At 36.6% G+C, this 124,911-nt stretch overlaps 7 protein-coding genes and 1 long non-coding RNA gene across 9 annotated transcripts in view; 3 read left to right on the top strand and 5 right to left on the bottom strand.

Moving 5' to 3' along the window:
• Positions 1 to 3,547: 3,547 nt before the first annotated feature.
• LOC141436157 (PRADC1-like protein) lies at positions 3,548 to 10,603 on the bottom strand. Its single transcript, XM_074099039.1, has 5 exons — positions 10,242 to 10,603; positions 9,951 to 10,087; positions 9,419 to 9,534; positions 8,196 to 8,321; positions 3,548 to 5,554 (listed from the first exon to the last, which is right to left on the bottom strand). Exons 1-5 carry the CDS (start codon positions 10,318 to 10,320, stop codon positions 5,383 to 5,385), a joined length of 630 nt encoding a protein of 209 aa, XP_073955140.1. The 5' UTR covers positions 10,321 to 10,603; the 3' UTR covers positions 3,548 to 5,382.
• Positions 10,604 to 14,443: 3,840 nt separating this feature from the next.
• Positions 14,444 to 69,704, top strand: Dcr-2 (Endoribonuclease Dcr-2). The gene is made up of 33 exons (XM_074099409.1): positions 14,444 to 14,671; positions 15,528 to 15,655; positions 18,098 to 18,211; positions 20,914 to 21,091; positions 22,003 to 22,126; positions 22,531 to 22,723; positions 24,265 to 24,443; positions 24,758 to 24,894; positions 26,005 to 26,245; positions 27,103 to 27,221; positions 27,988 to 28,100; positions 29,091 to 29,196; positions 29,920 to 30,104; positions 31,906 to 32,021; positions 32,598 to 32,730; positions 33,677 to 33,951; positions 34,904 to 35,081; positions 35,992 to 36,077; positions 36,982 to 37,120; positions 37,859 to 38,073; positions 39,674 to 39,756; positions 40,810 to 40,906; positions 43,072 to 43,183; positions 45,475 to 45,665; positions 45,809 to 46,045; positions 46,816 to 46,951; positions 60,568 to 60,756; positions 61,274 to 61,378; positions 63,238 to 63,393; positions 63,869 to 64,080; positions 65,645 to 65,798; positions 66,524 to 66,708; positions 67,533 to 69,704. The coding sequence occupies exons 1-33, from the start codon at positions 14,581 to 14,583 to the stop codon at positions 67,687 to 67,689; spliced, it is 5,064 nt and encodes a 1,687-aa protein (XP_073955510.1). The 5' UTR covers positions 14,444 to 14,580; the 3' UTR covers positions 67,690 to 69,704.
• Positions 48,210 to 56,329, bottom strand: LOC141436425 (juvenile hormone epoxide hydrolase-like). Its single transcript, XM_074099410.1, has 7 exons — positions 56,157 to 56,329; positions 55,367 to 55,552; positions 53,184 to 53,573; positions 51,299 to 51,456; positions 50,641 to 50,828; positions 49,795 to 50,029; positions 48,210 to 49,405 (listed from the first exon to the last, which is right to left on the bottom strand). Exons 2-7 carry the CDS (start codon positions 55,550 to 55,552, stop codon positions 49,186 to 49,188), a joined length of 1,377 nt encoding a protein of 458 aa, XP_073955511.1. The 5' UTR covers positions 56,157 to 56,329; the 3' UTR covers positions 48,210 to 49,185.
• A 1,643-nt stretch (positions 69,705 to 71,347) lies between the features above and the next one.
• Positions 71,348 to 76,382, bottom strand: RpL18A (ribosomal protein L18A). Its single transcript, XM_074099243.1, has 4 exons — positions 76,272 to 76,382; positions 75,601 to 75,777; positions 72,485 to 72,664; positions 71,348 to 71,543 (listed from the first exon to the last, which is right to left on the bottom strand). The coding sequence occupies exons 1-4, from the start codon at positions 76,287 to 76,289 to the stop codon at positions 71,385 to 71,387; spliced, it is 534 nt and encodes a 177-aa protein (XP_073955344.1). The 5' UTR covers positions 76,290 to 76,382; the 3' UTR covers positions 71,348 to 71,384.
• Positions 76,383 to 78,968: 2,586 nt separating this feature from the next.
• On the top strand, positions 78,969 to 88,303 carry LOC141436085 (beta-secretase 1-like). Of its 2 annotated transcripts, XM_074098933.1 has the most exons (9): positions 78,970 to 79,339; positions 80,237 to 80,356; positions 81,126 to 81,278; positions 81,772 to 81,946; positions 82,482 to 82,741; positions 83,164 to 83,238; positions 83,433 to 83,540; positions 85,299 to 85,421; positions 85,781 to 88,303. In XM_074098933.1, exons 1-9 carry the CDS (start codon positions 79,208 to 79,210, stop codon positions 86,084 to 86,086), a joined length of 1,452 nt encoding a protein of 483 aa, XP_073955034.1. In that variant the 5' UTR covers positions 78,970 to 79,207; the 3' UTR covers positions 86,087 to 88,303. The 2 variants fall into 2 exon arrangements, with proteins under 2 accessions (XP_073955035.1, XP_073955034.1); XM_074098934.1 differs by lacking the exon at positions 83,433 to 83,540 and having other exon boundaries at positions 78,969 to 79,339.
• A 6,037-nt stretch (positions 88,304 to 94,340) lies between these two features.
• On the bottom strand, positions 94,341 to 106,737 carry LOC141435975 (circadian clock-controlled protein daywake-like). The gene is made up of 5 exons (XM_074098790.1): positions 106,621 to 106,737; positions 104,029 to 104,263; positions 101,785 to 101,915; positions 97,379 to 97,528; positions 94,341 to 94,842 (listed from the first exon to the last, which is right to left on the bottom strand). The coding sequence occupies exons 1-5, from the start codon at positions 106,682 to 106,684 to the stop codon at positions 94,691 to 94,693; spliced, it is 732 nt and encodes a 243-aa protein (XP_073954891.1). The 5' UTR covers positions 106,685 to 106,737; the 3' UTR covers positions 94,341 to 94,690.
• Positions 106,738 to 109,044: 2,307 nt separating this feature from the next.
• Positions 109,045 to 112,840, bottom strand: LOC141435973 (uncharacterized). The gene is made up of 2 exons (XR_012452243.1): positions 112,643 to 112,840; positions 109,045 to 109,657 (listed from the first exon to the last, which is right to left on the bottom strand). It is a non-coding gene; the product is annotated as an uncharacterized lncRNA (long non-coding RNA).
• Positions 112,841 to 122,755: 9,915 nt separating this feature from the next.
• LOC141436443 (circadian clock-controlled protein daywake-like) overlaps positions 122,756 to 124,911 on the top strand; it is an 8,732-nt gene continuing 6,576 nt past the window's right edge. Inside the window, exon 1 of the mRNA XM_074099430.1 lies at positions 122,756 to 122,874. Coding sequence (XP_073955531.1) covers positions 122,814 to 122,874 — 61 coding nt within the window. The 5' untranslated portion in view covers positions 122,756 to 122,813. The remainder of the gene's footprint in view (positions 122,875 to 124,911) is intronic.

The following is a 124,911-nucleotide window of genomic DNA, read 5'->3' as shown; positions in this document are numbered from 1 at the left end:
TCGGGCCCATAAACTATCTCTATGCCAAAAATCACGTCGATTTGTCGCTCCGTCACGCACTTCGCATTTATAATATTAAGTATGGAAGTATGGATTTGACTAGCCTCGGTTTAGGTACCTACCTGAAGTCGAGGCTGCTTGGTCTGAGGCTGCTTAAGTCAAGATCCGCGGCTACATTTTGACACCACCAACCTGGGTTAACACTGAACTCTGACCCGCGCAGGCCTGGCTAAGGCAACTAACCTGAACTATATCAAATCATGTTGCAGCTAATTTTGAAATTTCAATAATTGATAAGCAAACATTAGTACTGTAATTGTAACCTGTACAATGCAATTCATCGAACAATATCGTAATAACACTAGGACCTACGTTTGCCTTCCATTAATTTTGAACTTAGGTACTTAACAACAAGCAATGCAATAACTGAATCGCATGTGGTACCTAGGTATTAGGTAGATCCAGTGCCAAAGGCACGCGATTTTGCTATTTCGGTGCACCTAAATCATTTCGCCACATGATGTAATGATGGCTATTATATTATTTTAGCTTCCATCAACATCGTCTTGATGGGTGGCGGTCATCCACCGTGCGTTACTTTTTACCTCGCACATGCAATTTATGGAAAAGTTTGGCATCCGAGGTTTTTCCACCTCACTACGATATGGCTACCTTCAAAAAGCGAGAGTACCATTTCTTGTAAGGCCGGCAACGCATCTGCCTGCGGGTAATCACTTAACATCAGGCCAACCTTCTGCTCGTTTGTCTGCTATTACTTTAAATAACCCTCCTTCTTCGCAGTCGGGTAAAAACACAGCCTTTACTTGCGGCTGCGCACGCACGTGCACCTAATAGTTGGGTAGCCCAAGAGGGGATTTTGCGTTTTACTCAAGCGCCTCAGAAAACCATATAGGGAGAATCCTTGCACCCTGTAATGTACTTCTGACCATCTGATCTGATTTGAACTGTGGTACATTTGACAGTCGAATTGAAATACCGGGATCTTACACCGAGATTGTCATTTAAAGTGTGCGACGTTCATCTGTTTCACATTTCATCACATTCGCATTACTTCAGATTCGTCATACTTATACAGTGTGTGGCCCAGAACCGGGGATACTATTAAACTCGCCAAGAGCGTGTCCGACACGCCCGAAATAGGGTTCCGTAGCGAAAAAATTAAGTAATATTTTTCTAAGCATTTCGTATTTTGTACGGAATATTCCAAGTTTAGGTATATTTTATACCTTAGGCTGCTATTAACTCTTATAGTGGCCCTTGTAAGTTTGATATACTTACTACTATCCTGTTTTTTTTTTCAAATTTTTCCGCCCATCGGTTTAGATTTAGGGGGGGGGCGCTCGATTTTAGTGAAAATTTGCACTTTAACGTTGAATATTTTTCAAACAAATCACTGAATCAAAAAATCGTTTCAGCAACCCCTAATGGTTTTGAAAGACCTATCCAACGATACCCCACACAACGAGGTTGGATGAGAAAAAAAATAACCCCCACTTTACGTCTATGGGAGGTACTCTAAAATACATTTATATTGGCTACGAGCATTATAGTCCCTGACCAAAGCCGCGGATGGACAGACAGACAGACAGACAGACATGGCGAAACTATAAGGGTTCCGTTTTTTCCATTTTGGCTACGGAACCCTAAAAACATCGGCTCTATAGGTCATCGGTAATTCGATCATCATAGCCCCACTTAATTAAAAATAAAAACTAAACTTTTGTTTGTTTTTTCTACCAAACTTAATCGTAAATTCAATGTACGCCATCCTAGAACCCAACTCGCACCTTTAAAATTGAGAAATTTTCTCATTTTAAAATTTAACCAGATTGTGTTTTATATAAAGTTTATTTTTGAAATGTGAATATTTCGAATTGTTTCAGTTTAATTTTAAAGGTGCGAACGACGTCGCCTGTCACGCTACAAATATCAAACATTTTGCTTTACATTGCTTCTTCGAATAAACTTTAAAGTGTAATAAATTAAAAACTAATCATTTTTCAAAGTCGCTGAACTAAGGTTTTTCAGTTTGACGAGTACGATCTATGTTTTAATTATTTGTCCATGTTACAGGCCACACCCGGTAAGTATAGGTACGTACGAAATTTCATCCAAATCCATCCCGCTGTTTTGATAATTAAGCCTAAGTTCCCATTAAACGGCGGTCCGTCTGGCAACTCGCTCGCTTTCTATCCGATAAACTGCAAAAGTCATAAGCGATTAATTTTAAGTCTGCTCGAAAAAAGATGTGTTCCCAGAGGATAAAGAAAGACAAAGTTGGCAGCAGCACAGAGTACATATATAAGTGCAACATTACTCAGAGAAGCACTTGCTGCGACAATGAGTAAAGGCAACTCGCGATTTCATCACTTAATAAAGGTGGTTTTACAGTGACGCTTACGCCAGCGCGGTTGGTAAGCGCGGCCCGTAAAACTATGTAAACAATCAAGCTGACCGAACGCTAAACTATGTGACGATCCAAGAGACGCAAAGCTCGTGGCCCGCGACGCTTAGGTACCAACCGCGCTGGCGTAAACATTACTGTAAAACCACCCGAAATCACTTTGTACGTCAACAGTTTATCTCCAATGAGCGAATGTTTATTTATCTGTGAAATGTGTTGACATTTCCATTTTTTTTTTAATTTTGCCATTTTACGCTGCCACGATTCACTGGTCCTACTAAATATCACAATCTCGGATTCTAACACTGGAGTTGTGACAAAACTCAAATAACCTCTCTATACAAAATAACGTAATTTTTACGTCAACCTACCAAAAGTTCGCTTCCTGTTTATCTCAGTATCACTCGCAACGAGATAAAGTCATCATCAAAACCTGATGACAATCTTAATCTACATTAATAACATCACAAAATATGGACTTAAAATGACATTGCCTATGTAGACATCAGAAATTCAGCAATTCTATAGGTAGATCCACAAAGCTGGCACGAATGAATTTAACGAAAGTAACGTTACTTTTCACTGGATGACTCTCATTCTTAAATAGTGTCTACTAACATTTTGTAAACAAGGACATAATATTTCTTACAGCACGATTAATCTATTTGAATCAACCTGTATTTTATTAATTTGTGATGCACACATAGACATTATCATTCACTCTTTCAATTCATTCGTGCCAGCTCTTGTAAATCGACCAGAGGCCGTATTGTCTAACGCGCCGGCGCTCGTAATCGAATAATCCATCTCTTTCTACCTTCGTCTCATACCGTGAAACCGAAAGCAGTGGTGAAAACGATTGTGATTCCGAGTACGTTAGACAATAAAACCTCTATACACCCACCTTTTGAACGCCACGGTCGGCCACAGACGACAAAAAAAAACTGAAAATCATTCCATAGCCGCCACGAAATGCCGACATGGCGTCTATGGCACGATTTTCAGTTGTCTTGTTTTACCGACTGTGGCGTTAAAAAGGTTAAAATAATGCTATTTGTTTTTATTGCCCCCTTCTTCAAAAAAAGTTACCAATCTCTAATGATTAGGTAAAATAAAATCACATTTAGTAGACAATAAACGTTTAATTCTTTGAGCTTATGAAGGGGTCTGTTAAGTATTTATTCATAATGAGTTATTTTTCCCCTATAAAATGGACAGGTGGTGTATCAAACATAATTAAAAACCACACAGCCACCACCTTCACACTTTTAGGCCAGCATACGTGAAAATACCATAAAACGAACATGTGACAATTTAATGCATTTGTACGACAGTTGTTTACATGCATAAACAACGGAAATCAGGAAACAATTAGAAAAACAAATATCTAGCTAGTTTTTTTCGTTGCAAACAATATAAATTATTGACTAGCAGTCTCATAAAAATATAACATATTAATGTCTTTTACAGGAAACAATAACATTTGTATACCACAAGAGCATATACAACCCTGATATCATTGGTGTCTAAAATAAGAGTCTTTGTCAGATTAAATACGAGTCAAACATAACTGAATTAAAAACACTTAAACTAGTTTGCTAATGTCGTTCGGCGCACGAAACAAACGATCGGTTTTCTTTTTCTTTCTCGTTTGGATTTTCAGGAAAACGAAGAAAACCGACGAGACGCGAGCAACATTGACACTCTGGTTGTACTACGAGTATAGTACTAGATTCACTTATGGGATAGGTATCTTTTAAAAATGTACTTGCTATTGTATTTTGCACCTATGATGAGTTCTGTGACACTTGAAAATTTTCCGAATTACGCATACTATGTTCGCAAAATATTTTTTTAAAATAATTTCTGTTTGAAGCAAAATAATCATAAAAATTTAAAACTGTACATTTTAAAAATATATAGCAATATCAGTGTCCATTAAATAGTCTCCATCGAATACGATAGAAAAATATTTATTTTCTAAATGACGCAATGTGTGAAACAGAACAGAGTAGTGACGTGACACAACATTATCGGTAATTGCCGCGGCCGCGGTGCATTATTCAATAACAATGAACACTAAGATATTTCAAATTTTTAAACAAAACTTGCAAGATTTTGTAAACGCGGCTATTTGGAACACGGTCGCAGCCATCTTGTGCCTCTTTTGGCCAGTGCTTGTCAGTATCACTGTCAGTACGAGTGCGTCTGCCTTGTATACGAGTTGAGTTTCCATTGCATTTTCTTTGCATTGTATTTTGTTATTGTTTGTTGTTGACTTTTGTTACTGTTTCTCGTTAAGTTTGTTGTTATTTTTGGCAAAATGCCGAAACGGTCTAAAAAGACAATTTTGAACTCCTAGAGTCGGGAGTTTGTAATTCGTTCGAGGGGTTATTTTGAGCGAGAACGAGAAAACGGTGGCCCGGTGGGAAGAGAACAGGAAAAATATTATTTTTTAAAAAAAGATGCAACTTCTCTAAAAATAGGCACTAATAACTCGTAGAAAAATCGACAGTTCACTCGATAAATGGTACATCTCTAAAACTTTCAAACTCGAAACGTCACAGAACTCATCATAGGTGAAAAATATTAATTATAATAAGCAGCCGATAAAAGAAAAACCACGATTTCAGTTCGGGAATAATAATATATAAAGTGACAACCAACAAAAATGGTTTTGAGACTCTTTGTCACTTAATAATTAATGAACAACAAAAAACAAAACACGCACCAAAAAAAAGTCTGTCATTATAATGTTACCAATTATTTCAGTCATGTCTTCCATAATGTCAAATAATATACATATTTACAGACTTTTCTTTCCTGCGGCATTTATAAATTCGACTGTACTGTCACACTCGTATATCACTAAAATCTCATTGAAATCTTTCTAGGTTAATTTAATAAATACACATAAATAAACTGGCAACATATCACTGGGTTAAATTTTATCCTTTTTACCACGCGATCCAAGGAGGTTGATTCATTTTGCTAATAGGTACATGAGTCATGTTGACTGGCAGATTGACTAATGCATATTTCTTTTGCATCTTCCGAAGAGTTCGGATGATGGTGGCGCCGCTACGGCCGAGTAGGAAAGCTGCCGGTATGTTAACTTCCGTTTCCATTCTGGAATCAATAACAAATGCTTCATATTACTGAAGAGCAAATCATCATCAGCCGGAAGTCCACTGCTGAAAGGCCTCCCCCTTAGAAGGCCACAATGACCGACAGCTCGCCATTTGCATCCACTGGTTGCCCGCAATGGGGGCTACCGTTTTCGCGCTCACCAGTTGGCGCCACTGTAGACAAAGGTCCTGCCTGATGTGTAGTAGTTAGTTTGTTATTATGGGCGTGAAAACCAAATTTACATTTTTTAATACCATAACTCGAGGAATTTACTAGGTAACTTTCAGACAAATAAGAACAGTAAAGTGAAGAGTAAATAAGCACTCTCTATTGCCAACTATGAACTCGGGACTCCAGCACTGCGGTGTGAAATGCAATGGGAAACATCCACACAATTTCCCATGAAAGTTGTCATGAAGGTTCACTACTAATCCTGAACCGACAACCACGACTACTCTATCAAGATTGTAGATAGTAGCTAATTAGAAGAGAAATATAAATTACTAGCTTTTGCCCGCGGCTTCGCCCGTGTGGAATTCGGTTATCGCGCGCTGTTCCCTCGGGAACTGTGCATTTTTCCGGTAAAAAGTAGCCTATGTCACTGTCTGGCCCATAATCTCTATGCCAAAAATCACGCCATCCGTCGCTCCGTTTCGACGTGAAAGACCGACAAACACACACACACTTTCGCATTTATAATATTAATATGGATTAATTAACTGCTGCAGCCAAGACTTCTGCAGGAATTAAATCATATATTATTTATTATTAGAGATGATCTTTATCACGATTCTTATAGCATTAGTTAGATTTATGTTGTTTTTTATCTATATACATCTATCGAGGGTTCCCTGGTCAAACCCAATAACTCGATCTAATAATTCATAAAAAAACGAATTTAAACTTCTACATTGATGTTCTTTTTTCAACAGTCAATTATTTCGATATGTTGTAACATTGATACAATAAAAAATATTGTATGCAATCTACCATCCTACCCTGCGAATCCTATCCTAAATGGGACAAATGAAGGTAGGGACAGAAGATGTAGGTTTAGTAACACTAGAGGCTTTAGGGGAGGGCGAAGCGCGGGCCAGCTCAACTTTAACTACTTAATTCGAATATCTATTTTTATCCATCAAAAGGAAAACGACTCAATATTTAAGTTTTACAGACTCTCGTAGGAGCGAGTAGGAGTATTCAAATACAACCTGACATTTTGGCGCTTTTCGTATATAAAAGCGCCGAAGGCATGACTCGCTTGGGGCTAAGGCCAGCCTTGTTTAGTTAGTAATAAGGCCCGTACGAGGGCTGCCTTTTAAGTTGTGTCGTTTGGAAAAACTAAAGAAAATTTAAGAGTTTAAATGGTATTTATTGTTTTTCAAAGTAATCACCGTGATATGTAATACACTTTTTCATTCGATCGAACCAGTTTTCGAAACATTTATTCCAGTTCGAAGTCGGGGTCTTCAAAATGGCCGTTTTGTATGCCTCAACCACTTCTTCAGGCGTCCGCTACCGTTGACCACGAAGTCGTTGCTTGTGAAGAAATCATTAGGGCTTAAGTCTGGGCTGTGCGGCGGGTGTTCCAGATTTTCGACGTTTTGCTCTTTTTAAAACGCAATTGTCAGCCGGGCAGTGTGCGAGCTCGCATTATCGTGGTGCAGTACTAGGTATACGACGTCTTGGGTTATTTTTCCGGAACTCGCCGATAACTTCAGGTAAACAAACAGTAGTATACCAGTCAGCATTCTGTTTTACGGTCTTCGAGCACGATGGTGGCAATGTGGCCATTTTTCGCTACAAACGTGGCGACCATTTTTTTCGAAGTGCTCTGTGAGCGTATTATTATGGTCGGTTTTGGCTCATCTTGGAACGCCCAAACAGTGGACTGCTGTTTAGAATCCGGATCGTAGGCATATAAGTATACAAGATTCGTCACCACTGATAATGTCATAACATAAACGTGTTTAGAGTCTCCTCGATTGAATTGCCGCAGACTTTTGCGACAGAGTTTTGCCGCAGAGAACGCGAGCCATTTTTTGGTCTTCACAAAGTAAATATGGTATCCAGCGTGAGATCAATTTTTTACGCCTAAGTGATCATGCAAAATATTTTGAACACTGGTCCCTGAAATGCTTAATGAAGCTTCTATCTCACGGTATGTCGCATGGCGATCTTCGACGATCAGTTGCCGTACAGCATCAATATTATCCTGGATTACGGCTGTTTTTGGTCGGCCTTCACGTTGCCTATCACTAAGACTAGAGCAACCACGTAGAAATTCTAAATACCAGCCGGATGTCCAGTCCGGATGCATGGTGCTTTATTATTAAAAACCGTAGTCAGCTCTTCAAAGCACTGAAGACGCGTTAAACCTTTTTTGAAGTTTTAAAAAATTATCACACTATTTTCCTTCAAAATTTCCATTTTCACAACTGACTTGTCAACTTTGAACCAACACTGTACTAAAACGGTTCAGCCAATCTCGAGTCATTCTTTTGTTTTCGAATTCTAAATTCAAATATTTTAAGAAGATACTAGTTTTTTTTTTTAATAATCATGGGAGGTTAGCAAACAACAGAACTTAAAAGGCAGCCCTCGTAGACCATAAAAGGATAAATTAAGCTGATAAATATACCTGTCATCCACCATTTCAATGAGATGATCCAATGATTCATCCCACTTGTCTATGGATTCAGTAATGATCATGGCCCTGGCACCAGCTTGTTGAGCTTTCATTGTCTTGAACACAAATGAACATTCCCTGTAATCAATAATAATAGCCACTTAATAAAATATAATCACATAATTCAAACATAAAGTAAATAAATAACTAAGAAACGGACTGGCTGCAGTCTAGATTTTGACTTTGTGATTGATTATCACATTTTAGTTACTAGTCTGAATGAAGCACCATTGGTAGTTGTTAAGAAATATACCTGTAGCCTCCCGGAACAAAATAAGTTTTTTCAAACAATAACTGGATCTTTAATCATAATAGAGATTATGCAAGCATTTTTATTATTTGCTCAAATTTATCTTTAATTAACCTAATTGTAGAAGAATTTTTATATTTTTTTTATAAAATTTCAAATTCTAAGTGTGGTAGGAACAATGACAACATACTAAGCTTAATTATTTTAGAAAGAGATGGAATAAGAATATCATTCCCTTATACCCTTCTCATTTTTAAAAAGTTAGAACTAAGTTTTATTTGTTTTATTTTCTGGTTTTGTAGGAGTATCATGTTATTTTTTTTTCTAGTATAATCTACAATCAGTCGATAGACTTTAATTAGATGTTTTGTAAACAATGGATCATTACGAGAGTGACTGGGCCACTGCCCTGTCTTCTTTCATGACAGTTAAATTTTTTAAGAGAAAAATTGTATTTCTTGTACATTCCCTACTATTAACTTGTTAAAGACAGGTCAAGGATCAATGATCCTATATGTATTACTCACAATGCAATAAAGTACCAAATTATTCAGTTATTTATGCCAAAAATGTAGTCATGCAACATTCATTCTTCTAGCACAGTGTTTTTCAATCAGTAGGTCGCGACCCCCGGGGGTCAGGGATGCAACTTAAGGAGGTCAGAGATGCAAATTAAGGGGGTTGCAGTAACTTTAAAATACTCTCACCATTATTCTGTATGATTATTTAATGTTTGTATTACCAATGTAAGATAATACAAATACCTATCTGTAAGTGAAGGTAAGCATGGGGTCGCCAAATATTTTTCAAACAAAGGGGGCCATGACATGAAAAAGTTTGAAAACACTGCTATAGCAGATCCCTTAATAAACTCACATAAAAGATGGACTATCTGATTAAAAAAAAAAAACATATTTTCACATACCCTCTCTCTGACAAAGCAATGTGACCAACAATGTCATCTACATTTAAAATATCTGAGCAGCTGTGTATCGGTACAGTTGGTACCAAGCGAGCTTTTTCAAAATGAAGACTTTGGTTCTGAAAATATCAAAAACTGTAATTAGCCATAGCATTGACAGCTATCATTAACAAACAACTGAAGAAACTGGAGGTTTATGTCCAAGCATGGACGTCCTACGGCTGATATGGTGATGATGATGATGATTAGTGAATGTGAATACTATATATTCTGTTCAGGTAGCAACTTAATTAGGAGTTTATTTTTAATTGCAAGTTAATTGGACCATTGTAAGAGCAGAAAATTGAGTTGCAAGATTTACATGGTTATTTTTAATATCAACGCTTGAAACGCCCAAGCCCACTCATTCCGAGAGGAGGCCTGTGCCCAGCATGCGCATATATCTCTTAGGCTTAAAAATAATTCATTAAATTCACTTTTACCTAATTCTTTTATGATATTACTTGTTTAGTTTGGGTAAAGCTATGAAACTTACAAATGGAGCACCAAAATCCTTGGCAGGTCTGATGCGATAGGAATAACTAAGCTCTGGAGGGTCCAGGATTTCGAAGAAAACATCTCCAGCAATCACATCGGCGGTCGAAGCACCATCATAGAAGTGTAAATCATTTGCTGCAAGTAATAAAAAATATGTGGCAAAAATTCCCTTCTGCACCTATGTATACAGACAGATAAGAAAAGTTATATGGTCACGGCTACATTAGTCACACCATTTTAAAAGCCTGTAAACAAATGAAGCAATATTTTCACAATAGTTCACACTTACCGCCTGGAGAAACAATTGATGTACATAGAATCATCAATAATCCAATATGTATCACAAAAAAAGGTTTTCCCCCAGTCATAATGATTAACAAGCAGCTTCGTAACTCATAAATTTGAGCTCATTACAAACAAATTTCCAGAAGTAATTCAAAGATTAAAATTTACTAAAATAACCCTTTCAGTTCGGCATCCACTGCTATCATCATGCACACAGCGGTCCAAACGATGAGTCAATGAAATTAATTTAATGTTATCAATAACTGAACTTTTACTTTTTTCTTTAAACTACACTACGTAATAAGTAAATTATAAATAAATTTAATATATTGTGACACATTGAAATTATACTCAAAAAAATAAGTTATATTTACACCATGCTGTGGTTCGCTAAGTAATCGTGCTCAAGTTGGACTACCGACCGACTTCCATCAATTTTGACAGTTTGCGAAGTTGGGTGGCTGACAATTCAAACGTGTATTTTTCCTATGAAAACACCAAAAACTTCTCGAGTCCAAATTTAACCTATGGAATAAAAACTTTAGTCTGCTGCTTAGCTTAGTTAGTGCCTGTCAAGGAGTATAAGTACCTATGTAGAAAGTGCCTGTTAATGCTATATAGAAAGCTGTAATTTTGCATTTGCATTTTTATTTGCCTTATGGACAAAATCATCATAATCTCGACCATGTGAGAATCTCGAAAATGAGGAGGCTCGAGTCCAGTCCTGGATTTCTAAATAGGCCGTATAGGCCGCGGCCTAGGGGCGGCAGCAGCATAGGGGCGGCAGATTTCAAAAAAAAAATATTTTAGAAAGTTACATAATCTGTGGTTACATAGGGCGGCGGATATAAAGTGGCCTACACTCATAAAAAACATAAATCCGCCACTGCTCGGGTCGTAGTTCTTTCCGTGCGGAATGGAACTTCACACGCCATTGAATATCACCGCTGTGCATGTGCATGTTTTTGTCCATTTGAAAACCAAATAAGGTGAAAAAAAATGTTTGTTGGGTAGTTTCGGTAGGGCTAGGGAACATAAAACATAACCCTCCTTCGGGCAGTCGGTTAAAAACTCCTTATCTGTTTTGTGGGTACCTCCCCTACACGTTAAGTTGGAATGGGTTTTTTGCTCTTTTAAATACATAATAATATTGTCTGTCCCTGACTGAATGCTCCTCATCCACTCAAAGGTTGACTGGTAGAGATCCCTTAAAGGGATAAGTTCGCCTTTGTACCTGTATTTCAATGTTTGTCATCTGTGTTTGTTTACTTATTTTGTACAATAAAGAGTTTACATACATACATACATATTGGTTGCTAACATAAAGCGACCGGTTGGCAAAAACATAAAAAGTTGAAGTTGAATACATTACATTGACTTTATAATGTATTTACTTTATGTATTAATTCAATCAAACAGTCCTTAGAGTTTCATCATATTATCATTGTGTCCGTCTCTCCGTCAGTCTGTTCGTGGCCTAGCTTAGAAAGATTGGAAAACTAAAACAAGAGCGTGTCCGACACGCCCAAGATAGGGTTCCGTAGCCATTACGAAAAAAATAAGTAACATTTTTCTACAGATTTCGTATTTTATACGGAATCTTCCAAGTTTAGGTGTATTTTATACCTTAGGCTGCCATTTACTCATAAACTACTAATAATTCTCAAGCAAACTTAGCCGTTATAGTTTTCCTTGAAAGTTTGATATAAGCTTACTACCATCCTGAATTTTTTAAAATTTTTCCACCCACCGGTTTAGCTTTTAGAGGGGGGGAGGGGAACGCTCGATTTTAATGAAAATTTGCACTTTAAAGTTGTATATTTCGCAAACACATCACTGAATCGAAAAATCGTCGTAGCAAACCCCTAATGGTTTTAAAAGACCTATCCAACGATACCCCACACTATAGGGTTGGATGAGGAAAAAAAAAACACCTCTACTTTACGTCTATGGGACGTACCCTAAAAAAATTGATTATGAATTTTTAATTGTACCGTTTTGTCGGCATAGTTTACCTATATATCCGTGCAAAATTACAGCTTTCTAGCATTGATAGTCCCTAAGCAAAGCCGCGGACGGACAGACAAACAGACAGACAGACATGGCGAAACTATAAGGGTTCCGTTTTTGCCATTTTGGCTCCGGAACCCTAAAAAGAGGTCGTATGACAGCTGCCAGCAGGGCTACTACGAAACTCAAAACTCGAAATTCGTGACGTGTGGTCCCTCTGACACTTATACTATTTAATACGAGAGCGAGAGGGACCGCACGACACGAACTTCGAGTTTCGAGTTTCGTAGTAGCCCTGCTGTTGTCAAATGTCGCCGTACAAGTACGTACGTAGGGCGACATTTGTCAACTGACAGCTATCAATCAAACAGTGCTTAACACGGTCAATCAAAATTTATGCGCGTGGCCCGCCCGACACGCACTTGGCTGGTTTTTTTTTTATGAAACGTGCTTAGGTGCCTTTTCCTACCCACCATCTTCTTTCTTCTCATAATGAATTGTTGAGTCTAACATCTGGTTGCATGGCGAATGTTATTTTTTGCTCTGAAGATAGACTGGTTGAGTTCGAAACGCGTCAGTATAGTGTGTTTGTGGTGGTAAATGGGTTTGTGTGTGTATATAGGTATGGAGGTGGAGGAAGAGGAACTGCATGAACATAAACACATGTCTTGCATAAACGTAGTAGCTATCAATGGTTGCGGGTGAGCAAAGTTCAGCAAAGTAATTGTTTCAGTTCATTAGTACTATGAAAGTTGAGCTAATGTATTAGGTAGTTACTTTTATACTTTTATTGTACTGTTTATATTTTTTGATTACGGTAAGTAAATGTAAAAGTTGCTAGTCATGTAAGAGTATTAGACCTAGTACCTAGTTTAAACACTGTATTCAAAGTATTAAAGTAGCTGTTGACATTTAGTTCGTATTCGTAAGTAGACACGACAAACTAAATAAATACGACAAAAAATAATTGCAAGCTATTACATCACTCTACTTCTACGTTCGTGCTCTAGTCCTCTCCTGTCCGTTCCGGTATCTAATCCCTAATGTTGTGAAATCGATTGCATTGTTTGAGTGCAGCTTGTTTCATTTGTACACGTAGCACTTATGCATTGGATACACGTGTTCTTGTCTTTGGTCTGGGAATAACCATCATTATCAAGTAAAAACCTTTTCATTTGGTGCACTTTACAATCCATTTTACGTTTTTTTTTAGTTATAGCACTGTTGGTTTTTATAATATTAATAAGTATTTTACTTTCTAATTTGCTACTTTTATATACTATTTAAGTTTATATTAAATAATTTCAGCTTCAATATCTTTTAACTTGTTGTTACAAATTTCAAATTATAATTTTATCTTATGTGAGTTGAGATTACTTTGCGTAAAATGGAACCACAATTTACCAAAAATGAAGAATATTACCAACAGATGAAATTTACCCGCAATATGGGGGAATTATAAGTAGGGCAAGGTAAGTAGGGTCATTATATATATTTTTTTTGTTTGTTTTACCTATCTATTATTAATGTGTCTCGAATAAACTTTTACATAATCTTTTTTTTTTCATTTTTATCATTTGATGACTTTGAAGAAAGAATGCTACCTAGCAAGTTGAAAAAAAAAACAGCAAGAAGTAAAAAACCAGCCCCTACATACCCCCATAAACGAAATTACATTTATAATTCACCACGAGTTTTCGGTCGATAAAAATCGGGACTAAACCTGCAGGACCCTACGCAGATATTGAATGATGTGTGTGAAGTTTCTAATTCGCACTGGGTTCTCTTGTGACCTATAGCCAGATCTTCTCAGTCCGAGGAGGGAGTAGGGGAAGGCTTATACTAGGCAGTCAGTAGAACGTATATTGGCCGAAAATGATGAAAATTAAAAATGTACTGTTGTTTTTAAGACCAAGCCTGCTTTCCAAAGAATACTTACGTTAGTTTTCATACATGTGTAAGTTAAATTAATACTGATTTTGTTGTGTTAATGGTAACTCTTGACTGCTTTGTTTGTTGAATTTACTTTAGATTAGAGTAACACGGGCTTTCGTAGCGAAAAGTAGGAGTAGGTACGCTTACGTTTCGGTACAGAAACCCGTGTTGCTTTAAGGATTTCACGGTTCTTAGGGAACTTTCTTGTTTAGGCTGGTAGCCCGACCTGATGCAGCTGTCAAATCTTACTGTCAAAGTGCCCTTGCCGGCCAACAAATGCGAATTGCGACGGCGAAACGGTCATTCACGTCTATTCTTTTACCGAATTTAAACGTTCTTTAGGTTTATGCAACCTATTATACATAGTTAATGATCGCGTGAAATAAATTTCATTCAATATGGAGGAGGAGCAGTTAATTTCGCGGCCGTATCAGGTCCAACTCGAAGAAATTGCGATTAAGAAGAATACCATCATTCATTTGCCAACAGGTTTGTACTGGTTGTTTCTTTATTTTCTGGGTGAACGTACGTAAATCTAATTCACTACGGTTCTTATACTACCCTTTCTGTATAAAATTACAGCCTTTGTGCTGTTTAGACTCTAGACGCTTAAATTATAAATAAACAAAAACACTTCCGCATAGTTTTTTTTTTGTTATTATTTACCCACAACATCGTGCAATAATCTAAAAATTATTCTGTCACTGATTTTGTCAAATATGTGTTATTTCTATTTAATCTATCATTTTATCATGTTATTTTCATGGAAATATCCCTTTGTTTTCGCCATCTTTCTGCCTTCTTGATTACATGAACAAGAATTGTTTCCTTTTACAGTTAATTCAAACTTGATTCTTACCCCCATTTAATGCTCAATTAGGTACTTATTTAATGTTAACTATTGCATCATCATTATTTGCTTAAATTAATTTCCCATCAAATTTGGGTTAAAAGCTTTCTGGTGCCAAATCAGAAATATATTGTTTTTTTATCTAATTGTTTTTTTTTCACAATCTTTAAATTATTATATTATAAGGTACCTTTCTATTGTATTCTGAAATATAAATTAACTGCGAAATAGGCACCTTATAAGAACATTGATTTCTAAATTACACTATTCAAAAATATATAAAAACAACCAACATGTTAGCAGTATATGATAGGTGGAAGTAAGCTGCCTCCTTTTCTAACCAACTTCAAAAAAGGAGAGATTATTAATTTACTTATATAAGTTTATTGAAGACCTGTTCTCATTGACATGTCTGGAGTGCTAACCAAAATGCTATGAGACAGTGATGTAATTCTTTTGTAGGCTCTTTATTGAACCAGGATTTGATTGTTTTAGGATCAGGCAAAACTTTCATTGCCATCAGACTGATCACTCGGTTCCGAGAAGCTCTGAAGAAGCCATGGGGCTCTGGAGGCAAGCGCACCTTCTTTCTGGTGAACACCGTCCCATTAGTGAACCAACAGGTACTGTATTTTACAAATGAATATGATTTTTATGAACAATTTGTTCATTGGCGTATCAAGGGTTATTTTCCAGGGGGGTGTGGCCTGGATTTTTGTGTGAAGATATCAGTATTATAGAATATCAAATCAGTAGTCCAACATCCTCGGGTGGGCACTAGACTATACTGGCATGGGCATGGCCCCCTCTATATACGCCTATGAGTTTGTTGCTTATCATTGTCAACATTTTCCGACTACCTATGAAACTGTTCTAGTGATGAAGTTATTTTTTAATAGTTCTATTACGGATGACACATGAAAAGGTTTTATGTATTACAGTTGTCTTTATAAGCCATGTACTTGTATATTTAACTGGGTGGGTAGTTAATAATATTTTATAAGATTTGGTACAACTATGTTCATAAACTGCCATACAGCTATTTGATTTGTTTCTACCTAATCTACACAGCACAAGTAATAAGAAATTGAATATGTAATTGTTTAGTTTTTATTTAATTGAAATTTAATTTTGGAGGTAGTTGCAACTTTGTGGCTAACTGCCACTTTTTAAAATTTAAAGTACCCATTCAAAGTGTTATTTTTACATTTTCTAGTAATAGTTCTAGTTTTAGAATTTACTTTTCTCCACCACAAAGTAAACACATGTAATCATTTAGACAAATTAAATTAAATCATCAGAGGTGGATAGCTACTACCATGGTGGGCTAGTGGTTTGATTGACCTATTGCCTTTCAAGCAGAGGATCGCGGGTTCAAGCTCAGGCTCACAACAAGTTTTTTTAAATTTGTGCGAAATTACGTTTGTAATTTACATGAGTGTTATGGTTACTGGCACTTGAAGGCAACGCATCGATGGTGATCTCTTACCATCAGGAGCCCCACTTGCTCGTTTGCCATCCAATCGAATAAAAAAATCGTGAGGAAACCTACATGCACCAGAAAAGAAATTTAATGGTCTGTGTAAAGGTCTCACTCAGCACTGGGCCCACAACGGAATTACAGCCCAAGCTCTTTCATGCTAAGGGGTGGCCCAGCCCTGCAGTGGGACATATATAGTCAGACATGATGATGATGATGATGATGATGATGATGATGATGATGATGATGAAGATGATTAGATAGGTACAGGAACTGTGTGGTAGAGATTTGTGCCCCAACTAGGGGAATCTATATGTCAGGTCATCTGGTCTCAGTCAGACTGTCAGACAACTGTAACTACAGTAACTGCCTAACATTACCTTCTAAAATAGGTAACTTACTTCTACTCCCAATATAAAAGGTTAATCATTCATATTCATATTCTCTATTTAATTTTTATCAGCCAGTAAATAATTACTATTTTGGCAATCTTTGGGTTAAAGGTTAAACTACCTGGGCGACCGAGCTTTGCTCGGGCTAAATCTCGATAATAAGTGTTTTCCCAGAGATAATACCAAGCTAGATCGATTTGTCATCCCCTTTTCCTCTTTTCCGATATCCCCGAAAAAAATATATATACAAGAATTGCTCCTTTAAAGGTATTAGATTTTAACCAGTTGCAATGTTCGTAAAACAAAGGAATGTTCTGTAGATAATATAACAACTTGAGAGACTCATACATAAACAACTGCTCCATCCTCCTACCGCCCGGAGTCCTTTCATCATCCCAGCCTACATACGTTCCACTGCTGGGCACAGGCCTCCTCTCAGATCAAGAGGGCTTGGGCCGTAGTTCCCACGCGGGCCCAGTGCGGATTGGGAACTTCACACGCACCATTAAATTGCTTCGCAGGTTTGTGCAGGTTTCCTCACGATGTTTTCCTTCACCGCAAAGCTCGTGGTAAATTTCAAATGTAATTCCGCACATGAATTTCGAAAAACTCAGAGGTGCGAGCCGGGATTTGAACCCACGACCCTCTGCTTGAGAGGCGGAGTCCTTTATAAACGACTTATTGTAATTTGAACATCAAACTCTATCATAAATGACAAAGTTTGATGTTCATAAATCAGAAATTTGACTTAGGCCGCAAGAGGATAAATAAAAAATAGGTGCATTATGTAAATATTCCTTCAGTTGACAAAACTGCATGTAAACTGCAGCTATACAGCTGTCGGCAGTTGCGGTTATGTGGGAATACAGTCAGTCTGAAACCTTAGATTTTGAAAAAAAAAAAAAACTGTTGTCTGAGATGATGATGGTGATGATGACTTTACAGGGTGTAACATTTAGAATGGTCAGTATGGGAAAGTTTTAAAATACAACAAGACTTACGAAGATCTGTTCTTAGGAACCATGGCATTAATTTTAGTACTTAACAAGAAAAATGAATGCATTCATACATAAAAAAAAAAACTTGTACTCAGTTTGAGAATCGAACCAGTTGTTTTGAAAAATAAAACTTTATTTGTACAATGGCTCGGAAGTCAGATAGCTAGATGGTTGACCAATAAATTGTCTTTTCAGAAAAAAGTTATAGAGAAACTCTGCCCTGTTGATGGTGTGGCGGGATACAGCAGTGAGGATAAAGTGGATTACTGGAATAAGAACAAGTGGGATGAGGAACTGTCCGCGAACCAGGTTTGGATTGGATGTTTTTTTTTATGCTTTTTTAATTTTATTTTTTACCCGACTGCCCAAAGGAGGGTTATGTTTTTCGAGTGTATGTATGTATTTACACATGTCCATGTCTTTGGTCCTCGCTGCGGCCTAAACGGCTCGACGGATTTTAACATATAAGGTATCATTAGATTCTTCGTAACTGTCGGAGTGGCATAGGGTATATATTTTCAATATGGCGTCTGCGAAAAAAAACATGGCGGAGGAATGAAAAAAATATTTTGTATTGTAACAATATGGGTATCAAATGAACGCTAATAATTGTCCCATTCTAAATATATAGGTAATAATCTAACATTTTCAACACACACAAATCACACAAACCCATCTATCACCATCACCACAGTAAACTGACACCACCGTACACCATGCTACCAGATGTTAGCCGTCTATGTCGGGTGTCTAACATCTGGTAGCATGGTGTACCGTTGTTGCTCTGAAGATGAACTCTGGTTGAGTTCGAAACGCGTCAGTGTAGTGTGGTGATGGTGATAGATGGGTTTGTGTGATTTGTGTGTGTTCTTACAGTGTGGAGGTGGAGGAACTGCTTGAACACGCATATTTTGCATAAACTTAGCTATAGCTATTGATTCAATAAATAATTTACAATAAAGTATTTACATGTATGCACACATACAAAGAGGGGAGGGGGCTAAAAATGGTCAAATAATGGTGTGACGCTATGGGATGGCCCCAAACGCTCATGTCCCACTATCTCCTCCTAGTATGCTTCAGCTCTGGTGCACGTCACATTGAACCCATTTTTTTGCCACCAATAATAAATTCTTTGAGAATAGAGATATATTGGGTGTAAAGTGCTCTGTAGCTCAGGCAGGCAGGAACAGGAACCCGCACACACTTGTCACCGGCAACGCGGTAGGCAACTTGGGGTGTACAGTGAGAGTAGGCAGCGCTAGTATTGCAGACGTCCAGCTATCTATATACCAAATGTCATTCAAATCCCTTTAGCCGTTTGTGTGAAGGAGTAACAAACAAAAAATCCCGTGGGAATCCCTAAAAAACCATCATGGTCTTCATTGACAACCATGCCGAATTTCATGACCCTAACTAAAACCAGCGTTTGAGGCTTCAAGATTGTATTCCGGTCTTGTGGGAAAATCGAGATAAAAAGTAGCCCTTTTTTATTCTGATGTACATAACATATCATGTAGCTATATTATTGTAAAGTTTCATTGAAATCCATTTAGTACTTTTTGCGTGAAAGAGTAACAAACATCCATACATACTCCGCGTTTATAATATTAGTGGGATGTGTTATACTATTCTAACTATTTGCTTGTCCGATTACATTAGTAGATTATTGTCGTGGCCTGGAAGTAGGCAATTGCTGGCTGAGTATGAGTATTGCTATTCCAGCCGAGACTAATATAAAGCTTTTCTCAAAAATGGTGAATAATTTTGAAATAGAATAAACTTTTTCTCAAAATATATTGTAAAATTTAATTTTATTCCAATATTTTTATTATGCTTTCCCGCCTTTTTTCATTAAAAAATAATCTGCAGGTGTATTTTTCCACCGAAAACACCACAAGCTATTTCAGACCCAATAGAAAAAGTCCGGAGTTCCAACAAAATATCTGATACCGGCCATTAGACTTGGCTGTATGTATACGACTTGTGCCAATATTGCCATGGCCTTTTTAACTTTAAAAAAATGTGACTGATTGCAGGCGCGCTAATTCATTATTGTCGAGCTAGCCGCCTGCAATCGTTTTAACTTTTTAATTTTTCGCTGACCATAAACTATGCACTTCACCTTCTGATATGTAAACAATAATGTCAACTTTTACGGTCATTTTTGAGAAAAATATTTAACTTGTCTAACTAAACATGAAGTATCAACGGAAGTGGTTAAGGACCTACTTTGTAAACTGCCGTTGTTTCGTCTGCTATAATGTTGTTATTGTAAAGCACGTACAAATCTAAATTAATTGGGTCTTGACTGTGTTAAACAAAGTCGCTCACAAATAAGCCCCAGCTACAACAACAATGTACAATGCCAGTTACAGTACTGTATAAATGTGTGTATACGTGTTTTGAGATATTTCTATTTATACCTATTTTAGTGAGTTGTTTATCAAACTATTAAAAGCTGTATCTTAGTACAGTCAGCAGTAGAACTAGATGAGCAGTTGTGGTGCTCAAAATAGTCTACACACTTTCTTATTACCTTGGCAATAGAGTCGTGTGTCAATCAGTTTTGAGAGCACCGTACTAACTGCTCATCTTCTTCTGCTGCTGATTGTACTTGTTTACTCGTGAACTGCCGATCACACCGTTCCGGCTGTAATGTACAGTCGAACAAACTGGATCATGTACCAGGGTGGAACCTCTGTGCTACTGATGTCATGTTCACATCCCATACTTTAGTCAAAGAAGTCATAGTGAATTATTAAAAGGTTCCACCCTGGTACATGACTCAGTTGGTTCGACTGTACCTACCTGCGCATTTGCGTAAAATTTTAGTAGCATTTTCCTCACTAAATTAGGGTCTCATGATAACTAGTTAAGTAGTTACTTAAGAATATTATTTATGTCTCAGTCAATACTATTATTTATGTGTACTTAAATTAATTATAACAACATCGAATTTACGTCATTAATCTCATTAGCGCTATCAAACCTTTTGAATTTTCCCTCAGGTCATCGTAATGACATGCCAGATTCTAAGTGACATGCTCACTCACCAATACATAGCCATAGAAGACATTAATCTGATTATATTTGACGAGTGCCACCATGCGGTGGACGATCACCCGATGAGACTAGTGATGAAGCACTTCGAACATTGCCCGACGAGCAAGCATCCTAGAGTACTTGGTAATTATTAGTACATTGTGTCTTAAGGGCGGTAAATGAGAAATTACCAACGAGAGTCTATTAGAAGCCCGAAGTCGAAGACTGAGGGCTTTAATGAGTCGATGTTCGTAATTCTAGTACCGCCCGTGCGACATACAATGTTTTTCATCACATTTGCGAGTAAATTTGTATATTTGTAAAAGAAAAATTAATATTTTTTCAAAAATTGCCGATACCGCTGACTGCGCTCTTGGCAGAGCCAGCTCCCCCCCACCCTCTGCAGCATGTGCATGGCGTGCGTGTGCAGCGCGCGCACGGAGCAACAGCACGCCATGCAGTAACAAACTCAGTTACCGACCTTGGGCTTCATGACAAGAAAAAGTACGGGCAATGACTCATTTACCGACCACGGGTTTCATGACAAGCACATTAAGGTCGAGGGTTTTATTTGGGGGGTTGCAACCAAGGTAGCCTGCATGTTACGACACTGTTTACGAGCAAGTGTGATGAAAAATTATCGTTAAAATTAAAGCCGTGTTTATTATTTCGCGCGGCAAAATATCAATACTGCCGCTTAGGCCGTAAACTGGCCTTATACTACGAAGTGCAAAATTCGAACTTCGTATCTTGCCGTCCCGCTGACGCTTAATTTAATACGAGTGAGGGGACGGTACGATACGAACTTCGATTTTTAAATTTCGTATTAGCCCCCCTGGGCGCCAGCACGCGTTGGCACTAGCGGTCGGATTTACTACCCTTCTACCCTTCTACTCTTTCTACCCTTCTACTCTTTCTACCCTTATCCTATACCGTTTGACAGACAGAAGTGGTGAAAACGATTGCGTCTTCAAGTGCTTTAGGAAATAGGGCGGATAGTTCGCGGCCTACAATTTTATTTCACTTATTCAATATGCATTCTCGTTCCATTCAAGGTTTGACAGCAACGCTGCTCAATTCAAATGTGGCGGTAACAAAAATCAAAGATTCTCTAAGAGAACTGGAGACCACATTCCATGCCACGATAGCAACAGTAAATGAACTAGGAGAAGTGTTAAAGTAAGTACTAGTATCTATGTACTTAGTTTTTTTATTAAGTACAAAAAACAAAGCCGTTTTAGAGACCCCCACACTAGCGTCTTTCGAGCGTCGTCTTCGTGCCAGCGTCCGCGCAGTGTTGACGCGACATCAACGCCGCGGCGACGCGACGCCAGCGGTGGCCGGCTGCCCCCCGTCACTAGCGCAACGTTTTTTTGCGAACAAGTACATTGATTCGCGCGACGCGACGCCAGCGCTGGGTAAGCCCGGCGTTCGGCAGCCGGCCAGCGTGGGCGTCGCGTCGCCGCGGCGTTGATGTCGCGTCGACACTGCGCGGACGCTGGCACGAAGACGATGCTCGAAAGACGCTTGTGTGGGGGTCTCTACACATGCTCACCTACTAATAATGTTCTTGTCTATTCTAGTTACTCTACCAATCCGAGAGAGTTAGTTGAGACTTATCATTTGCCGCGAGTTACGCCTGCGGCGGCCGAAGCCATAAAACATCTGCTAGCTTTGTGCAATTATGTTGTATCAGTGCAATTGCCTCAACTAAACTTGACTCAAGAAATCAAACTGAAACATTACCAGCAGGACATCACATCGGATCCTAAAAAGGTAGATATAGGAAATAAGTTTTTTTATTTACTCCTAAATATAGTAGGGAGAGTAGTTAGCGTGGCTTATATTGTTTTTTTCTTAATTTTTAGGGTTCCGTAGCCAAAATGGCAAAAACGGAACCCTTATAGTTTCGCCATGTCTGGGACTATCAATGCTAGAAAGCTGTCATTTTGCACGAATATATATGTAACCTATGCCGACAAAATGGTACAATAAAAAAATTAAAAACATTTTTTTAGAGTTCCTTCCATAGGCGTAAAGCGGGTGTTTTTTTTTTCTCATCCAATCTTGTAGTGTGGGGTATTGTTGGATAGGTCTTTTAAAACCATTAGGGGGTTGCTTGATTTGTTTGCAAAATATTCTACGAATACGAATACTAATACGAATACGAAATCCTTAGAAAAATATTACTTAACTTTTTCGTAATGGCTACGGAACCCTATTTCGGGCGTATCCGACACGCTCTTGGCCGTTTTATTGTTCTTATGGCCCAAAAGGTTAAAGGAGACTGGCCTATGCTTATTTGGGTAATCATTGTATGTATAAACATTACATGTTATAGTGCATGTTTTTTTATGGAGTCTAAAAACTGTACCAGTTTCACTTTCTTTTAATGTATTTTCAATTTATGATGAGATGATGACCTGATGGTCCCAAAAAAAGATCAGCGCCGTTCGCAAGACCGGCAGTTTACTGATTTGGGACTATTTCGTGACATGAGCGTTTATTTTTTATTTTTTTCAATAGACAGATAGATAGATAAATGTTTTCTTTCTTTGTAATATTTGGATGCATTTCGAATACTGAAAGCAGCTCTTACTGTTCTCGCTCATTTATTTTTCCTAGGAATCTATGTATTAACTAGCTTACCCCCGAGGCTTTGTCTGTCTTTGTACGAATTTAGGAAAATCCTTCCTTTGTGCACCTCTATGATCTTAAGAATAATCTGTAAAATTTCAAATCTTTAGCTACAGAGGTTTACGCTGTGCAGTGCATTATCTGTCAATCAGTCAGTCAGTCTCAGTATAGGTGAAAGATGGTTAACAGTAACAGTAAGTCTATTAAGTTTGTAAACACTGCAGTTATATAGAAAACAACAATACACAATTGTTTAAATTTCGATTAACCATATCAACAGTCGAGCATTGTTATCGCAGTACAGTAAAAACATTCAAATAGTTTTTAGGTCATTTCTTAAAATTTGTAACAACGCCAAATCATCATCATCATCATCCTAGCCTATATACGTCCCACTGCTGGGCACAGGCCTCCTCTCAGAACAAGAGGCCAAATCATACAAAATATAAAACAATTAGTGAGCTATTTGAACAAAAACGATTGCCAAGCAATAGGTTGAAAATTAATGGAATTAAAAATAAACAATGTATAACTTCACTTCTTAAATGTTTGTTTATTTTTAGGTGAAGCTTAAGTGATCGCATTGTCTTAAGAGAACGTGTCGGTAGTTCCGTTAACAGTGTAATAATAAATATTAGCAACGATCTTACACGTGTTACTTTTTATATTTTTTTTTTCAGGTGACTAAAGCAGTGAAAAACATGATTACGGCAACAATTCAGTACATTCAAGAGCTAGGAGTGTACGGAGGCGCCCTAAGTATAACTGCGTACGTCATCCTCTTGGAGCGACTCAAGAGAAAGGCACTGAGTAAAGAGCAAGAACTTCTTTACGAATTTGTGATTACTCATATAACGAAGTAAGTTATCTTATCATACCACTTGGATATTATTAAAAGTCGTAGTTTAATTAATATCCGGTAATTTTATTAATCTTCATGGGAATTCCCAAAAAGTACGTCGTGGTATCACGTACCCATCTACAACATATACACGTACATTCTTATACGTTACAAAGAATATTTTAGCGTGAAATAGTAACAATCATACATAGATACACAACTTTCGCATTAACAAAATTAGTAGAACTACATAAAAAGAATATAATATTATACGTTGTGCGTGTTTGAATGAAGAGGTACTATCGAGAATTACTAAATATGTTATTTAACAGGGCAAGGATGATCTTACTGCTTTCAATGAAAAATGAAACAGGATATGAAAAAATATTGAAACATTCCTCCGATCAGATTATAAAACTCCTAAATATACTCAAGGAATTCAATCCTGAGTTGAGTAATAAACCCGGAGGTAAGCTTCTTTCGTATTATATTTTTGAATAATGGCTTTTTTCAGTCAAACGTTATGTACAGTCGCCATCAGATATTTCCGAGCGGCCAAGGTGATCAAAAATATCGAAACATGAACTTTAATACCTTAGTAATAGAGTACTGCTTGCTATGTGTTGGTGTGCAATAAAGAGTTATTGTTTTGTATTGTATTGTTCATGCTCCGATATTTTTGACTACCTTGGCGCTCCGAAATATCTGATTGCGACTGTACATTGGGGAATTAGTTAGTCGGTACAAACGATTTTAGTTAGTTATTGACGTACCTATAGTCTTTTCGCTGACAGTTTATGAAATACATCTTAACTCGTCATTCAAATGTCACAAATAAAAACAACACACGAACACCCATTCGACATACTAGAAGCTGATTTCAGAATGAAATGGCAGAATGGCGGTCGCGTCTGTTGGCTCGACGGGCCACGATTTTGGCAAGAACTAATCCTTGTACACCGGAACTCAGTCCGCGCGCTGACAAGCGACGGCCGTCATAAAGTTTGCGATATAGTTAAGCCATGCTATGCCGAGACGATGTCATAATACTTGTCAGCTCTCGGCGAACAGACTACGCTTACGTTTTAAGTTGTTCGAAATTATGTTTCCTTTAATAATAAACTGCCAATTCTATAAACCCTGGTACAGTCACCAGCATTAATATCTGCCACAACTGAGCGTGCAAAAATATCTGACACGTCCTTCCGGCCCTAGAAATAGAGTCGTATCAGATATTTATGCACGCTTGTTGTGTCAGATATTGGTGTTGGTGACTGCACATGTATAAAACTACATAGGTATTATTGTTAGTGCAAGAACGCACTATGCGGTTTTAGCGTACCGTCCCTCTTCATAGTATAGCTTGAGAAAGAGACGGTGCGCTAAAACCGCGCGGCGAACCGCTTATTACATGCGTAGGCATCCTCCCGCGGCCCAAGTTATTTTTTTATTATGAACATGAAACTTTGTAGTTTATGAGAGAGTTCGATGTCAAATTACAATAAGTCCTAAACATAAAGAACACTGGGCCGTGGTTAATTAAAATAACTGTTGGATTAACCTATGTGTTTATTTCCAGTATTAAGAAGAATAAACCAATCCAATGAACCTCTGTCTGCAATTATCTTCACACAGCAAAGGTTCACGGCGAAGATCCTTTACAACATTTTGAAGGATGTAAAAGAAGCAAACCCGGAAGAGTTTAATTTTCTCAAACACGATTTTATTGTTGGCTTCAACATAGACCCGTTCAAATGTACCAGAGAACAATCTTATCTTAAGAAGGCTAGTCAAAAAGCTCTGCTCAAGTTCAGGAACAAGTAAGTTTCACTTACATTGACTGAATTACCTTATCTTATTTCTATACTTAATTTTATTTAGCATTAGAAAAAGGGCAAACAATCTTGAAGAGTCTTTTTATTGAAAAACGTTTTAAAAAAAATCAGTAAATGATCTGATGTAGATGATCATATGTCCTTAACTAATTGTTACATATTTGCTGTGACATATTTTGCAAAAGTGCCCAGTCGCTGCGCTAAGCATTGACATCCGATATAACTTCCGTTCCAAAAGTAACGGAACTGGAACCGAAACGGATGTTTAATATCAAACGGAAGTTCTGACTTAACGGAATCGTAGCTCCGTAACATCCCTGCGGTTCTACCTAACACTCCTCGCTTCGCTCGTCATCGTACCTAACGGAATCCTTCCTTAAATACATCATTTCACACTATCGAAAATTTTCTAATCACCTTTGTCAATGATGCCGATAAATGACACTTCTTGTTAAGAAGTTATATGAAAACAAAAAATATAAGTAAACAAATTTATGAATAATGACGTTATGAATTAGAATGATTAGGAGTTTCGATCGTTAGTATTAAAAAAAATATGAAGAGTGATCATTATGATGTAAAATGATATGAGAAAAAATTTCGGACTTCAAATAGTAGTATTTTAAAAGTTATGTGAAAAAATGCGCACCCATTCTTAGGAACTTAAAATTTGGTATTAAAATGGGTAGAAAAATAGCTCTTATAAGTAGCAACAACAAAAAAGTAGGGGGGGGTCTCTAAGCTCTAAATATGTAAGCAACCCTCGGTGTGCGAGTCCGATTAGCATTTGACCGGTTTTTATTATTCACACCATCATTTGTATTGCACCTACTTTATTTCAGAGAACTGAATTGTTTGATAGCAACGAGCGTCATTGAAGAAGGTGTTGATATTCCGCAGTGCTTGTTAGTGTTGCGATTTGATCCGCCGTTGGAATATCGCTCTTATATCCAGAGCAAAGGTAGATTTTACTTTTTCTTATCAATGTGTAAATATCACTCTTCACTCACTTAGCACACTCATTAACTCACTCTTTGTCGGTCCCCAACTGATTGCTCCTGTCATCCCCTCAAAGGTTGACAGTTTAAAGAAAGAAAGAAAGAAAGAAAGAAAATACATTTATTCACAACACAAGACACAACAATAGTATTAAGTACAAATAGACAACACGTAGGAAAGTATGTGTCATTGCGGTTGTGAATCGGACACTGGCTCAGCATAATGCTGAAGCGTTAATAATAAACACCCCAGCGCTGATTTTCAGCCAGCACCGTTGGTGACCCTCGGACCGCTACAAAGATATACTACACAGTTTTATTACTATACATAAGACTACATAAATAGATAATTTGTAAACAATGAAACATATTATTTATTTTATGGCTTTGAAAGACATTAACATTAGTACATAAACATAACATACATACATATCAGTAAAGTATACATTACCCGTGGTAAAATATCTTGATATAAGTAAACCGGTGGAAGCTCGATGTGGAGTAGAACCTTTTCACAATAAACTTCATAGTGGCTTCCTTGATGAAAACAATGATGGGTCAGTGAGACAAGGTTGTACTGCAGCATGTGCTTACAGCTTGTACAAATATGATATAATCATTAACTTTATAATACGCCTTAGATATTAATGTCTTCTTGACAATAGATCTGAATTTTGTATCCTTACATCCTTCCTTCCTGGATTATAATTTTTATATTGTTTGGTTTAGGACGGGCAAGAAACGCCGAATCCAGTTACGTTCTATTAGTTGATGCGGCTGAGCGTAACAAGTTTATGGGAAAATATCTTAGTTTCCAGAAAACTGAAAGCTATATACAAGAGGTAAATACACGTATTTCTCAAGTTCTACATCCTTCAGCTGGTCCTTTTTATTACTCATTTAACAAGAATATACCTACCTAATAAGATTTTGTTAAAAATTAAACTTTTTAATTGTAACTGCTTTGTCATTTAAATTACGTATACATGCCAAATATCAAATATCACTGAACGTAGAAATAGTTTATCTTGCTTTTGACCCGAACATACAAACATTGCTTCCATATATTTTATAACTAGGGCCCGAAATTTTGCGTGCGGCTATTGACAGATTGTAGGGAGAGAACACCGCTTTTTATCGATATTATCGATATTGAAATTTACAATGAAATAGACTTTGGAATACGAAATCGACAACTGTTAATTAAGTTGTACCTTTAATACATACTTGTAAATATATTTTTGCTTGGAATATGGTAAGGACTGAAGGAATACAAAATAATATTTTCTCTTTTATTTTACCAAAGGGTAGGCAAACAAGCTACCTAACGTTAAGTGGTATCAGAGGGATCTTTTCTCAAGTTATAAAATATAAAAGTATTCGTAATTATAGTGATTTCAATAAAGCAATTTAAACGGATTAAACTTTCTTTTCTAGCTGAAAATACGTATCAACGGAAAGTTAGAAATCTTATACAATGAAAACATCGATAAAAAACGGTGCTCTCTCCCTACTAATCTAATCTGTCAATAGCCGCACGCAAAATTCCGGGCCCTATTTATAACGCACAAAAAAAAACAATTTATACATCGTGATCAATCCAAATGGGTCAGTCAGTAGGTAGGGAGAAGTCAGAAATTATGAGAGAGCTAAATCTGTGTGTTGTCGATTTTAGATTTACTCATAATAAAAATGGCATAATTTTTTTTCTAAACTGCTAAAGTACACTAGTAAAAAAATGTTAGGTGCTTAATAAATATTTTGGCATACAAGTTTTTAAGTAGGTAGGTTACGCATTTTTGGTATTATATTATGTGCTATTTTTGTTACAGTTACTGGTAGGATCAACTGATTCTCGATTAGCACCATCGGAAACTACCATCCAAGCGAACCTATACGACGAAGACGAAATACCGCCCTACAACAATCCCTATGGGGGTAAGTTAATTTGTTTTAAGATGTTATTTTCTTGTCCTGTAAGTGTCTCTCAGCAAAAAACGATTGTTGCCATTTTACATTGAAAATGTGTCAGGTATGTGTAGTGTATAGTAGCGCTTTAATTTAATTTCTTATCTTTATTTTAGTCTAATTGTATTTAGATAAAACCAAGAGTTCACTATCGTTAGCCCGAATTTTATATGCCATAACTCTGCACACGCGCACACGACTCTGCCTACCCTATTTGGGAATACAGGCGTGATGTTTGTGTGTGTGATCTAATATAAATGAACTGATACATATACTTTTCTCAACCGCGACCTTATGATAGCTACGTTTATGCAAGAAATGTGTGTTCATGCAGTTCCTCCACCAACATACTATGCGAACACACACAAATCACACGAACCCATCGATTACCACCACCGCACTACACTGACGCGTTTCGAACTCAACCAGAGCTCATCTTCAAAGTAATACAACCGTTCACCATGCTAGTCCCAAGTTGTCAGTGTAGTGTGGTAGTGGTGATAGATGGCTTTGTGTGATTTGTTAGTGGAGGTGAAGTAATTGCGTAAACACACATTTCTTGCATAAACGTAGCTATCATAAGGTCGCGGGTGAGCAAAGTAATTGCTCATAATTCTTTCAGTTCATTGATATGGACCTCCGCAAAGTAACGTCTGATTCAATAAACTATCTAATATAAAGTTCTTCTCCTAGGTACTTTATCGGCAGTGTCAGCCATAAGCTTACTAAACCGCTACTGCTCATGCTTACCCGCCGATCAGTTCACGACTATAACACCGATGTGGATCAAGGAATCATTACCCGCGACAAATGAAAGCGCTAAAATAATCGTGACGATCATAATGCCTATCGCTTGCCCCGTCAAAGATCCTATAAAGGTAACATTTTTCTTTGAGACAGTTTTGTATCGAATAAAGTACAGTGTACGGATGTAGTGAATGTTTTGCCATTGTATTTTGTCGGAAAAGGTCGGATTTATCATGCTTTCTCATCTAGCTTACTGAAGTTTACTGAAGCTAAGTGAGACAGCATAAATAAGAACCAAGGAGCGGAATTTTCATAGCAAAAATTACATGTCAAGAGGGATTGACCATTGTGTTTTATCGACTGTCGATGTTTAATTGACAGTTAGCACGATATGTTTTAGGTAATGAAATTAGCCTTAGAATATTAGCCTTTGACCTGCAGTGGGATACTATAGGCTACCAAAAAAAATATAGACCTGTGTGTTTGTTACAATTTAAACATAAAAACCGAAACGGAAATGTTAAACATTGTAACTGACGATAGACTAACCTTCATTCAAAATAACAGAATCGAAATCTATATCTGTACTAATTTATTATATTTTCTTCATCTTGTCTGTAGTAACAAAGAATAGTCATTACTTTCTCTACATTGTCACCATTTAAACTAAGAGAAGTAAGAGAATAATTTTAAATTAAGAGAAGGATATTACTTTATCCATTTGTTAATCGTTTTTCTTTTAAGATTAACCATTTTGGTTAACACGGGAACCTAATAAAATAATACTTATGAAAACTCAAGCGACATCAAATGTCAAAAGTGGCTTATCAAGGAGGTCAAATGTTACAGAATAATGTTAAAAGTCGGTAACATGCCAAAAATCGATAACTGGAATAGTCGATAAAATTAACACAATGGTCAATCCCTCTTGACATTTGATTTTTGCTATGAGAATTCCGCTCCTTGATAAGAACTTATCCGACAAAATACTATGGAAAAACATTATTAATTAGATCTGTATAACATACTATGGACTATGGAATGGATAGTTCTGCTAGCGTTTCTACCGCTATCAGTTTCCTGACGCATACTAAATTGAAGAAATGAGAGACCGTAAGCAAGAAATTTTAATGAGTTGTAATGGTACCGCATGCGCACCATATCGTTTTATAAGATCCTTCTATTCTACGTGAGTCATTTCTACAGTATAAGTGTCAGGAAAATGATAGCGGTTGAAACGCTCGTAGAACTACCCGAATAAGAAATTGTTGTTCCTACGTGATGCGTGTCAATTGTTTAATTAAAGGTTAACTGTTTACCTATACCTTGTATAATGGAATGGGAAGTTCTTTTTCCCTATGTTGTGTCTACTTTGGAATTTGGGTTGTATCACTTCGTCAAAAAAGCAGCTGGTCTTAGTAGCAAGTGGTCTAAGAAGCAACTGGTCTAAGAAGCAGCTGGTCTAAGTACCAAGCGGTCTAAGAAGCAACTGGTCTAAAAAGTTACCCGAATGTCTAAAGGGTCTCAGTTCGTCCATTTCCTGGTTGGGCAACGTTAATTCTATTTCTACGTATGATCCATAGTTAACGGAGCGGAGCTCCTATTCCGCGTGGCTGAGGCGCTTCTTGACTCAACCCTAACCTAACTTATGTTTTTTGCTGTTTCCGACACGAAAAGCCTAGATCAGTTGCTTAGACCACTTGCTACTTAAACCAGCTGCTTTTTAGAATTTGATCATCTGTCAAAGAACTGGAATGTTTAAAGGGATAAGTTCGACTTTTTAACCTGTTTTGGGTACCTCATATTCTCTAGAATCACTAAATTCTACATAGATTACTTTTACGGTTGCGGTAAGTTGACGCTCACGTGTCATTTAATGTGACTTTCATTCAGTTTCACTTGGAACCTATTATTTCTAACTTTTTTTTTCAGAGCGAACCGTACGGCAACCTTAAAACAGCGAAGCGATCAGCCGCACTCAATGCTTGCATAGAGCTACACAAAAGCGGAGAGTTGGACCAGATAACACTACTACCGCGGCAATATGGGTATGTTGCGTACAATTAAACTAGTTTGCTAATGTCGTTCAGAGCTTGAAACAGAAGATCGGTTTTCTTTTCCTTTCTTATATGAATCTTCAGAAAAACGAATAAACCGCCCAAGAGCGTGTCGGACACGCCCTAGATAGGGTTCCGTAGCCATCATGAAAAAGTCAAGTAATATTTTCCGAAGGATTTCGTATTGTGTACGGAATCTTCCAAGTTTAGGTATATTTTATACCTTGGGCTGCTAAGACTACTAATAATTCTCAAGCAATCTTAGCCGTTATAATTTTCCTTGTAAATTTGATATATTTACTACCATTCTGAATTTTTCCACCCAACATTTTAGATTTTAGAGGGGGGTGGGGGGGACGCTCGATATTAATGAAAATTTGCACTTTAAAGTAGAATATTTCGCGAACAAGTCACTGAATCGAAATATCATCCTGGCAACCCCCCAATGGTTTCAAACTATACCCCACACTATAGGGTCAGTCGTGAAATATATATGCTGATAAAAAAAAAACATTTTATCTGTAAATCCACTTACATAAAACTATCTTTATTCTCTGTTTTGCACAGCAAAGTTGACTTTGAAATGCCAGACATTAAAGAATGTTTCCTAAACTGGCCTTGGGAGAATGAGAACGAAGACGAGGAAAACAACTTGCCAAAAGCAGGCACCAAGAAAAGGACGCGGAAACATCAAAAAGTAGTAAGTTACTACATAATATACACATACTCGGCCAAATAGAGGCCAGAGGTCGTATTGCCTAAGGGTCTCCCCACATCTATCGACGCGAATTGCCGATAGAAACAACTTTTATGTACACGCAATAGTAGCTAAAATAAAAAGGCATGGTTCGGCTCGGATCGGCTCGGCCGACGCCTGCCGTCGCGTCGACGTCTTTTTCGCTCTTATTGCGTAGACATAAAGCTTTTTTCTATCTATTGCCGATTCCGTGTCGATAGATGTGGGGAGACCCTAACGCGCTGACTTTCGCGATCGCATTCACCATCTCTTTCTACCCTCGTTCTGTGTAACAGAAATATGAGGTGAAAACAATCGTGATTCCAAGTATGTTAGACAACAAGGCCTCTGCTCACACTGGATGATGTCTGCGGTCCGATCCACAAATATAAAGGGTAAAGATAGTGAGCTGGTTGAACCTCTGAACATAGAACGCACACGCAAGAAATGGCTATTTTTGCACTGTATTTTGATATATTACGTTTTATGACTGTTTCTTTTAGTTGGTAAGTAAAGCACGACGATAAAAAGTAGCAAACTTTTTTAAAAGCACTAAAATATTTTGTATTTAATTATTTTAAAATACTAGAGCCTTCATTTAGTTTCTAGTCTTATCGTCGTACTCCGGTCTAATATCTTTTATGATTTATGAAGATTAATAAGTTGTAGGAAGTATTAGATATGACGAAAGGCGTAATTTCTTGAAACTACTGGTGCAGATTCTGTATCTTTAAAAACTCGTTAATTCACTCTGCAATGTATAAAGCGGATATTTATTCTTGAAGGTAAAGTTCAATGTATATTAGATCGTTCTATCAAAAACTAATATCCAGATAAAAACGATGCTTAGTGCAAGGAATTCGGCCAATAGGATATTCGAACAAAGTTTCATAAACTAAATCTTTTTCAGTTCCCGAAATACCTTATTGGAGGAAACGGCAATGGTATTCACTACCTGCATATAATCCATCTGACTATTAAGTTCGATAAGCCAGCGGAGTCTCGTGAGAAGGCTCTATACGACCTACTCCAAAGACCCGAGGGCTTCGGCTTTCTGACATCGGACGCGGTTCCTAAAATATGCGCCTTCCCGATGTACTTAACAGTGGGCGAAGTACAGATTAACGTGGAAATGAACTACGCGTGTATTCAACTGGATAATGCAATGTTGGAACTCATAAAACGGTAAGTGAGCGGGCTGTTTTTTAGAATTCTCAAGGGACACTTGTGGTTTCGCTATGTCCGTCCGTCTGTAGTTTTCCATGAGTATATTAATAGAAATAGAAATCATTTATTCGTGACAAAGTAACGTAGCATAACAAAAAGATATTAAAAATTAAGAAAGTTTTATGTCACAAAATGGTCCCGAATCAGCAAAAATTGCCGGTCTTGCGAACTGTTTTTCCTTTGGGACCATCTGTTTATCATACATTAAAATAAGAAACCAATTTCACTAAAGTGAAGACCGACACAGTATTCCGTTTAAAGAAAGAAGAAAACACTAAGCATTTATACTTAACAAATGAAGTTACCATGCAGGCATAGGCTATACTCCTTTACCTTTTTGTCTATAACCAGAAAAAAAAACGAAACAAGGAATAAACAACAAACGAACGCGGCTACGGCGTGCGTGGTTGCCAAGCCAATTTAACCTATCATACAATCACATACAATGTTTACAAGTCATGTTCTGATCTGATTACCTCGATTCATCACAATTCATAGATCAATCTGCCTAATAACCGTAAGTTATAGCTAACTATAGGTACAAATAAGTGATTAACCACACCTACGAAGTGGTAAATATTTCAGGTACATTCTCAAGGGACACTTGTGGTTTCGCTATGTCCGTCCGTCTGTAGTTTTCCATGAGTATATTAACCACACCTACGAAGTGGTAAATATTTCAGGTACAGTCGCGATCTTTAATTTGGATCTCACACGTCTCGGTTTGTGAAATAGTAAAGATAAGTTGGAACAAACAAAAACAACCTGCATACTCCCTATCGACAACTATTTATTTACTTCAAAGTTACTAATATCGTAAAATTAGTCTGGTTTTCCGGGTTCAAATGAAATATATTATATTGATAATGGCTGTAAATAATTATGATGATGCTTTTGATTTGTTTCCTAGATTCCACTTCTTCCTGTTCGACCAAGTGTTAGAAGTCGCGAAGAAGTTCCTCGCCTTCGATGGCACTCAGAACCGCATGTTTGTGGTCCCGGTGAAGGAAACAAGTGGCTACGATATTGACTGGGCAACGATGCAGCGATATCAGGAGGTCCCGCCTCTTGCCCCTCCTTCTTTTGAAGTAAGTTAACCTTGGAAGTTGCCTTGGAGTGATCTCTAAAGCCTTTTGCATGCCATGAACATAACTACTAAAGTACCCGGGACCACACGCGAGTAATAATCACTTCGACGTTTCAGTCACATTGCAGTGGCCGTGGTCTACTCATGACCATGACCACTGGTCTACTCGTGGCCACAGCCACTGCAGTGTGGTCTACTCGTGGCCACAGCCACTGCAGTGTGGTCTACTCTTGCCCACAGCCACTGCAGTGTGGCTGAAACGTCGGGGTAGTTATGACTCATCAAGGCGTGATAAGTCCCGGGTGTTGTAGTAACTAGTTATGAGTGAAAATCACGAGTTTAAAAATTTGCTTTACAGTCAGCAGCAAAGATATGAATACAGTCAAAGTGCCAAAAATTTGTATACAGGACTTTATTGCCTGAACATTAAGGTCGTGTATACGTATTTTTGGCACTTTAGCTATATTCATATCTTTGTTGCTGACTGTACTCGCACACCGTGATTGTTGAGCTACTCGCCACTATTCATAATTTACCCAAGTTATACATAGTCATCCCACTAATATTATAAAAGCGAAATTTTGTAAGTCTGTTTGTTTGTTTGTTACTTCATCACGTCTAAACGACTGAACCGATTTAGATGAAATACGGTGTACAGATAGTTTAAATCCCGGAGAAGGACATAGGATAGTTTTTATCTCTGAAAATTGCATAGTTCCCGCGGGATAGCGATAAACGAACATTGCGCGGACGGAGTCGCGGTTACCCGCCTTGCTTGTAATAAATAAAGAGTGGATGCTTGCTTATAATTTATATCCGCAGCGGCACAAAAAAATTTGCCGGCAGGGCCAGATTACATTATAATAATAATATAATATATAATACGCATGTCATATTTACCTTGCTTTCAGGAAAGAAAATCGCTGAATGTCACAAAAGAAGATTACCAATATGCCGTGGTGACTCCATGGTACAGAGGAAACATTTTGCCAAGTCGGTGAGTAAACAATTGTTTATTTTTATTTTTAAATTTTATGTAGGTTATATGGTGAATAATCTTTTGCCATCGTATTTTCTCGGAAAAGTTCGTATTTTTCAAGCTACTTCAATCAGCCTCAGTGCCCATCAAGACAGCGTAGAGAAATCGCATCGAGGGATTAATAATCGACATAAAGTAGTTAGGATTTTTATTCTAATTTTGTTTACACTACATTATATGTATATCATGAATCGTTACGGCGAAGAACACACGGAGCGGCGCGGTGCGCGGTCGAGCGGTTTGAAAAATTGTATCACGACGTAGGTAGGTGGCATCCCAGCCTATATACGTCCCACTGCTGGGCACAGGGCTCCTCTCTGAACAAGAGGGCTTGGGCCATAGTTCCCACGCGGGCCCAGTGCGGATTGGGAACTTCACACGCACCATTGAATTGCATCGCAGGTATTGTGCAGGTTTCCTCACGATGTTTTCCTTCACACCGCAAAGCTCGTGGTAAATTTCAAATGTAATTCCGCACATGAATTTCGAAAAACACAGAGGTGCGAACCGGGGTTTGAACCCACGACCCTCTGCTTGAGAGGCGATAGGTCAAACCACTAGGCCACCACGGCTTTTTCAAGAAATGGATGAGCCAAATATTTTCGTCGTTTTGATCGTTTCGTGGCTGGTATAACAACGGTTTTAGCCGGTGTATTAACCAAATTGGCGCTATCGCCGTGGAGTTCATTTTGGAAAAAAACTCTTTTCAACTTACCGCTTTGTATCTGACTCCGCACCGCGCGGTTTCGCGGTGCAACCACCTCTCCGAGCGGTCTGTCTGAGCTTCGCTCCGTGTGTTCCTCGCCTAAATGTCCGTATCAGTATATAAGTTTTATTTATTTATCCGTTTGATTGTTTCTAGGTACATAGTATCGAATGTGCTGGAATACATGACGCCCCAGTCTAATTTCGACAGCGATTCCTACGAAACCTACGAGCAATACTACGCATCTAAATACCACTTGGATATAGTTGGCATGAAGGATCAGCCGCTGCTAGAGGTTTGTATACTGTTTCATGATTAATTTAGTAAAAAAACTGGCCAAGTGCGAGTTGGACTTGCGCTCCGAGGGTTCCGTACAAACTTTTAGGTATGTCAAAATAAATAAATACTAAGAGTGAACGACAATGGCTATTAAAGTCCAGTGTTAGCAAAGCTCTGCTGACTAAAAAATAGTTAATTTCAAAGAAATAATCTTAATTCATATATTAGTGTTAGTAAAATTCACGTGATATTAAACATTATCACCAAATTTCAAGCTCGTAGTTCAACGGGAAGTTAAAATATTATTTGAAACGAAATGTTGTAAAAAAACAGTTGTTGTTTCTTTTCCAAATTGGTGTGATATGTGGGATACATCTTGCCTCATCTACAATTTTTAACAGGTGAGATAAGGGTCAATCACAAGTCATCTTATGTAAAAAAAACGCGGCGAATACAAATTATGCCTGTATAGCGTCGTGCAGTCGTGCGTCGTCGTGTCAGCGGTAGCACGACAAATATGACACTGACAATAAATACTTTGATACGGAACCCTTTCCTATCCGAGGTCATATAATTTTGCGTATCGACTGCGCGCGGCAAACCATCGAAAATTGGCTCGCGCGGTAGCCGTTAACTATGGATACCGTACTGTCTCACGAGGCAACTCAAACAAAACAAGTTTGCCGGGTCGAACAATGCCCGCGCGGCGCCGCGCGAAGTCGAATCGCAGCTTAACAGTCTTTTTTTTTTCTAGGTCCGAAACATCAGCTCGCGAATGAACTGCCTTTTGCCCAGAGCTGCTACTATAAAAGCTTTGACAGACAAACAGAGAAAGCTTATATCTGCGTCTCAGGGGGATGATAGACCCAAGAATTTCGCTGAGATCTTCATACCGGAGTTTTGTATCAAATACGATTTCCCGGGCTGCCTTTGGTACAAAGCTACTATGCTCCCTAGTCTCATACACAGGTAATTTAGAATATTATTTCACATTTTTGTAGATATCGAGTTTGGGTTTGAGTTTAAAAGTTGGAACACCGTAACTAACAACATTACAACAACGGTGCCGTCAGCTGCATTAATATCTGCCACAGCGGAGCGTGCAAAAATATCTGACACGTCCTACCGGCACTAGAAATAGAGTCGTATCAGATATTCAAAGTCAAAGTATTTATTGTGTGTTACAGGTATTATGACTTATATATACGTTTCACTGTTTTTTATATCTCTGATATTTCTGCACGCTTTGTCGTGTCAAATATCGGTGCTGGTAACTGTACAAGTAAATGGAGTGGAAAACATTTAAAAAAATACCGACGTTCATTCGCCGAGAGTTAATAGATATATTCTGATAAAGTATTAGAATAGCGACTGTCGCTTAATTATAACAAAATGTTTGATGAGCGTCGTTTGTCACTGCGCGTACTGAGTTTCGTCGTTTTTGTCAACTGCGTGGCCAGACGGGCGAGCGGACGCGGCGACCATAACCTCCTGCGGCCCAAGTTAAATTTTTGTTTTATGACCATGATACTTTGTGTGGTGTCAGTACTTAATCACGAAAAACTTTTTCACGAACGACTTTATCACAAAAAAAATTTATCACGAATAGACTTTATCACGAAACGGGATAAATGTAACTTATTCCAGATGTCCAGCTACCTACATACTAAATTTCATGGCTCTACGTCTACGCCCAGCGGTTGTTATTTTAGGATTTATCCCTGGGTATCCCGTAGGAAAATCGGGTCAAAAAGTTATCTACGTATTATTCCAGACGTCCAACTATCTACATACCAAATTTCATGTATCTAAGCCTAGCGGTTGTTATTTCGAAATTTTATCCCTATCCCGTGGGAATATCGGGATAAAAAGTATCCTATGTTGTAATCCAGATTATAAACTAACTTTTTGCTTAATTTCATCCAAATCCGTCTAGCCGTTTCAGCGTGAAGAAGTAACAAACATTTTTCGTGATAAAGTCTATTCGCGATAAAGTCTATTCGTGGTATAGTTTTCGTGATAAAGTTTTTTCGTGATAAAGTTTTTCGTGATAAAGTCTATTCGTGATTAAGTTTTCGTGATAAAGTCATTTCGTGGTTAAGTCTTTTCGTGATATAGTCTGTTCGTGATTAAGTTTTCGTGATAAAGTCTTTAGTGGTAAAGTTTTCGTGAAAAAGTCTTTAGTGGTAAAGTCTATTCGTGATAAAGTTTTTCGTGATAAAGTTTTCGTAATAAAGTCGTTCGTGAAAAAGTTTTTCGTGAAATAATACTAGCGACCTTGTGAGAGAGTTCAATGTCAAATTACAATAAGTCCTATATACCTTTATATAGTTTTATATAAAAATATTATTGTTTTTTAGTTTTATATAAATTAAAAATTATTTAAAAAATATATAGAAAGTTTTTGTTTGTGGCTGTTGACACTTGATTACCTTGGTCTTGAGTTGGTATTAGACGAAGATTTTATTTTATGCACTAGAGCATAAAAAGTCATTTTATGTCGCCTAGATACAGCATAAACACGAACTTTACGACGAGGAGAAGTGAATAGTTTATTTTTTAATTTCAGAGTTCAGATGCTTTTGACTGCGTACGATCTCCGCGCTGAAATCGTGAAGTCGACGGGATATGGCCGGACGCATTTGTCTACAGGTATTTATTTTTATTTTTAGTAACCTCTAGGCTAAGCCACCTGTAGCCATCTTTTGTCACTACATTGACGAGTCCTTACGTGCTGCCACTTTGCGCATGCGCTCGAATAAAATTGACTTTTGCAGTTCATATGAACGGGCAAACAACTGTACCCCCAATCCAATAGTTTTAGAAAGAAAGAATAAATTTATTTACCGGAATTCGGCACAACAAAAAAAATAACAACTCAAAACAAAAATCGTGAGAGAGAAAAGAAACATTGTGCCGAAAGATTCTTGATGTCTAATTTGACAAAATCACGCGTCTTCGTGGATAGCACTAGGTATACTTGAAAGATCATAATTTACAAAATATTTTTCTCAAACATCCAAGAAAATGTCCTTATCTGTGATGATAGAAAGCGAAGTACGTCGTTGTGCACTTATTGGAAGATCCGTTCTAATTTCAAATCAGAGGAAAGTAATGGAATTTTATACAACATTTCTGGCCATGGCCACCAAAGAGATTGTCTTTTGTTTCAGTGGGTTTTTTTATTGACATACTGCCAATTAAGGAAGACATAGTTTGTAAATGTGTATTTACTTTTTAATTTCTTATTTGACTAAATTATTTAATAATTAGATTAATTTCAATATAATAAACAAAGATTAACATTTATTGTTAATAATTTATTAAAATAACCAATTACTAAGGTATCGTCAGTTTTAATAAATAAAATCATCTCAAGATTTGGTGGCAAAATCATTAGCCCGAACAGCTTACAAAAATATTGTTGAAAAAGAGTATTTCGGCGGAGATAGAAAAAAAAAAACCAAATACTTATATGGTTTATACTTAAAACGAGTGTTTTTTAATTAAAATTAGTGTTATTGTTTCCGATATGAGTTCATCATCATATGACATGGAATTATTTCCTTGGATTTATTTATGAAAAGTACTATACAAGCCTCGTTCGCGAACAGGAATTGATGGCCTCGTTAACACTCGGCCATCTATAACTAGCCGGCAATCCCCTATTTCGCGGTCTCTGCAGTAATGTACTATTTGGTCCAGGTGAAGAGTGGTTGCCGATTGAAGCTGACCCTCAGGTCGTCATGAAGTCGCTACTAACCCAGGTAGAAGAACCCTTGGCAGTCAACAGTATTGACAGGTAACAATTTTTATATTTCACCACTTTTATTGAGCTAGGATTAGCCTAAGCTAAGGACAGAAGGCAGATGATTTGAAAATTTCTGTTTCACAAATGTCGCATAAAGCTTGAAACGCACTGACAGCGGTGGCGTACCGCATAGAATACTGCGCCTCGCTTATTTCCGGATCGGTATTCTATGCGGACTCCTGTCAGTGCGTTTCAAGCTAGACAATATATGTAGCTGTAAGTGGTTGAATTGAACATTATCGTTAGAGCTGGTTCCCATTAGTAGGATGTCGGGCCCGGATTTTAATCGGATGTTTCAGTGGCAGAACAATTTTAAATGAAGCTGATTGCCCGACACCGATTTTCTATACAAATGAAACGACCAACATCCGACACGAAACGGATCCGACACCCGACAAGTGGGAACGGGCTCTTAGGCAACCCGGAGAATAAGAGGGCGGTGAGTTACGTATATCTTCAGTTGTAACGCCTCGGAGTTTTTGGGATTGAGTCGCTGGAAGGGCCAAGGTTGCTAGGCTAGTAAGGTGGGTTCTTGCTTTTTGAAAAGTTTTTTTACAGGTTCTTTGATAGCGTGCAGTCGGGAAATATCTGTTATAGACGTCTGGGAAAGGAGAACCCAGAATATGCTGGACTCACCGGCTAAAAAACTCCCCTTTATGTCCAACCTGCCTGGAGCTTACACCTTGCAATTAGGGTACACAAGCTTTGTCATACTTGTCATCGCTGACTTAAAAAAAAATGTTTCCTGGGATCATCATCCCTGCCTATATACGTCTCACTGCTGGGCACAGGCCTCCTCTCAGAATGAGAGATATTGGGCCGTAGTTCCCATGCGGCGGAGGGTTTCCTGGGTAAAACAAATATTATTCTATTTAGTCTGTAAGTTCGACTATCGGAAAATATTGTACACGTATTTTTTCTGCCAATTAAACAAAAAATGACGGAGTTATTATAGCCAGTTAAAGTTCTACACTTTTTTGCACGGTGTGACGTCACTCCCGAACTTTGACGCGCTTCATCTTTGTCGTATTTTATTTGATTGACAAAAGTAAAAATACATGTCTAATATTTTCTGATATCCTAACTAGCTAACGGACTAAACAGAATATATTTTTCACGACACTGCTCGAAAATATGGCCTAGAGAACCTAAATCCAGTACAAATAACTGCCTATATATGTATATTTAACAGCTGACTCATTTATAGCTCGTGAAACACGGCAACAATGTAATACATTACGGTAACAGGTCGTATCTATATATGTATTTCATAGTACGATACGACTTTTTAGAATATATTTCATAATTTTATTCCCGGCGTGCTGAAACGACAAATCAAAAGTAATCATCATCTGCTACATGTGAAATTAAATTGACCAATGAGAATGCGTCATTTATGACTTTTATGTGGTTTTTTTTCTTGAACGCATAATATGCACAAAGTGCTTTAATTTTTTTAAATATGAAAAAACGCCACAGCATTAACTTTATAAGCCTGCTGCACACTGCACTACACTGGCTGAACAGCCAAGCTGCTTAGTGCGCGAGTATTCATCCTCGTCATGCTCGTCGTGCTGCCAGAGGTTTGGACATGACGAGGGTGACGTTTTTATTTTTTAAATATGTGGTTTTGGGTGCTGGCCACTAAGAACGGACTCGTTAAAAAAAATAGGTATGTCATAAAAAAAACAGTGGGGAGGGGTGAACCTCTTTACCGGCCTGGATAATACCGACCCGATTATTCGTGTACACGCCCATACAAACTCGTATCAAACTGACATACTCGTACATGAGTTTCTATGGGCGTGTAAAAGAAAAAGCGGGTCGGTATTTCCATGTCGGTATTATCCTTTCCGGTAAAGAATGTCACAATGCGGGAGCTACGCAGTCTTTGGATTGTTATTGTTTGTTTTGTGATAAATGTTTTTTATTTCCTCGTAGTGGTCGTGAAAATCACAATGTTTAGTCTCGGTCAAAAGTGCAATAGATGAACTCGTATTATCGAAGGCCTCCCCTTCGAGTTGGCCTTCAAACTAATTCGTTCATCTGTTGCTTACTTTCCAGCCTCTACAACAATGGTTTTTTTTAACCACAAAACTACTACCCAATTATATTACATATTTTATTTTTTATAATAAAGTTTCCTTTGTGCACAGAATTAACAACCCGATAGACCGAGAAAACGCGCCCCGCCGGCCAATCGTGTCAATGAAAGATAGCCTTTATCAACTCCAACAAAAGAAAATAAACAAGGAATACCCCTGGGATGTAAGTATTCGCGACATGTGATTGTGCCTATTTCAAAGATTTAAATTATGCGTGCGTGTGTGTGTATCTTTGTGACTGTTTTGATGCTAAAATTAGTCATTTATTTTTGATATGTGCCGACTATCCGGCTTCTTAATGTGTATGTATTTTTCAATTAAATATTCATTTTCATGTATACGCAACGCAGCGGGGGAATAACATTACATAAAAACCTTAAGCTGTTCATTCTTGTAACATTTACTTACTGTTTTTCCTTGCCCATCACGAGAAATGATCATTTGGTTTGGCATTAGTTACACTTGACTTTACTGGAATCATTGTCTAATTGTTTAAAAAATCTATACACAAGACTTTCTTTACACAAAAAGCCCGCTTTTATAGGAACAAATCTAGAAATAATACGAAGTATGTAAATAAAACCAATAAACAAACGTCGGTTGCGACTTGCGCGCGAATCAGCTGGTTAACGAAGCGTCACGGAAATCCCCGAAACCGTGATCGGTTTGGCCGACTAGTCGGCCAATTAGTCGGCTTCTTTACAAGCGACTAATCGGCTAGTTGGATAGTCGGCCAGTCATAATCGGAACACATCTCTAATTTATTTAGTCATTTATTTTTATTTAGTAGTAGTTTAGTGGTAGTTGCTTTGTGTGAAATTTAGTATGCAGATGGCTGGAACTGTTATTATACAAAGACTAGTTTTTATTCCTGTATTCCCACAGTATTGGAATGTACGCATGTAAAATCCTGCAATCTCAGCCGATAATAGATAAATGCAATTTTGTATTGGTGTGATTCATGCAATTGTTGGAAATTGTCGTGGGGGTATAGTAAAATCCTGGTTTTTTATTTATTTAACTGTTAGACATGATGATTCCCGCGGTTTCGCTTACGGGAACCTACACGAACGCTAGTGCTGTCGTATATAATAGTCACCAAAGTCAATTAATTAATTTTTCATCACACTTGCTCGTCAACGATGTTATTTCATGCCTGTATACTAAAGGACGATGACCTCAATTGTTCCCGCGGGTATTATGGATTTACGTTTACGTATAGTTTTTCTTCTGAAGGGAGTTATGACTTTAGTTTTAATAACCTAACCATAAAAACTTCATTTTTAATACAAGCTTTTTTTGCTGACTGTACTTGCATTGTCACCCAAACTACATTTGCATACCCCGTTGAAGAGACGAACCTGGCTGGACTACCAGGATGTCACTACTAGATTATTGTATTGTCACGCGGTTTACATAAGTATTCCAAATTTCAAGTCAATCTGACTACTGGGAGTTCGTCAAATTTAACTTGCAAGATTTGATTACATACAGACAGACAGACAACGGGACAGGTGAAACTAAATAAAAGCTTGTAAAAAGTGAGTAGGTACGTAATTTCAGAATAAAGAGGTTTCAAGTCAGCCAACATTTTATTTACATCTTAAAAACTTAGCTATAACCCAATTTTACACCATAAAAATTTTCCACGCATCATGAAACTTCGTATTTTTTTTGTATCAAATTGTTTTGCAATAATTTTAGTAAATATTTTTTTAGCATGTTGGAATAATTAGCTTAGCATTATCTATGGTAGACGACTCGAAAAAAGCGACAATCAGGGGGGCTACTACGTAATTCGAAAATAGATGTTTTGCTGACGCAAATATTTACGACTGAGAGGGACGGTACGATACGAACTGCGATTTTTTTTTTTTTGTAGACCCCTGTATTGGCGGGTACCCATTATTTTATACAGGTGTTTTCTTAGCGCCTCTCTTTTGTGTTTAGACACAAAATATTTTCAATTTTTTGCATTTTTTTCCTCTCAATGTGATGATGAAGATCATTGTGTTTCACGGGCCGCTTCTTACGCCCCTTAATGCACAATGTACTATTGTTTATTATTATTATTTTATTTTATTTATTTAAATATTGAGAAAATTCTTACTGTAGACAGGAAGACAAATTTGTCGACAGGAGACTATCAATATAACTACTTACATATTTATCAAAAACGAGTCACCACATAATTTGTAACGACTCAAAGAATGTTAACTAATTTTTGTGTTAGCTAAATATCTGGTTCAATATCGGGAGCACATTGAATTAAATATACAACCGTCGATAATCTAAAACTGTTTTTAATATTTGATTTTACTTACGGATAGAGAAAGGCTTAATTTTGCCGACGCGCGTTTCCAAAGCGCGCTTTATTGAAACGTCCAATGTGTCCATGTGACGTACTCATGCAAGTTAATAAAATTATGTAACAATTCTTGTTCATATTCTTAGGATAAAATGGAGCCGATAGACATTGAGCGAAACATCTCTACGGCAACCCTGATGGATATAGAGTGTTACGATGAGTTTGTGTCGACGCCGATAGATGGCAGAAAAGATTTGAGCGTACTGCGGTCCCCTCCGCGCTCTTACACGGCTCCTCCTACGCAGACACTAACGGCCATCTTAGCTCCACCACTCAAGTAAGTATTAATAAATGGAGCCAATAGCGACTCATCTAGACGGCAACACTTATGGACATAGTTTATGTACTCGTATGATGTATACATATATGATGTAGAGATGGGCATGAGGGTACGTATACATCTCATTTTATTCTTCACAGATACAACGACAAAATAACTATGCTCTCCCTCAAACCCACTGGCCGCGGTCCGGAGCTACGCGACATTCTCGCCGCCATCACAACGATAAACTCGCACGACATATTCAACCTAGAACGGCCGGAGACGCTGGGGGATTCCTTCCTGAAGTTCGCTGCAAGTCTGTACTTGTACCACAAGTTCCCGCAACTGAATGAAGGACAGCTAACCAATATAAAAGGACGATTGATTGGTAACAAGTAAGTGCCTTTTTTTAATCTTTGTGTACTGAACTTGCCTCCATTTATTAAGTGCCTGCGTCCAAGTGGACGCAATTTGGCGATTTTTCAGCCCCTCCCTCTCCTCTTGGTGAGATGTCGTAAGATTTTGCTCGACCCCGTCCCCTAATCTCACTTGAAATTTTTCAAAAATCATTTCTTTTTTCAAAAAACAAATTTTAGCGAAGAAACATTTTTTACTCAATTTAACTCAGTTTTCTCACAATATTACACTGTTGCGAAAAAAAACTGGTACGTGATATTTGCCGAGACCTAAAACTAATAATGACTGATCGATTCTAAAACACACTCTTATAAAGTTCATTCATAAATAAGTTTTTGTTAAAAAAAATATTGTAATCCAACTTACATAATGACTTGAGTATACATTACACAATATGTATACTAAATTTCAAGTCTCATATTATGTCATTTTTTTGAAATTTAGTATACAGTACCTGGGCGACCAAGCTTTGCTCGGGCTAAAACTCGATAATAAGCGTTTTCCCAGAAATAAAACCAAAATAGATCGATTTATCATCCCCGAAAACCCCCACATACCAAAGTATTACATGTTATGTATACTTTAAAGGTATTACATGTTATGTATACTAAAATCCAAGTCAATCCGACCGCTGGAAATGGATCAAAATTAACTTGCAAGATTTGAACCAAAAAAAGACCAACAACAACAAACAGGGCAAGAATAAAAGCTAGTAAAAATATACATGATTCGGTGTGTTCTTTCACAGGAACCTATACTACGCGGGGGAGAAGATGCAACTAGGTGGCCGAATGAAGGTGGAACAGTTGGCACCGAGGAAAGACTTCCTCGTGCCCGGCTTCTTCGCTCCCACGATGGTGCAGAATTTCATGGAGACCCATTGCGTGAGTTTTTTTTTATTACTAGTTTACTCTCGAATTATTTGCATTAGTTCATTTGGCAGTACAAAAATAATTAAAAAATATAAATAAATAAATATCATGGGACAATTTACACTAATTGACGTAGTCAGAAACTAACCAAAGCTTGTGCAATGGGTACTAGGCAACCAATTTTATCTTAAAAGGTAAATTATTGGTATGAAAAGAAAGGAACTAAAGTAACTACCGCGAATAATCCTTACTCACCAGGGCCATAATGTAATGGAGTGGGATCAGCGACTCCTGGCAGTAGCAATACAAAGCAAACTTCTTTCTGGCAAATCCAAATTTAAATGCGACAAATGTAAACCTAGGTGATTCACATTCACACGAATATCGAAATGCTTACAAAGAAAAGGACAAAATAACAGAAGAAGACCTCCAGGTCTTCCAACCCATTCCTCGATCATTCATCAATGTTGATGATGAAAATGATAGTGTCGAATCATTAGGCTTTGAATTGATGAGTCAGGTTTTGACTATGGCTCAGATCATTCTCGATGGATTAGATGTAGAGTCACAAAACAGATAGGTTCAGAAATCAATCTACATACAAAGTGCGCTCGAGCTACGCACATATAGACACTGCTCACGGACACGATATCTCGGACAGGTTGAGACCATTGCGAGCGAGCGCGAGTGCCATCCGCTTGAGACACACGTCTGTGAACTTTTTTGTGCAATAATGGAGAATGCGAATTTATTACACTTTGAAATATAATAATCGTGCATTTCACCAATGTCGTGTGACAAATTTGTAATATAACAATGACTAACATTAAAATATTTTAGTTATTATTAATATATATTTCCATTCTTCCCGTTTCATTCTCAACAATAAATCCAACAACTAGATACGAATGCCACTACCACAAGTTTTTTGTGCATAAGCCATAGCTGAAAACCCTAGAGCTACCGCCGAGCGTAGGTATGAAAAGTGAAGTGTATACATGAGATTGACTTCTGAACCTATCTGTTTTGTGTGCTATTAGATGATATATCTCTTTTCATTTATTTCCTACATTTTCGTTTCATTTGTTTTTACAAATGTTCGCGCGCATGGTCTTTAATATATATTTTATTAATTTGCTACTTTTTCATGCTGCTACGACTCGTTGGTTAGACTAGTATTCCGTAAGGAAGCTAATGAAATGGTCAAGTAAAATATTAATGCAGGTACCTATTTGTTGTACAGATAACTAATTTGAAGTAAATGAAATCATTTTATATCAAAAGTAATTTATTTCTTGTTAAATCATAATACTAAATATTCATTACACAACACATGATTCTGAATTAAGTATTTCCCTCAGTCTTGTTCCCTTTAAAATTATCACAAACTCTACTAGGAGATTATGCCTACACTAATGTCAAACACTCATTACCCGTGGTGCCATGTCATCATTACGCTAAGGACAGACGCGTGCGGTGTATTATTATCGATAATATTTTATCGATTCCTAAAATAACGAAAAATGATGTGCACCAGCGCATTTATGTACTTTGTCTATTGCTCCGCGGGCTACAAGTTTTCGACAGTAGCATAGTTGAAATTTTGTTATAAAAAATTCAGTCTGTTTTTATTTTAACAATTATCACCGACAAAGTATTCCTCACAAACCCCACCTTTGGGAACTGGCCACCTTAAACGAGGCAATGAACTATTACAATTAAACTTCCTACACAATGCTTTAAAAAAACCGCAGTAATTACAGTCTTAGCCATTAGGCTTTTGTCTACAGCCGATTGCTCGAGAAAACCTAATAATACCTAACCTACTTTTCATCTTCTGCTATGCACATAATAAATGCATGAAGTACTCGAAATATAAATTACTAAATATAAAATGCCTAAATTGACAGTAATCCAGTACGCAAATGTGATAGAAAATCGCTTGTTTTAAGAGATCTCTTACAAAATGAAACTAGCAACATTGTGAGCGACTGCGAAATATTGGCAGGTGAAATTAAATTTAACTAGAGTTTAACTTATGTTTAAAACCGAGCCCGCAGTAAACCAATGCGTTATTTAGAAATTGTCTCTAGAACCGAAAATGTTTTATTCATCGATAATGCACTCCATGCCCGGCTTTAACCACCGCTTTGTTATTTTTATTAAAAAAATATGTTTTTAAACTTGTAAGCTGCGCAATTTTTCGCCAAATCGCTCATGACTAATATGACTAAATTTTATCATAATTATTTACTTGTTTCCGCGTGAAACAATCTGAATGCGACAGCGGACTCCCATATATCATCAGCGAATACTTCAGGAGTTTGTAGAGCTGCGAAGTGTCCCCCGAAGTCCAGTGTAGTCGACCGTACCAGATTCGGGAACTTGTCCCTTATAATCCAATCGGGTTGGTACACTACTTCGTGCAGGAACTTGATGGCTGCCATTGGCACCTTTGAGGGTATTCTGTGAAAGTTTTTGAACATGGGTTACTACTTAGGAGTTCTTTTGATTCTGTGATGTATTTTTGATTCATCTATAATGTTTTTTCCTACATTGTTTTACACCTATTTTTGCTGCTGATGCCAGTGTGTCCTTTATTGTTCCGTGTTAAGGAACACGGACAGACAAGGGTCTGCATTCTACATCATAAGGGAAATAGTGAAGGGAAAGGGATTTAGCCTGGGCGTTGATGTTGATGAGTACTCTTTGTATTTACTTGTTTTTTTATATGTATCTTTATAGGTCATCTGATCTGATTGTGTAGACATACCTAACTTTCAGGACATGCCTATTTTACTTACGAAGTATAAAATAAAGAGGTGTTTCTAAAGATCAATGATAAATTCTCGTACTTGTGCATAACGACGATTTCCGGCCACTTCAAACTGTAGCCTTCGGCATATATTCTCATGGATGTGACGATGCAGTTATTGACCCATGTAATAGTGATCGTGTCAAGTACGTCATCCAGATCCAAGTTCTCCAAGCCGCCGTGAGGCGTGTCTAGTTGCTCCTTATGACTACACATAGCCATCTTCTCCATTATGTAGGCGGCCAGTCCCGATGGCGAGTCCGTTAATGGTACGCCTAAAAAAAAAGTTACTGTTAGTTTCAGCCTTGTTTATATAAAATAATCTTGCGGTTAAAAATATTGCTACTACGAGCTTTTTTTGCTGACTGTACTTTTTGTTAACTGTTCGTGTTTGTTACACCAAATTTCGAGTCAATTTGATCACTAGAAATGGGTCAAACTTTTATGAAACTGAATAAATGTTTGTAATGAAACAAAAAAAGAATCAAAGTGTGAACTTTTGTTCACATGGGGCAGCTACTGCCTACTTGCATTTAATATATTATTATCTACATCCATATCATAAACTAAATTAAATGTGGCCGATATAGCTTTCAGGGAGGTATTTGGCTACAATTTATTTTTAAATGACTGGTTTAAGGGTCCTCAATTTTTATATTCGGATGAACGCTATTGGCCAATAATCTTATAGGAGGTATTTTCTGGGTATGTAAATACAATCGGCGTCAGCCATCTAGGAAGACATGATGTTAATCTGAAATGTAATACGCGTATACCGAGCGGTAAAAAAGCTGGTCCTCAAATGTATGCACTAATAAGTAATTCTGTACGTAGAGTTGGCCAAATTGTATGCCGCTGAGTGTATTATTTTAAAACTTTGGCTTACCGATGGTATCGGGTTTCGTGGCCTGCATGTGGAAGTATCCGCTCTCCCTGATCATATATAGAAACTGTTTCTTCAAAGGGTACATTCTCTCTGTATATTTCGGTTCCGTGAAAGTAGGGAACAGTGATCCAAGTAAAAATTTAATGTTACTCAACGACATTGCGGATATCGGCATGTTAGAGTGGAAGCTGTAAACAAATGTTTATATTTAGGTAAATTTTATCTTGTTTGTATAGTTTTTTTTTTGTTGCAAACACTTGTGTCAGCACAGGAGATATTATACAAATGATTTGAAATTAAACCGAAATATTCCGGTTACGGGAGATTATTGGGTTAGTTTGAACAGAGACATTTGGAAATGTTTTACCATCAAAGTCACACCTTTGACATTGTACATTTTGAACATCGAGCAATGCACGGATACATTGGTCATTTACAATAAAAAAATCCTGAAACACATTCATGTCAGAGACACATCGCTTTAGTTGGATATTGTCACGACTCAACGCTTTAGAAGTGTTTCTTTTTACGGCTCCCTCTTTGTTTATTGTGGTACTATCTAACTACAGCAACAACAAAGTATTCAGTCACTGACAACCTAACCCAACCACTTAACAATATTCCGAATAAATTCCATACCATATTGTACTACTCTTACCCTAATACTTCTTCCGGAAACATAGTAGCTATGTGGGAAGCACATTGTGAACCCCAGTCGCCAGCTTGAATGTAATATTTGTCGAATCCAAGCCGCTTCATTAGATTTCTCATTACTATACCTATCTTTACTGGATTTAAACCAGGCTTGTTCGTACCCTAGAACAAAAACAAGAAAAGTAACTATTAATTTCATTAGGATAACATAACGTCTATAAGCTAAAATTTAAAAAACTAAAACAAGTAAACAAAAGCAACGAACTAGCTAGTATCTTTTTTTATTTATTCGACTGGATGGCAAACGAGCATGTGGGTCTCCTGATGGTAAGAGATCACCACCGCCCATAAACATCTGCAACACCAGGGGTATTGCAGATGCGTTGCCAACCTAGAGGCCTAATTTGGGATACCTCAAGTGCCAGTAATTGCACTGGCTGTCTTACTTTCCACGCCGAAACACAACAGTGCAAGCACTGCTGCTTCACGGCAGGATTAGCGAGCAAGATGGTGGTAGCAATCCGGGCGGACCTTGCACAAGGTCCTACCACCTGCACAGTTTGGCCCTTAAGGCTGCGTTTCAACCAGAGATGTGCGAGGAATATGTTATCAATGAACGTCATGAACCAATCGCATCATTTACCTCGCCTCGCTCCGCTCAGCTGAGGGGCTACTACGAGATTCGAAAATCGAAGTTCGTATCGTACCGTCCCGCTAACGCTAATTAATATTTTAGTACGAGAGTGAGAGGGATGGTACGATACATACTTCGGTTTTCGAATTTCGTAGTATTTCCACCGGAGCGGTGCTTTGCGAGGATAGCTAAATGAAAGATGACATTTATTTTATTTAAGCGTTTCTACTTATATTGGTTCATGAGAAACACATTCCTCGCGATCCTCGCACATCTCTGGTGGAAATGCAGCCTAAGGCGACTCAGTCTCAATAAAAAAACAGCCAGTACGTGTTGACTCTCACATGTTGTAGTACAAATAGTGTAAAAATATGAACAAGTCTAACGCTTCAAAAATTGTAGGTACTACCTCTGATTCTTATTCTGACGGATTAAGGCCGTGGTATAACATAACTTTGAGTGTTGTCTATACTTACTAAATATTAATAAATACGCAATTAACTCTGACTGTCTGCTTGTTACGAATTTTATATGGAGATTTGACTCTGGGAAGGTATAGGATAGTTTTTATCCCGGAGAATTGCACAACTTTGCAGTTGCAGAATTCTTCGCAGATAAAGTCTCTGGCAACAGCCCTAAATTAAAGCGTTACTGTCAATTGAACTACATTTTAACTTGCTCCTCTGCTGTTCCGTTTTGTGGTAGCGGTGAAGCGAGGTAAGAAGTTTGTAGTTCAATGCTATAAATTTTTCCACTCTTTCCAGTACCTCGTGCAAATTCGTCTTACACATTATACCTATAGATCACATTCGAATATAAAAGCTTGTAACTTTTTTTATCTAATTTAATATTTGAAAAAAAAAAAACTTCTTTTGACTTTGATCATAAAATCCTACCTAATTAGTCTAAGATAGTCTCAATTTAAAAACGTAGATGTTTGTTAGTCATTGCTTCACGAATAGGTGGATTTTTATTACTCCAACAAAAAAAGGAGAAAAAGGATGAAAGTGGAACTAAATATTTCCATATTTTCTTTACCATATTTAAGCATTTCACAACAAAAATGAGTTACTAACATAAAAATTGGACGTTTTAAACTTTCGTGTTTTTCACTCATAGTCTCGTGTGTTTTAGCGTGACAAGTCCCGTTTGTAGTATTTTGACTATAAAAAGTGGAGTCTTCATTTAGTGTAAACTCTTTCATTTAGCGCGGGCAACAGCTAGTATCTTATAAATGTGAAGTCCTCAAACTCACCTCAGAAAAACCGAATCCAGGCAAATCAGCAGCGATGACTTCAAATACGAAAGCATATCCATCTCTAGGCGTTGTTAGCATCGGGATAACTTTGTCAAACTCCTTTGACGAGCTCGGCCATCCGTGCAACATGAGCAGAGGCAAAACCTTCAGATCGTTCACTTCGGGTTTCACTCTTATAAAATGTAGGTCCAACCCCTGTACCCTAGTCTTGTAATGAGGGAACTTGTTTAGAAGTGCCGCCCGCTGTTTGAAGTCGTAGTTTTCAGACCAGTAAGTCAATACTTTTTCTAGGTAAAAAGTATTCATACCGTACTCTGATTGGATGCCTTCTAATGGAGGTGTGAGGGGACGTCTATTCTTGATCCTTTGCTTGAGGTCTGCGATCGTCTGCAAGTTTAAGTTCAGTGACAGTCTGCCGTTCTAATAGGGCCATTGGGATAATCACTAGTCATCATCATCCTAGTCTATATACGTCCCACTGCTGGGCCCAGGCCTCCTCTCAGAATGAGAGGGCTTGGGCCGTATTTCCCACGTGGGTGCGGTGCGGATTGATAACTTCACGCACACACCATTGAAAAGGTTTCCTCACTATGTTTATCTTCGTTCGTTAAGCCAATGTTAAATTTCAAATGTAATTTCGCACATGAATTTCGAAAAACTCAGTGCGAGCCCGGGTATTCCAATTCCATAAGTATTCCAAATTTAAAGTCAATCTGACTACTGGAAGTTCGCCAAATTTAACTTGCAAGATTTTATTACAGACACCACGGGACAGGTGAAACTAAATAAAAGCTTGTAAAAAAAGTGCATCAAATTCAAATTCAAATATTTTTATTTGCATCGGAGAAAATATATACTTCTTCAATGTTCGTTTTTCGCCTGCCGTACAAACAGAATAAGTTTATCTTCTATCTTTACCTTTGAAAACGGTATAATCTCCTAACGTCCAAGTCAAATTTTTGATATATGAACATCAAACTTTATGTCATTTATGATAGAGTTTAAGTTCAAATTACAATAAGTCCTTTATAAAGGACTCTGGGCGTTAGGAGAATAATGGCTGACTAACGGACAGAAAACGCATCACCTACTAAAGCACTGGCACTGTATAATGGAAATGTGTCAGACATAAACATTCAGTAGGTATTATAACTACATGTGCAATAAGAATAGATTTTTACAAATTTTCACAATATGGGGAAGTAGACGGGGGTTGAAGTTGAAGTTGCGTGGATAAGCTATAATTCTTTCGAATAATATTCTTCTTTAGAATTCTTTAGAATATATATATACATAACTGCCAGATCTAACGGTTTACGCGAGCGAAGTAAGGAATAAATCTGAGGGGTTTATTCATATTTCATGTACCGTAGGTTAGGTACTTTGATTGACGAAATTTTTTAACTGCTATAATTTTCTTAAAACTTTTATGGCGTGCCACAGTTATGTGTCATGACCTCATGACTACCGAACAACGGGAAACCGATACCTAGTGTCTTTTTCAGCGTCGACATTTGCGGAATCATCGGTATCGATGATATCGATACTATTATCGATGGAGCTATATCAAAAAAAAGATTGTTATATCGATTTCCTTATCACACTTATCTTCAAATACCTACTTGCACAAAATTACCTACAAAGTTGCAATTTCCAGCACGGGATTTTGAGAATATAACTTTAAAGATTGAAATGCGATATTGTACAGTCAACGTCATAAATAACTGATCATTTTTGTACCTTATCGCTTTCAGTCGTTACACAATTTTGTATGGGTTTTCAAACATGACGTTAAAGTGACAAGATACAAAAGTGATCACTTATTCATGACGTTGACTGTGCCTACATATGCCCGTATGTACCATCATCAGCCAAATAAGAGGTCTATCCATTTTTAAACAAGTTCCTATCAAATTTTGATATTAACTCATTTATTTCATTATTTCTTCTTTTATGCAATCAGTTATTTTTGTAGCTGTGTGTGTAATCATTTACTTCAACTCTTGTAGCACTACCTGCCTATAGGTATACCTACATTAATACACTAAGTTAGATTCATATTCAGAAATCTTCCATGAATTGTTCAAATGTTTGTTTATGTCTGGTACCAATTTATTTACCGAAGATAGATAGGTGCTAATTACAGTTATAAGTACGAAGGCAGTATAATATTCACCTACCGTATCGTTGAAATCAATCTTAAACGTTCTTATGGTAGTATCTTGTTTGGTATCCTTTGGTCCTTTGCCCCACCATTCCTCATAGTCGAATTTTGGCATATCAGGCACTTTGTGGAGATTGTATGTTATTAGTGCACCGTAACCTATTGCTATTAGGGCCACCGCCCACGATATGTATTTAAACATCTGGAAATGCAAAACGTAGTTAGAAAAATATCTTTGTTGTGTACATTACAGGTACGCTAAACTGGCCGTGAATTATAATAGCCAAATGTGTTTATTTCACGCTAAAGAGACGTGAAATTACAGTTTACCTACATGTGCGAAATATAAAAAAACCTGCAAAAATATATGTAATCAAATCTGATTTACTGTCATAGTTCTATAGCAGTCGACTGCTGGACATGGGTCTCCCTTTAAACGCGCGATTTTACCATGTCTTCAGCCCATCTCATCCAGCTTTCCGCAGCTACCTTTAGCAAATCTTCACTCAACCCAGCTGGAGGACGTGCTGACTAAGCTTGCCGATTAAAATTAGTAACTAGTTTGTGTTCAAGATGAGAAACTAGTCCAATTTTCTGCTACCCCCTGAATAATTAAAATAACAAAATTTGGCTACCCCCTGAATTATTAAAATAACAAAATTTGTGCTATCTTTTACCATAAACATGTAATTTTTATATAAAATTTAATTTAAATTATTATTTTAAGATCTTGAATAGTTATTTTTTACTAATCATAAATTGATATCACGTATTTGTAAGCACTCTAAAAATGGCACGAAACTAACCTTTACCACCGGTTATTTACATAAAACAGTATGCACTAATTATCAAATATTTTTTTACGAGATACACTCCGCGACAATATTAGCGTCCTTCCTTGGCTCTCAACACGTGCGCGCGCGAACCCGGCGCTCGCCAAAATCAAACTCCGCGAGTTCGTCGTAACACTTTATTTGGCCTCGACCTTAACTTGTAATCTACCGACTTACTACTAGTTTATTAAAACGCCTACTTAAGATTCGATTTGAAGGTCAGTTTGTACAATTTTATTACTGTCGTAAGTAGACTGAGATTAACTGTACTACAGCTTCATGGGATAGTATTTGTATCTTCGTATGTACTCACGTTGCTTCCGTGAGTCCTTCTGGTTAAATCTATGTTATTTTTTTATACTTTTACAAGTTTGTATGTTTACGAGTATTATGATCTATACTACAACTTTACTATCTATCCTCTACTATACTACACGATTACTTGTTTAATATACATTTTTTTTACTTGCTGGACATTGGGCAATAGCCTCCCTTTTTCTCTTACTATAATTATTAGATAAATATAATAAAGAAGTAAACTTTGTTTATTTGGTGAGCCGATTAAAAAAAACTAATTGAAAGCTATAAGTAACTAGAAGTTTGAAAGTTTGCACAAGTCTTACTTTTAATTTGTAGGCGAGCAGAGTACCCACTAAGAATGGGTTCTCCGAAATTCCCATAGGATAGGAAATAATCTACACAGGCGATACCGCGGTCGTAAGCTAGTATAAAATAGTTTAAAAATTGATCCCACGACGCTCGTTATTTTTTCTTTGTAGGTAATAAGAATCTTAGTAAATCTTTTGCTGTGAAATAAGTATGTGGAGTTGTGTTACTTGGCAAAATGTCTTTGCTCAATATTATGTTGTTATTACGGATTTCGTCAATGAATGCTTTGATATTATTATGATAACAGGATACTGCCCTCAAAAGTCGACATATTTGAAATCAATGTAGCGAATTGTTTGTTGTAAATAATTCCACACAAAGGAATATTATACAAAAATTGCTCCTCTTGACCTATTAGATGTATTTTATGTATTTTGCATTGCTTTTTGTTTTTTCTTTAACTCGAAACGTTCTTGTTAGCATAGAGGTTTAAAAATAAATTGTGCAAATATTTTTTCGATCACTTCTTGTTATCAGATTGAGATGAAATTTGGCATACTTGTGTAAATCCGATAATAATTAAATAATCTGGTAGTGAAATTCTAATGGCCCGGCCAGGACACAACTGTTAATGGCATCGACTTGAAACTTGTACGGATATCTACGGATATGTAGGTTGGAAGACAATGCAAGTTAGCAAAAAAAAAGTTTGTGTTAAAAAGATTTTTATCAACAGAAACCTATTTTTACAATAACTAAGTACCTTCTAAGTACTTTATACATCATCGAACTTGTTTTCGCAGCGCATTCATAATCTTTTGTCCGGGCACGGCTACCCACAATGTTCAAAAAATGAAAATGTGACTAATTATGCATGCATACATACAGTTATTCGAGTCTTTTATGTGTCCACAAAAGTGTTGAATGACGATTGTTGTAATTGGAATGGATGTTATTTTGGTCACCTTACATGTTAAAAAGTAGCAAGGTATCGGCGGAGAGGAAGTGTTTATTTTAGTACTAAAAAAGAGGAAGCTTTTAAGTATGTACCTGCTGGGCAAAGTCATCCTCCCTTATCTAGTTTTCTCAGTTGTTCTTAGACATCGGTTATACGCTCATTCTGGTATCAGTTCAGTCCATTATCCTAGTTAGAATGTGTGATCTCCGTCGTTCAAATTTCTTTTATGTAAGAGGGTAGACTAGTTGGTCGCCGAACATAATTGATAGCTGCTATTCAAAAGATATATGTTATGGGAGTTGGCTACACTTCTGCAAGCCGAATGGAGAACACTTACACCTGTATTACAGAAGTTTCAGTTTTTAATGATTTACGGTATTATCAATGCGAAAGTAGCTCTGTATGTCAGTCTGCCTGCTACCTCTTCACGCTTAAACCGTTGATGGATTGAGATGAAGTTAAAATCTTTCTGCGATATTCTTATTTTAAAATAAATAAGTTTCAATGCTTTATTTGCGAAAAAATAAATATAATTTGACCATGTAAAAAACCCTAGCTATAAAGTTGGATCTGCCCTTGTGGCTAGTCACTGTCGTAGAAGTGACACTTCAGTTTAGGTAACGAAAAAAGTGTCCAATTATTGGCATAATCAAATAATTAACACGATTGCAAGCCATCGGGCTTACTCCTTGCACCATAACAATTTTAGGTAAACATTACCTTTGCCATGGTAGGTAATTGTGAAATCGTTTTATTGATATCATTTACACGCGCTTAATGTTATAAGAGGTCATCATATTGATAAGATTAAAGTCGAAACTGATAAAGAAAGAGTCATGTAGGTATTATTAAACTTTGAAATTTGTGGTAGGTAGGTAAGAAAGGTGGATCAAAACTAAAATGTTTATTTTTTAGTAAGGCTACAAATGGCTTCATTTACATATCTTTTTGAGCATTTCTATTTAACATTGTATTCTAATCAGTTATTAATTTTTATGTACCCGTTTTCTGATAAGCCATTATATAAACTACCAAAAATTTACTAAAAATAAGTAGGAACATATTTTATCTTTGTAGAAATTAAGTTGATGTGTTTGTTTATTTGTTAACTTACTTACTACTACTTACCTACTATTACTTTTGTTACTGTGCTTCGTTTATTTTCTACAAAGAAAGTAAGCGATCTTGACGCGTCTTTTTATTTAAAAATGCAAATGGAAGATAAATCATAGCAAATATGAAACAATTATATAGCTAGAGCACACATTCTTTTGGTTTCATAAGTAATACAATTTAAAAAAAGCGTTTTTCAATAAAAATACTCTTCAAGATTGTTTACATTTTATGTAATGCTAAAATGAACAGAGTACAGTGATCATAAGTACCTATAGACTTGAAATTTAGTGTGGACATGTAAGCGTTCTCATTTTGAGAGGAGGCCTGTGCCCAGCAGTGGGACGTATATAGGCGGTGATGATGATGATGTAAGTAGGCACTGTCAAAAAAGCTTGTTTTTTTCGAATACTAATATTATATTAAGGGGAATGATATACGATACTGTTTAAATGTTGATTGATTGACTTGTGTCTTCCAGTTCAATAAACCTTAATGGGGCAGGCCAGCAGGAAACTGTATCGGGACCGACGAGCTTGTATGTCGCGGTTATTTTTATGAACAATCAGAGTTAACCTTAAAAATAAATGTCTCTTAATTATTTTTTATTTTATACTCCAAACCAAAATAATGCCGAGCTTATGATCCGAATGTAGAATTTTATTGCTACCAGTGTCCCAGAAAGTAGCAGAGTATAAATTTTTTGTATTTGTCTCTTCGGCTATGTTTGAAAGTAGTTGTTAAACTCAATAAATTGTTGTGTATGTTGATCGATACTTAGGTATTGTTAGATACGTCTCGAACGCTAAAGTGTTTATAGTTTATCATATCCATACTAATAGGTACTATAAATGCGAAAGTAAATCTGGCTGTCTGTCTGTTTTTTACCTCTTCATGCTTAAACTACTGAACCTCTTGAAGAATTTTATGATTTAAATTCGGGTTTTGTTCCGCGTACCTTGATTTTAGAGAAGCTCGATAATTATTTCGGCACACCGCGATAGTCTAAAAACATGGTGTATTTTGAAGAAATTTGGTATGGAAATAATCTAAAGCCCTGGTAAGGACTAACATCTAATCTTATACCTTTAAACGAGAAATTCTTGTATATTTATATATTTCGGGGATCTCGAAAACAGCTCTAACGATGAAATTTTGGTAAATAGGGGTTTTCGGGGACGAACAATCGATCTAGCTTTGAGACTTACATAGATATATAGGACTTGTACTGTACTACTAACCCTTGGTCTATAAGAATGGCTGTATCTACTAACAAAACTGACAAAATGGTTTGTTCACTTTGTTAAAAGAGCGAAGCGAGTTTTTCGTGTTTAGTAGATGTATGAAATCTGCCCATACCTGCGATGCAATTCAATGGTATACATACATATGTTTGAAATTTTCACTCCGCGCTAGGCCCGCTATGGTGGCCTAGTGGTTTGATCTATGCTTTCCCAAGCAAAGGATCGTGGGTTCAAACCCGGGCTCGTAAATCTGAGTTTTGGTGCGAAATCACATTCGAAATTCAATGGTGTGTGTGAAATCCCCAATCTGCACAGGGCCCACCTGGGAACTACGGTCCAAGCCCTCTCGTTCTGAGAGGAGGCCTTTACTCATCATTCCATCACTGTGTCGTTGTCTAGGCCGAGATGATGATGAAAATTCTAATAGATACTTAGAATAACTTGTTAACTTTTGTTTCAGCTAAGGCCAACCTTCCTGATCGGTATGCAGTTTCCTCTGGAAGAGACTCTGAGTGGCGAGTTGTCCGAAGAAAGCATGGCGATGGTTGTCCAGCGGTACACCGAAGAAATCGTCGCCGAGAAGGAGCCGCCAGGCGGCGCTCAGTTAGATCTGCAGTGCTACGTGCGAGCGCAAGTTGTTTCTGACAAGGTAAGTAACATATCCAAATTAATTAGCTCGTTGAAGTGGCAATAGGTAGGCTATGGTACGAGTACCTACAGAGAACTAATGGCCGTTAGGCCCGAAAACAAGATGGACAGATGACCTTGTTAAAGCCAAGAATCCAAGCCAAAGAAGCCAAGAAAGATTATGGTGGATGCAGACCGCTTCCAAGTGTAGTAACTGGAGGGTCTGGAGTTCTTTGGGGGAGGCATATGCCCATCAATGGACGTCCTACGCCTGATATGATGGCGATCAAGTTATTATGAAAAAAATAGTTTTTCTGACTACTTTTTGTTGATTGTACTTGCTTGTCATCCAAACTACACAATATCTTTCATGTATCTGTAGTCGAGGTATGCTCGACTTGTTTCAGACCAATACGTGGTCCTTTCTCAAGGTGTGCTCAAACACCTACTCACCTCGACTTTTGCAGTAAACCTACGCTTATCCCTGGCTATATTAACATGATTGAGGACAATGTTTTTATTTTAATATTTTTTTGCAGAGCGTAGCGGATTGCGTCGAAGCACTTATTGGTACATACTTGCTGCATGGCGGTGTTTTGGGCGCTGTCAAAGTTCTGGAGTGGCTGCAAGTGATCCCGGCAAAGGTCTACATACATTTAATTAATTATTAGCTGAAGCTATTAAAAAAAAGTTGGCATGATTTTTTTAATAGATATCAATGATTTTAATACTTACTTTTTACTTTTAAGCTTACTTTGGGACTAGGTCAATTGGTGTGAATTATCCCGTGATATTTATTTTATTTATTTATTTATTTAATACTGATCAAGCCAATCGCAAGCAAGACAACGTCAAATTGACGTCATGATACTAACGCCATCTAGTGATATTACACCTGTCAGAAAACCCTCAACAACAAATAATACACACAACAATAAATAATAAAAATGGTGCATATATTTTTACACCTCACTTTACGGAACCTTCGGTGCGCGAGTCCGACTCAAACTTGGTTGGTTTTTTAATAATAATTAGGCCCAATTGTGTAAACACGCATATTCGTGCGTAGATGAATAATACATAACTAATGACTTTTTGTTCACAGTTGTTTTCTATCAAAAATTAATTATCATATTTCGCAATATTTTTCATAACCAGTTTTTTTAGGGTTCCATACACGAAATTTCCCAAACGGCACACTATTGTTGTTACTCACTTCTCTCTGTTCGTCGTATGTCACATAGGTTTTACAGTTACAGACTGCCAAACTGTTGAAGCATCAAATTTTCACCAAACATATCTTGTTGACTATATACTGTCAAAAAATCTATTTTTTTTTTAAGGGGAGCTCCCATACAACTAAAAGGGCGCGAATATAATTTTGACTAGCCTCATCGGGTTTCGTTATCGATGTTGAAAACTCGATTCTACATGTACCTAAATCGGTAGATTAATACTTTATTTTTTAATGTATTCAAAATATTGGAAAACAGGGGATTATGAATGCACCAAAGCCCGTTATTATTACAAAATATTGTTCTTTGCTGTAATGCTATAATAGAAGAAGTAATAGTAGATTATACAACAAGAGCATAAAACGAGCTATTTTAACCGAGATGTTCATATAGCCACCCGAACCACCCGAGATAGACACGTCGAGGGAAACATGGGTTTAATGCTCGAGTTTTATACTGTTTTTCACTTCGATTGCGAGGAGATGAAATAACAACAGAGGAAACATTGTTCAATTACTACGTACCTTTTATTTTTCTTGCATTGGTAATATAATTAAGAATATACATTTTTTTAATTTATTTTGATGTATTTGATTGATTTTTAGTTTTATACAAATTAAAACTTATTAAAAAATATATAAAAACTTTTTTGTTTGTGGCTGTTAACACCTGATTGCCGGTCTTAGACAGTGCATAAATAGTTATTTGTGTCGCAAGGGAGCAAAGTGGTGTATTTACGGCGAGGGCGTACATCGAATCCAGAATGTAGCGAAGGATTCTAAATTAGAGTCCTGCCTGAGTGTAATGAGGGATTCAAGTGTTAACGCCCAAGATGAAAATAATTTTGCTCCCGAGTGGCTCATACAACTTTTCACACCAAGCTTGAAAAAGAAACTTGAAAAAAAAGTTCCAAATATAATTAAAGAGCAACTAGCATAGAAAATGGCGTGGCTTTGCACTTATCAACTTCAAAAAATTTCATTTACAATAAAACACTTAAAAAAGCCTTGAACAAAAAAGTTGCACTTTGCTCCCTCTCGTCAGGGAAGAAAAGTTACTTTTCTAAAGGAGAGGTGTCAAAAGGTCATTTTATGTCGCCTAGATCAAGCATAAAGACGAACTTTACGAGCATGAGAAGTAAAAAACAATTTATGTAACTACGTGGCGCAAATGATGAACATCAATTTATCAAGTATGATATCATCTATGTATCTCACGCTATACTTAATGGTTTTTGTGTTTCTTTATCTAAGCGATGGTCTTTCCAGGACAACTTCGCGTCGTTCTTGACGAAGCGAGTGCCAACAGTGCTGACCGAGGGGCTCTGCACTGCTAAAGAAATAAACTTCCTACTGAACAGTAGCCAGCCAGACATAGAGAAGATAATAAACTACAAGTTTAAAGACGCTTCCTTTTTGTTAGAGGTAAATACGAGTACAGATGTAATTTGTCGGAAAAGTTCGTATTTATGTTGCTTTCTCAACTAGCTTACTGAAGTTTACTAAAGCTAATTGAGCAGCTAGATACGAGGGAAAACACCTTATTCCCGGCTCATAACTATCTTACTTAACAAGCACTGGGAGGGCCAAATATCTCCTATTTAAAACACCCACTTCTTATTACGGTATTGAGACGAATCTTGGCAATTATGCGTTCTTAGGACAATATAATAATATGGTACAATCGAGCTGATCTGATGATGGAGCCGGGAGCTAGGCACTGGAAGAACAAGGCAGAACAACGAAACCTAGCCGTGTTTAGATTGGTTAGAATCGTTTTGGAGAGTACCTTGATCAAGAATGGTATCCATAATGATGTTGCAATCAGGCAGTTTGGTTTACCATTTAAACGTGTTTTTTAGTGTTTTAAACTATTATAACTATTTAAATACAATTGCAGGCGTTGTCTCACCCATCGTACATCCGCAACCGCGTGACCCGATCGTACGAACGGCTAGAGTTCCTCGGCGACGCCATCTTGGATTTCCTGATTACGTCACACATATTCGAGTACTGCGACAATCTGAAGCCGGGCGATCTGACCGATCTGCGCTCGGCGTTGGTCAACAATGTGACCTTCGCTTCCTATGTAGTGAAGCTGGGTCTGCATAAGTAAGTTAACAAGTTCTTATTCTTACCAGTGGCGGACTATCAGTGGGGCGGAAGGGGCAGTCCGCCCCGGGGCTCCAGTCCCGGGGGGCCTCCAAATGTCGGCAAGTTCTCGTGATAAAGCCATGATTCCTGAACAACGCTAAAAATATCCTTAGTACATCAACTTCTAGTATTGGAGGGCCCCAAAAAATATCAACAGCATAATTATAATGTATAATTACGGATTTTTGACAATGACCACCACGCCCATGTTTTTCATTCACATTGGAAACGCTGTCAAGTAAACGTCAAACTAAGCTTGGTTGGCAAACGTGGTATAGAATAGCCAGTGGCTTGCTGAAATATATTAAACGATTTTTTTGCAATATTATTTTGTTCCATTATATTACACAATAGGATACACAATCATGAGGAAGGCCTATGACGTAAAATGACGTATTCTTGCACACAAGATGATGTTTTTATGTAAACTTCCGTGTGACATGTAGTATAGCATTAATGAAGTAACAAAATAACCGTAAATAAATCAATGGAATTCAGTAAATAAAATAAATTTCATATAGTTTAATAAAGAGGTTGATAAATGATAAGTGATCATTGTTTATGAAAATCAAAAATACTATTTGAAATCATCCTATAAGTAGTTTGACGTCATCGGCACTTTTTGTCCGACCCCTGCCTATGACCAACAATGCGTTGTGTAACACAACGTACACAAGCAATTTACATAATACCTTCTTGGTGGATTTTAAATCCAAAATAAACTGATAAACTAAACAATGTTTTATTATTGACATGTCATGTATGCTTCTTGAGTGATGTTGGGTGGACATAATTCAAGTTTTTTTTTGACACAAACTCACTCGAGTTGTAACCTCGGGGGTTCCATACACATTGACCTCCCGCCAGGCATCGAACAAGATTGGGAGGTTTGGGAAACTATGTCTATATTGGCTCGCATAATTGTTGAAAGTGTAATGTTTGTCATGTCATAATGTATTGTAAAACACTTTATTGTAGATGACGGCGGCCGATCGTAAAATCCGCCAGATCACGAAATTCCTAGGCATATCGTGAAATGGCGCCATTTCATGAATTGGCTAAGGGACATCCATCGTTCAAAACTCACCGTTTAACGATTTGCCTTGGGACGTTTAAGCAGATAATGAAAAGTTATATATATGCCTAGAAGTTGGTGATCTGGCGGATTTTACGATCGGCCGCCGACATAGATAACAGGATGATAAGAACCAGAACTCAGTTTGTCAGATTTTTTTTTTCTCTGAATTCATTAATTGTTCAGCATTGTTTTAAAACAAACCTAACCGTTATAGAGTTAGTAGTAATACAGGATGACCATCTATAACAATGTCTGAGAAATTATCGGTTTTGACGGTAAAAATACGAGCAAAAGTTCTGCCAAGTTACATTCTGACTTTCAAAAACTATGCGACTACGTACGCACCAAGATCAAGATTATAGATCGGAGGTTTAAATAGCCAAGTGTTCGTTTTGAAAAACCGTCGATTACGTTCGAGGGGTTAAACGCGCTTTTTTATTGCAGATTCCTCTGCTCCCAACTGAACCCTACTTTGGATAAGGCAATAATGATGTTCGTCGAGCACCAGGAGCAGAGGGACCACGAAATAATCGAGGACGTGCTTTACCTGATCGATGAAGAAGACTGCCAGATTGCGGACTACGTTGAAGTTCCCAAGGTATGTGCTTACACACACGCGCGCTCGCACACACAAACACATGCACCGACTCCTAGCGCCATCTAGTGAGCAAGTATATAAACTCAGAATATTACATCGCGCGAGTTTCTCAACTCGAACACAATACAACTTCCAACGCCCTTCCTTCGGACTTTAGTCCCCAGGCATACAGGCGCAGACACATGCAAGTCGCTCGAGGCTCGTTTCCAGCGTCAAGTCTGGTCACGTGACTTATAGTAAAGCTGAAAATATCGCTGCAAACGACCAACGAGCGACTGCATGTGGCCGCACCTTAACATCTACCAGGAGAGAGATCTCTATTGTACCTGTAGCGCGACCACGCTTACACACACATACACACACGCATGCACGCCAACGCACGCACACAATCGTGCCCATCCACACGCACGCATGCTGCAGCAGCCATGCACACGTACTGATTCAAGGGCCATCCATAACTTTTTACTCCAGTTAAGTAGTGGGGATAAGGGTCTGGCGATTTGTGACGTATGAATAAAAAAATTACGTCTTGCGTTCGACGCACATCAATTTGCATCAAATAATCTAATTACCAAACATACGCTTGCCAGCGTTTAACGCAAAAAAACAACCGAGCGCTTTACTCTTGTACTCGTAGGTTGATCCCGTTCACGTCTCCATAATCATTCTGTATAACCTAACCTCTAATATATCAAATTTAAAAACCATAAACACTTATACTCCAGGTGCTAAGTGACATATTCGAGTCGCTCATCGGAGCGATATTCCTGGACAGCGGCGGCGACCTGGCTAGAGTGTGGGCCGTAGTGTACCGCGTGATGCATCGCGAGATCGAGACGTTCTCGGCTCGGATCCCCCAGCAGCCAGTCAGGGTCCTGTATGAGAGGATCCACGCGTGCCCGTCGTTTGGGTAAGTCTTTAACGACCTCTAAATAACCTGCCAACCTTTTTTTTTTTGAGGTTACGTCGCCTTAACGGCCAAAGGCCTTGCTTTTTCTAGTTTTTAATTTTATTGAATAGGTTTATATTATTTTATGCTTTATATTAGGCATTATAGCCTCGTGGCTGGGGCCTGGCGTATTATAGTTCGTGTGTTAGTTTGTATGCACTTAAGTATTTAAGTTGTGCTTTCAAAATTTACAAACCATTTCTTGATAACTTCCTAGTATCTGATATGGTTTATTCAGTGCATTGTCTGTCTGTCAGTCAGTCAAGCTAACTAAATTTAAATTTATTCTAACTGGATGTGCATGAAATAAAACTTGGTACATATGACATAATGAAATTTTTTAATCTTAACTTGATTGACATTCGGTTGAAATTGTGAAAATAGAAAATTGACGTGGAGTCTCAGTAGCATAAGGAAGGGGGCGTGCAGTCGGGGAAAATCCGTTCGAAACAGAGTAGTACATAGGTTAGGCGGACTTATCTTTCTGAGCTGAGGCCTACCATATAAAAATTTAAAAATAATGTCAAAGCAATTTGAATCTAATTGTTTTGGGAATAAATTGCCGTGGTGTAAAACAATCAGAAACAAAGGAAACTTTACTTTGTAACATTGTCATAGGTCCGTAATTCGCTTTAAATTATTGTTTAGGTACATTCTATTGCACATTTGGGCGGCAAGAAGTTATCCCTGAAAGGATCTCTGCCAGTCAACCTTAACGTCAAATTTAATCCATGTGATCGAATGCAATTTGCATTTTGTATCACGTTATCCTGTTTATTTTACAGAAACGCTGAAGTCGTGGACTGTGGTACACCCCGAGTGATGGTACCAGTGAAGTTCACCAAACTCGGCCACTGCCACACCGCGCACGGCTTCGGCGGCAACAAGTTCCAAGCGAAACGCGCCGCTGCCAAAGTGGCACTCAAAATACTGGACTCATAGGCGTGACAAAGTATCGCGACCAATTTCTGTATTAAAAACTTTACGCCTAACATTTGCATTAGTGCAAAGAGCGCATTGCGTTTCGACTGAAAAATGAAAGTTCTCTTTTAAATAGGTATATATTGTTTTATAGAGATGACGAGTTAGGGTATTTTTTTATTGAGCGATGTACAATTATGTACTATAGATGTGTATGTATGCATGTGTAGTTATTGGTGTTATCATAGATATTGAACGGTGAGATTAGACGTGAAGTTTTGATAGTTAATAGTTAGGTTAAAAACTTGTTCTTCCTCCACAATGAATTAGTTATCTTATGAATATATATTTAATTTTAGAGCCATATATTAATTTATTATTGTTTAATTCTGTAGTCGGATTATTATGTTTAAACTGAAGGGATTTTGTTCTTATTATTATGACTTCGACTTCTTCATTAGTAATTTTAATTATCTTTTGAAATTACAAAAAAAAATCACAATTATTATTTACAATTTTAATAAACTGTAATGACATTTATTTTTTACAGTGGCAAATGATGTCAATATCCCTCAAGTTTGAAATAATTTCAGTTTAATTTCAAACTGTTTCGTAGTCGGACTTTCAGGGTTATATATAATGCAATATTATACTTAAAAAAATATTTTATTATTATTTTATTATGCATAATATGATTTCTTCTATATTTTAAATGGTGTAATTTTTAATGTTTTAAGTTATTGGTGGTTATCTGCATTAGATATTTTAGTTACGGGATGTAAACCGTGATTACATTTAATAAGTTCTTGAGAACTAATATTTCTAGTGTTATTTTTTCTCTAAGAAAATTTTGACAACTGAATTTTAAATTTTAATATTGTTTAAGATACTATACGTAGTTATTTGCGTCCTTGTGTGTAATTTTAGAATGTTAAACATAAAAGTAAAGTTCAATGTGGAACTAAGTCTGTTTTCTTCTTGATCGATTTTAATTTTTATACGTTATCGACATACTTTTGTATTGGATATAAGGAAACCATTTTCGATATAGGAATAATATATGAATTGCCAAATAAAATGTAAGATAGCGAACATTCAAACGAAAGCCGTCGGTATGGCCGTAACACAGATAATTTATATAAGGTTTAGCAAATTTTCTTTAAATTCTATTTTATATCAATATTCTTCTTTTCTTTTTTTCCTTAGTAATCTTCTTTGTTATAATTGTTCTTGCTTATAATTTCGTTTCTTGTCTAAGTGTAATTAGACGGAGATACCTAAAATGCATTATTTTCTGTGTGGTGAAATATTAATGCGACATAAAAAAATGTTTTAATCTGAATTTGTAATGTTTTAGGCCAACGATTAGGAAGACTTATGTCAATTTTAATTGTTATCGTATAAGGCTATTTAATGAATGAATGACGGCTTAAAGACAGGCGAAATATCGCTAGATAGCTTTAGTATCGTGAGGTTTTTTTGAAGTTACGGTCTTGCTTGCAATTGGCTAATAAAAAGTAATAACTAAATGACCGTAACGTCAAAAAAACCTCGTAATACTAACGCCATCTAGCGATATTTCGCCCATCTTTTGGCCGTTATTGATGCTGTACGTGGAATGGTAAAAAGACTGATTTGTGGTTTGTTTATTTGATTGGCGATGGAAGTCTGTCAGTGGGATATACTTGGTACATCTAGACTATCATAAAATTTATGATAGTCGAGAAGTACGAAAATATTCTTGTCAAAAGCATTTTATATCACTTCCAGCGTATTTCTCTAAACGATCGAAAATTATTGTGAAGTGAAATATTGCCGGTTCGCACCACCAACTGTATAACGCGCGTGGCTGTGACATGGCATAAGTCAGTAGATATACAAAATATTTGTAATGCATTGATGAGATCACTATTTTGAGTATTTTGTAATTGTCGGACATCAGAAGAGGGCAAAGTTGACACATCAAAAATATAAAATAAATAAATAATGCAGTAATTAAAATAAATGTTACAATAAATATATTTATTCTAAAATAATATGGTCTTTATTAATTGCTCCTTTCAATAGGGAATATCACTGCAATTTTCTGCCCTCAGAGTGCAGCACTAGCGTAACTGTAAACAAGTTTTTGGAAATCTTAAATGTCTGTAGGATGCCTTAATATCATATTATTTTAATTAAATTTTTGGAAATATAGCTGTATCGTTACTATCAATGTAAATATATATTTTTTTACTATTAAATATGTCATCATTTCTATAGGTACAGTTAAAAGCATAAATTTATATACGTTACCAAGACGTCAAACTATCTATACACCTTTATGCCATACATATTTTGACGCTATGGATGTATATATATTTTTGCATTATTATATTATACCTCTGAGGACTGTACTAATACTCTTTGATCATGTCATGATCCGTCATGGCGACAAAATGTAAAGAGAACTGACGTTGTCATAGCGGTTTGTGCTAGTGTCGCCCCCTGCGCAGTTTTGCGTTGTCGAAAACGTTCTGTGAGAGTAAATATTTCGCATAGATTGGAGTAAATTTTAATTCAACATGGATTCCCGTGAATTTATAGTTGCGTTTACATGACAAAACGAATGAGAAATAATGACTGAAAGTTCATCAAGTTCTGACGACATCTCGCTCATCTGTCATGGTGAAAGCGTACTCTGACCCAACTATATTCTCTGGGCGTTGTGGGCGCGACGCGGTCGCCAACAGTGACGTCATCAATGACGTCGAACGATCGCTCACGACGACCACGGGATATTGAGGGCGTCACGGCGTCCGGTCGTTGCGGACATTTAGTGAAACTAGCCCATGGTGATTTGGGTACATTTAGTAGTCAGTCGTGCATTTGCTCTTGGCCATCGCTATCACCATTTGGTGAAGTGGAATTGATGCCACAGTCGGCCAGTGGAATTGTGATCCCATTCTGAGAGGAGGCTTGGCCCAGCAGTGGGATTTACAAAGGCCGAGCGAGATGTTATTAATCATGAATTCAATCAAACCATTGAGTTATCGCATTATAGTAACAACCGTTTATAAAACGACATCGAAGGAACAGCAATATTTGGTCGTTATCAAGGTTGGTCATCATAACCAGTGTTATTTTGGTAGGAGAGTCGTGTTAGGACTAATTACCAAACATGCGTTTGCCGCTGCGCTCACCGCACAAGACAATGTTTGGTATTTAAATTATCTGATGCAAATTCATTGCGTTAAAATTTTAACTAAGGCTGCGTTTCCACCAAGATGTGCGAGGATGACAATGTGTTTTTCATGAACTAATACACACGTTTCATTTACCTATCCTCGCACAGCACATCTCTGATGAAACAGCTAAGCGAGGCAAAAATGAAGCATTTCTATCGGTTCATGAAAAACACAATCCTCGCACATCTCTGGTGGAAACGGAGTCTTATGCCCCGTATCACACCAGCACTGGAAGGCTCCAAATATCTACCACAAAAGATTTCACTAAAGCAATTGGTCGCTTTTTAGGTTTCGGAAAATTAGGTACAAAACGAGCGAAGCAAGTAGGTAGGACACTAGTTTTATTAAGTTAGGAAATTTGGCTCCTAAGTTGTAGTTATGTATGAATAAGGGGAGAAACCTCACCTTGTAATGGTTGTATAGCAACTTGAGGTTCAAATAAAACACAAAGCTCCACGTCAAGTGGTTTTAATTATAATCGCGTATAAATTACAGGAAGTAGGTGCTGGGCCTCTTGTACGCGAACTTGTTGAGTCTCTTGTGGTGATGCACGCGCTTCGGCAGCGGGAACTTGATCGTGCTGTTGTGGAACTGCTTCACTTGCGGCCGGCGGCATGCAGAAGCCTTGATTACCTCCACTTTGATGATCTGCGGACGAATAAACGATAATTTGTTAATAAATTACTGTTGTGACATAGTGAGACATGTTGAAAATTGGGTACTTAAATGTTGATTCACCTGCATGTCATCACACCTGCTCGTAAACAGTGTCGTAACATGCAGGCTACCTTGGTTGCAACCCCCCCAAATAAAACCCTCGACCTTAATGTGCTTGTCATGAAACTCGTGGTTGGTAAATGAATCATTGCCCATACTAATTTTCATGCCATGAAGCCCAGGGTCGGTAAATAAGTTTTCATCACACTTGCTCGTAAACAGTGTCGTAACATGCAGCCTACCTTGGTTGCAACCGCCAAATAAAACCCTCTACCTTAATGTGCTTCTCATGAAACCCGTGGTCGGGAAATGAGTCATTCCCCATACTAATTTACATGCCATGAAGCCCAAGGTCGGTAAATGAGTGTGATACTGCATGGTGTGCTGCTGCTGAGGGCGGCGGGGAGCTGGCGCTGTCAAGAGCGCAATCAGCGGTATCGGCAATTGTAAAAAAATATTTGTTTTTCTTTTACAAATATACAATTTTACTCGCAAATGTGATGAAAAACATTGTATGTCGCACGGGCGGTACTAGAATTACGAACATCGACTCATTAAAGCCCTGTCTTCGACTTAGGGCTTCTAAAACACTCGTTCGTAATTCCTTATCTACCGCCCTTAAGACACAATGTACTAAAATGTGTAAAATCTCATCATCATCATCATATCTAGCAGTCATAGAAAATGGACTGTTGGACATAGGCATTGACGTGCATCGGGTCAATTCCAGGGTAAGCAGCTGGTAGTTTGCGCCTGCAGCAGCACGCCACCCTGCCGCCTCAATGTTCACCGTAGAACCTAAAGAGACTGGTTGCTATTAAGCAAAAAAGTTGAGTTGAATTCACACAGGCCTCCTCCAAATACCACGTTACCTGGATGGAATGAGCGCGAGCCCTGTGCCGAGCCCCCATGTCGCGGTAGCACTGGGTGACGGCGCCACCGACGCTCAGGTCGCGGTACTCGCGGTACATGTTGTGCACGCCTGACCGAGACTCGTAGCGCAGCCAGATACCAAAGTTCTTGATCTTGATGGGGCTCCTCTCTGCAATTTCCTGTTGAAGATTAAATTATATAAGTTTTTTCACCTCACTAGCTCGAAAAAGCTGCCTTTATCCTTCGAAATCTGCATGGAAAGTCACTTTTTATCCTCTTGGCTGGAAAGTTTTTGAAATTCGAACGTTATCGTGAACGGGTGCCGCCTTGGAAATACATATCGAGCATTTACTTTCACAACCAATCAACCTCGTATCTGGCCACAATATTGCTTTGGAATCATCTTTATGGTAACCAAAATAGTGTTGATTTGTTGTATACATTTCGGGTAGATACGAGGTTGAGGAAGTAAGCGTTGAATATTGACGTGTTCACAAAGAAAGTTGTTTACATTGTTGAATTAATATTTAAATCTGTTAATTATTCTGTTATTTTATTATTATTACTAAACATTTATTTAGTAATAATATAGCTCATTTCAGATTACTGAAATTATTCCAAATGCATCTATAATTACAAAAAAAAAAAAGCAGAACAAACAAGAAGAAAATAGGATATCAAATGATGAAAAGGGATTCGGAAACACACCCGAGAAAAAAAAGCACAATGACACATGAGTGACACATTTGACAGTTGTAATGATGAACGCGGGTAGTTGTGTGCCGGTGTCAGTTTCGTCGGGTAATCGGGCGAGCAGAGCGGCGGAGCGCAGTGCGCGTGTTGCAGCAGCCGCTTGAGTCGCGTTGCTCCGAAGACGAAGGGCTATGGATTAGCACGAAACATGTCGAGCTAACCTAGATTTAAGACGTGAGTTATCCGGGTGAATATATTTAATATGAAAATTCTTCTAATATAAGTTTTTTTGCTGACTGTACTATATGCCCCTGGTTACCAAAGTACTTGTCAAGACGACAAACAAGTCCAAACTCAATGTGGTTGTATCTTTTATCACAGAGTTCCTATGGTCACCTGCTAGCTTTATCATCAGATCAACTCCATGTTAAAATAATATTACATTGTCATCGGATTTATACATGCATGTAAAATTTCAGCTTAATCGGTTGAAGATATCCACTTCAAATTTGAGTTGAAAGATTCCACCCGAGCAAACAAATATAATGCTTGTAATAAGTTTTTGTTAAAAATTTCATTTTTATTACAAGCTTTTTTGCCGAATGTACATTTTGTTGACTGTACTTGAATTGTCGTCTAAACTACATATACCTACCAAATTTCAAGTCGGTACTATTAACTATTGAGGAGATCCCTCCTGCAGAGACGATCCTGGCAGGACCACCAAGATGTCACTACCAGATTCTTGTATTGTCACCAAATTTACATAAGTATGCCAAATTGCATGTTGATCGGACCACTGGAAGTGGGTCAAATTTAGCTTCCAAGACTTTACCCAAACAAACAATAAATAAATAAACAAAAAGGGCAAGCTACAGAAAAGCTTCTAAAAATATTGCCAAAATGTAAGCACTTGTGCAAGTATTTCTAATGAAAAACAATTTGAATTCTCATCCTCCTTTGTTTTGGCTGTTTGCTTCTGAAACCATTGCCAGTGCACGCAGCATGCAGCTCAAAAAAAAAAATTGCTGTCTGTCAGCACTGTTGTTGTATGTTGTGTGATTAAATAATAAGAAGCTCGACTAGTGTGAATAAATTTTAAACTGTATTATAAACCTGGTAAATAGTGTTAAATACTTAGTATGATTTTTTTAGTGTAAAAAACAATAGGTAAACATAGTGATTAATATGGTGTGGATTTGGCGAGCGCTTTATCAAAATTGGCTTCATTGAGGTTTGTGGTTCATAAATTGCTTTATTAATTTTGCACAGAAACTAATAAACCACACAATCAGACAGTCAATACATTATATTATCGAAGCTTTTATAAAACATCATTAAAATTGCAAACTTAAAGTTAAATATTCGAATGACATAGCTACCCGTTGCTAGGCGACTCGGTCACTTGCATGTTTAGTATTCCAGATTGCCTTTGCATAGATAGAGCATTTGTGGCATCAAACAAGAACTTACCAGCCATAAATAATACGAATTTTATGATGAAAAGCAAAATGGATGTACCACAACAAAAACTGCAAATACCTACTTAAACTTAAATAGTAGTTGTAGGGTGGATCAACTCTGTTCGGAGGGTCGCGGGGGTCGTTAAAATACTCTCACCATTATTGTGTATTAAAAACTCAATGTTTGTAAAATCAATGTAAAATAATACAACTAACTGTAAGTGGAGGTAAGCAGAGGGTCGCCATATATTTTACCAAGGGGGGTTGCAACATGAAAAAGTGAAAAACACTGGACTAGACCAACACATTAGCAGTACAACAAATACTTGACCAAGGAACAGCTGGATACAAGCACCTATCAGTTGCTTCCAAAAGCCTGATTTATAATTTAAAAAATAATAATTTTTAGTTTCATTATAGTAAATCTTTAAGCTTTTGATCCACTAGTGACCTGTTACTTCAATAGCTACTGGCAAAATTTACTATGTCAACCACTAACTAGGTAATGCCATGAGAGTTAAAGTGAATGATTACACACAAATGCCATATAAAAAACAGCAGGATTTTGTCATTTAATCATTCATTCTCCTTTTGTGCAATCTGTTCATTTCATATCTGTGTGTGTAATCATTCACTTCAACTCTCGTGGCACTATCTATATATTATTATTATTTATAATTATAAAGGCTCAATTAGAGGCATTAGTCAGCTCCTAGCGGGCACCCGCATCACATGTCTACCCTGGTTGTTTAACGCATTATTTATACCAGTTTTAATTTATAAACGAATATTGTCACCATTTAAAATAAGAAGCATATTTTGCAAATAGGCGACAGAGCTACTTTATTTTTATTTATTTTTACTATGAGAACATGTTAAAAAATGTTTGAATTTTATTAATGCAAATAATCTTTGAGCCTATTATGGAAAATCCAATTAGTGGCACTGAAATAGCATACCTTAATAGAGACAATTTCTCCAGTAGTCTTCTTAAACTTCTTCAGCTGACGGAGGAAATACCAGAAGCGAGACTTGGCCACAATGGGATCTGGGGAGAAGATCCTCATTTTGTAAAGTGGAGTCTTGGGCTCCGCCTCCGAGGGCAATTTGCGCCCAATAACTTCATATTCCTTCAACTGAAAAAAGGTGTTCTAAATTAACATTTTTGATCAGGTACATTTATGGCATGAATATTAATAATCATAATTACTGTAAATAAACAAATTCTTTTTTTATGAACTGTCCTAAGGATAATGCGAACCAAATAACTCAAAACTAATTTAAAACTGCAGTTAATGCCAAGCATTGAAGCACCATAATCACAACATGACATAACCTCAAAGTCACTAATTTTAACACACAACTTCACTGAACAAAGCCGACCTGAACTTTTAAAACTAAATTTAATAACATTGTGACTTATTACATACCACAATTGATTCCCAAAAGACCCAAAATATATGAGAATTCGTCGCCTGAGTATAGCGGCAACGTGTAAGCACACGCGAATTTGAGACACTTCGAAAGACGTAATAATTTTCGTTGCATGTCTTAGTTGAACCTTTATATCATCAATAAGAGGTTGAGCACTTTATTAATGTCGTAAAATATATTTATTCACAATTCTTACCTCTCCTTTCGCCTTCATTTTGTGAGGATTTTACCTAGAAAGAATCTGTCAACGGAAGCGGACAGACGCAAAAGAAAGATGGCGCTTGCTCGGTGGTCGGTCAGAAAGAACCAATGAGTAACGAAACATATGGACATGGCGTAGAGGAGGTACTAATGTGAAGCCATTGCAGCACGAGTGACGGAATTCTAGATATCATTTATTTTATTTTATTAGTTGTGCTCCATAAACATAAATTAAGTTCATTAATAAGCACTAACACTATGTATTAAGTTCTTTCTTTTGTATACTAACCCCCATACGGATGCTGTCCGAAATAAAGAATATTTAATTTAATTTAATTTGATTATTTTTTTCTTTCAATTTGCCGAAACATTTCAGTTAATTTTCATCCATATGTGTATAACGGTTTGTAACTGCCTATCAAAAAAAAAATCAAGTAAATATGATTCCTTACCATTTTTATTAAATTAATTATTTAATTCATATTTTCTATAAACCTTATTATTGTTGCTCTGAGCATGTTGTAAAACCAACACCACAATTAATCATCATATCATTACTATGTATTATAAATGCAATCTTTACTCGTATATTTTTTTGTGGGGTCGTTCAAGTATTATGTAAGCAGAATTTTAGTCATTTTTACACCTTAGCCCCCGCCGATGCTTACGTAAACATTGGAATATATATTTTCAAATCTATTTAGGTTTCTTTATTGTTGTTCATGTGAATTTGTTGCAAATAGGTTAGCCACATATTCTTGTATTAAAACCTACTAGATTTTGTAAAAAATAAACAATGAATAATAAATAAATATTAGTGACGTAAGCATCATCTAGGCCCCTCCGGCCCCCATGTCATCAAAAATAAGCAAATCAAAGACCCCCCCCCACAACCCTTCGGTGCTTATGTGATATTTGTGTTTATTTCATACAGTGAGTTCTTGTTCTTGTTCCACATCTTGGTCGCCCACCTATTTCTTATTCTATTCTATTTGTTACTTTACGGATGATCTGATTGTGGAGCCGACTCAGAAGTCAGAACCATCGGCTTAAAGTGAATCAGAATTCGTTTTTTTTAGTGCGTCCACTTATTTACATACAGTATGACAAATGTTTCATTAACGTGGGTGCCGTTTACATGAGGGCATTATGAATTAGGCATAAAGTGAAGCTGGAGCTAAATGAGGGAGATGAGTTTTAGAAGCACACAGAAGATTTAGAATAGAAGTATACAGAGAGCGAAAGAGTCCACCAGTCGTGGTTGTGCACATCCTTAGATGAATGATATTAATCTAAGTGCACATCACATAATTCAAACCACATCAAGGCGCGTCTCGTTGGGGTTAACCCTTGTATTAATTTCAGTCCTCATCACATCATGGCAGCTTTCAAATGATTGGTGAGTTTTTCCAGTGTAATATTATGTAATAATAATGTTTTATAAAAAAAAACATTTTTAAACAGTTTTATTTTTTAGGAAGGTGGGATGCAATATAATAAATATAACACTGGCGCCCCAATTTTTTTGGTACAGCTGATTATTTGAGATAAAATCGTTTAACGTAATTTGTTGCTGGCCATCAACAATGTGATTGTAGTTCTTTTTTTTAGAAGAAAATAAAAGGGTTGCTTTTCTGTCATAAGAAATTTAACACGTATTTTTATTTCACAAATTCATTTTAATGTTGTTGAAAACACTAATTATGTACTTAAGCGATAAACTTGTCCCAATCAAATTTTGCAACATGAAATGAACGCCCTTCACTTAATTGTTTATTGTGTATGAGTCGTCTCCATGGATGTTTATACTCATTGGAGACAGAGATGTCCAAAATGTAGCAAGTGCAAATAAATTATTTAAAGAATCAGGCGTTACCATAACGTTTATGTTATGGGTACCTTCTAGGCATCGAATAAACAAACATTCAACATAATTGATAGATACATACTTACTTAAATACATCTATTATGCACCCAAGACTCGAGAACAGACATTCGTATTTCTCATACAAATATCTACCCCTATAAATTTCAGCCTGATACCTCCACGCGTTCCTGGGAAAAAGGGTCTTAACAGACAGACGGACAAAAAGTGATCTTATAAGGGTTCCGTTTTTTCCTTTTGAGGTACGGAACCCTAAAAACGACGACGAATGCGCGTATTGCGCGTGCATACTCGCTCGATAAATTACGATTACCTGCCATTAACGATACCTAAGCTTACCGGTAAATATGAATATAAATATCGTTAAAATGATTTAAAGATACTTTTGAATAAACGTTAAATTTATGAACAGCTGATAACGTTGCCATTTTTATACCGGTAAAAAGCTTTGAGTATTTATCTAGATAAATACTTAAAGGTAAAACGTTGTATAAGTAACGATGATTTAACGTTAAATCTGTTTGTCAGCCGATAACGTTACCACTTTAACGGTATTTGAAGCCCAGCAGGGCTACTGCGAAGTGCTAAACTCGAAACTCGAAGTTCGTATCGTACCGTCCCTCTCGCTCTTGTATTAAATAGTGTAAGCGTCAGCGGGACGGTGCGATACGAACTTCGATTTTCGATTTTGTAGTAGCCCTGCAGCCCTGCGTGCTGCCTGTCAATGTCAGATTGTTTCTTGATTCATTGACAACAAATTCTTGATAAAAAAAAAAAAAAAAAATCAAAATCAAACTACTAGACACTGGCAAAATTGTCCTCCGATGGACAGAGCCATATTTTTTTAAAGAAACAACAACAACAATTCTCATTTCTATTTCTATAAATAAACCTGAGAAATAAACAAAGAATAATGCTTAAATACAAACAATCATTACAAGTTGAAGTGCAAAAATACAAACAAAGTTTATTTACATTATTTTGATGGGGCTGGAACAAGCCTCTTAGTAGATTATACTAAAAATAATGTTCATGCAGCTTTTAAAATGATGCGGATAATTTATTGCGCCCTATTGGCGTTTATTTTACACCAAGCACTTGGAGATGAGTACAATCTATTCGGAGATGCAGGGCAGGCATATTCAGTTGAGGTCAACATAGGACATCCACCACAAAAGGTAAACTAAGTAAGCCTTTGTAACTAGATGAATGCAAACAATAGTAGTATTATTTTTCGATTCCATTATGTATGCCATCGTTTCTTATAGTTAGGTGTAAGTAAGTGTACCAAGGGCAGCAACCCAAATAAATTTTGATGTAATAATTAAATATATCATGTTTTTCAAGTTCCATAAAAATTCTAAATATGATTTGTGATTGCAAAAAGTTTAGCCTCGTAAGTGTTGACTTTTTACCCACTGCCTGAAGAATGTTAGGTTGGGTTAGGAGTAATGTCTATTTCTTTGATCCTCTGTAGCCTATATGGTGTCCATAGAAAAAAATGGAGGAGGGGGGGGATCATTTTTTTTTTAAATTTGTCAGAAATGGAAGCTAACAATAATTATATGCGTACATACAGGGTGGAAAGTTGAGATGAGGCAGCAAGGGGGTGGCAGCTACTAGATCACTTGCTGCTACACGAAAATGCTGTTAGGAGACCTTTACTCATTTTTTGAGTGATGACAATCAACATCCACAAATTTTTGATAAAATGTACAGTCAGCGAGAAAATCAACAGATATGACTTTTTTTTTTAATGCCAATCGGTCCCATTACTATCAAGGATTAGAACATTTTTTGAGACCAAGGTTAGAGTACTAGAACACCCACAAATCAAAGAAAACTTTTTCCATACAGTTTGTAGGGTACTAATTTGCAAAGTGAAACTTTTGCATGTTGTTTTTTTAGGAATATGAATCCTTTATGCTTATAGAAAATGACACAGTATGTAGACAACTAAAAACTGAACATTTTTACTAAAGTTAGTGTCTTAACCCAGGATTGCTGCCCCATCTTAACTTTCCACTCTGTATATTACATTTGTCAGTAAATTTTAATTATATTAAAAATTTCAGTTTTACCTACTAGTTGATACTGGCAGCACTACATTGGCGGTAGCTTCCCATGCTCGTCAGGGTGGCAAGAGTTACTTTAAAGCAAATCAATCTAGCTCAATCCAGGATAGTCACAAACAGGTATGTTTATAGTTTCATCACTCTTAACTTAGTGTTCTGGAACCAGTGGTGAACTCAGTAGCCTACCCTAATGCGGTGGCGCGACCGCCCAGGTCGCCGTGCTTAAAGGGGCGCCTGAAGCCTATACCTTCTAGAAAATTCCCAAAAGGACGCGAAGAGGCGCGAAGGGCGCTGGAAGAGCTAAAACCGGCACTGGTTGACTAACAATAAGGAAAAAAAACGGCTCTCTCCGGGCATCCTGTTCGGACCTCAAAATGTCCACAAGTTCTCTTGATCATGGTTTAAAATATGTTTAATACTTACATAAATTTTTATGACTTGGGGGCTCATTTAGCTTTGCCAGCCCAGACCCTGAATGGGCTTAGTCCGTCACAGCAAGTACTACTGCTCGTTATCATATGCTGCATGCAGTGGATAGCTAAGCCCAGGGAATCAGACTATTTCCATACCATATTAATCTAAATTGGTTCAGCGGTTTGACTGTAAACAGGTAACAGATAAGAGACAGGTGCTTTTGTATTTACGAGTATAATGTTAATATGGATGTGATTTATAGTAGAAACAATCATTTATAAAAAAAACATGTTTTGTTTAACAAAGTACAAAATAATAATCGAAATAGAAGAGAAATTTTCAATTCCATGATATCAAATTTAAGAACATATATTTATTATGTTTGTCTGCTGCCTGATGGCCATTGTATAAGCTTCACTTTGGTCTGGGAATATGTCAATGGGTATCATTTGTCCTATGATATTAATTATTACAGGTACAAGCAAAATATTCTCAAGGCATGTGGATTGGGCAGCTAGCAACAGACTTTGTTCAGTTCCCATCCCTGGCTAACGTCCCTGCAGTGAGGTCCAACCTGGCCCTCATCACAGAGAGCCATAAGTTCTTTATGAATGGTTCTGGATGGCAGGTATATTATAGGGCTATAAAAGTAATAATTAGTATTTGTTTGTGTATGCAATGTCTTGTCTTGATTGTAACCAGAATAATAAAATCATTACCTACTGTTACTGTTGGGGGAGGCCTATGTCCAACAGTGGACGTCCTATGGCTGACATGATGATGATGAGTCCTGTTACCTGATATTTGTTCTTTATAGTAAAAATTAATTTGTTACACTTTTCGTTGAATGTTTTTGGTAAAAAAAACATTTTTAATACAAGTTTTTTTTTTACTGTCTGTACTTTTTGTTGACTGTGCTTGTATTGTCACCCAAACTATATTTGCATGCCAAATTGCATACCATTGTCAGCATCAAAAGTAGTTGTTTACCTTTTTACTCTGTCACATTAACACATTTGTCAATCTTGTATGGCGTTAAGTATGTGGCTGTAAAATGACAAAGTACAAAGGTAACCAGCTACTTTTGATACTCTCTGTATATTTTTAACATTCATTTTTAGGGTCTTCTTGGTCTGGCATACTTACCAGTAGGGGCATGGGGTGAAAATGTTGTAGTTGATTCGTGGATGGATTCAGTTGACCGTTCGCTTGCTGTACCAAAGTCTTTCCAACTGAAGCTTTGTGGGGTAAAAAGTACCACTAACGCAACACATTATGGCAGCTTTCAAATGATTGGTGAGTTTTTACAGTGTAATATTATGTAATAATAATGTTTTATAAAAAAAACATTTTTAAACAGTTTTATTTTTTAGGAAGGTGGGATTGAAATAAATTCGTTTAATTGACTTTTTTTACTATTCTTTTAAAACAAGCATTTTTACAAATTGTGTTTTCGCTGAATACTTTTAATGTCATCCAAACCACATATCCATACCAAGTTGATCTGATCGCTAAAAGAAATTGAACTTGCAGGATTTGACTATTTAAAGTCATTTAGTGTTACCTTTATTTACTGACAAATATTGCAGCTTGTGAACAAAAGCGCATCGCTTTTTCACATAGGTTATTTGTAATAATAATATGAGGTACATTTTTTTTCTCAAAACATGTAGGTAAATTGGTTTGCCTCACAATTTTTACAAGTGATATTTTTTTAGCTTTGATATTAATACAATATCGATATAGTATGGATGTTTTTTTAATACATACGCACATGAAATGTAATACTTTTAATTCAATCTGATTTGAATTATCCATTTTTACTTTCCAGACGACCAGAATCCAAACAGAAACAGCAATCGTTCATACCGCACACCAGTATTAAGAAAACGTTGGTATGAAGTTGGTGTGATTTCAGTCAGAGCCCTTACTGACTTAGTGCCAATCAATGCTTCACTCAATAATACAAATGAAACCATTGTAGAAGTCAAAGACTTCAATGACGAGATGTGTCTTAAACTAAATGAAGAAAAAAGTATTGTGGACAGTGGAACTACTAATATTAGGTTGCCTGAAATTGTGTTTGGAGAGGTAAGGAGGTAACTTAATTTACTAATTACAGGTCTAGCTAACATAATTACAAATCTAGTTAACAATTTGACTATTCACATTTAATTTAGACATACGATTTATGTATATTTCTATCTGTTGCCGTTATTTACCCATAACACTCATAACAATAATAATCATAATAACACGGGGTCACTAAATGGCGGACCTCGGTCCGGATCCGGACCACCAGCCTATTTTGTGCGAACCTTAAGTAAACAGTAACTTCTATTATTGGGTAAATATTCAATAATTCACATTGATATGTTATAAAAATCCTTGTTACTTTTTGTAAATAACATTTGCTTATTTAATGAACTCAACTGACTTGCACCCCTCTAGGCCAGAAGCTGGGTACGCCCATGTTGGCATTAGTGGGATTTATTCTCTGTTTACATTTCCAGATTGTTGGTGAAATAAGAAACGCCGCGCGCATGACAAATGTACTAATTTCAGACGAATTTTGGTATCATGGAGAGGTCAGAATTCCTTTTTTTTGTGATAACTTTAGAAATATTATATCATAAATAATCATACACTTCAACATCATTTTCAATAATAAGGTAGGTAACCTGTGTGGTTTTTCCACTCGCTCAAAACGCTGCAAATCGTTTTTTTGGGTTTATAACTTATCTTTATAATGAATCTGCCAAAACTTCCTCATGTTTTTCAGGCTGGTTGCTGGCCCGAGCCGCAAATGTGGTCGCTGCCATCTATCGCTATAGATTTGCTTAGCGCTGACGCAAATGATCAGTACTTTACGCTGGAAATACCGGCTCAGGTAATCCTAAAAATAATCCCCCTCCTAACCGATTCCGGCCACGGCGACTGCTTCACCTCGGTTCATGCGCCCTCATGTGGCCTAAATAGCCAATCTTCCTCAGGAAGGTACGCGCACACAGCGGGCACGTGAGGATACTATTTTCATAATTATATGCTATATGATATATGTTCCTCACACGGTCGAACCATTGGATCTTAAGGATTTTGCGCAGACATTTAAGGTGGATCCGGTCCTATGAGCGAATGTGACGACGGTACACCGTCCACGTTTCCGCGGAATACAGGATATTGGGCAGAGCAACTGCCATATACACCGAGATTTTTGTCGCTAGCTTTAAGTCATGTGAGCGGAAAACCCTGGCATGCAGCTTACCAAAAGCCGCAGCCGCAGCAGCAATCCTGCAGTTAATTTCAGCATCAAGCTCACACTTAGCAGATACAGTGCTCCCCAAGTAGCGAAAATTTTCAACCTGCTTCAGCCCCTCTGAATCGAGTTTAATGGCTAGTGTTTCATGACCGTTGTTGTCCAAGGACATAACTTCAGTCTTTCTTACACTAATTTTAAGGCCAAATCTACAGCAACTCTGATGAAAATCAGACACTAGCTGTTGCAGATCGCTTGGGGAATCCGCGACAAATCATCCGCATACATGATCTCAGTAACCAATGTATGCCTAACTTTTGTGCTGGACTTAAATCTGGCAAGGTTAAAAATACTACGGTCAGTGCGGAAACGGATGCGGAGACCACTGGATGAAGCCCGTAAGACATCACGAACTACGACTGCGAAGTATAAGGGAACAGTGTGGGCGCCAGGGCGCATCCCTGCTTCACCCCACAGGAAACCGGGAGAAGTCCGACTGTTCGCCATCAACAGCCGCACAGCACTCCATGTCATCATGCAGGAGCCGTAATAACCTTACGAACTTATTTGTACACCCAAGCTTCTCCAAAACAGTCCAGAGAGCCTGTCGAGGTATACTGTCAAACGTCTACCCACGCCAGGTAATCCTACTAATTTTATAAATGCAAAAGTTTGTGAGTGTGCGTTTGTTGTTTGTTACTCCTTCACGCTAATCGGCTAGACATTAAAATTCCGAGCTACTGCATATACTTATTACCGTGAGAATTTTCAAAAAAACCATATGTGAGGAAGTCTAGGATTTGAAATGACATTCCCGAGATTTTGATTTCCGTGAAAATTCTTAAAAATCCATCCCATAAATTACATAGTGGTCAATTCAATTCAATTCTTGAAAGTATAGCTCCATCGATACTATCGATGATTCCGCCAATGTCGAGGTTGGAAAAGACTATCAGTTTAGCCGTTATTCGGTAGATTCAGTGTGCGGTACATAGTGGTCTTTAAAATTGCACAAAAGCACGTGCACAAATTTCATGAAATTAACAGTCGTGATAAATAGTATATGTATATATAGCCAACTAACTTAAAACCTAAATTGCTAAAAGTGGCTCCGAAGCGGTAACGTTTCGTGTTCTCTGCCTACCCCATTTGGGAATACAGGCGTGATGTTTTGTGTTTGTTTTGTGTTTGTGTATATATAGCCTATATTTTATTCCAGCCAGTCGTCTATAATAACGTCTACCAGTCTACATACCATTTTTTTTTCTAAATTTCTAATCCGGCCCTTTTAGCGCAAAAGAATAACATTTTAATGATATCCCGAAATTTCATTCCGATTGTCAATCTATGTATATATAAGTTTAAAGTCTGGTATTTAATATTTGTTGACAGAACTATATGCGAGTGGTGACTGCGTCGACGGAGGTCGGGGCTATTTCAGAGTTTTGCTACAAGTTGGGGCTCGAAGCGGGGTCCGAGACTGTGCTTGGGTACACCGCGATGGAAGGATTAGAGGTAAAGAAAATCTATTAAACTTTCGAACGCGGAAGGAAAAAAAACCTGCATTCTGCCTTTGTCTCAAATAATATCAATAACGCGGATTAAGATAAAAATAGAAAAAGATAGCCTTAAATTTTGCACTGAGATGAGTACGACCAAAGCTACATCCAAGGCCCCGAGAACAAACATTCGTATCATTCATACAAATCTGCCCGGCCGGGAATCGAACCCAGCAGTTAACTATGCAGTTTAGTTTCTTTTTAAAAATCATAAAATGTTTTCATTTAGTAAATTTTCCTATTTTGAATGTTTTGAGTGCTTCAGAATCAACTCCAGAAAGCCAGACTTTTTACTAACACTCGCCAAAATTCCAGGTACTGTTTAATAGATCAGCCGGCTGGATCGGCTGGCAGACCTCAAACTGTGGCTCCAACGCTCGAATCACGGGGCCTTACAACGCCTCAAAGTCTCTAGTAGACACCTGCCAGTTAAGAAGACCCGTCTCAGAGACCGCTGTCTCAATAAAAGCCGCCCAATGGGCCCTTTGCGGCGTGTCTATAATAGCTGGTGGTGTGCTAGTGTACCTATTGGCCCCTTGTGTTAAAGCGTTATGCAAAAAACCTATAAGAACGCAACAGATTTCATTGTCGCAGACCGCTTTGTTTGAACAGGAGTCGTGATTATTTTAGTAACCAGTAGCCGTATTGCCTAAGCGCCCGAGTGCTCCCGACCGCATTCTCTATCTCTTTCTACCATCATCCTATACCGTGTTGCAGAAAGAACTAGCGAAAACGATTGTGATTCCGAGTACGTTAGATAATAAGCGCTCTGTATTTTGTAATTTATGTTATTATAGTCGACTACTTTTGTGTGCATGGTTTACTTGTAGCCAGTGGACGAAGAAACATGGACGAACGAGACTAATTCATTATCGGTTTTGTTCACATTAGTTAAACAAACTAGGAAGAATGAATATTTCATCCAAAATGTATGGTGTCATTTTTAGATGTTTTAAATAATTCAATTTTTTTTCGTTTACTAATAATGGTTGTAGAAGTAAATGCCACATCACAAACTTCATTATTTGTATGATTATTTAATGAGTGACCCACAGTTATAGGAGTAAGTGATTTGTGTGAAATGTAAGTCAAGTGATTCATAGTGAAATTAAGGTTTTGAAAGTGTTAATTTATTCTTAAGATTATTTTTTGTCTTTTTTTTTAATAGCTTATAATGTATGTGTATTTTTTTGTCTTAACTTATAATTATTTTTAGTTAGTGTTTGTGTCGACAGTAGATAGTAAATAAATAATAATTTTATCGTTTTCATATAGTGACGAAATAGCTCTTAAAGAGTGTATTTTACTCATAAGTCTGATGATGTTAGCTAGTCGTTAATTGTTAGATAATGAAATTTTGCGGCACATTTGGACATAGGAATTTTGAATTTATGAACTAAGTACATACCTAATACCTGTAGGAGCGGCCAAAGTGCTCAAAATAGGTATATGTGAACACTATGTTATTTGTCGAGGGCGTTAGTATCTCACTTCCAAGTCTCTACATTCTCGATAGAGTGGTCGTGCTCGTTTTAGACCTTAGATTCAGAGACATAACATTTGTATATCTATGTTCAAATATTTTTGGTCATATTGACCGCTAGTAGGTACCATCAGCCAAATATGTGATCTAAAGTTGATAATCTTTTGCATGTCATAAAACAATAATGCCAATAGACTTGTTTGTCAACTTGAAAGCTCGACTTTAGCGACATTTTTATTTGATAGGAACTTGTTTAAAAATTGATAGACCACTTATTTGGCTGATGGTACCCCTACTACTTATGCATGAAATGGCAACTATATTTAGAGCATTACTGTGAGTGTTTCTAATTGTAAACATATATTTTTCTATGTCCATCGACACTGTTTTTTTTCCCTCTATTTTTGGAAGTTAGAGTAGTCACAGATTTTTGGACACCTTCACCGCGTCCGATAATGTTGAAAAGTGTGTGTTTATCAAATTTATTTCTTGATTGAGCTACCTATCACTTTTAAAAGATAAATAAAACACAAGAAACAAACTAAATGTTAGTATACGCACACTGAAGAGATACTTATGTACATATTTTAAAAGTGTAAGTTAACATGTAGATTAAAAACATACAGTTTTCTTATCATTCAGAAACTCATGACTTGCCGGGGCAATATTTACGCCATGCTAAGGGTTTATTTAGTGTTTACTCTCTAGTGGTGAAATACGATTGTGTTTCTACAAAAGCAAGCAAAACAGTGGTGGGCAAACTTTCTTGTTAGGGGGCCAAAAAGTGACAGATATTTTAGAGGAGGGCCGGAATTAAACTAAAAATTATTTGTTTTTTAGTTTTTTAATCACCTTACCTCTACTCTCTACTACACGGCTAGTCTAGCTGACTCCTTTACCCGTGCATATATTACTTATTCTATTTTATATTAAGTACAGGGCGATCAAAATAATATTATTTATCGCGGGCCATATGGGTACTATTAATTTCGAAGGTACGTCGGCGGGCCGCTTTAAATTCCTTGGCGGGCCGGAGTTGCCTTGGACTTTGCTCATCACTGCGCTAAAAGCTCGGCGCCCCCTAAAACTAAACCATTTTGAAAACTTTACGTACCAGTAGGTATCCCTGCCCTGTTTAAGTATAAAGTGAGTCTGAAAATCTATAGTATTGACATAAGTATTGTGATATACCAATTTCTCAGTGTTTGTTTATTACGCTTTTAGAATTAGATAATTTGTGTTAAGTAAGGGTTGCCTCTTCGTTTAGAATATTGTTTTTTGTAAAACTGACCAAATATGTAAAAGGGTAAACAGCTAAAAAATATTGTTTATAATAAATTGATTGATTGACACTTTATGGTTATTTCTTTTCGTAATTTTATAAATCATCGAATACTCTAAAATCCCATACAATCAGGCTAGTTGTCCAATGTACTTATCAAAATATCCACTGTGTAGGTGGGTAATTAAATAACTACTGCATCATAATGTACACTGCACCACAACGTCCGCTCGGAATTCTGACTTTATCGTGATAGGTGACTATTTCTCAAAAAGTTGTCCATTTTCAGTTGTCCACTTATAAAAAAAAAACCTGACGCTATTTCAACACAAAAAATAAGTAATATTAAGTACTTTTACAAAACCTTGTGGCAAAGGTGATAAAAAGGCAGATAATCTTTGTTGTTGAATCCAATATAATGTTTCGATGTAGTTACAAGATTACATTGCATTTCCTGACAAGATTTCGTGACGTTTTCCTGACGTCAAGAAATTTTGGATGTTTATGTTTTATACAGTTTATGTTCTATGATCTCGTCCTTTAATATATCCGTTAATAATTTCTTGACAAACTGATTTCTTGTCAATTTCATGACGGGGCAACTTTTTGAGAAATAGGTATTTAAAGGTAATAACTGCACGCTTGTTGTGTCAGATATTGGTGCTGGTGGCTGTACGTACGTACATAAGATTGAATGAAAGTAATGCCACCTAGACATTTTTGTAAGTAAATGACATATGCATGACATTTTCATATTTGTGTGAAGTGTATTCAAATAGGTAACACAGATACTTATCCATTCGTGCCATGCCAGCTCTACTAAACCGACCGGTAGGTGTGACGTCACATGGCTTTAATCGGCTATGTTCATATTTTTTGTTTTATTTAATTGACAATAGTAAAAATGCGCGTCCGATATTTCTTGAAATCTAACTGACGGACTATTTATATACCTACCTACCTATTTTAAGGAATGTAGTCTATCAAAGGCAAAAAACATTATTGTTGTCGTGAAACAAATGAAACAGCTAATCCTCTGGCACCTAACTCTAGTTTTTTCTGTCGCAAAAAATTATGGGCAAAACTTTCAGTGAATGGAGTAGTGTGACTTGAAACTAGCCTGCCCACTTTCGCCTGTGTCAGCCCGTAAGGTTTGTTTAAGCCTAAGAGCTGTTACACATTCATTTTTGTTTGCAAGTTCGTGCCGACTGAGGCATCTTTCAACGAACTTCGTTGTAGGTTAGGTATTGGTGCAATTTGTTGCTTTTTGCCTTCAAGTCTGTAGGTATTAGGTAGGTATGCCATTTATTTGACATTATTTGTACTATTTATTGTCGGCAAGACATGATCAGCCGGTTCGATTAGCGTAAAAAGCGCAGTCAAAATTTCTTCATGATCATGCATTTCTGCTAAAATATCCTCCTACATAAGTCTTAACTTTTTTAAACTGATAAGTAGGTTTAGTACTTAAGACCTTCTTCAGCTGTTATTCTTAGTGTTAATTTGTTTTTTATAAAGTACATAAGGACTCACGAGGATATACTTAGCGGCAAGTTAGCGGCACAACGGTTTTCATTGACGTTAAATTAAATCACCCATGCCAAATTTCATGACTGTAAACCCAGCGTTTATTATTTCGAGATTTTATCCCTATCCCGTGGGAATATCGAGATAAAAAGTAGCCTATGTGTTATTCCAGACGTCCAGCTACCTACACACCAAATTTCATGACTCTAAGCCCATCGGTTGTTCTTTAGAGAATTTTCCCTTTCCCGTGGGAATATCGGGATAAAAAGTAGCCTACGTGTTATTCCAGACGTCCAGCTACCTACACACCAAATATCATGACTCTAAGCCCAGCGGTTGCTATTTAAAGATTTTATCCCTGTCTCGTGGGAATATCGGGATAAAAAGTATCCTACATTTTAATCCAGGTTATAAACTAACTTTTTGCCAAATTTCATGCAAATCCGTCCAGCCGTTTCAGCGTGAAGAAGTAGGTAACAAACATATTCACTCACAAACTTTCACATTTATAATATTAGTAGGAAGTAGGATTATCGTATTTTTTGCTACTTACTTATGTTACGTAGAATTTTCTAGATGCATTGCGAGTCTATAACGTAGGTAGCTATATTACTATATGACGTTTATTATGTACCTACATAAGCTACTGAGTATAATAGTACATTACTGCAGAGGCCGGGAAAGAAAGGCTTACAGGCCGAGTATGTATAGAGTATGGATAGGTATACGAGGCTAGCATGTTCTTTTACGCCGAGGCTTGTATACTTAGTGCTTTTCTTAAACATGCACTAAAATAAATCAAAACTCCTATAAATCAATGTTTTATTCGTAAGACAACTAAAATTGTACCAGACTCAAATTATAACTACCATCTATGTGTTTATTTCATTCTAACATGAAATTTTAAAACGTTAAAATAATCCTAAAAAAATCAAATTGCTTTAAAACATGTAGATATAACGGACTGCAAAAATTAAAAAATTACGTATCACGTTTCTAAACGAAACTTTTGAAATGACAATGGCACTACTCCAGTCAATCAAAAAACAAGAGCGTGTCGGACACGCCCAAAATAGGGTTCCGTAGCCATTACGAAGAAATTAAGTAGGTAATATTTTTCTAAGGATTGATACACTTACTACCATCCTGAATTTTTTCAAATTTGTCCACCCACCGGTTTAGATTTTAGAGGGGGGGAAGCCCGATTTTAATTAAAATTTGTACTTTAAAGTTGAATATTTCGCAAACATATTACTGAATCGAAAAATCGTCTTAGCAAACCCCTAATGGTTTTAAAATACCTATCTAACGATAGCCCACACTATAGGGTTGGATGAGAAAAAAAATCACCCCCACTTTGTCTATGGGAGGTATGATAATTTTTTTTTTTAATTTTTTTTATTGTACCATTTTGTCGGCATCGTTTATATATATATCCGTGCAAAATTACAGCTTTCTAGCATTGATAGTCCCTGAGCAAAGCCGCGGACGGACAGACAGACAGACACAGACATGGCGAAACTATAAGGGTTCCGTTTTGCCATTTTGGCTCCGGAACCCTAAAAAGACACTTGTCAATTTTCCCGCCATTACTTTTTTTATAGTGCGCAAGCACGTTCGGCTTTTAGGGCCATATACACGAACTGCAGCCCATTTAATCAGCTACAATAATACTTTATTATGTAAACTAAATTGTAATTTGACGTAAAACGCGTCGGCAATATTTACATATTATAGAATATTCATAGTCCTGTGAATTTATTCAGTAACTGATAAAATGAACCATAGAAATTCAGATTACTAATTGCAAGTCGTGTATACTTAATGGCATTTACCGCGGATATTTGATGTTTTGCATCGAAACAAAAGACTGTTGTCTTGCATGCTTGACCTGCAACAGTATATTTTGAAACCTGTTTTAAAGAACACAACATAAACATTACATGGCATGTTTGAGAAAAATAATGAATATGGTAAGTGACGTACACAAATACCTACAAACATATAACTAGTTTAATCCCCGGAAAATGAAATGATTTCCCTGAAGGTAACCTAAGCATGTACCTAAGCATTCGCTTGATATTCCTTCGATTAATCTGCTCGACCGGATATTACAATACGGATGCCTTCCCCTTGGAAATTATGAATTTCAATCGAAGTCTTATTGATTTTTAAGTAATTGAAACTCATAAGTGCACATTTTTTGACAACAGATGTGCAAATTGCGGAAAGTATCCAAAAAGCTGGAAAAGTTCTCGGAAATTTTCACATGATATATATACCTATAGGAAATTTAAATGTAAGAAACGGAAAGTTTTAATCCCCATACAAAGTTGTGAGAAATTTCAGAAAATTTCCTATATGAAAAATTCCGCAATTTTGAAAAGTTTCTTTTGGCACATCAGTAATTTCGGTAATTAGTTATGTAGTCCCGACAGTCATCTCATCATATAATAGGTTCTTGTAAGAAGGTTTTTATGGATAATAATAACAACGAAACGAATGTTTGTACAGTACGACAAAAATATAAACGAACATGACAAAAACGGAACTAACGATAATATATAAAAGGAGTAAATAGGCTTGTCATATTATTGCATATCTTGCTGATGTATTGTATTGTATGTTAAATTGATGCACTCGGCTACAGTTGCACTTTAAAGTTTCACAGCCAAAATTGCAAGCTCAGCCGTGGTGTGGAAATGAGTTTCGTAATTTTAACTTGTCTCGGTCAAAACACACTGAAATCAAGGCTTTATGAAAGTAGACTGTACCTAATAGTACCTAGGTATTATGTGTAATATTATAACAGAGGCCGAATTTTTTACATTTACTCGTAGAGGATGACCACCAAAAAGATGGACAGACGATATTCGGCAACAAGCTGGCGTAAACTGGATGCGAGTGGCAGTGGATAGGCAAGACTGGAAAAGTAGAGAGGAGGCCTATGTCCGAAGACGGGCGCTATAAGGGCTGTTATAGATAGATAGATAGATTTACTCGTAGAATTTCTAGCTCTGTAAATGATGGATAAGTAATACAATACATTTACAAAATTATATAAATTTAGGGTTTATATACTTTGCTCAAATTATATCACAGTTACCGTAAAGTATGAACACTTTAATTAAACAAATCTTATTTGGTAACTAATAATAATGCATTAAATTGTCCATTGTCTAGCATAAGCTTAGTTCGAAATATTTGTTTTGTATTATGTGAAAAATCACCTGTATAACTCCAAAACGTGAGTGTTGTTATGAATGTGATGATTAATGCATAAATTAGGTGCCTATCTACCTAAAGAAAAAAAACTTAATGTTAGGGCCATTATATTTCTGTCGTTCCTTGGGTTGCGTTGCGTTTTTTTTATTATTTAATATATCATGCGATCTGCTATCTTGCGATTCTTGCGAAGACTGGTGCGCCATTGAGGAATTCGCCTCTATATGATTACTAATAAGTATATTGACATGCGGTGAGATCCCCTTAATACTGGCGCTTAAGCCTCCTAATCGTAGTGGTTCACTAAGATCTGTTGCAAAGATGTTAGTATATGCTTCAATATCATTTTTATAGGTTCTTGTTCCCTGCTCAACTTTTTTTTGGACAGTTTTGATTTTGAGATACTCATGCAGTTCAGCCATCCTGGTGAACACTGGGGTCGCATTTATTTAAAATTAATTTTAGAAATAAGTAGCTATCCTATTTTTCAAGTGATTTTAGGGGGAGAGACAATCATGAACCCCCTCAGAATACACCCGCGACCAACTAAAATCAAGACTGTTATTACACCTTTTCTCTAAAGTTTTACCATAGAAATCTCAATTCCATAATTAATCTGAAAAAAAGCGAAACAAGGATAGCTATTCAAATCGGATCTGAGCGATCGATTAAATTATTCAGTCGTTTCGAGCGTTTTGTACCGATTTGCATAGAAACGAGATCAGACAAGGCAGAAGTCACAAGTCGCAACTGAAATGAAATCCCGATTATGCCGAGATTGGTGCCCGTCGTGCCTAATGCCCTGTAGAGAGAAATTTAATTTTCTACACGATGGAACTTTTCATTACACTCGGGTAGGTGCAAGTGGTTTGAAGTGCTGGAGCAAGAGGTTTCTGTTGCAGTTATGATTTTACTTTATTTTCGACAAGGTGTAGAGCTATTAGCGAACCGGACTGAAGAATGTTTTTTGTTTGTGTCTTGTGTAGATCAGAGGAGGTTTGGCACAAAAGTATGGTCAAAAAGTTCAGTCATAAAATCGCTGTGAACTTACGACCGCAGGCCTCTTATCACGCAGACTATATGCAAGTAACTCCATTGTACTATCAACTGCAGAAGTTAATACCTACGGAAACTAGACTAGACTATACGTTGTATTTCCCTAAAACTTTAAAAAAAACATGACAGCCGAAGTCTCGTACTTTTTTTTGAAGTCTGATAAAAAAGACTGTATTGCTGAACTAAGTATAACAGGACCTACTCATTAATAGCACAGGAAGGTGAGGTTATTAACAGTGGGAAACTAATCAAACAATAGTCAATTAACATTGAAACTCACTGACTCAATAAAAAACAAGCCATTAAAATAATAATTTAATTACGCATGATATCACATAAACTTAACGTGCTAACCATTGAGCTAAGGCATATTTCTGATACCTATACATAACGAAAAGAAGTAAGTAGTCACTGTATTTACCACAAAATATTAGTACTTAGTACGAAATGTATCATAAATGAACACTGCGGCTCTACATTTATTTTGGTAGGTATTTACACTAGTTTTTGATATGAAAATAAAGCATTTTATCTTGTAATCGATTACAGTGTGTGAAAAAGCAATTAAGGCTTTATGTTCGTGATTATCTCTAGTACTTATGACTTTAATTGCGACTATACAAACTTACTAAGTAGGTACTAAGTATTGTATTTAAGGCGCGAAGAGTTCGTCGAAAGGAACGTTTTTGTAGAGTTTGTTGACAATTTCGTGAACTTTATTGGCAACGGCTTTGTTGTAAGGGGGTCCGAGCTCCTTTATGAGGTCTCGCCAATTGTCGTTCATGACCTGATTGATCGTATCACCTGGGAACAGAAATGTTATTGTTAAAAGAGTAAAAATAGTGCATAAGCCAAACTGGCAGCATGAAGCCGTATTAACACGGCGTATGAAATATCGTTGCGAGTTGCAATGGTCAACTGGGGATCAATTTAGAATCCACATCTGTAAAAACGCCACTAGTTTTTTTTTTTAATTGTGTTGAAGTAGAAATACGAGCAATCAAGTAGTAAATTAGAGCCCTTTCGTGTTGCCAATTAGTCCAAAATTATATTTGAACTATACTTTTGTAACAGCACATATTTTTATTACTTTCGAATGATATTTTCGAGTGTTGTGATTTCCAAAATTTGGTCCTTTCATCATATAAATCTATAGCCTCGCCCTAATGCTTCACTATGCAATTGTCAGTCGCTCAGTCACAACATAATGTACCTAAGCATATGAATAGGAACTAATCGTTTCGCATTTGAATAAATTCATTCAGGTAATTCTCTGACGTCAAACCTTATTACTATTATCTACTTACCTAAATAAATATAAGGTTTGAATATTTTCGTTTGGCAAACCGAAGAGTAAGAGAAGCGTGACTTTGTTATTTATTACCTTTGGATGCAACACCTCGCAATTTGTGTACACAATCTTTGACATTCTTGTGCTGACGACAACAGCAAAAAAAAGGGCAATCCAATGGAAATCGAGTTATTAGGTAGTGCATATATTGTCCCGGAATATTATGCCGTTTTGTCAAAAGGCACAAGATAGAGTAAACGTGTTAAGGATACTCGATGCTGCTTGATAATGACAGGAAAAGTGAAGGGAAAGAGACGCACTGGGTGAAGGAAGATATCATGGCTGCGAAACATCCAGGAGTGGGCAGGCATTGCTTCCTTCGAAGAGCTGTTCCGCAAGGCTACCAATACTGAACTGACGCTACAAGAACCAGAATGCCAACCTTCAAAATTTAAACAGGCTTTAAAGAAAAAGAGTGGGATCGGGTAGGTAAGGTAATGATGTCATCCAAAAAATGAGCACGGAGACAAATCATGCAACAGGGTAAAGTACACAGTCACGGCCTTGCATTAATGCTATAAGATGGTCACACGTGATAAATATTACTATGCCATCGTATTTGCATTTATGACTATTATACCGAGAACTTGAACAATTAACGCATGTTTTGTGAACTTGGGTAAATTCCCAAGTATATTTTCCACAAATTTGTGCAAACAAACCATCATCATCATCATATTGAGGGTTTAAAGTCAAATGGTTTAAGCGACATTTTGGGTGAAATTGACTTATCTGTATATTTGAAATCAGCACATTTTACTGAGTCGAATGGTCTGGGTTGCGGCCGATTCGGAGCATTTTTTCAGCACTTCAACCAATTAGACTTTTGGTAAAATTTCGCGAAATCCATTGTTTAACCGACATAAAATACACAAAATTATGGAAGGGTAGGACCTAAAACATATATCTAAGTTAAAGTGTGTTACATAAGCTGTTGTAGCTTTTTCATTGTATTATTAGATGGCTATTAAAGCGTTTTTGTTAACATTGTTTTGCTATAAACGGGTCGGATAAATCACTTTTTTTTTACAGAAAACTACATGACGTGTCGCTTAAACTTTTTTCTTCGATATTGATATCCACAAAGATAGTCGCTTGAAACAATTTGGCTTCACTAGGTTTTAAACAACTTTGGCACTTCAACTGTTTTGCTTTTACCAAAAATATCCTAACTTATTAGAATTCAACTGTTTTTTGTATTTTTTTTATTTAAGATGATTGTCGCCTATCATTTATCTACTTAGATTTTCCATGTAACATCGGTAAAATTTAGACCTACCAGATATAAGTTTCCATAACTAAAATGGCTGAACGGCCAATCTTGATTTTAAACTTGATAAAATTGGCATTTCATATTTCTATGGGAGCAATAGTCGTTTGAGATACTTTCCTTCCCTGACATTCAACTTTAAATGGAATATAAGCTGTTTGTCCTCCATTGTTCTTTGTCTGGATAAGTCGGTTCAGTCAAAATGCTTTAGATAAGTTATGATTTAATAGTTACTTAAAGCATTTTGCTTTTTCCTGATAATTGACTATATTGGATTTCAACCGTTCTTCCTTCAACTGAAATTTAGACAAATTGTGGAATTTTGTATTAAGCGACTTCTAAATCAGAAACTAACTATATTTTTTTTACAGAACTTATATACAAATAAAGGATATTTTAATACAAATTGTTGTAGAGTACTTTGAAGATTCTAAATTAAGCAATATTTTTTTATGTTTTTTTTTACGAAAATAATCTTTCAAATAGCTCTCCTGTAAAGTTAAAAAATTGTCGCCTAAACCAACTTGGCTTTTAACCCTCCTATCAGCCGTAAGACGTCCACTGTTGGACATAGGCCTCATCCACATACATCTTGTTGCGTCGGTGTCCACCGTGAATCCACAGCTTTTAAGTTCGTTCTTTTAAGTCATGGTCAATATCAAGTAGAAAATATGTCAGAGTAGTTAAGCTTCTATTGAGTCATAATGGTGGAAACTTACCTATGGAATCACCGCCGAGTAGGTTGGTGAGGTGGAACCACACTCTGCCATAGGTTTGACTCTGCTTCAGATCGTAAGTCTCTATGTATTCTACTCCATTTGAGTCGGTGTTCTTCCTAACTTTATACTTAATTAGGATGTCGGTGTCAACTGAAAGAAAAAAAGTTTTCCTTGATAATCCCAATTTTACTAATATTACAATTGTGAAAGTTTGTAAGGTGTTTCTTTTATTTGTGATTCAGTTATAATTTGCAATGAAATTGTAATTAAATAAATATCATGGGATGATTAGCACCAATAAGTTTCGGAACTAAACAAAGCTTGTACACAGACATGGTTTACTAATGTTTCGGCGAATAACGTTTGGCAACATGTTTCTTTTCGCAACTTTTCATTTCCCTGTTTAATTATTTCTGCAACTGTAAATATTTCAGGGTTTTTATAAAACTAACCTATAGTCAAAATACCACCAACGAGACTTATCACGCTTAAACTAACCTAACCTAAAGGGTTCTACACGATGGCTCTCCTGAAACATTTACAGTTTTTGAGTTTGCGAAATGAAAAGTTGAGAAATTAAACAGGTTGCCAAACGTTACGTTCATCTGCAAAATAAATTACCATGAAATTGATTGTGAAAACGATTCATCCTATGACGCCTTTTAGTTTCTTCGACCGTGTCTACTATGGATAAACTATACTACGCATACTAAGCACTATCTGTAACGAAAACACACTCTTAAAAAGATAATGCAAATGTTAGACATAGATTAAACGTACATTTTGGTAAATTAATGGCTTTCTAGCTTTTTATGAATAAGGAGTTACTTCAGACCTAAATTTCGTGATTAGAGTAATAAATCAGTAATAAGTTCGTTCAAACTCAAAATGCCGTTGGATTTCATCGGATTTTATGACAAGATTTACATAGGTCCGCAATGTAAATCTTTAATCAAGTATGAACTTTGTTAAAAAAGTTAGAATTTAATTAGAATAGTATTTTATTGGGAAAGATTTCACGAAATACTGAACTATCCTTTAACCATGGCTTTGCTCACGAGAAACATTATATTAGGCAGTTAATTTCAGGAATTAAACCAAATTCAGGGATTTAACTAAATTCCCCTTGGAATTTCCAAGAAACACATGTGTTTTTATTTACATTGTGTGAATGTTCAACGCACAATGTGCAAAATTTTATATCTCTAAGTAGGACTGCGGACTCTGAGGACTAGGACTCTAAGCGGCTGAGATTTCGGGCTGTTACCTACTGGAGATAATATTGGGAATGGGAACATCGGGATCAAAAGTAGCCTTGCAGCTATTCTACATAGTAAATCAAATGTATAATCTACATCCGCCCAGCCGTTTTACCGTGAAAAAGTAGCATACACACTTGCGGAAATCATTTAATCTTACAGTCGAATTGGGATTCCAGGATGTCATTATTTCTCTCGGAAATTCCGTAGGTAAAATAAGATCATGGTCTTTTTATACACACACACGTCATTTAATTTTGTGTCATTTTTAGTATTCTTTGATACTTTTTTTTTAATTTTCCAAATTTGACCTGTAATGTTCGTAAATTATGGTGTAGGTAATTTTATGCTGAATGCTCATCCATTTAAACTAAACTAATAAGTAGGAGGATTAATATGAAGCAAGACATTTATTCAACTGTTAATAAGTACCTATTTATTATTAAATCACAAGATTGTCAAATAGGGTAATAAGTCAAGATTAATGTGGATATTGCGACGCTGTTCTATAATTAAATAATTCGCTGGATTACCATTGTAATTTCAACACGGCGTCTGTAATTTTCCGTGATTAAATACGGCTACCTTTAATTATTAAAATATTTGCGTAATCAACTCGCTCGCTCTGGGCGAAGGCAATCTTTGTCGTGTTAAGATCCAAGTGTAAATTGATAATTTATGCCTACTAACATTACAAATGAAACAGTCCTAATGAGTGACTGTAACAATAACGTGGCAATTAGAGTTTATCTAATACCAAAATAGTTTAGGAGTAAAAATAGTCAAAATAATGGAATGAACAGTTGTTTTCTTTTAATGAAACACAAGCCAGACCCTCGGCTTCACTTGCGGAAATCATTAAATCTCACAGTCGAATTGGGATTCCAGTATGTTATTATTTCTCATGGAAATTCCTTAAAATTTGATTGCGGTGTTCTTATGGGTACCTACGTTGTAAGATGAACACCATGGAAAATTTCATGCCTCTAGATATAGAGGTTGGATTTTGCGTGATAAAGTTACAAACACTCACACGAGCGCACTCACAAAACATACAATTTCGACGATAGAAGTATACTTCTATTGTCGTAATTTAGAAGTATACTTCTATCGTCGTAATTTAATGTTAACCTGGTTAACGGTTTTTTAGGGTTGCGTAGTCAAAATGGCAAAATGGAACCTTTATAGTTTCACCATGTTTATCTGTCCGTGTATTCATGTGTGTGTGTGTCCATGACTTAGCTTAGGGCCTCTTTGAACCTACTACAAAACTGTAACTAGACATGGTGTAGCTAAGAAATAATTAGGTACCTATAAGACAAGGTAGTAGAAAAATGACATTTAGCGTAGGTATGCGTAAAGTGAGGACATTTTTTTATTTCTTTTTTTGTTTGAGTTTCAATCATTCAGCAGCTGTAAGTTAATTTAAGTTCATGATAAACAAACTGCTCGAATCACATCCACGCACATCTCTGGTGGAAACGAAGCCTTATGATTACGACTTTACGTCACAAAGAAGGGTAATGACCGCAAGGTGCTAAAAATATGTAGTCAACGTAGAGCTATAAATAAACTAAAATGGAATACTTCAAAAGCAGCAAGTATCTAAGCTTCAAGTTACCATTTCTAAGGAGATTTTTTCTAGTCTAGAATTTCAATCTGCAAATTATCATTCCACATACAAAATCACAATGGCGTTTAGGGCTGAACCAAAAGTTTATCGAAAAAAAAAACGTTAAAATTTCTGTATAGAAAACTGAAAATAGTTTCAAAATAAGTAGTTTAAACATGTAAAAACACGACGTTCCTAGGTACATACATAGTGGTAACTGCCTAACTGCCCTATTATCAGATCATGGAACCTGTCTTTGGTCACAATGCGCTCTGAGGCTATTCCAACAAGTCTAAACACGGCTAGGTTTCGTGGTTCTGTCTTAGAGTTCCAGTGCCTGACTGCTCCATTATCAGACCCTGGATACCACCCTTAGTCAAAATATACCCTAATAACATTCTAATTCTAATAAACCCAAACATGGTTAGGTTAGGTTACATTGTTTGTCTTGTCAGCGTTTGCGTCATGTCATAATTGGATAATTTCCTGGGTAAAAAATATTATTAATTGTATATAATATTTCAGAGTTAAATAATTATTATTTATTTATGACGGTGAAAGCATTCTACACTTCCACTGAACGTAGATACAGTTAATGTTTAGTTTTGAAACCAAGGGACCCGATACATCCCTGTATTATTATTATTATTTTTGTAATTTTTTTCTTCAATTGTATACTGTAGTTTGTAAGTATTTTATATGTAATTATTTTATTTTGAAAAAATGACTTTCTGCCAAGTTTCTTGCGGCGCATTCTTCTTGGCAATGATGGTCTTTCCGAAAGCGCTGGTAGTTTAAAAAATGACGTGTAAAAGTGCCCATTGCGGCCTATTTACACGTCATTGAAATGATTTGAATTTGATTTTACATTGAAATGATTTGAATTTGAATTTTGAATTTGAATTTGAATATTCTTTTTAGTCTGTTAGACTAAAAATAATAGATTATAAGAAAATATTGGACCCGTATTTTTTCTCTTGGCAATCAAACAAAAAAACACAAGGATGAAGCGCGTTAAGCTCGGGAGTGCGGGTCCGTGCTGTCACGCCGTGCAAACAAGTGTCGCACCGCGTGACGTCACGCGGAACTTTAACGGGTTAAATTTCATCATTTTTTGTTTGAAAAAAAAACTTGTCATATTTTCTGATGAACTAAAACAATATTTCGCTCACCCGCGACCTTATGATAGCTACGTTCATGCAATAAAGGTGTGTTCGTGCGGTTCCTCCACCTCCACACTGTAAGAACACACACAAATCACGCAAATCCATCTATGACCACCACCACACTACACCGCGCGTTTCGAACTCAACCAGAGCTCAGCTTCAGAGCAACACAACCTATTTTTTTACATAAAACTGAATGATTGACCCCTATCTCACCTGATTATTTAAATTAACTACTAATTTGAATTTTTCAGAATACTAATCTATTATCAGTGTAAACTGTAGCTTGCCACGTTTATGGAATTGGGGCGAGGTCTTGTTTCATGTTGTGGAATAGATTAAAGAATAATCATTAAACAAAACACTCACGAGCTTTGACGGTGATTTTCCCATTGCCCTTGAAGGGTATGAGGAGCAGTCTGCCGTCGGTCTCGTAGTCACCCTGGAAGGTCATGTTGCCAAACATCTTCATCAATCCGGAGTTCTTGTCGAAGTTCCACCTAAACAGTAATTATGTTGGCTTAATTACGCGGTACGATGGTAATATGACCTATAATGCCCTCTCCCGCAAAGTTGGGTTCGCACTTCTGTGTTTTTTTTCATAAAACTGACATCGTGATTGACCCATTTATCTCACTTGATGAAAAGGTATCTCACTAGATCAGTAACAGTTAATTCATTCTAGCCTTGAAGAGTCATAGCTTGCATCTATCAGAAAATACAGACGATGAGAGTTTTCCGGTATTCACATGTGAAGTTACGTTTGAAATGTATGTACCTATTACAAGTTTTGCGGTGGAGGAAAACATCGTGAACCTGCATTCTTTTGCTGGCCCACGTGAAAATTACAGTCAATATCTCTCAGAACCATTTTGCTTAAAATATTTACAAGTTCAATGAACGTTTGTCATATTTTTTAAACTTTTATTTCATATTTATGTATGTAAATTACTTGTAATTGGCCGGTTTGCCTTCAGGCGGCCGAATATCGTGCAAAGTAGCATTGCGTTGTGTTGGCCTTAGGAATATTACTGGCCGAATGATTACACACCAGGCTTCCAAGGACTCTCTTTCTTGCCCAACATGCCTGCATATGTTTAACGTTAATGAAGTAAAAATTTAAAGACTAACTCACTTCCGTCCTTATTAAAAAACGCTTGTTCAGTTTATTTTTTAATACATCAGTTCATTTTGCCAATGTTAAGGTTTTTATTTTGTCATTGATCGCTACGAGTACCTTACCTACTTCCCTGCCACAGTCCGATGTTATCATATTTTTTTCTTTACATTATTTATGTATAATATGTAGGTAGTATAAAATAAAACCTATGTATATTTTATATGTTTAGATACGTATGCTATTTACACAACGGATTTTAGAGCGGTTTTGATCATCAGTTAGTAAATTTTTACGGAGGGTTTGTTATATTGATAAATGTACTAGAGATGCGCTCTGGCTTCGCGCGTATAGTTTTGGGGAAAGGAATCTGAAAAGTCTGAAGTGCTCGTGGTTATTTTCTTAATTGTACCCGTGTGAAGCCGGGGCGCGTTGCTAGTTTGTAAATAAATGGAAAAGGGCAACCGCAACGCTCGAGCATACGTTTGTGTTTACTAAACTTTATATTTAAAAAATATATACTAACACTGCCACGCAAATTGGCTATTTGTAGGCATTAAATACGCTTTTGTACCTACCTATTTTTGGACAAAAAAGTGGATTGGTAGATAGATTGGCATTTCTTTTTTTATCTCTCACTTTGATATTTGACTTTGACAGACAAACTATAGTATTATAAGATAAGAATAAGGACAGAAGCTGAAGCTCCAGCAACATGTTTAATAAATATACTACAAAGGAACGGATGTTATAAGTATGACGTTAGATTCCGTTATTTACTTACAATAAATTCTTATTTTGCAAAAGTAATTTAAAGTAATCCAAATGGATTAATAATATTAATTTTCATAATTTTTTTCGTATTCAATTATACCTACAACTCAATAAAACCTGCGTAAAGTAACTTAGAATCATCATAATTTTAACCAGTAAGTAAGTTATAAGTTTTAATAACATTTTCGCGACTAATGGTTATAAATTATACTCGTATTGATAGGTACATATTTTTCTTTGTTTTTGCCTTTTTAAATCAAATGTTAACAAAAAACTTCTCATAGACTACCACTTAACTTTTTCGATATAGATAACTTGACAGGTTTTTAAAGATTAAAAACCAAACAGGTTTATATAATTGCCGGCAAGTATGAACATTAATCAAATTCATGTATAATTTATCTAATCCACAGCAGGAGGAAAGGCAGTAAATTAAACAAAAAAGGGTTTTAAAGTTCAATAATATACATAAATGTACCTACAAGTAGCGTGTAGAGAAGTGAGAGAATGAGAGAGTGAGATAGCGTGCATTTGTTATGTCTTCGGATGCAATATCTCGCAGTTAGTTCACACAAGCTTTGCAATGCCTGTCACTGACGTCACATGAAGACATATGCAACCCGGAATCGAGTTGCTAGGCCCTCAGACTCTGGCAACACGCAGTTCCTTGTCACAATGTCTTCGCTTCGACCTTGAAATAGTTAAACTAGTATTTCACGTACCTGACTTCTTTGATTTCCATTTTCTTCAGACCTTTTAGGAATAAGTTCTTGCTTTTTATATTAAAAGTGCCCGCCTTAGCCGAGATTTCGTCGAGAGCCAATGGATCCAAGGGCTCCATGCCAAACTGAGGGATTCCTTTCGAAAACTCCAACTGAATATTTCTTGCTTGCTGTGTCACGCATTCCGTAAGCTGGTCAGCGGGCAAACTTCTTGAGCATGGCTTGATGTAAGAAGCTGGAAATTATAACACGACGGTAACCTACATATATCTATATATTTCAAAGGGAAAAAAATATATAAAATTGAAAACTAATATATAAACAACATTTTCTTTTTGATTTCAGTTAAAGGGACAATTGTGGCCTAACTTTACTGTTTATAAGATAATCAAGAATTAGATGAATAATTATGAGCAATAAACAATAAACAGTGGCAAAGGTTATAAAATTTACATCTCTATAGGTACTAATATTCTTTGATATATACACTTGACCGGTGACATTGTCGTGACACTTAGGTATGTGTCTCATCAATGTCTCTCTCTTATGAGAGACATGATAAAACACCCTTTTTTAACCTTCTTTTGTTTGCTAAATATGTATGAATTAAAAACGCTTTAGTTACAGACATTAAAAAAAAACATAAACCTTTGCACTGTGTATAATTAATTATCTTAGTTAACTCTTGATTATCTTCTAAACAGTATTAGTGAAGCTATACCACGCGCCATAACAGCCTAAAAGTTCATTACTTAATAAATACTCAGTTTTGACGCATTTTTGAGATACGTTTTTTAAGCGACGTCTTTACGTTACTCCCGGATTGTGTTCGAATCGCTTTACGGTATAGTGCCTATTCAATTATTGGAATGCAATTATACCTTTATAGTTTTTGTGGTACTAGTCGTGGCAATGAACTTTTAGGCAAAGTTAGACGGCGGAAGGTATAGGTACTACTGTCTTGGTGAAATAAACTTTATTTATTTATTAACGGAGATTTAATGGAAAACAAAAATATTACGGTGTATATTAGCAATATATTGCTTAAATATATACAGTATAGTCAGTAGGTATATACATAGACATACATACATACAAATATAGTCAGTAGGTAGCGAAACTTATGTACACACAGAACAGATTCTTTTATGACCTACATTAAATAAATTAATACCACAAGTGTCTTTACCTATTCACTAATCTCTCGTAAAACTTTTTATTTACTAAAACAATTAATTGGGCAAACATTAATATAACCTGTTTTCTAAGAAAGTTTATGGATTACAATAAAATCCCGTAGTATAAGTAATACTATGTGCAATGTTTTAACGTGCCTTCTATTTATCGCATTTTTAAAGATCATTAGAAAAAAAAATGTTTTCACACAAACAAACAACACAAAACACAACTGACTGAACCGGAACTTCGTAAATTATAAGCGGAGTGGTTACTTTGCCTCTTAAAATTGATTTCAATGGAAATAAAATTATTTTAACGAAATAAAATTGACTTCAAAAAGTTTCTTAGGGATGATATTTTTTTAATCAAAAAAAGTACAATCGAATTGATAACTTCCTCCTTTATTTAAGTCGGTTAAAAATTAAATGGGACCAAACAGGAAGTATATGTACTCTTCTCAACAATGCAAAAAAATCCAAATCGATTCATAATCAATGGAGTTTTCATATAATGAACATAAAACAAAACAACTGAATTGAGAATATCTTCCATTTTTGAAGTCTGTTAACAAAATTACACTTTCTCCTTTTTCCCATGGCGCTCTAAACATTAGCTAACTACTCAAGAACATGGGACCACGAGTCTTCTATGGGTGCTTCAATAAGGGTCGACAAGGGTCACTGGATTAATTTATTTCCTCGCTACAAGGAAGTACTCTGCAAGGGTGCCCTCATTGTCTATAGCCATCAAAGTGATTCCTAAATTGGAGCCTTATAATGGAAGGAAGTGAGCCCCCCAGAAGTTAACTCGCGTTATATAAAAGAAACTGGGCCTGTAGAAGATGGTACCAACTTTTCCTAACCTTTTAAGATAAAAGGACCAAGAACCTATTGATATTGTAGCTAAGGGAATAGCGTAAATATCACACTTTCGACTGCCACACTTCGGGTTTGCGTACGTCGTGTCGCACACGACAGGCTTCACTAGAAGCGTTCATAGAGCTTTTCTACTTTAAAGTGGGCCGTATACTTTTTTTTTAATTAAAAGAAATTAGGTTTTTCTTATTTACAATTACGATTAGGTACTTACTTGATTCGATCACTGTAATATTATTATTTGATTATATAACGAAAAGTACCCTTAATTTTCAGAATCAGAGAGTTTTTAAAATACATTTTATAATTTAATTTATTTCTATCGTTACATAATCGATTTCGTTTTTTTTATGCATCAGAACCCTTCATAAGATCCTGAATGGGTAAGTAGAATCTATAAAATGACCTATTTCTGCAATGTTTTAACTTTAGTTATGAAAATTTCAAATTGAAAGTGCTTTTGAACCAACTGTTCCAATGGATCATAAGGGAATTTTTTATTTCAAATAAAAAAAATAAAACAAATGTTGGAACTTACGTAAATTAGACGCTCTTGAGCCAATTATGGCTATTACACAAAGAACAATTAATTCGAACTTCATGGTGGAACGACTTATCGTGGCAGGGCGTTGTTGCACAATGCTTGAAAATGTTAGTGTTCTCCACTTTTATGTCGGCAAACTAACAGTCATAATATAAAAACAAAAACGACGCGTCGCATGTCTTTAAAACGGTGATTTCATTTTTTTCGTATTTTTTTCTCTACTTATGCGTAAGAGGATAATTATACTGTTGAATCTATCATCATGGCTCGGATCGGCAGAAATACTCTGAATTTATAAACATGAGAATATTGCACTGGTTTTTATAGTCATTTGTAATAAATATTAGTATTTTTGTCGTAAAAGTAAAAAAGTTGCTCATTTTTAATAACTATTTGTCTTAAAGCATAACTGGTTCGGAACACTTCTTAATATGACGATATCATACATAATATTGTTGAGTATGTATTTATAAATTGAAAGTGGTTTTAAATGTCATGGTCTGTGAGGTTCTTACTTCCGATTTTTTTTTATTCATACTATCTAGTTCTTGTTTTCATATTGTTTTTAACTTATTTGTCACAAAGTTATTTTTAACATCCTAAAAATATTTCAAACATTCTAACTTGATGATTGGCAATCTAGCACCGTCCGCTTTAAGCGAAACTTTTTTCCACGCACGAACCAGCATAAAGTATGGAACCACCAGGGCTACTACGAATCTCGAAACTCGAAGTTCGTGTCGTGCGGTCCCTCTGACACTTATAGCATTTAATATGAAAGCTAGAGGGACGGTACGATACGAACTTCGAGTTTCGAGTTTCGTAGTAGCCCTTCAGCTTCCTGGGACGGTGTTTCCCGAGCGGTATAAATAAGGGATCTTAAAAAATTAAAAAAAAAAACCACTTCTAACACTTCTATTATTTTACAATGTCAAAGTGGTAACTAACAGCCCGGATTGACCTATTTAAGAATAGTTAAGCTTAGTGAGTCATAACAGATATGGATATGATATGATACTTTTACTGTTATATTATAAGAGTAGGTAGGTACTTTGAAGTTTGATTGTTTAATAGGGTTCCATATTAAAAATGATTAGTTTAGGACCCTATACATTGAGCATCACCAAGACAACCACAATGCAACAATGCCCTAGGAACAAGAGCATTATTGTTAGGTATGGGTGTGCATTATTATACACCACGTCGACAAAGTGGTACAATGAAGTTATTATTTTATAAGTTACTCCTAAGGTGTGAGGTGTGAGGTGTCATGAAAAAGGTTTTGTTTAAATATTGTAGTGGAGATTTTTTTCCCGTCTACCCTTATTAAATACAGGTATACCTAGTATCATCCACGAAGACGCGTGATTTTGTCAAAATTAGACATTAATGACATTGTAATAAGATAAGAACCACGGCACGCGTAATCGTGAATGACTCTACCTATAGACAGGGTAAATGAACGTTCCTACTTTTTAAGATCTTATCACAACATTACGCACAATAAAGACCTTGAGTTTGAGTCACATATTTTCGAATAAGTAGGTCTTTTAAAATCAGGGTTGTTAAGACGGTTTTTCGATATAAATATTCAACTTTAACGTGTAATTTTTGTTAGTGTAGTTTTTGTACAGCGTCCCCCCCACTCTCAAAGTTTGAAAATTAAAAAAAAAACATGATGGGAGTAAATAACTATATCAAACAGTAAAGAAAACTATTATTATGGCTCAGTTTGCTTGAGAATTTTTAGTAGTTAAAGAGTAAATAGCCAGTGTAACTTATAAAATAGGGTATGCAAAGATTTTTTCGTAATGGCTATTCTAGGCGTATCCAACACGCTTTTGGCCGGTTTTTCTATGAATTGTAACTAACAAAAGTGCCCAGCAGTGGGACGTATATAGGCTGGGATGATGATAACATTATAACAACCTAACATCGGAATTAATTTCCATAGCAAAAAGTTAATTGGGTGCAAATTCCAGAAAACCTCGTAGGTACGTCAATCGGAATCGGTGGGTAATGGAAATATCAAATAACTCGTTTGTTTACATAGTCTGACTTTGTACCAATATTTTCTCTTAATAATGCTAAGAGCTACATGAATAAGCTATTAAGTATTTTGACAGTGTTTGCTGGCAAACCTGATTCGCCTATATATTCTCCCGTATCAATAATTTAATGGTTTTGGTTCGGCAAACATGTATGAAGTGAATCAAATAATCTGTAAACTACTAACTAACATAACATTAGGTCGTAAGATAATTTTGTATTTACTAACCAACGGATCTAAATTATCTGCCATAAATGATTTATTATTATTATTATTATTAATCTTTTTCTTCTACAAAAAGAGGATTAGAATTGAATATGTAACAAAGGGGTTGCGAAGGGTAATCCGTGATCAGAAATAATGTCATCTTTCCATTTCGAGATATATATGGTTTATTTCTTAAGTATATACAATAATTCCGTAACCAAGTTAAATATGATAAGTAGCGTCCTCCTCTCAATGTTAGAAGAAGTAGCTACCCGCCATCTATATACATAAACCTAAAAAGTGATTAACAAGGCATTAAAAAAAAACAATAAAAAGGTACCTACTTTAATTGCTTTTTGGGGTTTGTAAAGCACTCGTCACATAAAAAAACGAGATTGCCTTGATTAATAATTACAAGTCATTTCATTTGCCGATACGCTATAATAAGGGGCCCTCAACACAATATATGAACGGATGACTTTGTATACCTCCGGGTATAGGTAGACGCAGGAGGAGAAGAATTGTTTATCCAGGAAGCATTTGAGGGACACCGTTCAGCAGGGGACTTCTCAGCTTGAAAAAGGAACTTCTACATTGCTTTTGGACCTTAGTTATATTGAGATAGTAGGTCATTCTATACATGACCAACATTAAACTCGAAATTAATCCTTCTGCAATGGAATCAAAAATCAAATTGATTTGTCGTCGGTTTTCCTGTGATGTCATATAGTGTGCTCGGAATCCAGTTTTTATAATTAATTTGGCCATGTTTAACTGAAAATACACAAAAAGTCTGCATTACTAACGACCTAATACAGTCATAAATAATCTTCTGCAATATATATGTATGAAATGCGTTATTACAATAAATTTGTTTATTTCTTTACTTCTCGTGAAGACAGTCATGAGAAATTCCGTGTGCTGAAATTGATTGTGCCATTTTAGACGGGAAAAAAAAGGTCAACGTTATTATGGACACTATAGATTTACATGATCGATTAGAATATATGTAAATTACGATATTTCGTTGAAATCATTTGTTTGTTTACTTACTCTTCATAAGGACAGCCAGCATTTTCATATTTCCACATACATACATACATAAAATCACGCCTCTTTCCCAACGGGGTAGGCAGAGACTACATCCTTCCACTTGCTACGGTTCTGGCATACCTACAACTCTCGCTTTCTCTACATTCAAAGTATAAGTAGTAAGTAGTAGTGTATGTAGTCTTTGATATTTCAAAGTCCGCCCTAATTGTATCACATTAGTTAGGATTATTGCCAAAGAACTGACCGATAATTTCTTCGAAATGATATAGGAAATGAGGTGGTAATGAGAACTCTAAATTTAAAAAGGGTAACTTAACTAATCTAACCTTAAGTACCATAAAATCCGAAGTAGTTTGTCGTGATATGTTTCGCTAAACGATAATGGTATACGAATAATTTTAAGCTTATTAAAACTAGTTTAGACGCTTGTTCACAATCACGTGAATATTATTTTATTCAGCTATTAGTACTTGGGCGTCCGCGTTTTTCCAGAAATGATTACCAACTAGATCGGTTTCGTTCCTCAAAAACCTAACAGCGCATGGATATATATTCTGTCCATGCCTGATAATATACCAAATCAATCTGGAAAGCTCCTTGTCACCTTGATCCGAAAATAACATTTCCGTAAAAATGTTAATTAAACGATGTTTACTAATACTTGCTAAATAAATAAAGCCTAAATTTTCCGTTGGTCCGGCTAAGTATCGGCTTATGTCGTCAAGAGGCTGTGACTCATTTGACATAATGTATTGACGCTCATTAGCTTGTGACGCCATGATCTTGACCTGTATTCTAAATTATCTAAGCGATATAGAAGCCGAGCAAAATTCTGACTTATCACTACTCCTAGCTTAGATACAGTCACTAGCACCAATATCTGATACAACAAAGAGTGCATAATTATCTGATACGACTGTATTTCTTTGGCCCGTAGGACGTGTCAGTATTTTGGCACGCTCCGCTGAGGCAGATGTAATTGCAGGTGTACCTAGCTTGGAAGTTTTTCATGAACCTGTGTTTTCTGTACTGCTTGTTGTGTTATGTTATCAATATAGAGTCATTGTATTGTATTGTACTACCTATCCTTACTTTACCTAGCTACCTGCCTTAGGTAGCTAACAGTGGCATGGCGCCGTAACAATTCAGTTCGCATTAGATTACCTAATTTCTTTACGTGTCGCGACAAGTATGACAAAGCTTTTGTGCACTCACTGAGAAATGTTGGTACAAAGAAATAGGTACTTACTACGCTTTTGTCACTCGGGTTGCCTAACAAATTTTAATTTCAGACCACTGGCAGCTAAGGACATTTTGGTATTAGTGTGTATGAGAAGCTTTAAAATATAGAGTTTGGCTTGACATATTTCCCATAGATTTACTTGAGTTTTTTACCTATTATTAATCACGACACGATGAAACTATTTTCCAAATACCTAGCTAATGAAATCGACATTGTTAAAATCAGAAGTTATTTATTTACAATCTACGTCTGTTAAGTCGGGACTCGGAATATTACTTATTTTGCAACTATATTATGAAATACATAAAGTTACCAACCAACGGACAACCTGTCTGTCTGTCCGTGGCTAAGCTCAGAGAGCGTTAGTACTAGAAAGCTGTAATTTGTCATGTACGTATCAGTCACGCCGATAGTGGTAAAATAAATAAAAAATTAAAAAAATCCCCATAGACGTAAAGTGGGCGTAATTTTTTTTCTCGACTAACCCTATAGTGTGGGGTATCGTTGGATAGGTATTTTAAAACCATTGGGGGGTTGCCAGGCCAGGACGATTTCTCGAGTCAGTGATCTGTTTGCGAAATATTCAACTTTAAAGTTCAAATTTTCTTAAAAATCGAGCCCCCTCTAAAAACTAAACTGATGGGTGGAAAATTTGAAAAAATCAGGATGGTAGTAAGTGTCAGTTACTTGATAATTATTATTAGTAGTTTAAAAGTAAATATAGCAGCCTATGTATAAAATATACCTAAACTTGGACACAATTTACGAAAACCTTAGAAAAATATTACTTGTTTTTTCGCAATAGCTACAGAACCGTATCTCAGGCGTGTCCGACACGCTCTTGGCCGGTTTTCTTAGTTACGTACTTATTATAGTACCTACCTTACTATACCTAATATAAATTATTTATTTATTTACGTATTCGGGCACAAACGGCATTACAAATACTTATACTTCAAAAAAACGGAAAAAAGACGTTGTCGGCGAATAGTGCACTTTTTCTTCCCTGTTAGCGGTTTTTAAATATTTCTTTGATTGCAATATTGAAGGTAACTTTTAACCGACTTCCAAAAAAAAACCATTTATTATATTGAAATTTATTTGTAAATACTAGAGTATAGCTAGAGCTAGAGTATAGGTAGAGTAGAGTAGAGCTCAAGCTCATTCTCACAATTTTTCGTAACAGTGTCATTGCTATTATAATTATAACAACTAAAGTAAAATATTTATTTTAGGAGAAATTCTCTAATCTATTAATGGTTTTTTTAATAACTTTAAGTATTTACAAGTTGAATCGTTTTTTTTTGTATCCTTTAAAATTATCAAAATTTAAAGACAAATCATAAGTGCCTGAATGTTTACGTAAAGCAAAAGTAAATATAACGCTGCTACGAGAAATATACGTATTGTAAGCTTTCGCGATTTTCACCCATTTTTATAACAGGACTTATTGTTAAAATTACCTTGATACTTAATATGGACCACATAGCAGTGGCCGTGGTCACGTCACGAGTAAACAGACGAGAAGAGTATCTACTGTTCCGTGGGAAGTTGATATTTCTCGGCGACGATTTCGTCGCTGCACCGCCGTGTAACCATCGTCTCGTTTTTTGTCAGGCGATTCCACAAGTTTATGGATTGTCTACTAACGTATGCGTATGGCTGGGAAAAAGAACTTGTTTATATTAGCATGATGTCACATGATCAGTCTGATTTATGTAGAAATCACAATGTTTTCAAACTATTACCACATGTCTAGGAATACAGTGGGCTTTGCATTCGTATTTAAAGAAACGAAATAAAGAGAAGTCGTAAGTAACAGCTTTAAATTAAGCTAAGGTGAACGGCGAAGGATGGAGAAATCCTCCTGCTTAAACTTCGATCGAAGTACCAAACCACTACCATGAGTTTACAGTGACCGTACTCGATAGCGACGACTTCAAAAAAAGGAGGTTATCAATTCGGTTGTATTTTTTGTGATTACTAGAGTTTACCCGCGGCTTCGCACGCTTAAACTATTCAATCTGGTAGTTACAATTTAAATTTAGAGATTTTACAAAATTCCCTGGGAATTCCCAAAATTTTGATCGTTGTCTTCAATGAGGTTGTGTTAAGAACAACTGTCCAAAATTTAATTAACTATAAGCCCAGCGGTTGAAATTTTGAGTTTATCCCTATCCCGTGGGAATATCGGGATAAAAAGTAGCTTATGTGTTATTCCAGACGTCCAGCTACCTACATACCAAATTTCATGATTCTAAACTCAGTGGTTATTATTACGAGATTTTATCCCTATCCCGTGGGAATATCGGAATAAAAAGAAGCCTATGTGTTATTCCAGACATCCAGCTATCTACGTACCAAATTTCATCCTAATGCGTCCAGCCGTTTTAGCGTGAAGGAGTAACAAACATACACACACACAAACTTTCTCATTTATAATATACATTTTCAGATATCAAGGAGTATTAGTTTACGTGCATGCTACCGCTTCCAGCGTCTTGGAGCAGGTTAAAGTTCACACTGCGTTGCTTCTGCCCACGCTCCGGTTTCCGTTGCACGGCTGCTACTGGAGAGCCTTTCTGCATCAAAGGTTACCCATTATCGGTTCGTCGGAAAATACTTTCCATTGCGAGCAGCGATATTTCGCCGTGACGAGCAAGGGGTTGCCATAGTGGTTCTATGCGCGAACGATATTTGATTAATACGGAGCCGCTTCTGTACTCTGTTCACAAACAATATATCGACGTGCAAGTTACTACACAAAACTCACCTAGAGGTCGCGTCGCGATGTTCAATAAATAATTTGGGCTATGCGAGTCACGCTTACATAATGTGTCTTAAAGTTAATCGAGAATATTTGAGAAGCACTTTTAACATCGACCAATGTATCCATATATCATCATCATCATTGTCATCATAACAGCCGTAGGACGTCCATTGCTGGACATAGGCCTCCTCCAAGAACCTCCAATTGCTTCGGTTGGAAGCGACATGCATTCACCATGACTACGCGGCAAACAAACAAACACATCCATGGAAACATTTATGAACAACAACTTAATAATTGTAAAAACATTTAGACTTTGTGGTCAGTCAAGCTAACCCAACCGCTTGCTAAGAGTTTCCGGAACAACTGTAAGAAAATGCCTAAGTATTTTTTTTTTATAAGCTTTACATATAATAATAAGTTTCAACAGTTTGTCTTCTCGGACGTACAATATGTAATACAAAATACCAGTAATAATACAGATAGATTTTAGATAATGAGCTGATCAGCACATACACAAATTGTCAATACCAGTATGTATATGTTAGTTCATCATTTTTAATTCATTAGGTTAAAATCCAAGTTTATTTAATGTAATACAATAAATTATTTTCTTATTTCTACACCTTGTCTTTCTCATTACCTATACGCAATTCATATACTCTTAACGGAAATCTTAGCTCATCTCGAGACATTGCAATGCCATCTATCAAAACGAAACACATCATACACAAGTTTGTTACATCTCATTATCGGCAAGTGGAATATTTCTACATTACCGACATATTGCAATAAAACGTAAACATTCTTTTGGATGCATTTAGTAACCGTAGTAGACCTTGACACAGGATAAGCAGCCGAATTGAAATACGATTCGACATCTCAGTGAGATAGCGAGGTGCGATACTACTTTATTTGGCTACGCGTGATTTGAACGCAACCATCATTGTGTTGGGATTTGCGTAAGTTCATTCAAGTATGTACTACCGGTTTTATTATGACCAATTAAATAAATTGACATTGGAGCACTTAAGAGTACGTACTTGAAGGAGCTTCGTAGGCAAAAATACGTGAATGTTTTGTTGGCATCAAACTATTTGTGATACGAAGTCATATGTCACTGTTTTATTTACTCTCAATATAGCGGTATATGGTCAAAATTAGCATGGAGATAGATAAATACCGACTAGCACTTAATACCAGATCATCATCATCATCATGTCAGCCGAAAGACGTCCACTGCTGGACATAGGCCTCCCCCAATTTGGGGGAAAATGCCTTAGTCGCCACGCTTGGCAGGCGGGTTGGCGACCAGATAGTTCGCGGAGGACGCTGTTACCCATCCTCCGGTTTATCCCTTAGTCGACTCTTACGACACCCACGGGAAGAGATGGTGTGGTGCAATTCTCGACCGACACCACACGGCAAACCTTATAAACCAGATAGTTACACATAAATAAATGATAACGAAGAGGCATCGTTTAAACTCTCTTTTAAATTGTTAATAAACCACCTGTAACTGCAATGATTTAGGAACAATAGTAAGTAATTTTTAGGGTTCCGGAGCCAAAATGGCAAAAACGGAACCCTTATAGTTTCGCCATGTCTGTCTGTCTGTCCGTCCGTCCGCGGCTTTGCTCAGGGACTATCAATGCTAGAAAGCTGTAATTTTGCACGGATATATATGTAAACTATGCCGACAAAATGGTACAATAAAAAAGTAAAAAAAAATTTTTTAGTGTACCTCCCATAGACGTAAAGTGGGGGTGATTTTTTTTCTCATCCAACCCTATAGTGTGGGGTATCGTTGGATAGGTCTTTTAAAAAACTATAACGGCTAAGTTTGCTTGAGAATTATTAGTAGTTTAAGAGTAAATAGCAGCCTAAGGTATAAAATATACCTAAACTATGGAAGATTCCGTATAAAATACGAAATCCTTAGAAAAATATTACTTAATTTTTTCGTAATGCCTACGGAACCCTATTTCGGGCGTGTACGACACGCTCTTGGCCGGTTTTTACTGACTTAGAATCTAAGATGTAAGACGCATAGCAAATTGATGAACAAGGCAAACTAACACATGACTAAATCACAGTTCTCAAGTCATCAGTAACAAGTCTGAAGTCGGACGACCGGATGGCCAAGTAGTTAGAGAACCTGACTACGAAGCTTGAGGTCTCGGGTTCGATTCCCGGCCGGGGCAGATATTTGTATCAATAATACGTATGTTTGTTCTCGGGTCTTGGATGTTTAATATTTATATAAGTATTATAAGTAGGTATGTATTAATCTATACAAATATTTTTATGCGTTGCCTAGTATCCACAGTACAAGCTGTGCTTAGTTTTGGACTAGGTCAATTGGTGTCAAGTGTTCCATGATATTTATTTATTTTAAGTCATTAATATGAGTAAATAGCAGCCTAAGGTATAAAAAATACCTAAACTTGGAATATACCGTACACGTACTTAGCATATTATTTTTTAATGTATTTTATTATGTTTTACTACGTAACCTATTTCTATTGCGTGTCCGACACGCTCTTGGGCGGTTTTTTCAACACAAACAGTACAAAAGCATACGTTCAGCGGTCGCCAGGAACTCTTTATTTGCTAAATACACGAAAATCAAATTGAGAACTTCCAGTTTATGTATAGTGATACAAATAACATGAACTTCTATAACATGCTTGTATGACAGCAAGTACTTAGCAGTAGCATGGCGCCGTAACAATTCAATTCCTACTGGATTGCTTACATTTTTTACGTGGCATCGGCGATGATAAGTAGATTATGTGTACACTAATTGCGGGATATTCTGCAATATAAATTATAAAAATATAGTTTTTATAACTTTAAAATATGGTTTTTACAAATTCGAAGACCTTGATTGGTTAACAAATAGGCGGGCGGGTCAAGACAGATCGTTGCTTGCAAGCGATTTTGTTTGTTATTATTATTAATTATAGTAAGTAGGTATACGAGTAGTAGGTGGTATGGTCATTCGCAGGCGAATTCAATAGTACCAAGCTTACGCTTGTCTCACTTTTAAGGTTGTCTGAAGAAAATATGTTCACAGAACGCTATTGACAATAATGGTATGTTTACTTACCTTAAATATGAATAATACGAATATACACTGACGAGCAAAAAAAAAGGGTCGGTTACAAAAATGACGATAACTACAACACCTAAATAATTTTATTCTTAACAAGAATAAGTTTACTGCATAATTAAATTAGCTTCAATGAATTTTTTAATGCAAGAAAATATCTTTAATAGTTTAGGACCCATTGCGATTTTAGTAGCCGACCCTTTATTCTTGCTCGTCAGTGTATATATTACCTGATGTCTATAGACCCATTATCATGATGCATGTAACTGCATCGAAATATCGGGAGTTAACTAAAGGTGATCCACGGTCTACATACCATAACGAATATATTTAAAATTAAACAATAATGGCGAACTAATATTGAAAGTAGGAGACCAAGTCACTTTAACTTCACAATCCAAAGTACAATTGAGTGGCTAACACATTATTTCTTTTACTGACTTTTATTTATTCACAACACAAGACACAATAATATGATAGGAAACAAAATTAATAAAAACTACATAAATATACCTACTTAACTATAAAAAGAAAACACCATCTAAGAGGCCCTCCTGCGGCATAGACCCCAACACACTGGCGGCATTACCTCTCTGTACAGTCAGAGAAATTCGCTGGGAGAGGTAAGCGCCAGCTCTGGGGTCTCCTGAGGTCTCGATCAGCCGAGCCGACAAGGCTCCCATGAAGGCCCTCATGTCAGCCGACCAGGGACCCATTGTCTCCACTGCGAGCGCCGCAAACTCATAGTCCTTTAAAAGAGAAGAGTATTTGCGGCGCTTGAGAACTTGGGCCTGGTCAGCTGCAGCCCCGGCTTGTGAGCGGGTTGCCTGAATGTGGGACTGCGCGAAAGTGTCGACACACGTTGCGTCCCACACCAGATTTCTTTTACTTAGAATTTAAAATTACTCCACTAAAGACAGCAATTAAAATATGACTCAAAGAAGTCACAAGATAAGCAACTAACAAAACTAATTTAGATTTTGTGACAGTGTGAATTTGGCTACTTCAAATTTAAAGATATACTTTGAATCTTATTAAATTTTCTCTTTATTATGACACCTTTAAAAGCAAGAATTTCAAGAGACAATTTCCGCATGCCCGCAGCTTTGCTCTCGCGAAAGATCGAAAACAAGCTAAATAGTTCCCGTCCGGCGGAAATTTCGTAAAATCACTTCTTGGTTCATTCAGGAATATATGTCTCTCCAATTTATAGTCTATAGCTTCAGTAGTTCAGGCTGTGCGTTGTGTCAGATAGTCAATCAGCGACGTTACTCTTTTAAAAGTTATTTTTTATTTGACTGGATGGCAAACGAGCATGTGGGTCTCCTGATGGTAAGAGATCACCACCAGTGCAGATGCGTTGCCAGTCTAGAGGCCTAAGATGGGATACCTCAAGTGCCAGTAATTTCACCGGCTGTCTTACTCTCCACGCCAAAACACAACAGTGCAAGCACTGCTGCTTCACGGCAGGATTAGCGAGCAAGATGGTATAAAATAAAAGCTGAAGAGTCGTCATACTGCTTGCGCGCATAATCTTTAGTATCTGGGCAAACGACGCTCGGGCTTAAACTTGAAAACACGTTTTCTAAAGAAATGAGATCAAGCTAGATCCATTTGTTCGCCCCTGAAAACCGCGACATGAAAATTAAGATAATGATGACGCTGAAATAAATTGCGAAAGTCATGAGAATTAGTTCCACAGGAATGAAACGTAAGAGAAAGACTGAAGACTATGGAATATTGCTGTAGGCTGACGAAATTAAGAGAATCATTTTGTGTCAAAATTATTCCTTGCTTTTTTTACTTTTTACGACCGGACTGCAAGTCCCATTCATCATACCGTCGGGTAATCTCTTGAGTAACATGCAAGATAAATCAGAAATATGTATATTTGTTTTAAACTTTAAATAAAGTTATTTGCACTCACAATTAACTTAATCATGATGTTTTTTTTGCTATAACCTAACCAACTTAGAAAAATTTAAATCCCTGACATTGTCATTTTAAAGTTCAATATCTCAAAAACAGCTCAACGGATTTTAGTGAAACATAGCTATTTGCAAAAAAGACAGACAGACAGAAAAATATTAGCGTTAAACTTATAATACCCCTCTTTTTCCCTTTAAAATCACTATAGCGAGATTGATATCAGTTACGAGTACGAGTGAAATAGTCGCTGAACGAAAACTGCTCGGATATTAAAGTATTTTTAATTTTCGTCTAATATTGAGGAAACCAGAGTCATTCGAGCAGCGTGTTACAGTTTAATATAAAACCAAATGGAGCCATTATACATGCACCATGTACCACAGTCTTGAAAGGATGAAACTGCATTTTTAACTGCAAATCGAACATTATTACCGAGTCGCGAACTTTATAACTTGAAAGCAGTTGGCAAAGTCGAGCTCTGGGAAACTTGGAACTTCGAGCCTTTTATTTACAACTACTTTATAAAATGTTTACATGCGATGTACGTAAAAGACCATGCTGGTTTGAGGTGAATGCTTCAATAGTTAGTAGGGCCGCCACTGACGTTGCGATCATTAGGAGTGTTTCTAATGGGTGCTATCAAGCAATAAACTAACCTAACCAACTTAAAAAGTTAGAAAACCTGGGAGGGTCTTTAATTTCAAAGTTCAATAGATATCTCAAAAACGGTAGAAACGATTTTAATAAAAATTTGCTAAGAATCAACGCAAAAAAAAACAGTCGATCCGTCTGAGAACTTCGACGTCACTGAGAAACAGACATTGACTTAATTTATTGAATCAGGCGTTACTTTGCGGAGGTCCATATCAATGAACTAAAATAATTTCCTTGCTCACCCGCGACCTTACGATAGCTAAGCTTATGCAAAATATGCGTGTTCATGCAGTTCCTCCACCTCCACACTGTAAGAACACACACAAATCACACAAACCCATCTAAAGATACAACAGTATGGGGTCTATTATTAATGAGCAGGTAAATTTAGTTTCATCTCCCTTGCTACGGCTTGGATCTAATTTCAGCAATGGTAGTTAATAAAACATGCCTTGACAGTAAATAAATAAAAAATCAAGGTAGTTTTGAAGGACGGTTAAAAAAAAAAAAAAATTATTAATAATTTGTGGGTAGTTTTGTTTTGTTTCATAAAACGTATGTGGGTACTTGGGGAGTTACAGTGACAAGTTAAAACGGTGGTTGTGGTTCGTTAAGTCTAACAACTGGTAGCATGGTGTACGGTTGTGTCACTCTGAAGATGAGCTCTGTTTGAGTTCGAAACGCGTCAGTGTAGTGTGGTGGTGGTGATAGATGGGTTTGTGTGATTTGTGTGTGTTCTTACAGTGTGGAGGTGGAGGAACTGCATGAACACGCATATTTTGCATAAGCTTAGCTATCGTAAGGTCGCGGGTGAGCAAGGAAATTATTTTAGTTCATAGACATTGACTTCTTATATTACTCTTCTTTTTGCGTCGGGGTTTAAAAAGGTCCTGAATGGAAGGCCTGAATGCAGGGGCAAGACAGAACAGAATTCACGACAGAATTGAAAGAAGAGTAAGAAAAATTCGATTAGTAGGTAATTTGAAAGTGCTTAACTATCTCGAGAACACATGGTAAATACAGTCGAACAAATTGAATCATGACCCAGGGTGACCTTTGTGCTACTAATGTCATGTTGACATCTCATACTTTTGTCAAGGAAATCATAGCTAAATTGATTATAAAAAGGTTCCACCCTGGATCATGATTCAATTTGTTCAACTGTACTCCAGTCTTAATTTGTAATTTGGTGAAAGCATCATGGAATGACGTAAAACTGAAACTTTTTTGAAGGCAGCTAAGCTATTAGCTAAAATGTCATAGCTAGTGTCGTTAGTGGATAATTTACCATGTAAATTAGAAGTAGGTACTAGAAACCTGCGAAGCAATTCAATGGTGTGTGTGAAGTTCCCAATCCGCACTGGGCCCGCGTGGGAACTACTGCCCAAGCCCTCTCATCTGAGGGCCTGTGCCCTGCAGTGGGACGTATATAGGCTGGGATGATGATGATGATGGTACTAGACACCTATCTGATTGTTCATTTTAGCAAATATCTAGCTCATCGACGTAGTTAACAGTTCGCTCATACAAAAACAAATATCAGTTTCGAATATGTTAAACTTATTTAAATTGCGGGAGCTCTATTCAAGCATAATTTGGCACATGGTGCGTATAGATTTTATGTCAAACTTAACCTGTCGCGCGACCAACGAATTTTTGGGTACTTTTGAATAAGTTTAGTACTCCATATTAAAAGGTGATAAACTAGTAAAAAAATCGAATAATTAGGTACGCGCCACTGTGGCTTGCTGGGCGTCCGACGGTTTAATTTAGTATCTTGTATAGCGTGGGGGACACCACACTAGAGAATTTGTTCCTCCATTCTAATGTCATGAGCGATATCACACAAAATATCAGAGTAGCGACACGTGCACGCAATTTGTTTTAAGATGGAGATGAAATTAAAACTATTATAGGTGATTGTAATAAATCCTACCCTCTACACCACAAAAGTTGCAAGTGGGACAGTTTTACAAGTTTCTCATACCTAATCAACTTAGTAGAATTGTAGCACTTGTGCCTTTTGTGGTATACGGTGCTGATCATGATTTTTTTTCTTTATTCTATTATTTTATTTGCATATCTATTTAAGTAGGTACCTAGGTAAGATAAGTGAGAGTCCGGTTTCACTTGTACCTATAGTAGGTACATGCGGATGCAAGATGGTTAGCGATCCAACATAAACAATTTTAAAAGCTAATAGCTAATGCATATATAAGTCGATTTAGATCCAACGTGTTAAAAACATTTGGCTACTATTACGTAATCGATGAATAATTATTTACCTCTAGATACCTACACACATTAAAAGTGTCCACGATCGAGAGCCACGATTGCAAATTGTATTTTCGGATCGATCAGGAATGGATTGCTTTTGAGTACTTATTATTTTTTGAGTAGAGTATTAAAAAAAATATAACAAAAAATTGAACTGACTACAAAAAACCATGAAAATAATTTTCTACCAGTCTGAAGTCGGTGCCTCAGCACGAGTCAGCTGGAGTGATTGAAGCACAATATGTAGTGCGTAAGTGAGGTAGACGACTATATAGGGTCCACTCCTGCTGGCTCGTGCTGACGCACCGACTTCAGACTGGTAGAAAATTATTTTCATGGTTTTTGTAGTCGGTTCAATTTGATGTTATAATTTTTTTTCACGCTTTTTAGTGTAAAAGATCTAAGATACAATAGTTTAATATCAACTGCGCGTCACCTTTTACGAAAAATTGCTTTTTCCGATGCAGAGACGTTCATTATTGAGGAGTCCTGGCTTCATCACCAGTTCCATTTCACCATATGCATTACAATGAGCTTAAATTGCTTAGCAACTGAGTTAAAGAGTTCCTCAGAAAAAAAACTCACGAGATTTAACAACATATTTGCATTAGCACATTTTAACATGCTATTCGAAAAAAAATCGTTTGAGCCCGAAGTTCTCTACAATACAAACCATATTTCGAGCAAAATTGAATTTAATTGAATACTAAATCTGCGTCTGATACAGCTTAAAGAGTAAATGCCTACCGGTGAATAGCCAACTTTAGCGTATTAAGTTGCCTTGACACTACGCAATGTCTGCACGAGATTATATATATCAGCTACAAACGGCACTCTGCATTGAACTGTGGGCAAGCTTTGCGCCTGGTGCATACCGACATATAAAAAAATGGGTGCTATCTTTTACTCCCTTTTAGTCTTAATGCAAGTGACCGCTCTACTATCAGCATGTAAGTAAAGTTTATTTTGATATTTATGGAAGATAAAATGAATAAAAATATACATACAACGTGTTATAAAAATAAATAACCTTCAAAAATATAATAATAATAAATTAATAAAGCAAAAAATATTGTTATCTGTCGTGATCTCTATCGTGTCATACAATCGGAGTTAGCATAAACATTTCGTGTAGTTTACTTTTTAATTTTACTGAAATAGGGTTTGCATATCAATGAAAAATTTAATGATTTTTTTGGCGTTTAGGGTTAGGATTCTCGTGGCATTTTTGGACAAGCAATAATGCAGAGGAGTCGTCGTTATGTACCTTTTATAATTGAATGAATGGTAAAAACTTAACTTATGTAAAATTTTGCGTGAACTATTTCCATTCACGTTAGAATTAAAAGTTTTCCACTTTGTAAAGCTATCAATCACCTGTTCTTTTTTTCCTAACATACAAGATTTTGAAACTTTAATTCCAATTGCAACTTGTTCCACGTCATAGATTAGATAGATGTGTTGGGAATTCCTACCGGAATTTATATTTCAAAGCCTGCTGGTTTACTCTAATATCTCACTCCCAATATAGGATAATTAGTACCAATTTCACCATACGATATTAAATGTTAAAGGAGTGTTAGTTCATACATTCAGCTGTCAAAATGTATGAACTAACAGTCGATTAACAATTAACATCGTATGGTGAAATTAATTGTTATTAAATGTCTAATACATATGTTTGTACAAAGTAATGTTACTTCTTATTTTTTTGTAAGCTAAGTGGCAGCTATTATTAAAGAAAATTTTAAGTAGCTATTGAAACTAACTTATTGAAACGAAACTAACTTTATGGGGTAGCGTATTTTTTGGCATCAGGAATTGTTTGATTTATAAGGACATCATGTTTTCTCTACATACTTTTTTCAAAGTTTCAAAAAACACATGTTTATTTTATTTTTAATATTCTCTACTATAATACATTTCATTCCATGACAATTTAAACAACATACTTTTTGTTCAGATTCTTATCCATCATTCATTAATTCATTCAATCATAAAAATATCTATAATAACGACTCCACACACTCTGTTCAAAATGCCACCAACATCCCAACTCTAGCTTATGAGCCATAGAGTGATACTACAAATAATTCAATTTATTTTCAAATATTGTAAATGAACTCTTTATAAAGGAACATTTAACCCCTTTTCTACTTTAACCTCGTAAGTTCTCGTGTACTTCACAGAGTACAAATCAATTGTAAGAATAACTGCCGAATGTACTTGGTGGAGTACACATTTTTCAATGGAATATGAACTTTAAATATATGTAAACAAGTCATTTTCAAAATCACAAAACTTCTCGCCTCGGTCTGTAGAACTATGTAAAAAAAGTCGGGACTTACAAGCTTATGGGTATTTTTGTGTTAAAAAGTTTTATTAATAGAGTGACGGGATTTACTCTGTTGCTTATTTATTCCAAAAGAAAAATAGCCAACTTTAATAAAAAAAATATAGTAATTATGTTTTCCACAAATTCTACTAACAATGTTGTTGTTTTTTTTTAAATTACTTACTATGAAACGAGTATGTTTTTAAGGTAATTGGCTATTAAGTATAAGTGCACTTTTAAACCGCAAGGGGTTAAAGTTCAACTTATATACCTACCTACGAATGAAAACGTAAACATAATGTTACGACTTCTTACTCACTCCTCATGGTTGTTACAAAGGAGTGGTGAAACCCATCTGATAACACATGTATGCAGCAATATTAAGATATAAAAATAATAAAAAGGGTGACATTTTCGGAGAAAATCAATATATCTCGAAAGTGGTGGTACTTTTATTAAGCCTTAATTCACTTTTTCAGTGGGCTTAGTGCCCTCAATCCGAAATTTAAAAGATTATCCACTATTTACCTAAACCCGTCTATGTACATTGTACAGTGTTCACTTGTAAGGCAGAGGATAGTCATCTCGTAGAAAAATACTTTATAAAATGATTGTTTCAATGAATTCCTAATACCACTCTGAAGCATCGGAA

Source organism: Choristoneura fumiferana, chromosome 16 (assembly GCF_025370935.1).
Source record: "Choristoneura fumiferana chromosome 16, NRCan_CFum_1, whole genome shotgun sequence".
Classification (NCBI taxonomy): Eukaryota; Metazoa; Arthropoda; class Insecta; order Lepidoptera; family Tortricidae; genus Choristoneura; species Choristoneura fumiferana.
This window is presented reverse-complemented; position numbering and strand designations above follow the sequence as displayed.

What these genes read in the sequence shown, in the direction of transcription:
- LOC141436157 (XM_074099039.1), bottom strand. Translation starts at nt 10,320, where the DNA reads ATGACTGGGGGAAAACCTTTTTTTGTGATACATATTGGATTATTGATG. An exon ending in AGGATTTTGGTGCTCCATTT is followed by an intron (nt 9,535 to 9,950) that starts GTAAGTTTCATA and finishes TGATATTTTCAG; the next exon opens with AACCAAAGTCTTCATTTTGA. An exon ending in ATTGCTTTGTCAGAGAGAGG is followed by an intron (nt 8,322 to 9,418) that starts GTATGTGAAAAT and finishes TATTGATTACAG; the next exon opens with GGAATGTTCATTTGTGTTCA.
- Dcr-2 (XM_074099409.1), top strand. Translation starts at nt 14,581, where the DNA reads ATGGAGGAGGAGCAGTTAATTTCGCGGCCGTATCAGGTCCAACTCGAA. An exon ending in CTACAACAATCCCTATGGGG is followed by an intron (nt 29,197 to 29,919) that starts GTAAGTTAATTT and finishes TTCTTCTCCTAG; the next exon opens with GTACTTTATCGGCAGTGTCA. An exon ending in ACTACGTTGAAGTTCCCAAG is followed by an intron (nt 65,799 to 66,523) that starts GTATGTGCTTAC and finishes CTTATACTCCAG; the next exon opens with GTGCTAAGTGACATATTCGA.
- LOC141436425 (XM_074099410.1), bottom strand. Translation starts at nt 55,552, where the DNA reads ATGTTTAAATACATATCGTGGGCGGTGGCCCTAATAGCAATAGGTTAC. An exon ending in CTGGATTCGGTTTTTCTGAG is followed by an intron (nt 51,457 to 53,183) that starts GTGAGTTTGAGG and finishes TTTTTGTTCTAG; the next exon opens with GGTACGAACAAGCCTGGTTT. An exon ending in GAAATCGTCGTTATGCACAA is followed by an intron (nt 49,406 to 49,794) that starts GTACGAGAATTT and finishes AAACTTTCACAG; the next exon opens with AATACCCTCAAAGGTGCCAA.
- RpL18A (XM_074099243.1), bottom strand. An exon ending in GAGAAATTGTCTCTATTAAG is followed by an intron (nt 72,665 to 75,600) that starts GTATGCTATTTC and finishes AATCTTCAACAG; the next exon opens with GAAATTGCAGAGAGGAGCCC. An exon ending in CTCGCGCTCATTCCATCCAG is followed by an intron (nt 71,544 to 72,484) that starts GTAACGTGGTAT and finishes ATTCGTCCGCAG; the next exon opens with ATCATCAAAGTGGAGGTAAT.
- LOC141436085 (XM_074098933.1), top strand. Translation starts at nt 79,208, where the DNA reads ATGATGCGGATAATTTATTGCGCCCTATTGGCGTTTATTTTACACCAA. An exon ending in TCCAGGATAGTCACAAACAG is followed by an intron (nt 80,357 to 81,125) that starts GTATGTTTATAG and finishes TAATTATTACAG; the next exon opens with GTACAAGCAAAATATTCTCA. An exon ending in TGAATGGTTCTGGATGGCAG is followed by an intron (nt 81,279 to 81,771) that starts GTATATTATAGG and finishes ATTCATTTTTAG; the next exon opens with GGTCTTCTTGGTCTGGCATA.
- LOC141435975 (XM_074098790.1), bottom strand. Translation starts at nt 106,684, where the DNA reads ATGAAGTTCGAATTAATTGTTCTTTGTGTAATAGCCATAATTGGCTCA. An exon ending in CTCAAGAGCGTCTAATTTAC is followed by an intron (nt 104,264 to 106,620) that starts GTAAGTTCCAAC and finishes TATAATTTCCAG; the next exon opens with CTTCTTACATCAAGCCATGC. An exon ending in ATGGAAATCAAAGAAGTCAG is followed by an intron (nt 101,916 to 104,028) that starts GTACGTGAAATA and finishes ATTACTGTTTAG; the next exon opens with GTGGAACTTCGACAAGAACT.